The 133,959-nt window shown below is 36.6% G+C and overlaps 4 protein-coding genes across 4 annotated transcripts; all 4 read right to left on the reverse strand.

Moving 5' to 3' along the window:
- Positions 1-34,205: 34,205 nt before the first annotated feature.
- On the reverse strand, positions 34,206-36,430 carry gjd2b (gap junction protein delta 2b). The gene is made up of 2 exons (XM_067383428.1): positions 36,360-36,430; positions 34,206-35,046 (listed from the first exon to the last, which is right to left on the reverse strand). The coding sequence occupies exons 1-2, from the start codon at positions 36,428-36,430 to the stop codon at positions 34,206-34,208; spliced, it is 912 nt and encodes a 303-aa protein (XP_067239529.1).
- A 2,469-nt stretch (positions 36,431-38,899) lies between these two features.
- Positions 38,900-42,898, reverse strand: actc2 (actin, alpha, cardiac muscle 2). The gene is made up of 8 exons (XM_067384743.1): positions 42,871-42,898; positions 42,153-42,297; positions 41,642-41,881; positions 41,441-41,525; positions 41,199-41,360; positions 40,914-41,105; positions 39,330-39,511; positions 38,900-39,243 (listed from the first exon to the last, which is right to left on the reverse strand). The coding sequence occupies exons 2-8, from the start codon at positions 42,279-42,281 to the stop codon at positions 39,100-39,102; spliced, it is 1,134 nt and encodes a 377-aa protein (XP_067240844.1). The 5' UTR covers positions 42,282-42,297; positions 42,871-42,898; the 3' UTR covers positions 38,900-39,099.
- A 17,746-nt stretch (positions 42,899-60,644) lies between these two features.
- znf770 (zinc finger protein 770) lies at positions 60,645-66,777 on the reverse strand. The gene is made up of 2 exons (XM_067383429.1): positions 66,671-66,777; positions 60,645-64,303 (listed from the first exon to the last, which is right to left on the reverse strand). Exon 2 carries the CDS (start codon positions 64,298-64,300, stop codon positions 60,743-60,745), a length of 3,558 nt encoding a protein of 1,185 aa, XP_067239530.1. The 5' UTR covers positions 64,301-64,303; positions 66,671-66,777; the 3' UTR covers positions 60,645-60,742.
- A 19,564-nt stretch (positions 66,778-86,341) lies between these two features.
- Positions 86,342-105,624, reverse strand: meis2b (Meis homeobox 2b). Its single transcript, XM_067383430.1, has 14 exons — positions 105,530-105,624; positions 103,584-104,135; positions 103,231-103,463; positions 102,757-102,898; positions 102,550-102,600; positions 102,104-102,154; positions 101,851-101,997; positions 100,099-100,213; positions 93,520-93,659; positions 91,582-91,658; positions 89,722-89,780; positions 89,547-89,636; positions 89,343-89,429; positions 86,342-87,350 (listed from the first exon to the last, which is right to left on the reverse strand). The coding sequence occupies exons 2-13, from the start codon at positions 103,599-103,601 to the stop codon at positions 89,371-89,373; spliced, it is 1,182 nt and encodes a 393-aa protein (XP_067239531.1). The 5' UTR covers positions 103,602-104,135; positions 105,530-105,624; the 3' UTR covers positions 86,342-87,350; positions 89,343-89,370.
- Positions 105,625-133,959: the final 28,335 nt, after the last annotated feature.

The following is a 133,959-nucleotide window of genomic DNA, read 5'->3' on the forward strand; positions in this document are numbered from 1 at the left end:
GATGTATTTCTGATTTTCTATAAGCTCCACTTTCTGTCAGAGAGTGAAACTGCCTGTTGATTCAACCCATCTGCCATTTTTTATGCGCTGGCCTGAAAAGATTAATCATATGTGAAAATTGCATTAAATATTTGTGTTGAAAATTCATATTGGTGTCAACAGACCTTTAGACAGTAAAAGGCTGTCTTAGTAATGTGAACCTTACCAAACAGTTAGCTTTCTTTATATAACATTTATGGGTGTGTAAATCTGAAAACGAAAACCACTCAAAGGAAAATTAATCAGACCTTGCATCTCAATTCACTATCCACAAAATGGTATCTTAAATTCTTCAATTAGTGTCACAAAGCATAGTATGTTGAAATGAGTATTCCAAAAGTACTCATGGTCTATCTACTATTTCCAGTAGATTTTTTTGTAGATTCATGCACACTTTAACTTAGTTTCCCTGTGAACTGGTAAAAACTTGATCATGGGTTGAAATATATAAGCGAGATATATGTATGGTCCCCTCGACAAAAACCCAGTAGGATTTTCCCATACGTTTTTGGGAAAAGGCTTGATGACCAACAAATGTTAATGATTCTTACACATTTTGTTCATAATGATAATCTTCATGAATGAAGACAACTTTCATGAATTTTGAAGCCTAAATATAGTCGGCTGAAGTAAAATGTAGGCTAAATGTAGGCTATAAATGTCTTCATCGTCACCATCACTAAGCGTTCAACAACTCTTTGAGTCTATTAAATGAAAAAAAAAATAAAAAAAATTCCCTAAAAGTTTGAGTTTGATTAGTTTGCAAGAGCACGATTATAAGCGCAACAAGGCTGTGAAAGAGTAATAGTGAGTAAAAGAGTTTACCCGTTCGGTGTGACAACCTCTGTAGTCCAATTTAGGCCCCGTTTACACTAGTGCATTTCCGTTTTAAAATGGCATTTTAAAATGAAAACGATCCTCGTCTATACTGGCGTTTCCACAGCATTTCAGAAACGATCCCCATCTAAACTGCACAACCGAAAACGCATGTCACATGACCGTTCATGCACACTGGGCATGTGTGTAGAAGTGTAAACAGTTAAAGGTGCCATAGATCTTTTTAAAAGATGCAGTATAAGTCTAAGGTGTCCCCTGAATGTGTCTGTGAAGTTGCAGCTCAAAATACCCAATAGATTTTTTTTTAATTCATTTTTTTAACTGCCTATTTTGGGGCATCATTAAATATGAGCTGATTTAGGCTGCGGCCCCTTTAATTCCTCACGCTCCCCGCCCCTGGAGCTCATGCTTACCTTAAACAGTGCATAAACAAAGTTCACACAGCTAATATAACCCTCAAAATGGATCTTTACAAAGTGTTTGTCATGCAACATGTCTAATCGTGTAAGTATAGTATTTATTTGGATGTTTACATTTGATTCTGAATTTGAATAGTGCTCTGTGGCTAAAGCTAACATTACACACTGTTGGAGAGATTTATAAAGAGTGAAGATGTGTTTATGAATTATACAGACTGCAAGTGTTTAAAAAATGAAAATAGCGACGGCTCTTGTCTCCGTGAACACAGTAATAAATGATGGTAACTTTAACCACATTTAACAGTACATTAGCAACATGCTAACGAAACATTTAGAAGACAATTCACAAATATCACTAAAAATATCATGATATCATGGATCATGTCAGTTATTATTGCTCCATCTGCCATTTTTCGCTATTGTCCTTGCTTGCTTACCTAGTCTGATGAGTCAGCTGTGCACATCCAGATGTCCTGCCTATGTCTAATGCTTAAACATGAGCTGGCATATGCAAATATTGGGGGCGTACATATTAATGATCCCGACTGTTACGTAACAGTCGGTGTTATGTTGAGATTCGCCTGTTCGTTGGAGGTCTTTTAAACAAATGAGATTTATATAAGAAGGAGGAAACAACAGTGTTTGAGACTCACTGTATGTCATTTCCATGTACTAAACTCTTGTTATTTCACTATACCAAGATAAATTCAATTTTTAATTCTAGGGCACCTTTAATGGCTGCTAAAAATGACAACAAAGCCAGCAAAGATGGCAGTTCAGTCTCCATGTTATTGTTGCATGGTCGTCAAGGATACACAGAGCAAACGTGTTTTTAATTCATTTTTTTAACTGCCTATTTTGGGGCATCATTAAATATGAGCCGATTTAGGCTGCGGCCCCTTTAATTCCTCACGCTCCCCGCCCCTGGAGCTCATGCTTACCTTAAACAGGGCATAAACAAAGTTCACACAGCTAATATAACCCTCAAAATGGATCTTTACAAAGTGTTTGTCATGCAACATGTCTAATCGTGTAAGTATAGTATTTATTTGGATGTTTACATTTGATTCTGAATTTGAATAGTGCTCTGTGGCTAAAGCTAACATTACACACTGTTGGAGAGATTTATAAAGAGTGAAGATGTGTTTATGAATTATACAGACTGCAAGTGTTTAAAAAATGAAAATAGCGACGGCTCTTGTCTCCGTGAACACAGTAATAAATGATGGTAACTTTAACCACATTTAACAGTACATTAGCAACATGCTAACGAAACATTTAGAAGACAATTCACAAATATCACTAAAAATATCATGATATCATGGATCATGTCAGTTATTATTGCTCCATCTGCCATTTTTCGCTATTGTCCTTGCTTGCTTACCTAGTCTGATGAGTCAGCTGTGCACATCCAGATGTCCTGCCTATGTCTAATGCTTAAACATGAGCTGGCATATGCAAATATTGGGGGCGTACATATTAATGATCCCGACTGTTACGTAACAGTCGGTGTTATGTTGAGATTCGCCTGTTCGTTGGAGGTCTTTTAAACAAATGAGATTTATATAAGAAGGAGGAAACAACAGTGTTTGAGACTCACTGTATGTCATTTCCATGTACTAAACTCTTGTTATTTCACTATACCAAGATAAATTCAATTTTTAATTCTAGGGCACCTTTAATGGCTGCTAAAAATGACAACAAAGCCAGCAAAGATGGCAGTTCAGTCTCCATGTTATTGTTGCATGGTCGTCAAGGATACACAGAGCAAACGTGGGAAGCCACGCCATCGTTTTCAGATGTTTCAGTTTTAGTCCGTTTACACTGAAACACAACCCCGGTGTTTTCAATCTAAAATGTGCTCTGCAGCATTTTCAAAAAAGTCTCCTCGACAACGTCCGAGTAGTAGCAAAAGTTATGCATTTTAAAACAAAAACGCACTAGTGTAAATAGGGTCTTAGTCACTTGTTAGTCAGGATGATGGAACCAGATTTGTAGCACATCCTAGTGTTTGTTGCAGTCTAATACATATTTCTGAACACTGAACTTTTTTTGGCAGGTGACTGTGTGATTAAGTTGAAGTTGGCTGTGGGCAGGATTTGCGCATAAGTGGTTTGTGGAAAGATATCACGCATGTAGGCAACAGTAGCAGCACTAAATACACTGAAATGGACTGCAAGCACTTGAAAAAAAATCAGAAGGGTTTTAAAGACTCTCTGCTGTTGCTGAAAACCATTTATTTTAAAACCTTCATTCAATTTATCTTTAGATGATCAATATATGTTCCTCTTTATTATCTAAGTCATCTACTGAAGGCTTCAGCCAGAGAAGAACGGTGGATAGTTTATGAAGACTGATGGCGTCCAACACAAGCAATGGCGTATTGGATGACGAAGCTCAGCTGCATTAATGTCAGCGCCCATCCCCCGCTGACCCCAGAACAGTGCTGACATCTCATAGCTTGACTGTCTACACAAGGTCGACATAAAGGGGCACTGATGTCAGATCAGTTACACGCTATTGCTCAACCTTATCGTTGTGACTTCCAGTCTGAGATGAGGAAGTATGCAGTGTTCGATTAGTCAGTAGAGGTTACCAGGTTCAGTGTAGTTTGTCAAAGTGTACAGAAGATTGTGGATTAAATAATTCTTGTATATTTCCTGTCTGCCATCAAGGGTTGTTTATTCTTTATTTTATCTTCATCCTTAAATTCCTGGTTTATCCATCATGGCATATATCGATTTTTGTTGTGAGTCAAATTTTATTTAACCTGATAATTGTGTTTGTGGCAAGGTTGGCAAAGTTACTTAGGTTTTAAATGATAAAACAAAAAAATACATTTAAGACAGTAAAAAATATGTGTAGATAAAACTACATTAACCCTTAATTGCATGGATGTTTTGCCAATCATTATTATTTATGTCTTAAGTGATCGGAATGTATATCTAACGCTCACGCAATAGTATAAAACTCTCCTGATATTTTAATAACAATTGCAAAATAATAAATTTCAGTTCAGTTTGAGCAGATGTTTTATACCATCATCACTGTCCTCGTCAGAGTTCATTTCTCCGGTACATTCAACATCTGTTTCATATTCGCCATCTCATTTTTGCACAAAACTGTTATCAACATCTTCAAAATCAATATTTTAATCGCTGACAGCTTCTTCACCAGATCCACCATAGTGACAGTGACACTATATTTGATTGCGTTCAGTACTTGCTCTGCAGTAAATCGCTGTGTCATTTTAAATTTTGCTAATGATACTTGTTATTATTTTGTTTTATGCCTGCAGTAATTATGAGTGAAACATCACGTCGTCATTGTCTATCAGACATTGCTACCTTGAGAAATAAATGTGAATTGCACTTATTGAGTCATCAGAGATTCAATTATTACTGCGCAGAAAAAATATACTCACACTATTACATACATTGGGTCACTAGAGACCCACACACTTTTACAAAAAAACAAAAACAAAAAAACCCCAGTCTTTTATATTTTTACTTATGTTATTTGAAATTAATTGATTGTGGAATACTAAGATGGTTGATGTATAACTTAAAAAAAAAATAGAAGTGAAGGGGATTCAATAAAAACCCAAGGTATAAACCCGCATTTTTAGTATGGGGAACAATTTTCACTTGCTTATTGTCTTACATATTGCCTGTTTATTAGCACTTATAAAGCACATATTAATGCCTTATTCTGTATGACTTTATTCTACATCCCTAAATCCTACACCATATCTAAACTTAAATGCTACAACTACCTTACTAACTATTAATAAGCAGTAAATTAAGAGTTTTTTTAAGGCAAAAGTCATAGTCATATGTGTTCCCCATACCAAAGTGTTACCAAAAATTATGTTTTTTACAAAAACATTAAGCAATTGTTTTTAACTTTTATAATAATTATTTTACATCAAATATTATAATTATTTCTGAAGGACCATGTGACACTGAAGAGTGGAGCAATAATCCTGAACACAACTTTGCATGACAGGAATAAATTACATATTAAAAAAAAAATTTAATAAAAATATTTTACAATATTTCTGTTTATGTTGAGCTGTGTTGTTCATGTGAGCAATTTAAATTTGAATCTGGCTTGCAACAATTTTCTGTTTTCTCTACACTGTTTCCTGTCATCTCTGTACTATTCCATAGTTGTAGACCATGAAATCCAGTTACAATTTTAATGGTAAACATAAGCATTCCACCACGTGACTATATCTTCCTTTCATACATGGTGGTTTGCTACTAAAATTAGAATTAATACATGATACGGTTGCAGTCATTTAGGATTACTCCTCTCACTGAAAGCTTGTTCTCCGTTTCTCTATATGCTTTTCTGTGTATTTAACTGGTCAGTATTTATTGTGAAGGGAGGCTGATGGTTGGATTATAGCATGTGTGACTAAATGTAATGGGAGTAATAAAGGGAGTGTCAATCTTGCTGTCATTACTGTCATTAAAGCTACTCTTGGATATCTGCCTTGTACAGAAAGCAAACATCTGGCAAACAAAGAACCCGTGCAGTGCACACACACACGCACGCACTCACACTGAACTCCATCATATGTCAGAGTGTATTGTACTTCCTCCCAGCCTATTTTTAGAAGCCAGTAATCCAGTACATATTAGTCTAAATCTCATGCCATGCTCTGTGCTGCACAAGGACGCACTACGGTCTGATTTGTGTTTTTCATTGACCCTTTGTATCAGATTTTATGCATTAAACCTGCTTTAACCATGGCCTGAGCTGTACATCTGTTCAATCCTGAGTGCATGTTTATATTCCAGTAAAATTCCAGTAAAGGACATGGATACTACCCTAATCTCCGTTAAAATGGTCTAGTGGCTTAAATAACATTCCTGAAGTGTATTAGTGCATGAACGTTTGCATGTATGGCTGATGTTGTGCCCTGTGGACTTTTTCAAAATAAAACACTTTTCATATTCTCACTAGTTACAATATTTAATTTTTTCAGCTAACAATGTACAGCAGTGGATATACGTCACAAGTAAATTCTGTCCTTTTTCTGAACTAACAAATGTAATTTCCACCACATTTTCCTATATTATCACCAAATATTGGATTCAATCTTTTTGTCAACTTATTTTTTTCTATTGACCCTTCGCAAAGACCCGCCCCCCCTTAGTTACTGTGAACCGATCATCTCTTCCTACTAGTTAATTTATAGCATCAAATAAACATGAATGAACATGAGAAGGAATGTTGTTTCAAACACGGAAAGACATCAATACACACCATTTTTCAAGTTCAAGTCCAGCGAGGTTAATCTTCTAACTCCTGACTGCTTTGTCGGACAAAATGGCGGATTCAGCGTTATGATTGGTTAGATCGCTTGTCAGTCAAACTCCCAGCGAAGGGTCAATTAGGGCAGGTTTTGAATTTTATTTTTGAAACTGACTGATTGTAGGCATCATTGATCTGTACTATATGTCAGAGATCATACAGTGTCTTACAGTGAGGAAGAGTCTGTTCACAATACAGACACCTTTGCATTGTTGATCACCTGACTGGACGGAGGTATCAGCTAGCAGCAAGTCAGCAGGATGGAGGACGGTGTGTGTGTGTGTGTGTGTGAGTATGCTTAGGCCAGAACTAGGAGTCATTGTGCTTACCGGATGCCTCTGAAATCCTGCCTGTGTGACTTTTATTTCACCTTTAGAACTGTTAATATTATTCAGCCTTTTATGTCCTGTCTCACTCATTATTACAATTATGCCTCATAGAAATGTCTAAATCTGTTAAAAAATTAAGAAACATTGAATAATTTTAATAGCAAAGAGCCTAGTTGATGATGTAAAGAGGTTAGTGAATCATAAATATCCTTTACGTATTTAAGTCTTAAAGATGCCCTAGAACCAGTTTTTACAAGGTGTAATATAAGTCTAAGGCTACGTTCACACTGCAGGGCTTAATGCACAATTCCGATTTTTTGAAAAAAATCGATTTTTTTGCAAGGCCGTTCACATTTTCAATTAAATGCGACCTTTTGTGATCTCCTGTGTGAACGTGAAATGACCCAAAAGTGACCCGCATGCGCAGAAGAGTACGCAACGGTCAACGACGTCACTCTTTGTTTGCGGAAGTAGACGGCCACCTCGTTTGTTCCAGGCTTTAACCTCCTTGTATTTGGCTCAGAGGCTTTTTATTTTTCGCTGGCATTGGAGCCAGGATCGTCTGTAACCACGCTCGGCCATTTTGCTGGAAATGTTTTCGTAAACCGCCCGGTTCCGATAAGAGCCCTCGAGTTTGGCCTGAATAGAGCTGTCACCCCAAATATTAATTAAATCTGTGACCTCGCTTCCCTTCCATTGACTGGTCTCAGCAGCATCGTCCGCCATGGTTGTTGTTTATCTTCTCGTTCCCGCCTACTTCAACGCACAATTATGACATTTGTAGCGTATCAATGACGTACAGGTCGGATACATGTGGTCTGGCCGTTCAGACGGAGGTCGCATTTCAAAAGATCGGATACGTATCGGATTCAGGACCACATACCCAAGTGGCCTGGGTCACATTTGAAAAGATCGGATCTGTGTCGTTCAGACTGTCATGAAAAGATCAGATACAGGTCGCATAGGGGCAAAAAAATCGGAATTGGGTCGTTTCAGCCTGCAGTGTGAACGTAGCCTAAGGTGTCCCCTGAATGTGTCTGTGAAGTTTCAGCTCAAAAAAGATTTTTGTTAATTAATTTTTTTAACTGCCTATTTTGGGGCATCATTAACAATGCACCGATTCAGGCTGCGGCCCCTTTAAATCGCACGCTCCCTGCTCCCTGATGATTCAGCTGTGCACAGATCCAGACGTTAATACTGGCTGCCCTTGTGTAATGCCTTGAACATGGGCTGGCATATGCAAATATTGGGGGCGTACATATTAATGATCCTGAGTGTTGCGTAACAGTCGGTGTTATGTTGAGATTCGCCTGTTTTTCGGAGGTCTTTTAAACAAATGAGATTTACATAAGAGTTACAAAGCACAAATTCTCTATATCAGTAAGCACTGTTTCTGAACTCCCTGAAACGCCTCAGTTGTAGTCTTGAGTTTTCCCCTGGGAACGAACATGTCACAATATTCCTCATTTAATTAATTACCACCCAAGGCATACGTAAATAAAGTTGTGAGGCTCGGTTGAGTTGTGTTAGTAGTGTGTTGAAGCTTGAGGGTATGGTAATGGGTGTGACATTTTTGAAAAACGGTTGACCAATCAGAACACACTGATGCGGCCGACCAATCAGAACACTTTGTGCTTTTCAGAAGGAGGGGCTTCATAGAGACAGGAACTAAACAGAGCGTTACTGACAGATTGGGAAGAGAGGTTCTGCAACAATATAAAATATGTGAAAAAAATATGTTTTTTGAACATTCAAGCAAGAAAACCTATTCTAGAAGACACCCAAAACAAAATAATGGCATAATAGGGCTTCTTGAAAAACAGAACACAGGCAGATTAATTCTAAAGGTCAGCACAAAGGTGACTATCCTGTGGGACACAATTAGTTGTTTTTAGTGCAAGAAACATTGCATAACTACTAAACGTTTTTTTTATAAATAAGGAGAAAGAAACTCCCTTAAGTGCATCTTAAACACAGACAATAAAAAGCTCATGTTCACACGAATGTGGAGGAAAGCAGAGCTGCTTTTCAAACTCAACTCTATTCAACAGAGATATCCATGGCAACCAGCTGCAATCTGGAGCCTTGATCTACATGATGAGAAAGAATTCCTGCCCAGAGCAGATGACTTGTTTCCGCTGTCTCCCTCTACAAGAGTTGTGCTTTCAGAGAATCCTGCAAAAGATATTATCCAAACGTTAAGTTCCAAAGGATCCAAATGATTAAATACAATACACACACACACAAAAAGGAAACAATAGACTCATAAGATATTTAATATCGCACATTAATGATCAAATAAATAAAACAGAACATTTAAAATAAAAAGGTAACATTATTTCATTAGGTAAAGTAAAACTTTCAACTCAAGTTTGCTCATAAAAAGTACAACTGCATTTTAAAAACATTATTTTTTATCTTTTACTGCACATACACAGGGAAGTGAACAAATACATATTAAGACATTTGTGTATGATCAGTTCTTTTAATCTTTTTATTAACAGAATGCAGATTTTATGAAGAAAACAATTAAGTCCAATACAGCGCATTTTGACCCCCTTTATGCAGTCATTTAGGTTTTTTTTTTTTTTTTTTTGGTTTGTACATTCTAGGGGTAAGTACACTTAAAATATACTTGTAAACTTTGAAGTACACTACTAGTGCAGATTCAATACAATTAAAGGGTTAGTTCACCCAAAAATGAAAACAATGTCATTTATTATTCACCCTCATGCCTTTCCACACCCGTAAGACCTTCGTTAATCTTTGGAATGCATATTAAGATATTTTTGCTGAAATCCGATGGCTCAGTGAGGCCTCCGTAGCCAGCAATTACATTTCCTCTCTCAAGATCCATTAATATACTAAAAACATATTTAAATCAGTTCATAACACTCCAAAGCTTCATGAAGCATTGTTTTGAAATCGGCCATCACTAAATAAGTTATTTTGTGTTTTTTTGGCGTACCAAAAATATTCTCATCGCTTTATAATATTAATATTGAACCACTGTACTCATATGAACTGATTTAAATATGTTTTTAGTACATTAATGGATCTTGAGAGAGGAAATGTCATTGCTGGCAATGCAAGCCTCACTGAGCCATCGGATTTCAACAAAAATATCTTAATTTGTGTTCCAAAGATTAACAAAGGTCTTATGGGTGTGGAACAGCATGAGGGTGAGTAATAAATGACATTATTTTCATTTTTGGGTGAACTAACCCTTTAAGCTGCTTCTTTTTTTGCCAGGGTACTGTTTGAAATGTATATTGTTGCATTATGTGCCATTTTTGAAAAAGTACACAGTATACACTGCCCAGTATGCAATTAGCAGTATGCTATTATTTCATTTTAAACATAGCAACAGACTCATTCCCCCTCTGTTTTTCTGGCAGAGCATTCTGGGTAGTTGAGTTCATGTGAGGCTACATGGTGGCTGTTGCTGGCCTACTTCACCTGACAACAATGGAGAGAGGGAAGAGGCTACAAATCTCATAATCCACCATGACTCTGAACCTGGGATGATTAAAAAACCAAGCCTGAATAATGCACTCTGCTTTAAATATACAATCACAACCCAAATACTCCTAATGGGCTCACCAGAGAGACAGGGAGGGGGGGGAATAAATAAATAAAAATAATAAAAAACAGAAGAAATTAAACTGGAGCAAACATTTTGGCAGAGCTAAATCTGCTCGGGGTGGATAGAGAAGGACAGACCGGAGCAGCTTTGTCTTTAAACATGACTTTAGTTATTCTCATATGCTGCACATGATGGCTGGCAAGATAACATGATTATAATAAGATGCGCACACGCATACTTGCACAAACAGGTTAGTGGCAAATAAGAATATTCAAAATTAATAAAAGAAAAATCTTTATACCACTCATTTTCAGTTTAATGACTATAAAAATGACATAAATAGAAATAGACTTTCCATAGAAGAAAGTATGTATATTCATATAAAATGTTTTTTGTTTGTTTGTTTTTTAAAAGAAATCAATACTTTACTTCAGCAGGGATGTTTTAAATTAATCAAAAGTGACAGTGAAGGCATGTTACAAACATTTCAAATCATTTTGAACTTTCTACTAGTTTCCACAAAAATATTAAGCAGCACAAATGGTTTTCAACATTGATAATAATTATAAATGTTTCTTGAGCAGCAAATCAGCATATTAGAATGATTTCTGAAGTATCATGTGACACTGAAGACTGGAGTAATGGTGCTGAAAATTCAGCTTTGCCATCACAAGAATAAATTACATTTAAAAAATTTGTTTTAATTTGTAATAATATTTGACAATATTATTGTTTTAAATGTATTTTTGATCAAATAATTGCAGCCTTGGTAAGCGTGAGAGACTTCATAAACATTTACGCTTTGACATTTGGCAACCTGGACTAACCTTTCAATGTCATAAAGAGATCAAATGATCTTATTTTTGAAAAAACAAAACAAAAAAAACACCTTCTCTTTGTGTTCTCATTTTTTTTTAATCTCCCCCAAAATAAGCCGTGATAGCATTCACTCTTTTGAGCTATCTCTGAAGCACGAGTGTCTGTGATGCCTTATCTGTCATGTCAGGTGATATTTTTGAATTAGTAGCTCTGCACCCCTCATTCTTGAGGCTTAAAGACATGTTGGTGATAAGTCTTACTGCCCTTGAGAGTTATGCTTACAAAGAATGCCTGGCATGTGCCGCTCTGTGGAACAGAAATCAGCTTAACGCTGAATAACAGACCTTTGCATTAATATGTGCCTCTCTGATCCCATAGCAACGAGAGAGAGAGAGAGAATTAGGAATTTTTTGGAGTTTAAATCATGTGTACCATATTTGGGACTTAAAAAAAGCATTTGCACAAACTGATGACGAAACTGAGTTGGTTGACATATTGTGGCAAAATATTTTTAATAAGCCAATCCATATTAGATATTAATCCAAATGATCTGTGTGGCCCTTTTACAGAAGCCAAAATCTGGGAAAAATCACAATGCCTAGATCCACCAACAGAATAAAAACTTCCATGCCTTTGAGCAAAGTATGAAGCCACTGCAAAGCCACTGAACAAAAAAATAAAAAAGGTAATTGCAACATTTTTCCTCACAGTTGCGAGTTTACATCTCACAAATCTTATTTTCTTTCTCACAATTGCGGGATATAAACTCTCGATTGTGAGTTACAGTGTCAGAATTGTGAGATATAAACACTGCTATCTCACAACTAATTTGTTCATATTTAACGTATTTTAATTTGTACAAATTTTGTACGACCTAACTTGTACGAATTTGTCTAAACCTCAGTAACGGGTAAGTTTAGGGGCGGGATTAGGGGTTGGTAATTTCTACGAATTCATGCAAATTTGCCAACTCGTAAAATATGTACAATTTAGCAAAAATGTACAAATTCATATGAGTAAGTTCGTACAAATTCGTATGAATTAGCAACCTCGTAAAATACGTATGAATTGCCGTTGGATATAAACTTGCAGTTGCGAGAGATAAAGTCAAAATTGCTAGATATAAACTTGCAATTCTGACTTTTCAATTCTGACTGAGTTTATCTGGCAAGTCTGACTTCAGAATTGTGAGATATAAACTCTTACTTGCGAGTCATGAAGTCCAATTCTGAGGGAAAAAAAATACTTTTTTTCTCAGAATTGCGAGTTTATGTCTTACAATTCTGACTTTATAACTCACAATTCTGACTTTGTAACTCGCACTTGTGAGTTTACGTCTCACAATTATGACTTTATAACACCCAATTGCAAGTTTATATCACAAATCACAAATCAATTGCAAGTTTACATCACGCAATTCTGAGAAAACAAAATTAGACTTGCGAGATGTAAACTCATGTTTATGTCAATGTCAGAATTGTGAGATAAAAAGTCACAATTACCTCAGTTTTTTCTCACAATTCTGACTTTTTCTTCTCAGAATTGCATGATAGAATCTCCCACACTGTAAACCAGAACGCTCAAAATACTTAATTGGTTTGAGCAGGACAGACGTAAATTGAACAAATTAGTTCAGTTAAATTAACTGTTATGAGTATTTAGAACTTTCTTTTTCTTTTGAGTTCACAGCACTGACATATTTCAAGTAAACTGAACTATTTCATTGTTTTGAGTTGTATGAACACATTTCTTTTAATTTAGACTAACTTAAGTTTAACTGAAACTGGGCTGGGATTTCTATTTTCCAGCATGCTTTTCCCGTGGCACTCGAAAGGGAGAGTAAATGCTAAAATTAAGTGTTATATAATGTTTTTTTTGTGCAAGATTAATGGTAAGGGAGATTTAGTAGTAATTAATGTTTTGTTATGCTAATTTAGAAGATGACAAGTAGCGCATGCAGCTCGATTTGAGAGCAAGTAAGTTACATGTTTTAAGATGCTGTACTTATTCAGTAAGTGTTTTAACATGCCTTTGTTAACATGTTAGCAAAATAGCAAGTTGGCAGTTTATTTTCATTTAAGTGAAGTAAATAACTCATTTGATTTGCAAGAACTAAAAATAAAAAAGTTAACTAAATATTTGATGTTAATTGTTATCAAAATGTATGAGTTAGCTAACTAAGTACTTCAAGTTAGGAGGAATTAACATGCATGTGTACTACAAACTCAAAACTTGATAGTTTTGCTTACTTAAAATTGGGAACATCATAACTAAAAAAAAAAATGATGTAACTGATTACCACATTTTTTTTTGAGTTAGCCCAACTTATTCGGGTTTACAGTGCAATTGTGAGTTATAAAGTCAAAATTGTGAGATATGAACTCGCAATTCTGAGAAAAAATGTCAGTCTTTTTTTCTTCAGAATTTGACTTTATAACTTGTGATTGTGAGTTTATATTGCGAGTTAATTGCAACACTCCCCATTAAAGATTAGGACATTTAAGTAGGTCATCATCCAGGAGTTATATTCATTTAAGTCCTGCATGTTGTCCGTGTGACCTTTTTACAGAAATCAGGGCAAAATTGCAAAGCCCAGATCCCACAACATAATAAAAACCTCCATGCCTTTCAGCAAACAATTGAGGGACTGAATGGATTCACCCCCTAGCAACCAGTGACAGGGTTATCTCCCTCCCAGTGCATGCTGGGTAACAGTTTTGGGCACATTCAGGTGTCAGCAGATCTCTGTTGTTGGACGTCAGTGCCGATATTTCATGGCGTGACAGCACGTCCCTTCACACAGCAACCTCCAAAGACCGATGTCAGCTGGACATGACGAGATGTGTCACACCGCATGACCAGCACAGTCTGGAGACAGGGACAAAGCCTGCATCATAATGTTTCAGGGCACACAGAGATGATAAACCCCATGGTCAGGCTGGGAGCCTACAGTGTGATCATTTGATTGATGTGTCAGTCAAAGCCGAGGTTGACAAGAGAACATTTCAGCTCAGATATCCTGTTGTCCGCGATATAATTTCCATTGGGAAGGGTTATTGGCTGCTGGTTGTTAAGGCTTTGGGCTGGTAGTTCAAATGTAGCAGCTTTAATCTGCGTTAGGCATGTTGACGGCAGAGTTACTAAGAGAATGCTGTCATCACTGTACCCTTGAGCGGGGCACTTAAAGTGAGGTTGCTCCAGGAGAACCGTTCTTGCAAAGTGTGCTGTAAATGGCTTTGGATGAAAAGCCTCTGCTAAATGACAAAAAATGTTCTGCAGTTCCTGAGAAACATTGTGGAACCATCCCACCGCCAATATATCACCACTGAAAAATAGTATACTTGTGTTTTCTCTGATAAGCAGAGCCGGTCTGAGACCACCATGCCTCTGGGGGTCTTTGGTAAACCTGTTTCCATGTACGTCTCTGGCCGTTTAGGTTTGGGAACATGTAACAGCATTAGTGGCGAGTCCTTGTCACCCTGATGTCTCTGTTGGGTATCAATCAGACAAGCGGGGGAGGGTCTGGCATGTGTGTTTAATGTATATGGTAGCTGATGGATCACCCTTGTGTCACTGTGTTAGTCTTCTGGCGTCGCCTCTTCCAGCGGTTCTCCATAACAAGCCAGCGCTGGCCTTCTTCTCCTCTCACAGAATGAGATGATCGACATGGCCACAGATGGATACGGCGCACACACATTTATACACACGTGATGTGCAACTGTAACATTGATTGGCGTAAGTGTAGCCTTTGGGTGTTTGAGTACCATCAAAACTATTGCAGATATGGTCTATCAATTCGCAAAAGTAATATTTCAGTCTAAATCTAGATTAGCTCTGGATTAGTGATCATTAATATATTTTGGTAACACTTTACAATAAGGTTATATTTGTTAACATGAGTTAAGGCATTAGTTTTCATTAACTAACAATAAACCTTTTCTTCAACATTGATTAATCTTGGTTAATGTTAATTTATGATTATATTGCTGTTCATTTATGTGAGAATTAACTAATTGTAACATATACAATGTATTAGAAATGATCATTAGATAAGATTAAAAGTATAGTTTGCCCCCAAAATTAAAATTCTGTTATCATTTTTTTGTTGTTCCAAACCTGTATGAATTTCTTTCTCCCGAGGAACAGAAAAGAAAGATTTGTTGAATGTTGAAGGTTTTTTTGTCCAAATTATTTGTCCAAGTGAATGGGGACCAAAACAACACAGGACTTTACTTACTTTCATTGTTGTCAGGAGTATGTGTAGTAAATATCCACAAAGACACGAGTGAAGCAGAATGAACAATAACAATCAACTTTTAATGAGAACAAAGATAACTCAGGCACTACACTTGAATGCAACATTAAAGAGAAACAAAGAACAGAGGACAATTAAGGGCTTAAATACACGAAGAAAGATCATCAACCGCACAGGGAACAGGCGAGATCTAATTTTAAACCATGACAACTAATGGATGACTCGAACACTTGCAAATACAGACAAAACTAAGACTAGAAACTAAACATGACTATGAAAATTATATGGGCACACAAAACAAAACAACACAGGACATTAATGACTTTCATTGTATAGGTATACAAAATAAAACAAAACAACACAGAACCTTGCTGACTTTCATTGTATACTATAGGAAAACAAAACAAAACTAAAAAAACAAAACAAAAAACTAAACAACACAACACAGGACCTTGCTGACTTCATTGTATGGGAAAACAAAACAAAATAAAACAAAACAATACAACACAGGACCTTACTGACTTTCATTGTGTGGGCAAACAAAACAAAACAAAAACAAAACAACACAGGCCCTTACTGACTTTCATTCTATAAGTAAACAAAATAAAACAAAACACAGGACCTTGCTGGCTTCATTGTATGGGAAAACAAAACTAAACAAAACAAAAACAAAATAAAACAATACAACACAGGACCTTAATGACTTTCATTGTATAGGTATACAAAATAAAACAAAACAACAAAGAACCTTGATGACTTTCATTGTATGGGCAAACAAACAAACAAACAAACAAAACAAACAAACAAACAAACAAACAAACAAACAAACAAACAAACAAACAAAGGGACGGGACCTTACTTATTTTCATTGTGTGGGCAAAAAACAAAACCCCCCACAGGGCCTTACTGATGTTCATTCTATGGGCAAATAAAAACAAAATGAAACAAAATAAAAACAACAACAACAACAACAAAGGACCTTGCTGACTTCATTGCATTGGGGGAAAAAAAAACAACAACAACCAAACAAACAGGACCTTACTGACTTTAATTGTGTGGGCAAAAAAACAAAACAAAACAACAGTACAACACAGGACCTTACTGCTTTCATTGTATGGACAAACAAAACTAAACTAAACTAAACTATAACAAAACAATACAACACAGGACCTTACTGACTTTCATTGTGTGGGCAAACAAAACTAAACTAAACAAAGCAATACAACACAGGACCTTACTGTCAGAGATTCCCAGGCTCCATCACCACCCAATCACAGAGGTCACAATCACCAGAGTACTAATCACCCGAACATGCTCTGTCTCCATACCCCGGAGGAGAACACTGAAGAGCCTGAGCCTATCTTGCCTACCCAACTCACACTCTGTCCCATTCAGTGGTCCCTCGACCAACAGATCTCCTCCTCCAATGCTTCTGAGCCATCTCCGGCAGGGTGTCCACCTGGCCGCACCTATGTTCCCAGAGTTCAACGTAATAACCTCACGCACTCGGCTCATTCCTCCATGGGCACTGGCTGCCCTGGGGCCAACGCACCCTCTCACTGCTGCAAGATCGCTTCTGGGGGCCCAAAGTGGCCAGGGATGTGAGAAGGTTCGTTCAGGGATGCCCAGACTGCGCCATCTCCAAAAGCCCACGCCATCTTCTATCTGGCAAGCTTCTTCCCTTGCCCGTACCACAATGACCTTGGAGTACACTTTGCCACTGACCTACCTCCATCGGAAAGTGGTACATGTATCCTAGTCATCGTTGACCGATTCTCTAAATCATGTTGTTTGTTTCTCTGAAGGGCTTATCTACTGCCATGACAACAGCAGAACTCCCCTTCAATCATGTATTCCGATACTACGGTATCCCAGAGGACAACCTTCTGCCATGGCCACCAGAACTCTTGGAACCAATTCCTAGGCTGGGCTGAGTATGCGCAGAACTCCCTCCACCAATCTGCCACTGGACTGCCTCCCAGTGTGTACTCTGTTATCAGCCTCCACTGTTCCTGTGATTTGGAGAACCATCCGACGTCCCCTCCGTCGACCATTGGTTCCGAGGGAGTGAGAGGGTCTGGGACTCTGCACACCACCACCTGCAGCGAGCAGCCAAAGGATCCAAGCTGACTTCTGAAGAGCTGAGACACCAACCTATCAGCCTGGACAGAAGGTTTGGCTATCAACATGGGACATCAAGCTGCACCTGCCATGCAAAAAGCCCAGATACATTGACCATCACATGGCAAATCAACCCTGTCACCTAGAAGCTTAAGTTACCTGCACATTATAGAATTCACCCCACATTCCATGTGTCACTCCTTAAACCCTGTCACTCACCTGGGTCTGTTCCCTCCGCAAAGCATAGCCCGACAGAGGAACCTCTCCTTCCACTCCACCTGGAAGATGGTGCGGTGTAATAAAGCCTCATTCATTTCTACGTTGTTGTGAGTCTGTGTTCCGAAGACACTTACTGACTTTCATTGTGTGGGCAAACAAAACCAACACAATTTTGTTTTGTTTACTAGCTTTTATTGTATGGGCAAAACAAAATGTGTATTTGGAACAGGCATGAGTTGAGTTCATTTCACTTGAGAGTTGCCTGACATGACTGTTATGCTGTGAGTGGGGTTTTTTTATTTAAAGAAACCATAGCAATATATTGTCTGTTTAATTTTAAAGGTCATACATTAAGTGAAAAAAGGTCATAAAAAAGAGATGTGGACTGTTTTGTCACAAACACAAGTGACATGAAAATAGACCTCAAAAGAAAAAAATAAATTATTTTGAGCATAATTTGACTCCATTAAGCATGAATCTGTACTTGTATTTTGACTTTTATAATGTACCTTAATATATATTAAAAAAAATCTGGAAATAGTATTTTATCTTAAAGAGAATTCTCACCATTAGTTTGCTGTTTGCTCACCATTAGGTTGCTCTCTCTCTTTCACTTCTCAGCACAAGAAAATTAATTTGTTGAGATATGTGCTGATAATATGAAGCTGTCTCAAAACCTCCAGTTTGGAGTGAGCTGTCACACAGAGACTCAACAGGAGTTACTGTGGCTTCATAAATCCAGTCTTGTGTGCTGGTCGGGGGCTATTATCTTATTGATTGTTTATTTTCATTAGGGCTTGGTCAGGGAGGGGACCAAGAAATCACCCATAAATCCTTGCATAAGAGGTTGTAATTCAAAGTCTTTGCAGCACCTCCACCTTCACAAAGGCCAGCTGTCACCTGAGGTCTGCTTCAGAAAGCAACAGGGATATTTGGTCAGTCCACTTGGGTTTGGGTTTTGGGTTTAAGCTGCCATTACAAGACGTTTCTTGTTTAAGCTGAAAAAATCTATCACCTCATTGAATCTTACCTTGGACTGGAAATGTAACCCAATAAAACATGATTTACAGTGGCTGCTTTAACCCAGCCATCCATCCTCAGAGATGGAGAGGCTCTGACGACTACATCACTAGCTACGTTTACATGGACACCTTTTGTTTGGTGGTCCATGTAAAAATCCGAACGCTGTGTTTACACGAACACTAAATAAAGTGTTCGGTTTGATATGCATGATTATATGTCACAAGCTTTAAATCAGAATTGATTTTTTGACATGCACACACTGCACAAATATACAGAGTTCCCCACTGTTTGTGCATACTGTTCTCCTGCATTGTGTCTTTTCTTTGTTTTAAAGAGCAGACTTGATATTTATCTATTTTAGGTCCTAATTAGGAGAAGACGAGCACATGAAACTTTGTGCCGTGCTATTTATATTTATCAAGCAGTAAAAATGCCCATTCCCACGTCCAAAACAAGGCGTCTGTGGATGGAAGTCCGAAACAAGAACTGGTGGGATGTTGTCTTGCTCCACTTAACGGACGATGAGTGAAAGGAAAATTTTAGAATGAGACGACAGTCATTTATGACACTTCATTCAACAACAACAAAATCTCGTTCCTCACACATTATGACATTTCTACGTCATTGCACATCCTCAGAATGTTCCTGTTTCAGTTTTTGATACAGTGCTTACATGCCCTCTCGATCAAGGTTTAAACCACCTCTTACAATCCAAATTATCCATCCATCCAATCCATCCATCCATCCATCCATCCATCCATCCATCCATCCATCCATCCATCCATCCATCCATCCATCCATCCATCCATCCATCCATCCATCCATCCTCACCTGAGAAGCTGGGATATGCTCTCTACATAGGATAGGCAGTTTAATAATTTTATTTTTAATTTTAATTTTGCACTAGATGGACCTTTTTGGCATGTTTTCATAGTTTTTCTGTGAAAACATTAGCTAGATGCATGTCTTCGTTGTGCTGCCATATCAAGTCTTATGTGTATGAAATGCCTTTATAAACAACATGGCGCTCAAGTTAAAATACATTTTTAAACAATTATACTTCGACCATCCGTGCAACGTAAATTTCGTCATCTGGAGGGTCCGTAGACATCCACACACATCGTCCGTGTGCAGCCCAGTTTTTGTGACCATGCAGACAGTCCGCATATAAGAGCACATGCGCAAGGTGAATGTTGAGACAGAAGAGTCCACTAGGTGGCAATACGTTCAGTTGTGATGTACTGTGCAGTAGTCGAAGAAGGGTGCGAAAAGAAAAAAACGGTAAACAAAGCAGCATAGCCTTCTCCATCGTTTTTGTTTTGGTTCTTGTTTCAAACTTTGGCTGCATCCAAAACCAAATACTTCCCTAATATATAGTAACCGAAAAATAGTATTTGACAAAAAAAAAAACTTTGTCCGAATTCAGAGTATGCATAACAGATTAGGCAAAAAGTACCTGGATGGCCTACTATTTCTGGCAAGATTTAGAAGTGTGCATATGATGGACACTTTACTATCCCATGAGGCCACAGGAGAGGATTTTTCAATGGCAGTGAAGCTACGTAACTGACGCTGGTAGGTCACATGATTTATTACATCCGGATTACATACTACACACACTCATATTATATAGAACATACTTTATAGCGGTCATGAAGTAATTACTTATTTAAAAATAAAGTAGCTACTCAAGAGAGTATGCGATTTTGAATGCAGCTTTTACATGCAATGGTGGATCCACTACTTTTTTCTTCTATTCTTCAGAGTGAATGTCCTGTAAATGACATGACTCAGTGCTGATCCTCTGACATCTGGTAGAGTATAAAAAAGCTGTTGTACTATGAATGTGTTGAATGCGTCCATCCGCAATCTTCCGCGGTTGAGTATACTTTGAAAGATGTACGCAAGACCGATCGCAACTCAGAAAATGAAGTATACCTGGGCCTTAAAGGATTAGTTCACTTTCAAATTAAAATGTCCTGATAATTTACTAACCCTCATGTCATCCAAGATGTTTATGTCTTTCTTTCTTTCTTCAGTTGAAAAGAAGTTAAGATTTTTGATGAAAACATTCCTGTATTTTCTCCATATAGTGGACTTCAATAGAGCTCTCTTCTTCATCTTCTCTGTTAGAGTTCCAGCAGTGTAGACGCTGCTAAATGTATTACTGCCCTCCACAGGTCAAAGTTTGAACTAATTGTTTTATACTAGCATATTGTATATGACCATTTAGTTCAAACTTTGACCTGTGGAGGGCAGTAATACACTTAGCAGAGTCTACACTTCTGGAATTCAGATAGAGAAGAAGAAGAGAGCTAGTTCAAGACTAGTGTTTATGGTTAAAAGTATATAATTTTTTTTTTTTTTTTGAAAATGACCAATTATTTTGCTAGATAAGACCCTTATTCCTCATCTGGGTTCGTGTAGATACCTTTGAAGTTGCACTGAAACTGTAATTTTGACCTTCAACCATTTGGAGGCCATTGAAGTCCACTATAAGGAGAATAATCCTGTTTTCATCAAAAACCTTTATTTCTTTTCGACTGAAGAAAGAAAGACATGAACATCTTGGATGACATGAGGGTGAGTAAATTATCAGGAAATTTCAATTTGAAAGTCAACTAATCTTTAAGGGGCCATTTACACAGATTTTCATAGTTAAAAACATGAGATGCAGGTCAGTGGAATGGAAAAAAGCAAAGTCTTGAACTTGAGTGTCTGTTTCAGGCACGAGGAGAAACACATCTGTCTAGCACATTTTTACATGTGAAAAAGGAAAACAAATATTGAAAATCAAAGCAGTGGAATGCAAGTGCGTGTTCTGTGTGAATGACCCCTAACTCTATTTATAAATTGTCCAATCAAATATTTTTTAATAGGTCTCACACACAAGACACACATGGGCGTGCACCCAAACTTACACAAACAAGGGTTAAAATGTGTAATCTTGGAGAGCTTGTAGATCTTACATTAAGAAAGAAAAGGGAAACCATGCAGGTGAGAATGAGTGAGAGGTTGTGAATCGTGACGTATCAAGTTGTGACGTCTTAATTAATAATCCACTTAGAAGCACAGCTCAGTAGGGATTAACCCGTGCTGAGTCTTTTCTTGGCACCACAGATATTGACTACCTGTCCTCACATGCCCAGGTGGTGCAGTGATAGTAAAGTGTGCTTGGGCACGAGACAGCTCAAGGGCTAATACGATTGGGTAACATAACAGTAACAACACTGAGTAAGTCATTAAGGTCTGTCTCTTTGACTTCTTTCTTTACAGTGTTTGTTTCCACCAGGATCGTTTCTGAACCATGAAACCTCTCGCTCCTATGTTTACCTATGGAGGTCAGAAAGGTCATAGAGGATAACAATAGCGCACAGGAACATGGTAATCAGACACCAGTGCGGAAACCAAAGACCTTTCTATAGGAGATTGTGTCATACATCTCTATCTATAGTCAGGGACAAGGCCTGGTTGCACAAAAGAAAACCTTTTGTTTATAATTATAACTAAGGGTTTTCTTAGTTCAAAGAGTTTCAGAAGACAGAATTGCCATTTTACAGTGAACTATCCCATTAAATAATGACATGTAGAAGAACTGATCAATTATGAATATTTCAGGTCATGGTTACAGATATTTTGATTAAAGCAATTACACATGAATGAGCTCCATAAAACCTCTGATAGTATTAGGAGTGTGATAATCGGTTTTTAATGAGCGTATGATGTTCTAATGCAGATGAGTACATTTCAATTCCCATTTATTGTAGATAAAGCAGGCAGAGTGAGAGTGAGAAAGAATCATGTGACCAGCTGTATTATGACGGCATGTGCAGAGGATTAGAGCAGGAAGATGGGCTTGAACAGCTGCAGTGGGACTGAATGACGACCGCTCCTCCAGGTCTCCCTTTAGAGATGCTGGGAGATACAGAGCAAAAGGAGGCTCTCGCTGTGCAGTGCTTTCATTTGTGCAGTTGTTCATTTGTTCAGACACTCAGTCACTATGATATTCCAGCTATCCACTGCAATGTAATTACAACAAAAACAGGAAGTCTCCAAGGAGAATTGCTGACACAAGGGGCTTGCAGAAACTTGAAGGGATTTAATATGTCAGGCTTTATGGAAATTATCCTGCCTTTCACAATGGTTTCTCGAGAGGGGTAAATCTGTTGTACATTTCTGTGACATCCATGTTGGGTGGAAAAGCAATATTCAGAATAAAATTACACGGGAATATGAGCAAAAAAAAGACAACAGCAGCTTCAAAGTTATGTCATAATCAAGCACAGTTTTAACAACATAGAATCAAACTTTCCACCTATTTACATTTGAAATACAAATTATTTGAATGACAAAAGCTTGTTTTCATCAAAATAACTTGCTTAACTTCCTAAAAATGCCTTTTTTTTTTTTTAAGTGTTGAATAAGTAATGCATTATTTCAGGGACAATTCATGTTAAAGTTAAAACATTATGAAAATAATAACAAATATATATAGGATGGAACATATCCAAAAACCCTCACAGAACATGGTTTCATGTCCAAAACACATGGTATTACCCTAACCATTGTAGTTAGTATACCACTTAGTAGGTTGTGGATTTGAAAGAGTTATAAAAAAAAAAAAAATGGAACGATCACCTAGTAACACCAGCACCTACCAAAAGATCTAACACTGATAGTATTAGGAGTGTGAGATGTAGAGTAACAAATGATTTGCTCTTATCATCCAATCAAGGTTGTCTCTCTATTAGTGTTACTGGATCTTAGTGCTGCAATTGATAGTATTGACCACAGCATTCTTTGGAATAGACTCGGAAATTACGTTGGCATTACTTGAATTCCATTGGCATGATTCAAATCATACTTATATGACAATTTGCAGCAATACATGAAGAGTAAAGGAATGAAGTTCGGTAATAGAGTACCACAAGGCTCTGTACTAGGACCATTGCTTTTTGCAATATCACCCACTAGAACACCCTTTAAATGCCCAAGAACTCATTCAGTTGTCTTAGCAACCACTTAGTAACACTATTAACATCCAGAACAACATAGCAACACTCTAAAACCACTCAAAACATCTTGACAACCACCTAGCAACACTATAGCACCAACCAGATCAGACTAACAATACCCTAGAAACCACTCAGATCATTTTAGAAACTATCTAGCATCACCAGCACCTCTCTGATTTTCCTAGCAACCATCTGAATACCCTGTTGTGTTCAGCAGAAGAAAGCAACTGATACAGGTCTGGAACAACTTGAGGGAGAGTAAATGAAGACACAATTTTCATTCTTTAGTGAACTATCCCTTTAACTGATCATTATTTAATGTAAATGTAAAGTAAATGCTTACAAATGTCTTTAAACTTTCAATTCATATGATCACGCATTTCTTGAAAATCTACAAATGTCAATACTTTTAATTTCAGTCCATATCATTTCATTTCTATAGAGCCCCGCACATGACATGCAGGAAAAAAATAGTAGGCTAAATTGTGCATACTTTTGTACTAAGTCGTTCCCTAGATTTATAAATCGTGTGCACAATTTACTAATTCGTTCCCTCAATTTTTCCTGCATGTCATGTGCAGAGCTCCATAATTTCAGTTCATATATCAACTAATGCACTTATTACAAGTATTTTCTTGAAAAATGCATTTGTTTATTCCTGTTGATGTATGATTCAAAGAATATCCTGTTTTAAGGATATAGTGTACTATGTGTTGAGGTCATAAAAACATGTTTTGCACCCAAGTTACCATTACAAAAACAATGTGTTGTTATGTTGTTAGCAAGCATTTAGCATTTAGCTAACCCCACTTTACACAAGCTTTGTTACAATATAAGTCCAATGCCCATAAAGGTATTAAATGATTAGTAAAGATTTATAAACATTTATAGATAATGAATAGTTTCAACCATTGATATCCTAATGTCTCAAGTGAAGGTGTCTCTCCACCCGCTCACATAGGTATTCTGTCCTTAGCCAATCAAACACTTAGCTACATTTTACTATTCAAGAAGCATGCATGGTACAATGAAACATAAGGGAAGTGATATAACTGTATTAGTCACATTCTGATCCAGACTCTGATCCATCCTCAGAAAGGTGTGTCTGGGATAAATGGTATACCTTATTAGTAATACTGAATCAGCCTACAAATCATCCTTTACTGAGAGCAGCCTTAGGTTTATCTAAACTAGTAAACAGATAATTACATAAGTAGCTTACTGGTTAGTTACCAAAGTGACTGTTTGTGTTAAAGCCCAAACAGTCAAAATCCAAATGTTATTTTTCACACATACTGAATTATGGCAGTGAACAATACATTTTACTGAATGGATGAACGAATGATTTAAAAAAAAAAAAAAAAAAATGGAACATTTTAGTCACAATCATTCCTATACTTTTTGAAATTTCATTAAAAATATTTTTAAAAATTGCACAGCTTATTCTCTTGGTTTCTGTTCAGTAATAAATGTGCCTGCTGGATTATCCTTACCATCCAGCAGAAAGCTGACATTATGCAATTTTGAGACATAGTATAGGTGTCTTTAACTGGTTTACACTTGGGCAGTAAATCCAGCTTTGCTAGAGATCTTCAGCACTCTTAAGAGGCTCAGGTGCATGTTGTCCAACGAGCACAATCCTGAACAATATCAAGGATTTCCTTTTTGATTGGTTTGGCAAAACAACTAACCAATCGCATCTTACACAACCTAGGACTTGACGGGAGCTTCAATGTCATCTCAAAGTCTCCTAAATGAGGTAATGCCTGTGATCCCTACATCTTACACAGGAAGATTATGTTTCCCCACTGTGAAAAGATGGAGTCTTTAAAGGATGTACTTTGAATGAAGGCCCTGGTGTTGGAGGATGGTGTTGGCTGGAAAAGGCCCACAGGCTTAAGCTTCTCCAAGACATTCTAATCCCCTTGGGCTTGTACCAGTGTTTTGGCAGGTGACTCCATTGTGCTCCAACAAGATTTCTGGGATTCTAATGAGATTTTACTAGGAAAAGTTGGCAACTGCTTGTTGTAACAAAAGCCAGCTGTCAAAGAAAATGATCTAAAACAGATGGAGTGAGTATTTAAAAAACAAAAAATAATAATAACTGACAAATGGAGCTGCCTGATTCACTTAACTGACACTGATCACCTTCTTTGTCCTCTTCCTTCTGCTGAGTTTGTTGTATTGAATTTGTTAAAACAAAAATGACCACATCTCAGGATCAGAACATCACACCCCATCATTTAAGTTTATTTATTTATTTTTTTAACTCCGATAAATAAGCAATGCATGAGCAGCCACTCATAACACTGTAGCAACCACTTAGCAACACTACAACCACAATCATAGTACCCTAGGAATATCATAACAATATTACAGAACACCTAGTAATGCTAAAACAAAGACCAAAACTCTCTAGCAATAGAACACCTAAGCAACCAACAAGCAATGCCAGAACAAACTCTCGAAACACCTTGGCAATCACCTAGCAACACTAGAGCACCAACCAGAACAGCCTAGCAACATCCAAGAAACACCTTAGCAACACCAAATGACACCATATAAACCACTCAGAACACCTGAGCAACCACCTAGCGACACTATAGCGATGTCCAAAACACTCTAACAACCACTCAGAACACTGTAGCAACCACCTAACAACATTACAGCAATGACTGGGAACACCCTAGAAACCACCTAGCAACACTACAACCACCACCAGAGTACCCTAGCACCATCATATCAACCTCTCTATAACACCTTTACAACCACCAAATGGCACTTTAGCACCCATTAGAACACACTAGCACCCAATTAGCAATACCAAAACAACCTTTCGGAAGACTTTGGTAATCATCTAGCAACACTATAGCAATGACCAAAACACCCTAACAATCCTCTAAAACCACTCAGAACGTCTTAGAAACCAACAAGGAACACTATACACCAAAACAGCCTAACCATGCCCAAGAAACAACTTAGAAGACCTTAGAAACAGCAAATGACACTATACAATGGTAAAAAAACAACAACAAAAAAAAAAAAAAACAATGCCCTACATACCACTCTGCCTTAGTAACAATCTACAATGTTTTAGCAATGACAGACAAGCAACCACATATAAACACTACAGAAACCAACCATCCATCTGCGTGGTTAATAAACAAACTACAGCTGGTCCAAAACAGCAGCTAGAGTTCTTATTAGAACTAGGAAGTATGACCATATTGGCCCGGTTTTGTCAACACTGCATTAGCTCCCTATTAAGCATTGCATATTTTAAAATCTTGCTAAATACTTACAAAGCACTAAATAGTTTATCTCCCCAGTACTTGAGTGAGCTCTTAACACATTGTAGTTTTTTGCGTCTATTGCGGTCTCAAAATTCTGGCCAGATGATAATACCTAGAACAGGGGTGTCCTGCAGAGTTTATCTCCAACTTGCCTCAACACACCTACCTGGAAGCTTCTAGTATGTCTAGTAGATCTTGATTAGCTGGTTCAGGTGTGTTTATTTGGGGTTGCAGCTGAACTCTGCAGGATGGTGGCTCTCCAGGAGCAGGATTTGGACACCCCTGACCTAGAATATCAAAATCAACTGCAGGCAGTACACTGTTAGCCCGGATAAGTTGAATTTACTTAAAAAATTTGAGGAAACTGGTTGCCCTAAAAAAATTAAGTAATGATTAAGTAATGTGAACTTAATAATTCAAGTTCATTTAACTTAAAATGTTTTGTAATATTAATTACTTTGTAGTTATTACAACTAGTATATTTAAGTTCAATGTACTAAGCAAGTTAACTTGCCACCAATCAAAATTCATCCATGCCTCCCATCATGCATTGCTGCATGAATAAATTATGAGCTGAATTGTCTTAGTAATTTCTTTATTCTCACTATTTAAATTTTGCTGTTTTTCTGTGACTTTTTAGCAGCTTGTTTTCTAATGTTCAGAGTTGATCTGTTTATCAGAACATGTTGCTTGTCACCGTCGTTGAGATTCACAGGCTGATTCTTGATGTCTGTATGTGCCTAAAATATATATATATATATTTTTTTGTGATAAGGACAACTTTAAAAAAAAAAAAAAAATATTATAAAAGTTGATCCTCCACTGTAGAATCACAGTTCTGCTGTAATCAATAATGTAAATCTAACTCAGAGATTGGACTCTAAATGAGTTCAGTGATTTAGATCAAATAATGATTATGTGAAAACATAACCAACACCTGATCATCTTTTGACTTTGCTTGTCTGGTTGGTTTTAATGCAGTTAAAACTGCCCAAACAAAATCTAATATTAAAAAGTTAAGGGTCAAGAGCTCAACTAAAACAAACCCTGACCCTCGATGATGGTAACTTAAAAATTGTGATTTTCTCCTTTGGTGAAAAACTATAAAAAGGTAAATGTTTGGAAAAAATGCCTGTAGAACAGCCAAAACAAATGTTCCAACTGCTCATCAACAGCTCCTTGAATTCACACACACCACGACAAAATGGCGTCATTACTTGCCGCAAACCAGTGTGTAGGAGGCGTGGTCAGGAGAAAAACTTCATAATTTAAGTGCATTTAACTTACATTTATTAACACATTCAAATACACCCACAAATTAGTAGAATTTACTTATATTTTATAAGTAATGCAACCAAACTTAAATATTTTAAGTATATTTTAATTATATTTTTAAGTTAATATAAAATCCGGGCTAAGAGTGTAGATCCTTTTCCTATTAGCACCCAAACTCTGAAACAGCCTTCCTTGCCGTGTTCGGGAAGCAGACACACTCTGTCAGTTTAAATCTAGACTAAAAACGCATCTCTTTAACCTGGCATACACATAACACATTATCACATTTCTATAACTCAAATTCCTTAAAGGATTGTTAGGCTGCATAAATTAGGTCAACCGGAACCGGGAACACCTCCCATAACACCCGATGTGCTGGTTACATCGTAAGAAGAATGACATCTATGCTAATATTAGTCTGTCTGTCGCATCCTTATCCCGAGGTAACCGTAGTAAGCCAGATCCAGGCTGTATCCAGATCAGACGGTGGACCTCCACCTAGACACGACCTCATCACAGCCCTGAATATCAGCAACGACCGTGTCAACTAGACAAGCCCCTGTGAAGACCTCGTCGACACCACAGCCATTGGCACAGATCCTCAGCAAAGACCACAGGAACCAGACAAGTGCTCTGCACAGACCTATGTCCAACTTCTCTCCATACTGGCATGATGAATCCGATCTTCAAGTGGAAGAAACTGGATGAAATATTTTGAATGCTACGGATCCACAATCTGATTTCTGAACCAAAATGAAATATAAACTGAATAATGACTGTTTATTATTGTCTTTTTAGAGCTGCTTTACAGCAGAATTGAATTCTGTTTATCACAGAAACAATCTGTATTGTATAAAGTGATATAAAGGTGACTTTACTTGTTAAATTGGGGTTGGAACCCTCCAGGAGCAGGACAGGACACCCCTGTCTTAGCAACACCAAATGACACCCTAGCAACCACCATAACACTCTTTTTTTAGGTGTAAAAATCTTGTTAGTATTCACAGTAAGAAGACACGGTCTTTCTTAGAAGGCTTCACCTGGGGCAACCTGGGATTAAGTGCCCTGTTCAAGGACACAATGGTGGTAGCTTATGATTTGCCCTGTCTGGCCTTAGAATCCATAACCTTTAGGGTTCTAGTCCAGATCTTTAACCGCTAAGCCAACCCAAGTGGAACTATTTTTACCATATAGGAAAGAAAATACTGCCTTTCTTTTTCTCTGTCTAGTATCAAGCGTGTCGCAGTGTATTCTTTTGAGCATATTGTTAATTGCGGGAACTTCATACATGCCGTGTAAAGACAAAAGTGTCTGTGTTGTTCTTGCTGTTGTGTTTTGGCAGCTGTTCTTGCTGACTGTGACTTTGTGATTCCGATGACTTTGCCGGAAATCCCTGTGACTGAAGGCTGATGACAGCATCTCAGACCAGACAGGCTTTTGAATGCCTCAGTCGATAGTTTGGGCACATTGACACGTTTGAACTCTATTGCAAATGCCGTGTATTGTTTTGGTTATAATGCCAGGATACTTGCATGGGCTCATGTCTTCCCATCTAATGAGACCCTGATGGCCAGACACGGCTCCTGGATCATAAGTGGACATCCATTGGGTTTGTTGCCTGAAGCACCTTATACACGGAACCTTATATAAAGATGACTGTTGCTTTTAACAATTACAGAGTACTTTGCCTGAGTTAGTATTACTTTTAAAGAGTTTATTTGCAAGAATCTAGCAGTATATCCTAAATTGATATACAGTTATCATGTATTCCTCAGCGTCATCAGTGTAATACTAATGCACTAGGACGCTCCCGTCAAGGTTTGCAATGATGCTCTTTTGCCTTAATCTTATATTAAGCTTCATAGATAGGGGGTGGAGGGGTCTTGGGGGGGTGTTATAAGCATCAGCATTCCCTAACCTGCTTTAGAGAATTACAGCTTGTGCCAGTATATTGAGCTTGAATTATTCAAAACACTTTCTAAGCATTGCACAGTACTAAGTCTGACTGAGAGCTAAAAATAAACCAACAATCCTTTGAATTGCGTAAATGTTCCACATTTGAAATGTTAATATGTAGCTAATTTATTTGTTTTGGGACATGATGTATATATAGTCTAACAGACTAATGTATGAATAATAAATAATACAATTAATATATTTCTAAAAATATTTAAAGGCACACTTAAAGAGATAGCTCACCCAAAAATTAACATTCTGTCATTAATTACTCACCCTCATGTTATTCCAAACCTGTAATACTTTTGTTCATCTTCGGAACACAAATGAAAATATTTTTGATTAAATCTTTTAAAACTTTATAAAGGGATGGTAAAACCAATCCATATGAATTGAGCGGTTTAGTCCAAATTTTCTGAAAAGGTTTGATCACTTTTTATGATGAACACATTTAATTTAGGCTTTTATTCACATATAAACATTCATCAACTCACACATCAGTTGTGGTAAACAGAAGCTCAAACAAACCTGCTTGACGTGCGAGAACAAACCTCATGTGGAAGCTCAAACGTGCTGCGTAACACGAGATTGAATCTCATTGGTTCTCGCACATCAAGCAAACCTATTTGAACTGCCGTTTACCGCAACTGATGTGTGAGTTGATGAATGAAAGCCTAAATTCAATCTATTCATCATATAAAGCAATCAAGTCTTGTCAGAAAACTTGGACTAAACCGCTCAATTCATATGGATTCATTTTATGCTCTCTTTATGAACTTTTTGAAGCGTCAAAGTAGTAGTTGCATAGCTGTCTATGGAGGGACAGAAAGCTCTCAGATTTCATCAAAAAGATCTTCATTTGTGTTCCAAAGATGAACGAAAGTCTTGCGTGTTTGGAACGACATGAAGGTAAGTAATAAATAACAGAATTTTCATTTTTGGGTGAACTATCCCTTTAAAAATGTATGAATTTGATAAAAATTATCAAACCAAATGGCATCTGAAACAAAAACTTATTTTTCTTAGCCAATTTGCATTGACATTTTGCAGTGTTTTCCAAATGTTTTCTTGGAAAAGTTCAATTTAGTGACTGAAGTCACTTCCCCGATCATCACATTAACTATGAACATGTCCACAAAGTTATTAAGTTAATATTATATTATATTATATTATATTATATTATATTATATTATATTATATTATATTATATTATATTATATTATATTATATTATATTATATTATATTATATTATATTATGACCCACAAGGTTAAGCAGTTTGAAAAATCAATATACTTTATTTGAATTTACATTCTAATAATTTATATATTATATTAACATGTATTTTTTGGACCCTGACAAACTTTTTTTGGTAAATGTGTTGCTTAAAGTGTGTTTGTGCTATGGTTCTTTAAAATTAATTCCAATTTTCTTTTTCCGATGCACAAGTGTAAAAATATCTTTTTTCATTTAGCTGAGCAAAGTTTTAAAAACAATGTCAATTGAGTTATTTTATTATATTTAATTCCTCTATCTGCCATATATCAGGATTGGTTTCCCTTAATGCATCAAAGAAGTTTTGTAGGACTTTTAGGACTTTTTCAGAGTGGGGAAGGAACTAATAAGAGAAGGAGGGTAGGAGGGGACAAAATGGCACAAGACACACACACAGCAATAGCCTCCACTGATGTCCTGTCAGGTTGGACCTTCGCTGTTTGTGTTGTGTCAAAGAAGAATCTCAGGTCCCTGATGAATTCCAAATTGATCTGTCAGGATGCTTGGGCCTAGATTTCCCCCCCTCCGCTCTGGTGAAGAGTCATCTTGGCACTTTTGTGAGTCTCAGGCCTCTCCCAGTCTGTCAGCAGTGAGAAATCCCGGTTTGATGTCACCGGCTGCAGTGTTCAGCACTTTCTCTGTGACCTTGGCACAGGGGCCAGCGTGACTTCTGCAGAGACCGGACCTCTGCTGTAAAGCGATGTTGCATGCAGGGCACCGGGCTGGGAGGATGCCGCTGTCATTGTGTCAGCATGACTGAAGCTGGACAGGTAGAATTATGGCGCCCGGATCAAATTTAAGCACTGTGTTGCTGAACCAGTCAAAAAAAATAAATAAATAAACATGCAAGCATTTCAACTGACAGGAAGTTGATTCATGGAGAATATGACAAGGATGCCAATCCCATAGGAAAATGGCCCTTTTTGCTGATGCATTCCCCCCCAAATTATAAAGCAATTCAAATCACACAGCTTGTTAGTCATGAATTCCATCATTTATTATTAGAATATTTTTCATCTTACATAGTTGCTAACATCATTTTTTTTTTTTTTTGAGAAATAGAAGCACCAGGGGAAATGAATCTCAACCCCTTTATTCACTGATTTCTGATCAACTGTGTTTTCTATGTACTTTAAATGTAATATCATACTTTTGATGAATGCAAAATATGTATGAATGTTTTTTTTTTTAACCACTCTTCCATTCCCCAACATCTCACATTAAAGGGATAGGACGTTCTTTGAAGAGTTTGTGGAATTCATATCTCACGATAAGGATTACAATATACTATAATATGTATATATCTATGTACATATATGGCACTTGAATACATAAAAGCAATATATCCTTTTCACACAAATGAAAGCAATGGGCGCTTTGGTGTCAAAAAATAAATAAATAAATCCAATACATTAATAAATAAAATAAATAAATAAATACAAAAAATAGACAGTTAAGCGTTATGCAGCATTGGCCAGTTCACCGGCTACCGATCTGCAAGTCAGCTTAAATATAACGGAACGATAACTTACGTTAAGGTCAGTGGTGCAAGCACAGGCAACCAAATCATTAAAGATGCCAATCTATCTAAGCCAAAAGAGAGATATGAGTCATATAGTACGGATAAACATATGTGAACTGCAGTCTAACTAGTTGCGGTGAGTAAACTGAAATATAATCATATGTGCGACCTAAAACCAGAATGAGAATACAATATAATGAAACAAAAGACCTTCACAGCACGATTCGGGTTTGTTTTGGCTTCTTTAAATCCATATTAGTGCAAAACATATTTCGGGTTCAGCTGATCATGTGAACAAAGAAATAAAACAAATGTCGAAAACATCATCATAAGCTTTCCATTCTGACCTATAAAAAGTTGCATCAGTGCCCTTCAGTAACTGATAAGAAACAAACGTTTGGTCCGTTTGTTCTGGTTGTCCATAACAGACAAATAAAATCCATCTACCCCACCATGAACCAGGTGAGATGAACAGTTCATAACATAACTTGTCTTGTATATAATCTAATAGAGTGGTCCTCAGTTCTGGTCCTGGAATTTCTGCACATTTTAGATGCCAAAAAGGAAAATTCTGACATCATTTACTCACCCTGATGTCGTTCTGTGGAACACAAAAGAAGAAGAAAAATCTCAGTGATGTTAATGGAGTCCAATGTTGTTGACTTTCATTGTATGGACTAAGCATTCTTCAAAACATCTTCCTTTGTGTTCCACAGAACGACATGAGGGTGAGTAAATGGACAGAATTTTCATTTTGGGTTAACTATTCCTTTAGAGTAGAGGCTCCAAGATGTGAAATGGGTGTTTCAGATGACGGAAACATCCAAAACGTGCAACCTGGAGTCTTCCTGGACCTGGATTGAGCGCCACTGCTCCGATTAACTACATGAAGGGAGCATTAGACGTAGGCAGAGTCACTCGACTGGGTGCGGCCGAAATTGGGCATGCTCATCCGCGGCAAGTCCTTGTTTCTGATCTCATATATGGACTTCCTCCTGGCCTGCACCCCCCTCACCGCCGTTTTAATTTTCCTCCAGCCCAGGTGATTGAGTTCTGCCAGGTTGAGCACCACGCAAATCCCACTGACCGCAAACATGAAGACGAGGAACACGGTTTTCTCCGTGGGTCTCGAAACGTAGCATTCGACGTCTTTGATGCAAGGGTACCGATCGCACTCGTACACGGCCGGCACGTTGAATCCGTACAAGAAATACTGGCCCACCAAGAAGCCGATCTCCAGCGCGTTCCTGAAAACCACCTGAATGATGTAAAACCTGGAGATGCCCTCTTGTCTTCTCATTTTAGATTTGGTAGTTCTCATGGCTGAACTGGGAATCTCTTTCACTTCCAAACAGTCAGGCTCGGATTCTTTGGTGGAGTTTTCGGTGTTCTGAAGTACTCCGTTCACGATGGTGTTTTTGATCTTTTTGCTGTCGTCTCGTCTCATTGAGTCTTCTTTGTCGAGGGACAGGTAGACCATGGAGTATCTCCGCTCCTTCTGTTTGGCCGACTGATGCACCGAGTATGTGATGAAGCACAGACTGGGGGTGCACACCATGATGATTTGGAACACCCAGTATCTGATGTGAGAAATTGGGAACGCTTTGTCATAGCAAGCTTGGTTGCAGCCCGGCTGTAATGTGTTGCACACGAACATTGACTGCTCATCGTCGTACACGGTCTCTCCAACAATTGCCACGATTAGAATCCGGAAGATCACTACCACTGTCAGTAGGATCCTAAAGACAAAGAAAGAAACATTTTAAGTTCATAGCGTACCTGCTCCAGTATTCACAGTCATTTCATTGTTAAATGAAATCCTGTTAAATTTATTATTAAAAACCGGCAGTCCTAATTGTATTTCCTGAACAGATATTATGTTAATATGCCATTCTACTGATATGCTGTTAATAAAATATTCCAATAACTAAATTTGTACTACGTTTTGTTCTTTTCATATACTGATATGTAGTGTACACTGTTAAACAAATGACCACAGAATGAATTGCATTTCCTACATACATTTCATACCTCCCGGAACAAACAGCCACACTGTAAAAAAAATAATTTTCATGATTTGTTAACATTTTTCTTTTGTCAAATCAAATTCAAAAAATAATGTGGTTCATATATATATATATATATATATATATATATATATATATATATATATATATATATATATATATATAATTTTATGTTGATTAAACCAATCGCCTTCATTTTAAAATTTCAATGAACTTAAAATTTTCAGGTAACTTAATTTTTTGAAGTTAAACCAACAATTTTTTTTTTTTTTTTTACAGTGCAGTTAATAAGTTGCGTTCAGAATTTACTATACATTTACCCACACAAAACATCATCAAGGCACTGAAATAAGATATGTACAATAACCAAATTACATAAAATGTAACATAAAACACTCTGAATGTACATGACCGATTAGAAAGAAAAGCATTTTAATTAAATAATCAAATGTGACGTGTCAAGCACTGACTTCTGGCAACGTCCTTTTACTGATTTCCAAACATTTATTATCGTGCCGAATATAACACGGATTATCACCGTTAAAAACATAATTTTATAGTATTTTACAGTAAAATGAAATGTAATGTCTGTTAAATCTAACATTGTTTTTATTGTATTTAATATGGTAACTTATAGTTAACCAGTTAACAGGTTTTTACTGTATCGTTTTACATTCATTGGCTGTGCAGATTGACGCGGGGAGCTGTCCAGTGCTGAAACTCTCTCCACAGGCAAACGCGCGCTTCCAGCCAGGGCGCGCACAACATTTCTTTGAAAGCAAATACGATCTGACATGCAACAGTAATCTAACCGATGGCACTAAAGCTTCGTTTCTCAAAATTTGCAGTAACAACAGCAACAAAATCATTATTTTAATTCTTAAAACACATTTCTGTCCTTTGCATTGGTCACATAAAGTTCCAGTGGCCATTCGCCCTTATTCAGAAGGGTCACTGCGTAATGACTTCAATATATTTTTTAATGTACTAAGCAATCAATAAACATTTTCCACTTATCCCCTCACCTCCCGATCATAGTAGAATGCTGTTGGACAGCCGCCTCCAGGAGACGCTCGAGAATTGTCCATTCCCCCATGGCTGTTCATTCGGAGACGATATAACACAGTGGACCGTGTAAAATCAAATGCAAGCTACTGTTCCGCGTCTATCGCTCGTCTAAGGCGAGTGTAGTATTGGGCGAATGCATTGATTAGTCGCTGCTGTCCACCTTGTCGTCCACGCCTCGCTCCGGAGCGCGCGCTCGTCTGAGGTCCTGATTAGTCTAAAGCCCTCCTATTTCGTGTCTCGCGAACAGGACGATAGGTCGCTCTGAGCCTAAACGGAGGGGAGTATAATGTTTGGCTCGTGCTAATCCCGCTTTAAGTAGACTACCCACTCCTCCTCCCCCCTGCGTCACGCGCAGACAGGTTGTTGGAGAGAAATCAGAACAGCAGGATTTCTCCGTTTCATTATTCTCCGAATATGCCAGAGATGCACTGATTAATCCGTAATAAAATCATTGGTGATAAACTCAAATCACAGGGGATGTCTGTCTCCGGCGACACGCACACCCTCTAGCGTGACAGGATGGGAATCCGAAGCAGATTAGAGTTTAGAGTTTGTGTTTGAGTGCGCGCGCGCACGCGCGATAATAAACAGGGCGCAAATCGTGGGGGGTAATTATAAGGCTTGAAACCCCGCAAAGAAAGAAAGAAAGAAAGTCAAAAGGTAAGCAAAGGTTTCCGCACGACAAGCACTGCGATTCACTTTATCATATATTACCTATCACAAAATAAGAACTTAAAAATGTGTATTGATGACGTTTAGCTAGAGGCGCCAAATTACAACTGGTGTTGCGCGAGACCGATTACACCCCGAAAATTACTTTTATACATTATTTTAGCAAATATTTTAATTTAAAATCCCTTTAAAATAGTCGACCGCCCTATCATTTTCGTTCACCAAAAAATGAAATGTCTGTCATTAAGGCCTACTCCAAACCAATAAGACCTTCGTTCATCTTCAGAACACAAATTAAGATATTTTTTGATGAAATCCAATATATATATATATATATATATATATATATATATATATATATATATATATATATATATATATATATATATCCCATAGAAAGCAGGTACCACATTCAAGGTCCAGAAAAGTAGTAAAGACATGGATAAAATAGTCAATGTGACTACAGTGGTTCAACCTTAATGTTATGAAGCGACAAGAAGACCTGTCAGTGTTCCTGGATCAATATCTTTGTTGATCCTGGAACAACATTCCAATCAACCAATCAGATTTGAAGGACAGGTTTACCGTTTATGTCAAGTTTAGGTTTGCAACCAGGGTTAGGTTCTTCTACATCAATGTTATTCACCTATCATTCCCCTCTGATTTTAGGAATAAGTAATGGGTAGGATAAGATTTAGGGGTAGGATTGGAATGTTGTTCCAGGATCAACAAAATATGCTCATCTAGGAACATGTCTTACTTGGCAAAATCACGGTGACCTACTTTTTGTGCGCAAAAACAAAACAAAAATAACAACTTTATTGAACAATTTTTCCTCTTCCCTGTCAAGTCTCCTACACATTTGGCGGAGTTAATGCAGTGCAGAGCTTCCGTGTTTACATCCGAATGCTGGCTCAGTATTGTATTGTTAGTATTGTTGACGCAGGAGTCAGCCAATAATAATTTGGTAATTTCGTTGCTTTCTATGGGAGATAAAAAAACCTATTGGATTTCATCAAAAATATCTTAATTTGTGTTCCGAAGATGAATGAAGGTCTTGCGGGTTTGGAACAACATGAAGGTGGGTAATAAATGACAGAATTTTCATTTCTGGGTGAACTAACCCTTTAAAGTCATTGTATATTTTTGCAAAAAAAAAAAAAAAAAAAAATTATAAATGAAAATGATAGCCTACTACGTTTTTACTAACAAGCATGTCTTTTTTTTTCTTCTTTTTTTTCCCCCTAACTGCTGATTGAGATGGTTAATCTGAACTCTTCACATCAAGCACAGTTCCTTAACCCCCACTTGCACTCTCCTGCAGGTGATCAAACATCTATTTGTGGTAATGCCTGTGGTAAACTAACAGTGGTGAGTAATCGCTTTAGGACTACCCACAAGGATTGAGAGATAAAAACAATGAATGACAACATGGCATGGGATATCCCTCTTAGGATTCAACTAAGAATTGAGGCTGTAAAAATGTTTGCATATATTTATAGCGAGCAATGTTTGCATATAGCAATGTTTGCATATATTTATAGGGTAGGTAAGATAAAAATAAATATTCGCATAAGCCTGAAGAGGGCATCTTGACAATGAGCTACGTTCTCCTCTGATCTCACTTCGCCTCCTAGAGAGCGGCAGCTATTTTTAAACTGGGTGCTAATTGAAGTCGCAAATATGAATCCATCACAGCTAGCTTTTATGCAGACCAGTATTTGCTGTATTAACGAACAATGCATCTCTTGTAGAAGCCTAAATGACAAAGATGAATTCAAAATGCTTTTGGAGTAAAAGATGATTTCTTCACAAATTTCCTGGTCTTGTTTATTTAAAAACCAATAAATATTCACATACAAATTTTGTTCTGAACCAGTAAATAACTACAAACAAATTGCACTTTGGTGTAAACATACTGTACAAGGAAAAATAAAGGCAAAAGCTGCCTGCATGCATAACAGGCGGAGGTAATGTTGAGAATTTCTGTGCTTTGAATGCATAATCAGCAGCGTAATTTGGCAATTAGAAGCACTTCCTGTGGACGATGGATGGGCCAGCCTCGTCGTATTCCTGCTTACTGATCCACATTTGCTGAAAGGTGGACAGGGAAGCCAGAATGGAGCCACCGATCCAGACAGAGTACTTGCGCTCAGGGGGAGCGATGATCTGTGAGAAAGAAGACACATTATGATTACAAATCGAACATCAATAAAATAAGCCAGGAATGCTGAATGACTGAATAAATATTCTACCTTGATCTTCATGGTGCTGGGGGCCAGAGCAGTGATCTCCTTCTGCATACGATCAGCAATACCTGGGTACATGGTGGTGCCACCAGACAGGACGTTGTTGGCATACAAGTCCTTACGGATGTCGATGTCACACTTCATGATGCTGTTGTAGGTGGTCTCATGGATACCAGCAGACTCCATACCTTTGGTAGGCAAAAGAAGATAAAAATAAGCATTTTTTTTTTTCATTTATTGTAATAAAGCTAAACATATATATATATATATATATATATATATATATATATATATAGTAACACTTTAATCAAATGTTGTATTTGTTAACATTAGTTAATGTACTGTGAACTATCATGAACAACTAACATTAGCTAGCTAGCATCCCTAACTAACAATAACAAAGATTAATAAATGTATTTGTTACAGAATGTATTAATTGTTGTTAATGTTTGTTAATGTAATGTAATGTTAACATTAGTTAATGCACTGTAAACTAACATGAACAATAAACAGCTAGCTAACATGAGCTAGCTAACTAAAATCCCTAACTAACATTAACAAAGATTAATAAATACTGTATGAAATGTATTGCTCATTGTTAGTTCATGTTAGTTAATACATTACATAATGTTAACAAATGAGACCTTAATGTAAAGTGTTACCATATAGGCTATTATTACTAAAATAACTTGTAGGATAGCTTCATTTTTGCTAGCAGCATGCACATCTTTGGATGTGACTATAGGGGTACATTTATACAACAACAATGTACTAAAAACGGAAAAGATTAAAAACGTTGTATTATGATGTCAGGCCAGTAGTTGGCGATGTCACTTTATAAACAAACACTACGCACTAACAAACACTGCGCACTAGCTAACTAACATCCCTAACTAACATCAACAAAGATTAATAAATACATTTGTCACAGTATTTATTCATCTTTGTTAATGTTAATGTTAGTTTGTTAATGTAATATAATGGTAACATTAGTTAATGCACTGTGAACTAACATACAAACAATGAACAGCTAGCTAACATTAGCTAGCTAACTAACAACCCTAACTAACATTAACAAAGACTTATAAATACAGTAACAATTGTCTTGCTCATTGTTAGTTCATGTTAGTTAATACATTAAATAATGTTAACAAATGAGACCTTATTGTAAAGTGTTACCATATAGGCTATTTTTACTAAAATAACTTGTAGGATGTTTGTAGCTTCATTTTTGCTAGCATCATGCAAAACTTTGCATATGAATAGGGGTATGTTTACACAAAAATGATGTACTAAAAATGGAAACAAATAAAAATGTTGCATTATGATGTCAGGCCAGTAGTTGGCGATGTCACTTTGTAAATATGCATGGGCACGACATCACTGGTTTTTCAAATTCGCGTTTTTGTAGTTTACGATAAGGGTATTGTTTTCAAAAACATACACTTTGAAACACATTTTCAAGCCCCCAAAACACTGTAGTCGTGTAAATTAATGGCCAAAAAAACATAAAGTTTTCAGTTTTTAGTTGAGAATGTGTCGTTTAAACGGCCCCTTAGAAACTAGCAAAATTTATATGAAATCACCCACCAATGAAGGAAGGCTGGAAGAGGGTCTCGGGGCAACGGAAACGTTCATTTCCGATAGTGATGACCTGGCCATCAGGCAACTCATAGGACTTCTCCAGGGAAGAGGAGGAAGCAGCAGTGGCCATTTCATTCTCAAAGTCCAGAGCGACATAGCACAGCTTCTCCTTGATGTCACGCACAATCTCACGCTCAGCTGTGATAATAAAATTCCAGTATTAACAATATAGGCTATTAGGATATATGGTTTGATCACTTAGTCAATGAGACGATATAGTTTTTTTCATACCAGTGGTCACAAAAGAGTAGCCTCGCTCAGTCAGGATCTTCATCAGGTAGTCAGTCAGATCGCGACCGGCCAGATCCAGACGCATAATGGCGTGGGGCAGAGCGTAACCCTCATAGATGGGGACATTGTGGGTCACACCATCTCCAGAGTCCAGCACAATACCTACACACGACAAAAAATGTTTAAGGTTCTCTAGAGAAACCTAAAGAAATTAAGTACATGTATTCACAAACAACACTCACCAGTGGTACGGCCAGAGGCGTATAGTGACAGCACAGCCTGGATGGCCACATACATGGCAGGAACATTGAAGGTCTCAAACATGATCTACAAATGAATAGAAGCCATACATTTGTAATATTTGCAACAACAGGTGTTGAGTTCATTTTTGGTTGATCTGTCCTTTGAATGCGCACTGTTTGGGGATGTTCAAGCAAGTTTACCTGTGTCATCTTCTCTCTGTTGGCCTTGGGGTTAAGAGGAGCCTCAGTGAGCAGTGTGGGATGTTCCTCAGGGGCCACACGCAGCTCATTGTAGAAGGTGTGGTGCCAGATCTTCTCCATATCATCCCAGTTGGTGATAATACCGTGCTCGATTGGGTACTTCAAGGTCAGGATACCTCTCTTGCTCTGGGCCTCATCACCCACATAAGAGTCTTTCTGTCCCATACCTACCATGACACCCTGTTAGAGAAAAGAAGATGTCAATAAGTTAGTACATACTGTATAATATATATATATATATATATATATATATATATATATATATATATATATATATATATATATATATATATATATCTATGCATTTGGTAGACGCTTTTATCTGAAACAATTTACATTTAACCTAAAGTATATTAATTTCTATCATTTCTTGCATTCTCTGGGAATTTAACCCATGACCTTGCCATCTAGTGTCATGCTCTACTGTTTGAACTAAATATCATGATTGTACCTGGTGGCGAGGACGACCAACGATGGAGGGGAAAACAGCACGAGGCGCATCATCTCCGGCAAAGCCAGCCTTCACCAGGCCGGAGCCATTGTCGCACACAAGAGCGGTGGTCTCATCGTCGTCACACATGGTGTCAGCTGGGGTTCTATATGAGGATCAGATACATGTCTGAACATACTGCAAACATCCAAGTCATTTCGTTTGCATTCATGTCAGACTCACGCTTTCTCATCAGAAAAGGCCACCAACCCATCTAAAATTCTTCTCCATACATTCTTATAAAATAAAGATTCTTTATTGGCATCTATGATTCCATGAACCTTTAACATCCATGGAATGTTTCCACTGCAGAAAAGGTTCTCAATAGTGGAAAAAAAGTTCTTTAGATTATTAAAAAAAAATGTAAGATAATTCAGAGTAAAACAGTTCAGTACCAGTTTTAGTTAAGTACCCCATGAAATGTTGACATGTTCATCTTTTGACTTTCCTCATGACAAAGTTTCAAAAGAACATTAATAACTTTTTTGAAACTCAAAGCAAAGTGTCCTTAACTGGCAACTCTTAAGCCCCTGGAATATTTGTTTAGCTCAACAGTCAATTATTTCCATTATAATTCCAGCGATGTTGCACCAGAACTGGCCTAGTTTAAATCCTAGCATTCCGAAGATCATCCCATTAAATGAAGTCTGACATTTCTGAAAGCTTTAGCTGTACTTACCAGATCAGCACCAGGAGCTGGTTTCCTTGGAGAGTGAATGGTAGACACCGCCTTGAGCCGCAGCCAATTTATACTCCACGAATGGCCCGGCGCCCGCTGGACTTCCCTCTCCTTATTTGGTAGCCCGAGCGCCATTGAGAGTGGAGTGGCCATGAATGGAAGGGCGCGAGAGGAGAGACCCCCGCGAGGCATTCGGTCCTACGCCCATGTATGGGAAGAGACGCGGGGAGGCGTGTGATGGTATTCCACGATTTACAGCACGTCATTATTAATCACTGTAGACTTTGTTAAAATGTCATCCCTAAAATCTGCATGTTACACGCTAAAAATAAATGATGAGGCAAGAAGAGATTTTTCTCTTTAAACAACAGATAATCCACCGTTTACACTCAATGATGTCCCTTTTTTATCAGTGATAATAAGATCGAAATATGAACGTGTCGGTGTTTCTGAGGAAAACGAGAGTTTTGAAAATAGGAGAACATGGAATAAACAAAAGAAAAAGAACACATTTGATTGAAAACAACAGATTGTTGTACGTTTCTTTCTGTGCCTATGCACTGGCATTTTGGTGTTTAAATACTTTTATAAGGTATTTAAATCGAACAATTATCATTACATATCAGAAGAGGTAATATATATATATATATATATATATATATATATATATATATATATATATATATATATATATATATATATATATAGATAGATAGTAAAAAAGGTGAATAAATATTCCATAGTTGCCAATCCTCTTCAGGGAAAATATTGCTGTTATTGGTTAATATCTACACTTAAAAAAAAGCCCGGTTAAAAACAACCCAAGGTAGGTTGAAAATGGACAAACCCAGCGGTTGGGTTAAATGTTTGCCCAATCTGCTGGGTAGTTTTATTTAATTCAACTATTGTTTAAAAATTACTGTATTGTTTTCTTAAAATGAACCCAAAATATGTTGGAAATTCATATTTATTAATTAAAGTTTATTAAGTTTAATGACTAATAATTAAACAATAAACATTTATTAAACTGACAATTAATACATCTTCACCTCTTGATTACTATTGTTGCCTCTAGTAATTATGGTTCTGATTTTAGGTTGATATTGGGATCATTTTAAGCCAGCCATATAGTAATTTCTTAAACAATAGTTGGGTTAAATAAAACTTCCACAAAAATTTAACCAAACTACTGGGTTAAAACAACCTAATTGATGAGTTTGTCCATTTTCAATCAATCAATCAATCAATCAATCAATCAATCAATCAATCAATCAATCAATCTATCTATCTATCTATCTATCTATCTATCTATCTATCTATCTATCTATCTATCTATCTATCTATCTATCTATCTATCTATCTATCTATCTATCTATCTATCTATCTATCCATCCATCCATCCATCCATCCATCCATCCATCCATCCATCCATCCATCCATCCATCCATCCATCCATCTAGATATCATAATCTTTATATAATACACAGTTTAATATCACTACATTAGGCTAAATAACGTGAATGACTGGAATTTGAAGTGAAATCATATGTTAGTCTTTGAATGTAATTTGAAGAATAATAGTATATCTGTATAGAGGGGACTAACAATCGAAATGTATTAAGGTGAATTATCATTTGTGCAAATTCAATTTGAGTGAAATCCTGAAATCACAATAAAGAAGGGATGCCCAAAATGCAATTGTGCTCTTTTGTCATCCATCCCCCATTCAGACCAACCCTTTCATCTGATGTTTCCCTGCCATTTGTCTCCATTTTTATCATATCTGAAGTGTTTGAGCTACAGCAAGATAAAAGGCAGAGTGCAAAACTCACGGAGGGTTATCTGTCTGCTTTATTAGGTGCATGGAACTGGCACTGTATATCAAAGATACTTAATGAGACTTTATTTGGCTTGAGAGTCATCACCCTGTTAAAGGCAGTGATGAAGATGAATTTCTTTCAGAGGGAGCTGCTCTGTTTTTGATAGACCGGTTTCATAGGAGAGGCTAGATGAACACTTTGCAAACCACATCAGCACCTTTGAAAATCCATGCCAAAGACTCACACCCTAAGATTAGCAGAGTTATAATGATGAATAGAGGATTTTTAAATAGGGATTGTGGAAGTCACATAAGCGACCACTGCCGCTGTTCACTGTATTCAAGTGTTTAACCCGAAATTGCTGAGTTGCGGCGTTATCACCTCCTCTCTCCTGTATCAGCATTTCGCCTCATTTCTGGATTTATAGGGGTTAAGAGAAAGTATGTTGCTGTGTCTGGATTTCAATTGTTCAATGTTCGTTTCCACTACAGTGTCTATATCAGTAATGAGCGTTCTCTCTCATAATGTTAAATTCATGTGACTACTGAGTGATCTAACGTGCTGCTTTTTACATAATCCCCAACATTCTCTGTCTGAGCATCTGTCAGCCGACAGGGGCTTAAGGTTTCCTCTATTTGAACTCGTGGTTGTGTTAAGGGTGATTTGGCTGCTACAAAAATAACCTTGATATTTGCACGAACCACACGTGTGCAAATATTTGCAACAAGCTCCCAAAAAGATTCACAATCATCAAGAATGTTCTTCATATTTGTGTTGCTATGTGAGTGAAATGTAACCAGAACAATCAGTCTTCACAACTTGCTTTCCTCTGCAATACACTCCTTTGAACTTACAGTAAACTTTAATCCCTTTTAGTAGCAAAACAGCCTGTAAGAAGCCAGCACTTGTGCTTAATCTACTTTCTGTTTCTCCCGCAGCTCTTCCTTCCAATAATCCACACTTCAAAACTGTGTTTAACATTCACGTTGAGGGCATCTCCTCATGGTTTTCCAAATTACAGTAATCTTTTGTTCACAATGTTGCTTGCTAATCTTAAAAGGGTATGCAAATGGTTTCCTTGACATCTCTCTTTTGAAATGTACATGAATCTCCTTTGCCCTTTAAGGACCTCTTGTGCTTATTAGTTACTTAATAAGGAAAGCTGAAGGTCATAAGTCTTCAGATGAGCTGAGGTTTCCGTTGAGCAGAGAAACATTATTATTCTAGGGTCACATTCTCTGGATAGTAACGCCGTCTGGTCTTGTCACAGGATATGTCGCTTGTTGCCAGCTAGATTTTTCTGTGGCTCTCTGAAACTCAATGCATTTCATCCTCTGATTTGTTGAACGCATTCATCACACAGCACATTCATGATTTCAGAAAAGGCTTAATCAGATATCCAATACTATGTAGTGAGCAATGTTCTGACATTGTCGCTCACATTTTATAAACAGCTAATTACATAATTATGATGTGAGCCATGTTGGGTACTACTAACCTCTCTTATCATTCATCATATGCCCACAGTAATATGTATATATTTGTTAGACGTTCAAAGGTACAACCCCATGCAAGTCAGGAAAAGTAAATAAAATACATTTGCTGCCAGTTATAATACTCAAAATAAGATCTTTAAATAGTATTGGTTTATCAGTGATCAATAGTTACAAACAAATGTGGTTTAATGGATAGGAGATTGAGCGGTCTGTGTCAAATGTAATCTCAAATAAAGGCTGGGTGAGAGCCAGACATTTCATGTTGGAGTGTGGAATGCTGAATCCACACCCTCTCTGTGATCTCGTTCTATGTGTGGAGAGCTGAACTCATGCCAGCTTCACAGGAATAACCTGTCACCAGCCTCTCTCTCTTCTTCTTCTCTCATGTATAGATACCCCTTACTGTGTTTTCCTCATGTAAACATACATTCCGAATGTGTCTCTCTACAGTTGGTAAACAAAACATGACATTTATCAATTCTTCAGAACTGTCCCACGGCGAAGTTCTTTTTCGGTCTCCTCTAAAGGATTAGTCCACTTTCAGAATAAAAATTTCCTGATAATTTACTCACCCCCATGTCATCCAAGATGTTCATGTCCTTCTTTCTTCGGTTGGAAAGAAGGTTTTTGATGAAAACATTCCAGGATTTTTCTCCTTATAGTGGACTTCAGTTGGCCCCAAACGGTTGAAGGTCAAAATTACAGTTTCAGTGCAGCTTCAAAGGGCTTTAAATGATACCAGATGAGGAATAAGGGTCTTATCTAGCGAAACGATCAGTCATTTTCTAAAAAAAATAAATACAAATGAAATAATTTACTTGTTGAGAGTGTTAACAGTCTGTGTAATTGAATGGCTTCTCTCCAGAAAATCAATAATGATATTCTGTGGCTTTGACAGATTTGAAAAACAAAAAGGCGGGGGAAAAAAGAAGCCTAAACTCTAACACAAAGAATCATTTCAACATATAAAGGGTTCTTCAAGATGATACAGTTCTAAATAGAACTGTTACTACTTGTAAAGAACCTTCAAAGAACCATCTTTTTTTTTTTTTTTTTTTTTTTAGAGTGTACCAGTTACGTAATTCACCACGAACTAATGGTAGTTCGAAGGAGTTTACCAGCCAAAGCAAACTTTTAAGGAAAGCTGGTTCGGACTCCAGAAACAAACTCCAAACAAACATTGTTTTGGACTGATTTTGTTCGAAATGACGTCACAGCAGTTCATACTCTGATTTCACTTGACGAATATCAGGACTTCAAAGGTGCAGTCACATTTACTGTTTTTCAGGGGGCAAAATAAGGTTATTTCAGAAGGATTCCAAGCAATCAGGAATTTTGCGTAAATGGTTCTAAAGATTCAAATTGGTTGATCTGTGGCTTTGACAGTTACAGATTTGAAAAACAAAAAGGCTGAAAAAAAAGAAGCCTAAACTCTAACACAAAGAACCATTTCAACATATAAAGGGTTCTTCAAGATGACACAGTTATAAATAGAACTGTTACTACGTGTAAAGAACCTTTAAAGAACCATCTTTTTTTTTTAGAGTGTACCAATTATGTAATTCACCACGAACCAATGGTAGTTCGAAGGAGTTTACCAGCCAAAGCAAACTTTTACAGAAAGCTGGAACAAACTCCAAACAAACATTGTTTTGGACTGATTTTTTTAAAAATGACATCACAGCAGTTCATTCTTCGATTTCACTTGATGTATATCGAGGCTTCAAAGGTGCAGTCACATTTACTGTTGTTCAGGGGGCAAAATAAAGTTATTTCAAAAGGATTCCAAGCGATCAGGAATTTTGCGTAAATGGTTCTAAAGATTCAAATTGGGTGATCTCTAACTTTCTCAATTCGATTTCTCATCACATGAAGACTTGTGATCAATGGAAAATCGCTACACAACCTTTTAGCCAAATAAAAAACAAACTTTTTGCAGCATTGCATGAAAGTGGAGTGGATTGTATATGTTTATATTTGGGGTTTATTATTACTTGTTAAAGGTTGAATTTATGTTTTTAAAAATGACGCTACAGAGCATGACATCTTATCACAACCGTTGTAATGTCCAAAGAAATTTTGGATTGGTTTCAAGTTGGTCATGAAGATTCATTCTGTTCACCAACAGAAAGCTTTTTGATTTGAAAGCGACTGGGCCTTTTTTGTCAAAATTTCACTAACATGAACGTACCTTAAGAAAATTAAGATATCATTACATGCAATATCTACACTATGCTTGTTCTTCTGGGTTTGGAGACTACGGTTTTCTTTTGTGTGTGGTCCAGTGTTCCTGGGATTGTTTTGAAACACCCTTGTGGCTAAAATCTTCTTTCTAGTGTTGATTCATCTGCTGTCATTTGTGAAGGACTTAAAAAGGGATGGAACAACTGTTTCATAGACATTGGCTCCCTGGTGCTTCCTATTGCTTTCAGTTTGAGAAGGTTTGTATGTGTATGTTTAGGGGGAGGGTCACTTGTGGAACAGCTGCTGGGGTGTTTGACAGCTCACACTCCCCTCCTTAACACACACACACACACACACACACACACACACACACACACACACACACACACACACACACACACACACTCACTCACTCACTCACTCACACACACACACACACACACACACACACACACACACACACACACCCACACACCTGTCTTAAGACTTAAGACTAGATTACTGTTTGTTTACAGGTCCGCAAAATGGTGACAAATTTTCCCTAGGAAGTGTTTAGACCACACAGACAATGGTTGTGCCACCTTAAAAGGAAGTTACAGAGGAAACCTTTTAGAATTCACAACCATGCCAACCTTTGCATATGACTGAAGATGATAAAACCATAAACTAGATTTTTCTCATGCTTTTTATGTTCTGAAGTAAATGTGAACTGTGTTTGACTCATCCAAACTGATCGCTGTCACATTAGGATGTTCTAGGTAGTTTCAAGTTACAATGTCTTTGCTTCTATGTTAGCACATTGCTTTGTAGTTCCTATGGTGTTTTGGGTGCTTGAAGTAACTTGCCATTTTGAGTGATTGTTGGTTGTTCCTACATCTTAAAGTTTTTAAAAGGGTTTTTTTTTTCACAGCAATGCCATAGAAGAACGATTTTTGGTTCCTCAAAGAAGCTTTCAGTGAACAGGTCTTAAAAGAACCATTTTTTCATAGTGTGAAGAACATTTAATAATCCAAAGAACCTTTTTTCTAATATAAAGAACTTTTGCGCAATGGAAAGACACCATAGATGTTAAGGTTCTTCATGGAACCACCAGTGTCAATAAAGAACCTTTTTATAAGCTTGGGTGGTGGAAACAACTTTGCTAACATGTTGAGTGGTTGTTAACATGTTGCTATGGGTCTTCTGTGTGGTTGCAACAACTTTGATAACATTTTGAATAGTTTTTAGCATGTTGCTAAATGCAATTCCTATATTGTTTTGGGTGGCTGAAACAACTTTGCTAACATTTTGAGTGGTTGTTAGCATGTTGCTAGGGGTTGTGACACAGCTAACATGTTCTGAATGGTTTCAATGCACTTCTTAGGGATTTCTTGATAGTTATAACGGTTTTGCTAAAATATTTTGAATGGTTGTTAGCATGTAGCATGTAACCTGTCCAATAGACCTTATAGTCCTGTCCCTTTCAGCACTGCGCTCATTATTTTCTGTCTTCCAGTTTGTATTTCCACTGCATGAAGGTAAGATATTATGGATTTATGAATGAACCTCTATTTTTAAGATCTTCCCAGGCTACTGACATTTGTTATGACATCCTCTTCAAACATTACAATGCTCATGATAACTTTTGTTAACTCTACAATAAGTAAATCCATTTCACCATCTACTTACTCTTTGACAGTGATGCCACAGACATCTACAAAACAACCGCAAAAATGGAAGTTCAAAGACAAAATTCTAAAGATAGCTGCTTGCTTGTTTCTTCAGCACATAACATCAATAGACATAAATATCTCAACATAACATATTCCGAATGATTGTTAGCACATTGCTATGCTGTTCTTAGGTTGTTCTATGTGGTTGCAACGACTTTGCTATCATGTTTTGAATGGTTGTTAGCACATTCATATGGCGTTAGCACATTCATAACTCATATGGTGCTCTGCGTCTTTCAAACAACTTCGCTAATATGTTCTGAGAGGTTGTTAGAACATTGGTCTGTGGTCCTTAGAATGTTCTGGGTTGTTGCTTGGGAATTGCTAAGTGGTTTTAGGGTATTCTGGGTTGCTATATGTGTATTTAAAGTACAAAGCAAAAAATATGCCACCCCAAGGTCTCTAGGATATTGGTCCCTTGGTTGGTTCCTAGTAAGTCTAAGGAAATGTTTTATTCATTTAGCATCCGCTAGGCAAAAGTCTGTTCATTTAGAAAAATATAATAGCACTCTCATCAAGCTGGTGATTTGATACCTATTCATGTCCATAGCACAAACAGTTTGAGCCAACATTGTGGCAAATAGTTATTTAGGGGAATGTGTATTAATTATATATTTCATATAAACAATAGTAATAGTGATGCTTCCCTTAGCAAGCATCAGTAAATATCAAATGCCTCAAGTACTATTATATATCCATTAATATCAACCAACATCAACAAAGCTCATAGATCCAAACAACAGTATTACCTCCTAGTCTTGAATACCTGACCCACTATGGTCGTCAGTGAAGTTGAGGAGCCGAGTCACATTAAGTCAATTCTTGTGGTGTAAGGTTTCTGTGCTTTGAGGAGGGGACGGCCTTGAAACCAGAACCTCTGCTGCTGGAGTGAAAGACCCTGGCCCAGTCTGTCCAAAATATCCTGGCTTCCTACCCTCAGAGATGCCTCTCATTCTCACCCCATCTCCAAAGATCGGATCCTGCATCATCACACACTTAACCTTCTATTATTACCACAAACACAAACACACAGCAGAGGGCCAGCAGACAGACCCTGGGGGCTACAGCTGAGAGAGACCCTTGTGGCTTCAGACCAACGGAATGCCTATGAGTGTAACTTCATCCCAGGCTGGGCTGATGGGGCAATCTTCAGGATAGGGACAAGGTCACCGTGAATGTGGAGTGGGGTTATGGGAAGAGCACCTTTATATGGTGCCAATCTTGAGTGGAGATAAGTCTCTTTGGCTGGCAGCACAGAGAGGGTATTATGACATGACTAATGGGATGCTTGTCACTCATTTCTTATTGGCTTCATAATTACTGGATCAGGAATTGACAAATAAAGATGTGCACCACTGGTGTTATGGACATGATTGATACCTCAAATTGCCTGCTTTGTTGAGGAGATGTTTGCTATTACTTCTCCTCTTATGGTTTTCCAATGGCAGATGATAGAAGAAGCAAAACATTCTATAGACATACATTGAGGGAGAGACCTGAGCCATTCGCTGCATCTGAAAACCTAGGAAGCTGACTTGCTGCCTCGCTGCCCTATCAGGCAATGACTTGTAAGGCAGCGTTTGTGCATGAAGGTACCTCAGAAAACTGGTTTTGGACAGACTTCCGAGGCAACGCAAAATAGCGCTTTTAATTACTACAGTAGTAATTTCTAGAAATGACATCAAAAGTGGAAAATGTTGCTCAAAAACATACATTTACACACAAACTAACCAGCAATCTCAACTTTCGAATGTGGGATATCAAAGGAAGTGAAGGATACATCTATACTGTCTTCAGAAATCGAGCAGATGAAGATATCTCAGGAAACAGGAAGTGAAGCAAACATTGGATTCGGACATGCCTTGAAATGTGTCCTCCGAAGGCAGCATTTTCCAGTTTTCGGATGCAGCCAAGGGGTTCATAGCATCATAAATAAGGGATGGGATTTTTTTTTTACTTTGACTTTCTTACTATATTCTAAAATAACATTCTAAAAACAAATTCTAAATACATTTATGCAAATGCATAGGCTAAAGCAACACCAATAGTAATCACAAAGAACATGCTGGTTACATTGTGTAGCCAGGTGTCCCATAAGCGTAATTTGTGCTCTGCATTTCACCCATCCAACTGCACACACAAAGCAGTCCAGGGGTCTCTGAACTCAGTCCTGGAGGGCCACTGTCCTGCAGAATTTAGCTCCAACCAGCTCCAACACACCTGCTTGAAAGTTTCTTGCATGCCTAGTGAGACCTTGAGTAGCTGGATCAGGTGTGTTTAATTGGGCTTGGAGCTAAACTTTGCAGGACAGAGGCCCTCCAGGAGTTTGGAGACCTCTGGAGCAGTGAGTAGTGAACACACACACACACACACACACACACACCTTGAGCACACACCCAGAGCAGCAGGCAGCCATTTTTGCTGCAGCTGCATCCGAAAACCACTTTTGATGTCATGAACTTGATGTCGCTTTTGATGTCATGAACTTGATGTCATGAACTTGATGTCGCTTTTGATGTCATGAACTTGATGTCATGAACTTGATTGGGGGTGCCATGCTCAAGGGCACCTCAGTTGTGGGTATATTCATTCGCTATTCAATCCCCCCCACCTACATTTCTTGCCGTTACCGAGACTTGAACCCACAACCTTCAAGTTACAAGTCCGACACTCTAACCATTAGGCCACAACTGCACTCAAACACTGAAAACACCTTAGCCCAACTCACATTTTTATTAAATGTCATTATAAAAGGCTACATTTAACTAATTTGCAGTTTTATTGTTTATAACAAAGAAGGGCCTCTGATCTGTAAGTGTCCTTACATGACTGGGCCTACTTAAAGAAAATTAAACCGCTGGAATCCTGTCGCCTGCAGGGAGTTTGACATCGTCACCGCTTCTTAAACCGAGTGTGGCAGAGCCCCGCTGAGAGGTGTGCTCGGCTGACATCTTTTACAGGCTCATAATAAAAACATACAGCACTCTGCCTCACTGTCTGCGGTTATTTTGGAACAGTCTTATTGACACTGAGCTGCCATTGTTGGAATGAAAAAGGGATAGAAGGATTTGAAAGGAGATCCTCATATCATGGAGAGAGTGGTTGAACTTGCACGCACAAATGGGCAAACACTACAGGAAAATGAGAACATCTGAGCTCAAGGGATTTTAGCTGAATAGAGAATTTAACAAAACTCAGATTTAAAGCAAGGGATTTTTTGAATTAAGAAGCTCTGAAGTTATCAACATTGAACCTTGTCTAAAAAGTTTCAACTTCCCATTTAGAAAAGATTCTAAATGTACAGCTTGTTCATGTTTCACTGCAGACAGTGCATCATACCTCCAGACACTGCCTGATAAGGTAACATTTTTAAGGTTTTGGACAGCCAGTCCAGAGTGCTCAGATATAGTACTATGGGATGCATTACACATGTTCAAAACATTCCATACAGTCTCAGTCCTGTAGGACATTGTGATTTGCTCTGCTACAGCTGAAGACATTGACTCTAATTACAATGGTAGCACTTTATTTTAGTCCTGTTCCCCATGTACATACTATGTACTTATTAAAGTAATTGCAATAACTGGGTAATAACTAGGTACTAACCCTGAACCTACCCCTAAACCTAATCGTAACCCATGTAGTTTGTAGGTAAGTACATAAGTGCACATGCTGTAAAATAAAGTGCATCCTAAACAATAGATGGATTAATACTTTTTTTTTGTCCATACTGCTTGGTCAAGTTAGAAGGGTGCCAACTGTTCTCAGCACAAGAGGTTCACCATATTCAGCTGCTGACTTCAATCACAGAAGAGCACAAAAGACCCAGTTGGCTATCACTTGTCGTTTCATCTTAAATGGATCCTAACCTTTCACTCATACACAAATGGTCATATGAGACAAGACACCCAATAGGTGTCAATGTGAATTGTAAAAATAAACATGTTTCACTTGCCTCACATTACTTATTGGCAAGATTCCATCCAACAGGGATCATTTTCAGAACTTTGACTAACATTCTGGCAAGATTCTCTCAAAGTTTTGAACAAACATTCTTCTAGTAACATTAATAGAATGTTTGTTAAAAGTTATCTGGTCTTTAAATATCTGTTTTTAAAAAAAAAAAAAAAACATTTTCATAACTTAATGGGAATGTTAGCAGTCTCAGAATATATAATATCTCAGACTATATATTTGTTGTCAGCTTATTTTTGTTAGTCAGCATTTTGTTAAAGGTGCCCTTGAATGAAAAATTGAATTTATCTTGGCATAGTTAAATAACAAGAGTTCAGTACATGGAAATGACATACAGTGAGTCACAAACACCATTGTTTCCTCCTTCTTATATGAATCTCATTTGTTTAAAAGACCTCTGAAGAAGTGGCGAATCTCAACATGACACCGGCTGTTACGTAACAGTCGGGGTGTATGCCCACAATATTTGCATATGCCAGCCCATGTTCCCAACATTATGAAAGGCATTAGACAAGGGCAGGCAGTAACGTCTGGATCCGCACAGGTGAATGATCAGACTAGGTAAGCAAGCAAGAACAATAGTGAAAAATGGCAGATGGAGCAATAATAACTGACATGATCCATGATATCATGATATTTTTAGTGATATTTGTAAATGGTCTTTCTAAATGTTTCATTAGCATGTTGCTAATGTACTGTTAAATGTAGTTAAAGTTACCATCGTTTCTTACTGTATTCACTGAGACAAGAGCCGTCGCTATTTTCATATTTTCAAACACTAGCAGTCTGTATAATGCACAAACACAACTTCATTCTTTATAAATCTCTCCAACAGTGTAGCATTAGCCGTTAGTCACAGATCACAGCCTCAAATTCATTCAGAATCAAATGTAAACAATATAACAGTATACTAAACTCACATAATCTGACGCATACATGCCGCATGCATGACGAACACTTTGTAAAGATCCATTTGAGGGTTATATTAGCTGTGTAAACTTTGTTTATGCACTGTTCAAGGCAAGCGCGAGCTCCGTGGGCGTGGAGCACGAGAATTAAAGGGCCAGTAGCCCTGAATCGGCTCATTTATAATGATGCCCCAAAATAGGCAGTTAAAAAAATTAATCAAAAAAAATATATGGGGTATTTTGAGCTGAAACTTCACAGACACATTCAGGGGACACCTTAGACTTATATTACATCTTTTTAAAAAAAGTTCTAGGGCACCTTTAAGGATGCTTTCTGCTTCCCACTGTGTTTGATTTCTTTAGACAAAGTGTAAAGATGTAATATTTGCCAGACAAACAAATGTTTGAATTTTTAATGTAGCAATAAGAAACCGTTTTCATTGAATAGGTTACACCGTGTGTAAAGATGCTGCTATTGGTCAGACAAACAGATAGCCACACCCCAAACCTCACACAACTGGTTAAGCTATTGTTGCTCTATTGGTGGAATCAACTATGGGAAGTGAATCATTTCTGTGAATCAGTTCTTTGAATCTGTTCATTTTTTATTTAAAGAAAAGTTTCAAAAATTGATTCAGTGATTCTTTCACCATCACGTTGTCCCTAGCTGGCATATTCCAATAAAGCCAAATAGGCACACATAACTGTTTTGCATTTTATTCTATTTCTGTTTATTATTAATAATAAAGGTGTTTATGTGTTCTAAAGTATATTTGTTGTAGCTCACAAAATAAAAAATCACTTTAAAACCTACATAATTTGCATTAAACTTACTAGTTGTTAACTCCAGAATTACACAGATTCATTTTGTGAAAATTAAAAGATTAATTCACAAATAGACCTCCTTTTGATTCTTTTTGTATATTCAAGAATACAAGAAGCTATTTTAGTTTACACACTTTAGCTTTAACATATACACTTTTAAGTATATAGGACAAGAACAAAACAGTTCAGTTGCTTATGTGTTGAACACGAAATTCGTTAAAATAATTCATTTTAGGTTTAAAAATAAAAACACACTGAACATACCAAATTCTGAATCAGCATAGTGGGTATTAGTGAAACCATTTGTTGTTTCACTAATGACCTGCCAGTTGTGTTGCATGTTAAATGTTCATCCGCTTTGCAGGACAATATCCACTCGTTGGTCTGGGTCATGCATTAAAGAGCAAGAAAGCAATACATAACTATGAAATTATGTCGCTTGAACAAGCATTTGTGGGTATATTTGACGGAATAAACAAAATCCCTTTGTCTCGCCACAAAACATCATTAACCGACATTTAACAATGTATTTGACCTAAATGACTCGATGATCCTATCAAAGTAGTCATGGCAGATAGAGACTTTTCATTGGATTAGACTTTGTGTTAACCTCCTCAAGAGAAATGTAAATGATGAGAACAAAGCTTAATCTGAGGGTGACCTAGAATTTACTAATACTGATAGGTGTGAACTAGCCCACAACAGATTTATGACATCTTGTGAAGGACTAGGTTGGTTGATTGTTGAATAAAGAAATCAATGTCTCATGAGTGGAAAAAACCATCAAACAAACAGACAAATAAACTTCTGGCTATGCAAAAACTCATCTGAACCCTTACAGAGGGCTGTTTCATAAAAGACGCTAAGAAAAGTGAGGATTAAACTCCAACACCTGACTTGAATGAACCTTACAAATAAGTTGGGGCTAAAGCGGTTTCATAAAAGGTAATTGAAGTTCACACAGTCCCGCTAATTTGATCCAGGTTTACCTAGTCAAGATAACTGCGTGTGCACACTTTTCTTAGAGTTCAATCATGGATCAAATTGATCCACCATAGGAAAGGGTATACATTTTGTGCTATTTTATGCATTTTGTTATACATGTTGTTTTCCTCAGTGCATAACTTACTTTTCACAAGTATATTCTCCATCTGTAAATGTTAGAAAGTCATGCAAATATTTCCATTTTGCTGCTAAACTTCACAGTGAATGAGCGCTGCTGCACGCTTGCACGCTAAACAGGCGGGACACAATTGAAGCGCAATAAATCTGACTAAAATATACATTTTGCTAAAATATTTGATGTTGGACATTAAATGTGCCTTATGTGCAATTTTAAACCTACAAGTGAGTGTATTTTTATGATAATAATTGTAAATGGACTATTGTAATGGGATAAATCAATATACTTTAGGCCAACTACTGAGTTTAGATTCATCTTACCAATTAAAATTTAGTCTGTGCATATTTAATTTTTAATTTTGTGATTTTAATTTCTTCTCTTCTAGTAACCATAAAAGGTACTACAGCTGCCAAACAAAACCAGAGAGAAATATATTTAAAAAAATCTAATTAAATCTTGGGCACAAAACCTTTAGCCAGTAAGAAAAGAAAACCTGTAGGTTACACACATTCACAAATTATTCAGACACTTTGACCTGTGTTATCTGACATTTAAGATTAATTTCTGACACAGTTTAAACTGTATTAATGAATGAAATGTTCAAGGTGTCTGAATAAATTTCTGAAAAGGCTAGTTGACTTTATTGTGCTTTGACTACAGTGGGTAGTTCACAATGATGCATGCCACTTCTGCAGGCTGCATCTTACTCTGTCACTCTTTTTATAACTTTTGCTGGCTCTGAAACACTTGCTTGGTATTTCTTCTGCTCTTTGTCTAGCAAAAAATCCCTCATCACTTAATGAAAGCCTAAAAATGAAGGCCTGATTGTTTCAGGGGCCTTGTCACAGATTTTGAATATTGATTTTGAAATTCTGTGTTACTTTTGCTATATTTTCACACTTAAAACAATGATTTGGTAATCCTCTTATACCACTGTACTTTTGGGCTAAGAAATAAATCTCCTGACTGTTCTCTCCCTAGTGCTTCCATTTTTATCCACATTAAGTCTGAGATAGATTCAGTTGGCTATATAACACTTCATTTTTAAGAAATTACTTCTCTAATTTTTTTGGTTCAACATACTTACCTTGTAATCAAAAACTGCCTTAAACTTACACCAATTTTTTTTATTATTTATGTATGTATGTATGTATGTATGTACATATATATATATATATATATATATATATATATATATATATATATATATATATATATATATATATATATATATATATTATAATTGTATGTGAGAGAGTCAGCTGCAATATCATTGCTTTCCTGTTGGTCAGTGTTAGAGGAGCTCAGATGGCCTGACAGTTAGCCTGCCCCTGACCAGGTTAGTTTCCCAACATAAGTTGCCAGTATGAAACAGAATTCACTCACTGACAATAAGTCTGACTAACTAAAATAAGCCTGGCTTGTATTATATCCATAAGATGTGAAGCCTACAACATTTGTTGTTGTTGTTTTGTTAGTTTTTTAATAAAAAAAGCTTAGCGAAACCAAACAGATTAATAAAGGCCTACCATTAAAACTTAGCATAGCAAAGAGGTCAGTGCATCCAGTGAAGTGAATTTGTTCCCACGTAGAGCAGACTCTTATTAAACTTGAATAAAGTACACAGAGTGATTTCCTGTTACCAACCAGGAATTATTTTGATTGGACTTTGAGTTGCTGAGGTAAATAAACACTCCTAATTCCAGGAAATATTTGGTTGGATTGCAAAAATGAAATGAATCATAGTATTTTTCTCCCACCCAGTTTCCTACTTAATTTCTGAACTCTCAACTCAAATGACCTGTAGGCTACTGAAGGAAACTATGGATACAAGGAAAGAAGTTTACAAAAAAAAAAGTATGGATTGTAAATCATGTATAAAAAAGTGATTATAGGCCTATGGCTATTATATAGGATATACATTAATTTAAGCCATACTGTGCTAATCTGCTTGGTAGGTAGCTTGGTAAGTCTCATAAGGATGTATCATTTCCCTGCAATAGACATTTGCGGCCGCCACTGGTGCCAATTACTTTTAAATTGTTAAAAGTGAGAAAGCACATTACACCATCTAGTGGATAAATATGGAACTACTGCAAATGACATCACACTATGATCACCATTCTTTTATTACTAAATGAAAAGTAATGACTCAACAAAAACAAGACTTAGCAAATTTGTAAAATTAAAAATAGATGGTCAAATGTCATGGAACGCTTTGGTGGTGTTGGAATGATTTCTGAGCTTTGTTTTTCCAGTGCTCCAAATGTTTTCACTCAATCTATTGTTAAATAAAAAATAAATAATAAAAAAAGACACCCACATGAGTTAGATCATAATTTAATTGTTTTATAGATCTAAATTTCAATGTTTTATTTTAATTTCTTTTTTATTCAAACTTCTACACATCAACTTTCAAAATGATATGGCTTCAAGACAAGCTGTAAAATGAAATGAAGAACATCAACATAAAGAACAACAACATGCCATTAAACATTACACCCTTAAGGTAATGTAATCTAACAAATTTTTAATTACTTTTAGATTACTTTTGAGCAAACTCATTTATCACATTGTTCTGAATAGGATAATTGTGTACCATATTGATATAAAAATACAAAGAGAAAGAAAATATATTCCATTCTTTATCAACATGAAATGTATTAAATATTACATTAAGTCAGGGTTTCCCAGACTGGGGTTCGTAAAGGAACTGCAGGGGGTTTGAGAGTTTAATGAAAAGCTATTACAAATTTAAATCATACAAATTTAACATTAAAAATAAATCACTGTAAAATAAAAAGCAATCAAAAGAAAATGACTTAAATAAAATGTTTTAGTTAGTTTAACTTTATAACATTATTGGCCTAACTTCACTTCACAGGTTCAGCTGACAAAAAAGTTGTGGAATCCCTGCATTAGATGACATGAATTCAAAAGACTTCCAAAGAGACTAAATGACTCAGTGAGTGATAATTAATAATAATAATAATAATAATATATAATAATAATTAATGTGTTTATCAGGAGTTGATTAGATATGCAATATTGCAAAGTTGAGAAAACACTTTTTAAAAGTGAAATGATTTCTGTAAATCCAGTTTTCAAATGCTGTTTGGGTCTCAGTTTTCAGTGATATTCACAACTTGTGGTTGGTCTGCGTGTGCAATTTCACAAACCTGGAAGACCTTCTGAACTTATGTAAGCAATAGGCTTTTTTTTTAGAAATAAAAATTTAAAAGAAAAAAAAAATTGTGGGGAGAATCAATGAATTATGAATAATTTCCTGCCATTGTGGGAATAACATGTAATCATGTAATCAATGAAAAATGAACTGTAGTCTGAGTATTTTAAAATGTAATGTAATCTAATTACAAGTACTTAATTTTTGGAATCTGATTATGTAATCCAGATTACATGTAATCAGTCTAGGGCTGCACGATATATCGCATGAGATTTTCACGCGCATTTCGTCAGTAAAGCCGGTTCCCTGATTACCGTTAAATCTCCATCACCTGCTTTCAAATGGAGTGGCATTTAATAGACAGAGCCGTAGATCGCTGAAAAGCCACGCAATATCGCGTTCATTATCGAAGGCGATTCATCTGCGATATGAACGCGATATTGCGTGGCTTTTCAGTGATCTACGGCTATGTGTATTAAATGCCGCTGCATTTGAAAGCAGGTGATGGCGATTTAGCGGGAATCAGGGAACCGGCTTTATTGATGAAATGCGCGTGACAATCTCATGCGATATATCGTGCAGCCCTAAATCAGTCACTACCCATCTTTTTTTTTTTTTTTTTGCGCTACCCTTGAGGTAACCCTTCTACCTGTGGGACAGCATGTGTGTTTTAAGATGATGGGGCAGCGTGAAGGTCTTCTGACACTGCGTGCACTGGAACGGCCTCTGGCCGGTGTGTGTAACACTGTGTCTCTTCAGTTTGGATGGCGCATTGAAGACTTTTAAGCAAATGTCACACTGGTGGGATTTCTTTATTTTCTTTTCAGGGTATCTGTATGCACATTTATGTGCATATAATGCTGTTACCGTAGGGAAACACTGACTACAGTCAGGACAAATGGGTGGTGGAGGGTCGGTAAAACTTTGACCTGGATCCTGAAAGTCCAGATGCCCCACATCAACTTCTCCGACGAGTTTGGGAACATAATTTTTCTGTTGATACTCATTTGAATGGGGCGCATAAGAATCAGAGACAACGCCAAAGTCCTCAAAGGTAGAATCTTCAATATCATCCATGTGATGTGCCCATTTTTCCACAGTTCTTGATTCGGTAGGAAAATGACAGAGAGATGAGTCAGTTTTGGGTGGACAGTCACTCACCGTGCCGAAAGGCACAATGTCAGATGGCTTTTTCTCAACAAGCCCCGAGATGTCAGTTTTATGTGTCAGTTCCCAAACAGATTTGTTGTTACACTGAAAAACAACCTCTGAATTGATCTGAACATTCTCTAGGAGACTAGTACCGTTTGAGAAAAACACACCTGAATCACTGCAGTCACCATTCATTGTTTGAGATGGCATGTTATCTGTGACCATATTTTGATCTTGGTACGCTGAAGCAAAGTCTTCATCTCCATCCAGTGAGGAGATTTGAAAATCTTGGTCTTTACAAATCACAGTATTACCAAAAGAAACTGTATGCTCTTGTTCCAAATTTCCTGAAGTTATGTCCTGGCCCTTTTTTTTGTGGATCTTCTGGTGACACTGCAAATAAGACAGCTCTTTAAATGATTTTGAGCACATGTGGCACTTAAATGGTCTGAAATCTGTGTGGCTCAAAATATGTCTGCAGAGCTTGGAAGGATATGGAAAGTTCTTCAGACAGATGCAGCACTGATGCGCACCTTTACGTTGGCGCTTAAGGTACGATGGGCTAGAGGATGCAATCTGTGCCTCAGTATTTATCAATGTGTCAGAGCTCTCAATCTCTACAGTACTTGACTCTGTCAAGGGGACATTTTTGTTAAGCTTGCTTTTGCATTCAAGCATTTCATACTTTTTGGTGTCTATAGAGTCAAATATCTGAGGTAAAGACACATTAACGCCATCTGGTCTGCAGGTATTTGTAGCATCTAAAGCTCCAGGTGTTGAACATTCAGTACCATGTTTCTGTGACACTCCATGCAACCTAGAAGGGTTGTTTCTTTCTCCTGTATGTATCTTGAGGTGCTTTTGGAGACAACCGGACTCCTTGAATGACTTTGTGCAGATTGTGCAAGTGTAAGGCTTAACGTTGGAATGAATGAACAGATGTCGAGTTAGTTTAGAAGGGTAACTGAATTTCTTCCAGCATATTTTACACTGATTTCCAGTTTTCTTTTTGAGTTGAAGTGGACACATGAGATGAGAAGACGTGGATACTGGAGGGATCCTTTTTTCAGCAGTTGTGACTACATCTGGTGATGAAGATCTCAACCCTGGTTTAAAACACCTACCTTGAATATCACTTGAAGCATCTACTGTGGTAGTTACTACACTTCCCTTAGAATTCTGCTGGACTGTTTTCTCTCTTACCTGCATATCATTCAAAATAGAGTTGCATTCCGGTCTAAATTCTTCCTTACACTTGTGATCTTTCAAGTGGTGTTTTTGACGGAAATCTTTAAAGCATACAGAGCATTTGAAAGGCTTTTGATCTGTATGAATCAGAATGTGACGCCTGAGCTTTGATGGGGCTTTAAAGCATTTTAAACATACAGGGCACCAATGTCCCTTTTTATTTTTTGAACTACTTTCTGAAGCATTTTTGCCAATTTCAACACCCGTGGTACCTGAATTAGTATCGATTAAGTCTACTGCAGCTGACTTTTGTTTATCTGTTGAATTGGTATTGCTTTGGGCAGTTAGATGGTTTGGAGAGTTAGATCTAACTGTTCCACTAAAGCCAACACACATTGAGAGTTTTAAGCTTGAATTAGACACTTGATTACAGGGCACACTGTTGTTTCTCTGGCTCTGAAGTGATGGTGTCCTCCGCTTTACAGGGTTAGTGTGAGTTCTGAGATGTGCTTTTAGATGATAGAGATACTTGAATCCACGGCAGCATATGGAACACTGAAAAGGTCTCAGATCCGTGTGAATAAGGCAATGCCTTTTTAGTTTGGATGGAGCACCAAATCGCTTGTGACAGATAGGGCAAACTCTTTTCTTTCTATTACAATTCTCAGTGACACTTTGCAACACCTTCGCATTTACATCCTTGTCCTCATTTTGTGTTGTGATACTGGGTTCTTGTTTCTTCTCAAATTCTTGGTTTTCCTCCATCCTTTGACCCTCTGAAGTTTTGGAAGAATATGCAAAACTTGAATTGGGATCTCTTTGGGCAGTTAGATGGTTTGAAGAGTAAGACCTAACTGTTCCACCAAGGCCATTACACACCGAGTGTTTTAAGCTTGAATTAGACACTTGATTACAGGGCACACTGTTGTTTCTCTGGCTCTGAAGTGATGGTGTCCTCCGCTTCACAGGGTTAGTGTGAGTTCTGAGGTGTGATTTTAGATGATAAAGATACCTGAAACCACGGCAACATATGGAACACTGAAAAGGTCTCAGATCCGTGTGAATAAGGAAATGCCTTTTTAGTTTGGATGGAGCACCAAATCGTTTATGACACAGGGGGCAAATTCTTTTCTTTCCATTACATTTCTCGGTGACACTTTGCAACACCTTCGCAGTTGCATCCTTGTCCTCATTTTGTGTTGTGATACTGGGTTCTTGTTTCACCTCAAATTCTTGGTTTTCCTCAATGCATTGACCTTCTGAATTTTTGGAAGAATATGCAAAACTTGAATTGGGATCTCTTTGGACAGTTACATGTTTCGGAGAGTAAGATTTAACTGTTCCACCAAGGCCATTACACACCGAGTGTTTTAAGCTTGAATTAGACACTTGGTTACAGGGCACACTGTTGTTTATCTGGCTCTGGAGTGATGGTGTCCTCCGCTTCACAGGGTTAGTGTGAGTTCTGAGGTGTGATTTTAGATGATAAAGATACCTGAAACCACGGCAGCATATGGAACACTGAAAAGGTCTCAGATCCGTGTGAATAAGGAAATGCCTTTTTAGTTTGGATGGAGCACCAAATCGTTTATGACACACGGGGCAAACTCTTTTCTTTCCATTACATTTCTCTGTGACATTTTGCAACACCATCACATTTGCATCCTTGTCCTCATTTTGTGTTGTGATACTGGGTTCTTGTTTCACCTCAAATTCTTGGTTTTCTTCCATCCTTTGACCTTCTGAAGTTTTGGAAGAATATGCAAAACTTGTTCCAGTGTGAAGGTCAAAACCTTCCTCATTTAGAAGGGAAACTTGTATCGGAGTTGGCATCTGGCTTGAAAAGTTAGGCATTCTCTTCATGCACTGCAAAGACAAATCAATGTTATGCACTGGTTCTTAAGCTCATATTCCTTCAAATACATTTGTTTTCAAAGGTTCAAAGTTATTGGTATGTTTGTGTCAGCCTTGCATTTATCGAATTTGATGTCCTGGGATCCGTTCTTCATACCTCGCTTATTACATCTGAGATGATTTGACAGATGCCAGATCTTATAATTGTGATAACTGAACACTTACTAATTTGGTTCTTCAAACGAATTTGTGGATCTGATTAAAATATGTGGATTAAGTTGTCCGAAAATACTGCACGTTCTTGTGTTCCCTGAAAAGGGCAGATATTCAAAACTTAAAACCACGATGAGCAAATGCAATGACATCATATAATTAAAAAAGACACCTGATGAAAAACTATGAATTTTTGGACTTCTATAAGGAAACAGCCAAGCAACCAAAACAACATAAAAGTTATAATAGATAAATGAAATGTGCACCGTTGTTTTTTTAACATGACTCCCATTTATATTACTTTTTAGTATTTGTACAAGCTTTACATTTTTATTTCAATGTTGTAATTAACAATGCATTTAATTTTTTCTTCGAAGCAGATTTGTTACATGACAGCATTAATTAAAGTTTCTTAAGGGTCAAAATCAAGTTCTCCTGCATTGCATCAAGCCACTCCCATAATATCTGTCACCACTCAAATTAATCCATGGCTCAGATTAACTGTACAGCATGTGTGTAACAGTCCAATAAAATTATAAATTCCATAACAAATAAATCTCTCAATCAGTAAAACTGGCTGTGTCTATAGTCTTATAGACTACACAACATTATATTATTATTTTCAAATTCATTTAATGTTATTATTATTATTATTAATTATTATTGCCCCTGGTTTAGTAAGGAACTCTTGTAATAAAGTAGCAGTGGCTGGGACAGATTTTAATTATCAATGCCGCTTACAAAGATGCAATCTAATCCTGTTTACATTAAATAATGCTTCCAAGCAGGCTTAACCTTACAGACCTGTTGCTATGATAGCAAGTCCAGGATAAGCTTCGAAGAACCAAACAATCCAAGATCATGCCAAATCGTCAACAATCAAATTAACTGAGTTAGCGACGTACGGAGAACGGACCCCACAGCTGGAAAATCTAGTTCTCAAGGAAAGCCTTTCCATCACATGTAGGTTTTGTTTTTTCTCAATTACTAATAAGATTTAAACATGGTGTACAGGTTGTCTCAGAAATTATTTTGTGAGTGCACTCTCTATAAAATAATTTTCAAACTTTATATAGTCATTACATCATGAAAATTCAAAAAGTACACCACAAAGTACATTACCTCATGGAAATTAATGTTTAATTGGTCAGAAATGGTTTAATTCTTAAAGGGTTAGTTCACCCCAAAAAAGGAAAATTCTGTCATTAACTACTCACCCTCATCTTGTTCCAAACCCGTAAGAGTTTTGTTTATCTTCAGAACACAAATGAAGATATTTTCGATGAAATCTGAGACTTTCTGTCCCTCCCAACTGAAATTTTGACGCTTCAAAAAGTTTACAAGGAGATGATCATAACACTAATCCATATGAATTGTGTGGTTTAATCCAAATTTTCTGGAGAGACTCGATCGCTTTATATGATGAACAGATTTAATTTAGGTGTTCATATTCACATGCATTTTCGACCGACATGAGGGTGAGGGTGATTTTTGGGTGAACTATCCCTTTAAGTAATCAAGTAAAAATTTAAGTTTAAAAGCTATATACTGATTAAATTTGTTGGCAATCCTTAAACAAAAGTTTATTGAATTTCAAAAAAACACTGTTTAGTATGTTTTTTAAGCCATTTGGTTTACGAGGACACAGGAAGCTATAGGTTGTATTACACGTTGTAATAACCATGTCATTATACACATTTTTGTCCTCATAAACCATGTATACAATAACACACACACACACACATACTTGTTTTTGTGAAATGTGGGGACATTCCATAGGCGTAATGGTTTTTATACTGTACAAACCGTATTTTCTATCCCCCTACACTACCCCTACCCCTAAACCTAACCCTCACAGGAAACTGTGCACACTTTTACTTTGTCACAAAAACTCATTCTGTATGATTTATAAGCCTTTTGAAAAGTGGGGACATGCTGAATGTCCTCATATTTCACCTCTTTTTGTAATACCTATGTCATACCCATGTCATTATACACATTTGTGTCCTGATATTTCACAAAAACAAGTACACACACACACACACACACACACAGTCAGTAATTACTAATATGTAAAAATTTCCAGGGGCAATATTAAAACGAAGTGGACACGGGTGAAAATTGAAGTATGAATTAAGCAACAATTTAACAATTATTTCCCCTTACCTGCAAGAATTTCGTGATGTTAAGACGAGAGAAAACTGTTTATCTTGCCTTCCGTCACGTTTCTGCTCGACAACTAACAACCACAACATGCTTTCCGCCATATAAATACATCCGTCAGGAAACAAACCATTTGCAATGGTTCCGTCCTCGCGCTATGGTTCAGACCTATGGTTCAGACACGCTGCTGGTTACAGTTAGGCTATTATTAATTTATTTGTGTGAACTTTTTATGTCCAACTAATACCAAGTTACCACAGTATTATCTTGAAAGCAAATCATAACATCATAGCTTCATCCTATTATACTGATAAAGGGTTAGGCCTATAATAATAATAAAACTATTAATAATAATAATAATAATAATAATTATTATTATTATTGTTATTATTATTATAGCCCAATAATGATGACAATAATAATAATAATAATAATAATAATAATAATTATTATTATTATAAATACGTGCATACATAAATAACTAAATATGAAAATGATTTTGGGCAACCAGATTCCCATATCGCAAAAAAATAATTATTCACATTTGTAGTTTTACAGCACACTTTGCCTGAGAAGGCTTTGTCAAATAGCCTACTTAAGGTAATGTTTTACATCACTGCTCTCAAATGTGATTTTAGGCCTATTTTATTTAAAATAAAATGTGTTAGTTACAATCTTGATATGACAGACAACGAATTCTTACAGGCAGAGCTTCACCACTAGATGACAGTATTAAGCTGTATGGCAGGATGAAGGCGCAGACGTGGATAGTTCAGCAACGTGTAACCATGTATAAGGTGGGTTTAGTTAAATAAATACCGTTGTATAACAATATCCAGCTCAGACGGAATGCAATTTAAAGCATTAAAACATTTTTAAAAATAAAATATTAAAAAAATAATAATAATTCCTCGTGGGCACAACAAACCACTGTATAATTTCTGTAGTTTGCCTAAATGTAAATCCTTAATTCGAAAGGCGTGTCATCTGCTGTAGCCTAATTATATATATATATATATATATATATATATATATATATATATATATATATATATATATATATATATAAACATATATGCTATATAAATATAGATTTAAAGAAAAAAAAAATCAGTATGTTATAATGAAATACTGCTTTAAAATATATCCTGTTTTTAAATCACCCTGAAAATAAAGGGGAGTACATATTTCAAAGAAGTCACACGCAAGAGGAGCACAGTTTGTGCAACCACCCCATCACCGCGCGCTTGTCCATGCAATTAGCCCTTATCTGTAAGCAGTTTAATTTTCTGCGACATGGCGCGAGCGGCTCGGGCCTGATGGATGTGACATTAACGGGAGATGAAGCTGGGGAGATTGGACGCTGCAGTCACATAGTGGCATTTGTCACTGCCCCGGTCATGCAGATTGCGCCAGCACCGGCCACTGACTAAGATTAATGACGACGGCTCTCAGTCTTTGTTTCTCTCTGTGCTTGTGTCGAGCTCGAGCCTAAATACCATTCACACAAACCCGGGCTTTGATAAGACCTCATACATACAGACTGTACGAGTACCATTGAAACCCTGCGTCATTAGCTATCTCCTGGTAATTACATTAAAATACACTGTATTTCATTTATTAATGTAAATTCCAGTCATGTCGTTACTGGTGCTCGCTAAAGGAAAACAACAGCATTTTATGCACATACTTACGATTGGGGATTTTTCAAAATGGTTGTGCTATGGGCCTACTTTTATAAGCGCCTCGCAAATGGACTCTTTTCACAGGCTGCGTGCGATGACGCATTTCCGCAAAAATAAATAAATAAATAAATAAATAAATAATAATATCGTGATTTCTTTTTCTTTTTTTAATTTCATGTAGGCTACATTTATAAAACTGTTTTGTGTCATGCTAATCTGGCATTATATTACAGAAAACTAGTTAACACTGCTGCAATTTTTCTGCAGCTTCTATAAATTTTACATTTTAGGGCTCTCTATTTTTTTCCTATTTTGGAAAGTGCGCCAGGGTGTTTTTTTTCTGTTGGAACAAATGGGGACATTGAATTATTGTTGCTATTTACCTATTCTACCCTTCAATTTCTTGTTATACCAAAATGTAAAAACAGTCCATAATAAAATTAATATAATCTAAGGGATCAAAAAGGACCTGAATGTCATAGAAACTCTGAGAAGGGTCAGTAACCAACCTAGAAACCACCAAGAACACCCTAGCAACCACCCAGCCCACCCTTGTAACCACACAGCAACATACCGCCAACCATTCCGAGCACCACAGCATTGTGGTGGTGAGTTTTGCAGATATTCTTCAGAAAATGTAAAAAGTCTAGTTTTCACATCATTATTAATTTGCATAGCTTTTTCGTCTTGTTTTTACTCTAACCTGAACACACATATACACACACAGCATAGTAGCACCTGCAGACCTATATCATTTTCGAAGTGGCAAACGCAAGCTGATAAATAGGGGCCGAGGGATGTCTACCGATTAAACAAATATGCAATTCTTGGAATCTCTTACAAAAACGCTGCGTAGAATCATGAAAGGAATTCCTAAGAAGTGTACGAGACCTCCACGTATCCCCTCGGTTGTAATAAGGGAGAGAGCGGTAACCCCAAACTGGCTGCTCGGCTGCACAGAAAATGGTTTTCCTTGACAAATGAGGTGATGCGGACCAGGCTCAGATGGATGGGGGTTTGGGCTGGTTGTATCAGGGCTCTTGGGATGCTGGGTATTTACTCAGTCATTCATCATCCTCTGGCACATCCACTTATACAGGATCTGCACCGCACACCCATACTGATGTAATTCTCCACATGGAGAGCCGAATTACCATAGCCTGTCCTCAGTATGTGTGTACGGATATGTTATTGTGAAGCGTGCCGTGGAACAATTTTCTGGATGTGTGCTTGTGCGCTTGTATGTATCTGTGAACATCAAACTGTAGCAACACACTCTGAAATGGCAATTATTTAACGTTTTGGTAAAATGGGGGGTAATTCGTATGAATTCGCACACTGTAAAAAATATTTTCATGATTTGATATAAGATTTTTTCTTTTGTTAAATCAACTTATATAATTATTGTAGTTCAGATAACATAATATTTAGAGTTTCTGTTGATGAAACCAATTGCCTTCATTGTATTAACTCAAATTTTTAATTTCAATGAACTCAAAATTTTAAGGCAACCAGGTAACTTACTTTTTCAAGTTAAACAACAATTTTTATTTATTTTTTTTTTTTTTTGCAGTGTATGATCTCATTCATACGTTTCCGTATGATCTGCTTATGTTTAGGTTTATGGTTGCTTACTTTTTATCGAAGAATCATACGGTTTCATACAAATCACAACAAACAAACAAAAAAAAAACGCCACCTCGTAAACCCAGCTAACAGGTTCCCACAACTTTCACTAATGTTTTGTGTAAATGTTTAGATAAAACGTTCTTTAAATATAATTTACAGAACATTCTTGTAACATTGATTTGATGTTGACAGAAACGTTTTTGGAACGTCTCTATGATGTTGTTTTTACTTGATGAACATTCTTAAAATGTTGAGAGACTGTTCTGAGAGCAAGATTTTTAGAACAATCTTGTGTTATTTGTAATTGATGAATGTTAATGTTAGTCTTCTTGGAATATTACAAATAAACAGTTAAAAAAATGTTATATTGTGAGTAAAAACAAGGTTAGAAGAATGTTGTACTAACATTATTGTAACCTTTTAAATAACGTTCATTTGTTAGCTATATGAAATAGGTTTTCTCATGAGATCAGTGGTGTTGGTCAGGAGTTAGTAAGCAATGAGGCACACGAGACTGGAGTAGCAAACTTCATCCATCTTGTTTACCCTTCACTTCCGTTTTCACGCACATTACGTCATTACACAACACTTCAAAATATAGTACAATTCACTCATGAACACAACAATCGAATTGTTCCATGTGTGTATCTAATCTAATATGTGTCCATGACGGTATAAACGGCCATGATTTTATTTTTGAATAACTGGCAGAAACTAAGTTCTTAATGAGACCATCCCTTGGTGCTTATTTTAATTTGAACAGCTTTGAACCTGGTCTCCAGTCATCTATGAACTAGCATTGTCATTCAGTCCTCAGAGCTGTTCTGAAATGACAGAAGCTCACATCGCCCAAATGTTGAGGATCGACCTGCCCACGGTGTCTTGCTGTCTGTCTGTATCGAGGGACAGCATCTCTAACTCCCTTCCCTATTTGCTTATGCACCTCTCGCAATCCCGAACATCACTGCCCGGACACCATATCCCATCATCCTCCTGATGCTAGCTCGTTCTCAGCATGGGCTCGGACCAAGGCGCCCATGCGTGAGTGACATTTGCTCCAGCAGAGCATTGGAGTTTCAATCAAACCACATGGGTCCTGGGTGTAGTTTGTTCTTCAATACAGTATGGAGTGAAAAGACAATATTTACCCCCACACGGAAATCCCATGTGGATTCACCCTCGGCCGGTTCGTGTGTGCCAACTGTCTGCCCCGGAATCCCAGGGTGCACCGGGAACAGGCTGGTAATGTGGCAGAGGGTGATGATGCAAGCAGCTCAGAGCTCCCTGGGGGACATGAATGTTGATTAAACATGTGCTCAGCCTTGGCTATTGAGCAATGGGACGTGGAACAAATGTCAAACGTTTGTTAATTTCTCTGCAGTGGAGGACTTATCAGTGGAGGGGGTGGAACTCACACCAATGAGGCATGACCCCAATGAGAAACCGATTGGCCAGCTAGACAAGATCAATCTTCCAGAATCAATTTTGAGGAAAGAACAATGTTTCTTGTCGGCGTGTACGCATGTGCAGCGGCGGTAAGTGTTTCTTTGTAGTATTTGTTGGTAGATGCAGTCATCCAAATTGCAGAGTAATATTTATGACCTGTCCATACGTAATAAATTAAACAAACAGGCTCTGTAATTCTACAGAAAAAGAGAAATCAGACATGAAGAGAAGTTCTTATAGAAATTCATATGGTTTCATGTGGTAATTTTCCCCAATTTTAATAAAAGTTTAAATGTAACTAACTCTAAAATGTAATGTGGTGTAACTATCAAGTAGAAGGTAAAAACATTTTATACTGTGAGTGTACACATTCTGTGCATTATTTTCAAAAAGGTTTATATATATATATATATATATATATATATATATATATATATATATATATATATTTTTTAAGATACAAGTTTTATTCACAAATATCATTAAGTATTATCTTTAAGTTTTTTGGGTAACTGCACTATTTTAAAACCTGAACTCTGATATTTTTATATTTTAGACTTATTGTCTTTGATTTATTTACATTTATGTATTTATTTTTGCATGTTTGCGTATTTTTCATGTATTTATTTTTCATGTTCGTTGCACTACATGAAAGCGATTTAACAGACTTTTTTTTTTCAAAGAATAATATTTTACAGTTTATTTTTAATTATAAAAGATTATGCCAAACTGCTCAATAAGGTTTCCCTTAAAGAATGTCATTCTTTTAATGAGTCTGTTTTCTTCATTATATTATCATTATAATATCACATCACTTTATGTCCTAAAAACATTAATTAAAACCAAATTAAAAACATTTTCATCATAAAAAGTAATGTTTTTGCATGAATTTGTGGTTATCAGGATTAGTTGCACCACATGACATTGTTGGCCGCACTATGTGGACAAAATTTTTGGACATTTTTTTCAAATTTTATATATATATATATATATATATATATATATATATATATATAAAATATTATTTGAAAAAAAAAAAATGTCCATAAATTTGCCATTAAAGGTGCCGTAGAATTAAATATTGAAATTACCTTGGCATAGTTGAATAACAAGAGTTCAGTACATGGAAAAGACATACACTGAGTTTCAAACTCCATTGTTTCCTCCTTCTTATATAAATCTCATTTGTTTAAAAGACCTCTGAAGAACAGGTGTATCTCAAAATAACACCGACTGTTACGTAACAGTCGGGGTGTACGCCCCCAATATTTGCATATGCCAGCCCATGATCGAGGCATTACACAAGGGCAGAATGTCTGGATGTGCACAGCTGAATCAACAGACTAGGTAAGTAAGCAAGAACAATAGCGAAAAATGGCAGATGGAGCAATAATAACTAACATGATCCATTATATCATGATATTTTTAGTGATATTTGTAAATTGTCTTTCTAAATGTTTCATTAGCATGTTGCTAATGTACTGTTAAATGTGGTTAAAGTTACCATCGTTTCTTACTGTATTCACGGAGACAAGAGCTGTTGCTATTTTCATTTTTAAACACTTGCAGTCTGTTTAATGCATAAACACAACTTCATTCTTTATAAATCTCTCCAACAGTGTGTAATGTTAGCTTTAGCCACGGAGCACTATCAAACTCATTCAGAATCAAATGTAAACATCCAAATAAATACAATATTTACGCAATTAGACATGCTGCATGATGAACACTTTGTAAAGATCCATTTTGAGGGTTATATTAGCTGTGAGAACTGTGTTTATGCGGTTCAAGGCAAGCACGAGCTCCGTGGGCGGGGGAGCACGAGAATTAAAGGGGCCGCAACCTATATATCGGTGCACAGTTAATGATGCCCCAAAATAGGCAGTTCAAAAAATGAATTAAAAAAAAATCTATGGGGTATTTTGAGCTGAAACTTCAGAGACACATTCAGGGGACACCTTAGACTTATATTACATATTTTAAAAAGACATTCTAGGGAACCTTTAACTTTTTATTATTATTGTTGTTATTTCTTAGAAAAAAAATTAAGTTAAGCTGTTTTGCAATATATATTACAAAACTGCTTTACTTATTTTTTTTTCTAAGAATCAACAGCAATAATAAAAAAAAAAAAAATGGCAAACCACTTAATATTTTTTTCATCAATAATTTCACTCTATTATTTTTTTTTTTTTCATCATTTTTGACTTTATGCCCTAAATCAGTGGTTTTCAAACGTGACCTTTTTTTTTTTTCCTTTTAAATTAATGTGACCCAACCATTTACATGCAATCAAGTCAAGCCATAAGAATACTAATATATATATGAAGCAGGGTGAGGCCGAGAGCTGTGGGAGAGGAATAAGTCCCACGGAGGAGCTCCAGAAGGATAAAAGGAGTGATAACAGTGAAAGGCAAGAGAGGATCAGGCCTGGGACTTTATATTGTGGTTTTGTTTACGTTTATGTGGCAGTTGGCCATGAGGCAACTGACTCTTACTTTTGTTTTCTTGTTTATGTTTATTTTGCTATTAAAGTTAGGCTTGCCGGTTCCCGCCTCCTTCTTTCCTGAGTCTTGAACTTTGTTACATAGATCTTAAATCATCCTGGTGACCCATTTTTTAAGTCTCGCCCCAGGGTTTGAAAATACCTGTGCCCTAAATATTAATATTAATTAATAAATGACTTGAGATCCGGACAAAAAACAAAACATCATTAACCCCTTGTTTATCACAAACTAACAGAAAAGTATCTGTATTAATCCGGCTTGTTGGATTTTGATGAGGCACAAACTAAGGGAGCTGCACATTTGTGGGGATGCAGAATTACATGCAGTTTTGCAACCTCCATCTGTCATTCAAACTCACCTCTTTGCTGGGGATATGGCTTAAATTGTTTCATCACTCTGTGTCAAGGAATTTGACGTTAGGTTTGTGAATTCACGGCATTCCACAAACAACTGAGGGGCTTGCTGATGGTACACACCTACATGGAGTACCCTCAAAATATCTCCCCTGATAAAACCAGTTTGAACTCTTTTGTTTAGAGCAGGATGTTAAGAGAGAGAAAGTGGATGCAGATGAGTGAAAGTGAGAGGGTAAAACAAAGAAGAGCAACTGCGAAGAGCAGTGAAACAGGAGGGTTTTTACATTTATACATTCTCACATCTGTGGATTGCCAGCCGTCAGTGTTCAGACCAGCCCTCCATTTGTCTTACTGCACTGTGCTCTGACAATGAACCACCGGCTTCCTTTATTTCCTCCAGTCCAATCTAATGAGCATCTTCTGTGCGCAGGGATGGAGGTTCTCTCCTTTGTGAGGGCCGGACAGGTGTCTAACTGAATGATGAATGTCCTTGCATCCTTCCATAATTGGCTTCTCTCTGTTTGGCCTCAGTCTGGCTGCATGTCTGCCGGGCGGCCACCTCCATCTGTCAATCAAGTTTGCCCCGTTGCCGACTGGCTGGCCCTCTGATAGCTATGCTAATGCGGCCGCTGGCTTCTGATTGGCTGCTGCTTGGCTGGCCTAGGCTAATCCATTATGGCCCTGACAGTAGTAATCTCCCCCCCAACACCGGGTCCCGTGTGCTAAACGTTATTTGACCGTTCCTGTCACGTTCCTGCTGGCAAACGGACAGCGAAGGTGATGGATGACCCTGCTCAGAGCGCACTCGTTCATCACCCCCTCTGACTTGTTTGTGTGGCACTGAAAAAATTAGGCAGTGTGATTTTTTTAAGATTACTTTTTCATTAAGAAATGCTTTGCCCAAACAAGGTTTGGAAAGCAACATATGGAATCGGTCAGCTGATTTTCACCGTTAACTAATCTCATATAAGAACTGCAACTATCATTTCAGCTGACGATTCTGAATGGTTGTTGCACTGCGTGAACCTGTGACCGTGTTTATGCGGCGGAGTAATTGCGACAGATCTTCGTGATAGATGTAATCAGTGTCTAGTGTCTGAAGTTGACATAAGTAAATATACAGTCATGGGACTGTGGCTCTCGCCCATTAACTCCAATGGTTTGTTTTCTTACCTCACTCAGCGACTGCGGAGGGTCTTCGCACACGCTCCGGCCTGAAAAGAGATTTGCTGAGAGGACCATATTTGTTGTTGCTAACGCTAACATGGCTGCCGACAGTTCGAGATGTGAGGTCCAATAAAATCATATCCGAAGCTGGCCTCAAATCTTGTCTTCTTGACCAAGTAAACCACAGTTTTACAGAGATTCCCTTGGGAAAGAAAAATCACAAAAATTATTACTTCTCATTTCTCGTTTTTTCAAAGACTGTAATGAGATTAAATAGAAAACAAATTAGACTTTTGCATAGGTCTCTTGCTAATTAGATTTTTCTCCTGAGATAAAGATCCCATTCATCTTGAGTTTTAGAGGAGATCTTGATATCTCACACTGCGAGAAAAAAAAAAAAAAACTGCATATGTTTAGTAGTACAAAAACATACAACCAAAAAACTAAACATTGTAATAGGAAAAAAAGAAGTCATTAAAGTTGTAGCTCTTTGTATGAGCCAAGTGGTATCTTACAATTTCACAATTTCACACTATCTACCTTTATGAAAAATATGTGTACTTGACTGTATTGAATATGCACATGTAGTGTTCTAGTGTACTTACTGAAAATATAATATTAATGAAATTAATAAAATATTCTAAAGAGAGTTACATATAACTTTTAAAAAGTGCACACTGTAGGCCTAATAATGTCAAATTAAAGGGTTAGTTCACCCAAAAATTCTGTCATTATTTACTCACCCTCATGTCGTTCCAAACCCGTAAGTCTTTCGTTCATCTTTGGAACACAAATGAAGATTTTTTTAATGAAATCTGAGCGTGTTCTGTCCCTTCATTGACAGCCAACGAAACTACAACTTTCAAGTCATCAAAACTTTTCAAGTTTTATCATTAAAGTAATCCATCCGCTTTTTTTCTAAACAAAAAACTGAATTTTTTTTGCTGGATCAAGCTAATGCGCAAAGGCAATCCTAAACGCGCGTCTCTTGTGCCTAATTTCAGAGGCGAGCGTCTGACTGTTTCTATAGTAACCGGAGCTTCTATCGGCCGCTGCAGTGATGCGATGACTTTACCAGTCTGCGAATGGCTCTTATTTAGAAGGCGGGACTTATTATTCCGTCACATTGCGCGTTGCACTTTCTCCCATTCAAAACAATACGAGTGAGTGACACGTCTTGTGTTATTCTATAGTTTTTGGTAGAATCCACGAAGTGACTTGTCTATTGCCTGGCTACCAGTTTCTCTGTAGCTGGTTATGCGCTCTATTTGAGCGACGTAAACACAAATTACTAATACAATTAAAAGAAATATCTGATCATCCTCCATAACGCGGTCGTTATACTCAGGCCCCGTTTACACTTGTGCGTTTTCGTTTTAAAACGCGTTACGGTTAAACTTTTGAAAATGCCGCAAAGCCCGTTTTAGTTTTGTTTCAGTGTAAACTGACCAAAACAGAGACTTTTGAAGATGGTGGCGTGGCTGCCCACGATCCTTGACGACCGTGTAAACAATAACATGGAGACTGAACTGCAATCTTTGCTGGTTTTGTTGTCATTTTTAGCAGCCATTGTGCAGTTAATCTCTGCATTTTTTTTTTTTTTTGCATTTTTCTGCATTCAACTATTTACACTTACGCGCATGCCCCGTGCATGAACGGTCATGTGACATGCGTTTTCGGTCGTGTAGTGTAGAAGGATATTGTTTCTGAAATGCTAGTGAAACGCCAGTGTAGACGAGGATCGTTTTCTTTTTAAAACGCCATTTTTAAAACAAAAACGCACTAGTGTAAACGGGGCCTCATATCATCAGTAAACCTTTGCGTTACCAAGGCAACAACTGAAGCTTTTGTATTACATTCAAAAGAGCGGCCGTTATCAGCCTCACAGTGGAAAATGAAACCGTAACCGTACCAGCTAGTCCTGAGTGGAACAGTTATTCAATGAACAGTTCGGCACGACGGTGGAAAAGCGGCTCATGCGACTCCAGTGGTCTAACCTCAGTTTTACGAAGTGACGCGAGTGCTTTTTTTGAGGGGAAAAAAAACAAACCTACTTAATATTATTTACAAAATATGAACACGAGTTCAGGCAACAACATCTGCTCTCGTGTCAACACAACACGCATGCGTCATCTATCTATCACGTTATTCGAGTTTATGTTATACATTTTTATACACTTTTTCTGTCAACATTTGCGTCATTTGCGGCAATTTTTTATTTATGTAATTAATTTATATAGGCTATTTAATACAAAGAGTAGCATCTGAGACAAAGTTGATACATCAAAGAAATGTATTAAGCTTCCTGAATGAAAGAGCAAAATCTGAGAAATAACATATTCCTCTCAGAGGGCTTTGGTTCTGTAATGTTATTTTAAAACCACTCATCACTGTAAAAACAAATCTGCAGTGTATATGAAGAGTTCACTCTTCTTATTGCTCACTTTCAGAAGAACTTGTTTACATCATTAATACATTTAAAGGGTATCTCATATATCTGTCTTGGCCTACTATGTAAACAATCAAACAGTCAGAAGTGTTTTGTTTAAAATATCTTCGAATAGCCACAGGCTGGTTTAAACTTCATTTGATGACACTGTCACTAATATTTTTTTCACTATATAACATTTTCAGCTTTCATTTCTCTCTAAAAAAAATGTCTTTACTAGTTTTCTGGGGAAACTCTTGAGATATAAATCAACAGCCTCTCATTTGAGCAAAACCAAAGATGAAAAGAGCAATGATAAATTTGTACAAAAGAGACTGAAGAGGATCCATGCCGTCTGAAAAAATGCCTGTTTTGTCATGGCAGGTTTTATAAAAGATCTCTCTTTTTCTTCGTTTTTTAGGGGTCAGCACGTGAGATTTATGTGATGAGACTGGTCCGTGTGCACTTCCTCCCTTCTCTGGCCTTGTCAGATCTGGTTGCAGACAGAGGGCAAAAACATTTGTCATCCGTGTGAGATTCTCACCACAGGCTTTCATCTGCTTTAACATAATATGGATGCATGGGCATAGCATTTGTATGCCGGTCTGATGTAAAACCATTATTTGCCATTAACCATCGGACAAAAATGATTTGGATGTTTTTGCTTATAGTCTAATAATAAGTGTGAGGCAGTAGTAATGTATGTAGAGGGTTGTCTTACATTTGAGTCATGCACCTCAGTTCACCCTTTCACCCACAATTCATCATCTCATTCCGACCGATATACGATATCTAATTTATTTATATTTTTCTGATACTTGTGTAATTATTATCATGACCTCATTTTTGAGGATACTTTGAAGATTTGTACTTAAAAAAAAAAAAAAAAAAAAAAAATCAGTGCTTGACTACAGGAATTAGCTGTAAGAAAAGATGAAAATAAAGTTAAATTAAATTAAAGAGAATAAAAATGTAATCAAATGGTGACCAGTTACAGTACTTAAAGATAAAATAAAATAAAATGCATTTGTCACAATCCTGGGGTATTTAAGAAAGCTAAAAGAAAAAAAAAAAAAAAAAGATAAAATAAAATAAAATAAAATAAAACTCATTTATTTTATTAAAATTGAATTGCATTTGTCACAATGCTGGGCTATTTAAATGACCAAAAAAGCTAACAGACAGACAAATAAACAATCAAACAATAAATAAATAGTGACAAGAATAAAAATTAGATTAAATTAAATGTAAAATTAAAAATAAAATATGAAATAAAATGCATTCGTCAAATGTTGGTCTATTTAACTGAACAAGAAAACTAAAATAAAAAATAATAAAAATAAAAAAAAAATTAAAATTGAATTGCATTTGTCACAATGCTGGGCTATTTAATTGAACAAGAAAGATAAAAGACAAAAAAAATAAATACATAAATAAAATACATTAAAATAAAATTAAATAAGTTGAATTGAATTAAATAAAAACAATTTGAATTAAATGATGACCAATTAAAGTACTTACAGATGAAAATACAACAACACAAAATAATAAAATAAAATAAAACAAAATAAACTGAATTGAATTGAACTGAATGAAATTTTGGCCAGTTACAGTACTTGCAGGTTAAAATAAAATAAAATAAAATAATGCATTTGTCATAATGCTGGGCTATTTAAGTTACCAAGAAAGCTAAATATAAAATAAAATAAAAATAAAACTCATTTATTTTATTAAATTTGAATTGCATTTGTCACAATACTGGGCTATTTAAAAAAAAAAAAAACAACAACAAAAAAAAAAAAAAAAACATAAAATAAAACAAATTATGTTGAATTTAATTCATTTAATTGAATTAAATGATGACCAGTACTTTACAGATAAAAATAAAATAAATTGAATTGAACTGAATTAATTGATGACCAGTTACAGTACTTGGAGATTAACATTAAAATAATAAAATTAAATAAAATGGTTAGTTACAGTACCTATTTTACACTTTCATATTTTGAACTAAACTCTTAACATTGAGGGAAAACAATGTGAAAATGTCCATGTTTAATTTGTCAAATACCCCTTCACAGCAATTAAATACATAGTTTTAAAATTTCATCCATTGCTACTGTTTTTACTCTGTGTTTTCCATTGGGATTTCTGGGGTTAGTGTAAAGGGTGGGAACAACGGAGTATTCCGGTGGGAAGACAATTCCTGTAGGACAGGTCCTTCTCACTAAGAAATCTGACTCAGGTGTCAACTGGAGTCATGTCCCCTGGCCAAACCATAGTCGGCCCCTCCCCAACCCCCACCCAGGGCCCACTTTACCTCTGCCTGCCCCTCTGTCTGTCAGCTAAACCCACTCCACCGAGGCCTTAATGCAGAACCAGATGTGCTGGCTGAGTCCTGAAACATTCTCTTCCCACTGACATCTTAACCTGAAAGGTGCGTGTGTGTCTGTGTGTGTGTGTGGGAGAGAGAGGTCAAACTTTAGCCTGGCCTCTAAGTGAGTGTAGATTACTTTTGAAGGTTGTGTTTATTGCTTCAGCACTGATTGTGTATTTTGTTGTATGTTTTTATCCTGTACAAGAAGAACCAAAAAAAGTTTAGATTTTTTAGTTTTTATTCCATTTAGTTTCAATAAGGCATTACAATCCTAATCACAAAGCAAATGTCTCTGATATTCATTATTTTGATCATAATGGGATGTGCATGTTTTGACCGCGTTTCTTACGCGTTGTGTTTGGGTGAGCTGTAGCTGTATTGGTTTTATAATCAAAGTCACATTTGAGTCATGCATCTCGGTTCACCCTTTCACCCACAATTCATCATCTCATTCCGACCGATATACGATATCTAATTTATCAACACATGCCCAATCTAAGCAGCCCCACACATGTGCGAGCAATTAGGCTATAGAACAGTTGCTAACACAAACACCTTCTGATAGATGACACTCTAAATGTAAGGCCAAACCATGGCAAACATGACTCAAGGAACTGAAGTATCAATCAGATGAGCAGTGGCCTTTACTGTCACCTCCATTGATTAAACACATTGTTTGGAGAATCTGAAATGTGTTGCCATACTGAAGTCTGTAGACGATTGTGGTGTTTACTGTATAGGTTCAGAGGGGTGACAATTCCTCTCACAAATGATACACTATATCACAAAAAAAGAGTATTAGGAACATATTTCAGACTGAATATAAGGAGTCGCAGTCAATGGATGTCTATATTAAACCATATGTAGAAATATTTTGTCTCTTATCAATGATAGCATCCACAAGGGTTTGTCAGAGAAAGATTACATTGCTCATGAGACTTAATGGAGTTCTCATTTGTGTTTTGTGTATTACTATCAACCTTAGGAGAAATAAAAAAGACAGAAGAGTGCTGACATGCACTACAGTAAGAGTTATAGAGCTATAAATAATTACTATAGCCATAATAAATTAGTTTTCTTATGAAAAAATATTTGAGTTCGTATTGAAAATTAAACTTTTGAATGCAGGCATGTGCACATTTGAGCACATTGTTAAGATCTGAAGTACAATTCTTGAAGATACATGTAACAATTGGTGTCTTTTTCTCAGAAGAAAAAAAAAAAAGAAAAGTAGGAGACTTAAAACAAAAGTCTAAATTTGATCTTAATTTAATCTCATTTTTATTTAGGAGAAACATTTTAAAGGTACACTATGTAACTTTTCATTGTTCAAAATTAACAAAACTTAAATAATGAATCAATACATTATCAATACTTCTTCCAAAATGTGTTTTTGTCTTAACCCTGATTCACTAAGGTAAGCATATTTTAAGTGTTTATACATCTGGCAGGATGTTTTTTTTTTGTTTTGTTTTTTTGGCAGGAAATGTGCACATATATGGAGGCTTGTTTTCGCACTAAATAAAAAAAAAAAAGAAAAAAGGTAATTGCGACCTTTTATCTCACAATTGCTAGTTTACATTTCGCAATTCTGACTTTTCTCAGAATTGTGAGTTATAATGTCAGAATTGCGAGTAATATCACAATTGCAAGATAAAAACTCACAATTGCGAGAAATAAAGACAGAATTGCAAGTTATAAAGATATAAACTCACAATGATATAAACAGGAAATTATGACTTCTTTTCTCAGAATTTTGACTTTTTTCTTGCAATTGCAAGATATAGACTGGCAATTCTTACTTCTTTTCTCAGAATTGTGAGATATAAACTCACAATGGCGAGTTATATAGTCCAATTCTGAGGGTTAAAAAAAAAGTCAGAATTGCGAGAAATAAACTCGCAATTCTGACTTTTTTCTCGCAATTCTGGATTTTTTCTCTTGCGAGATATAAACTCGCAATTCCGACCTTCTCTGAATTCTGACTTTTTTCTCACAATAGCAATACATAAACTTGCACTTCTGACTTCTTTTCTCAGAATGGCAAGATATAAACTCAGAAGTCTGAGAAAAAGTCAGAATTATGAGATACAACCTCACAATTCTGACTTTTTTCTCAGAATTCTGACTTTTTTCTCACATTTGCGAGATATAAACTCACAATTCTGAGTCAGAATTGCGAGTTTATATCACACAGTTCTGACTTTATAACTCGCATTGGCGAGTTTATATCACACAATTCTGAGGAAAACATCTCGACATATCCATAAATAGAGAAAGGTGTTGTGGGAGTGGCATAAGGTTAGTTGTCACAACAAGAAAAAAAAAAAAAAAAAAACACCGAACAGAGGAGAGTCTGCTGGCAAAAAGAAAGGGCAATAGAACTCGTAATAAAACAAGAATCAACATTGGATTGGCTTTCAGAGATGCAAGAACTGACAGATTTGTTGTAAAAGTGACTCAGATATGGCATTTTTATTAGGCTACTCAGCAGGTGAGTAAGGTATTTTATTGAACAGAGAAATTGCCATTATTAGCTCTCTAACAGAGTTCATTGTAAAGCATTACCTATTGTGAAGGGTCATTTCATTATGGGTTGTTGTAGCACTGTGTTGAATTTATTTTTTTTTCCTGTGAAGGTACAGCTGTATTTTCAGCATCATTACTCCAGTCTTCAGTGTCACGTGATCTTTCAGAAATCATCCTAATATGCTGATTTGCTGCTCAAGAAACATTATCATCAATGTTGAAAACAGTTGTGCTTGCATATCCATGTGGAAACCATTATATATTTTTCAGGACTATTTGATGAATAAAAAGTTGAAAAGAACAATATATATTTGAAATAAAAATGTTTTGTAAAATTATAAATGTCTTTACTCTCACTTATGATCAATTTAATGCATCCTTACCGAATAAAAACATTAATCAATTTTAATACATTTCAATACATAAATAGGCCCCATTTTTTTTTAATGGAAGTGTGTAGATGTTGCAGAACACTGGACGTTTTTATGAAATAATCTACATTATTAAAACAAAAAAAAAAAAACAGTTCAAAATAAACATCAAAATGGCTGAAATAAAAGCACAACAGACACTAACTACAGTGTGCAAGGCTGTCAGATCCAAGAAGGAAAAGTGGAGATAAAGTTGTCAGGTGAAAAAACCTGGACCGACATGTGTCACTTTAATTCCACCGCATTTGGCCGATGGTTGAGGTCCACTGTCCAGCATGACTGTCCAAATTGAGTTCCTTCTGATCTTAATAAAAGTGAAAATCCTTCTGCTCCACAGCTGGGGACCCTCTGCAGTGTACAATCCTGAATCTGACATTTTTTTTCTGGGGGACACTTTACTTTATGGCTTGTTCACCCTGGTGCAATGAATTTAATGGGGTTTTTGATCGGCGGACATCATAAATGACATAATTTTAATGATGCTCTGATGTTATTTAACCATTTGTCGCCAGCTCACATCCTTCAGTCAACAAAAGCTTAGTCTGTTTTCCTTCTTGAACATAAGACGACCTGGTTTTGCTCATCATATAGGGAGCCGTTTAACGTTGATCAGCCTCCCAGGACTTGAAAGAGAGAATGCACAGAACTCCAGGCATGTGGAACAATCAGTGTTAGAAGCAAGATAGCTCTCCCACTGGCCCCGTTCTCAACTTTGACCCCTGACCTCTTGGCACACGCACCGCTGTAAATAAAGCTGAAGAGAGGCCTCCCCACCTAATTTCCTTTGGCCTCAAATTTAAACACCAATCCCGCTGACTGTTCTGTAACCAGGGGATAAACATCTCCTCACATGGACCAGGTTCTCAACACGACCACTCTAGAAATCCAGAGAGAGGAGATATACACAATAGAAATTGTGTTTGACAAGTTGGATTCAGCGGGTCTGGACGGGTCCTTGACTGTATAGTCAGACTGAGATCTAAGCTATATTGTCGAAATGAGGAGGGCTGTACAGAATTGCTACTGCCATGACAGGCTGATTCATAAAATCATAATTGCAATAATTCAGTAATAGACTGTGATTACAAGGTTTAAGAAGTTATTGCACCTAGTTGCACCAGTTGTGATTCATTTATGGCATGATGACACGCTATTAGAGGCTATCGCTTTTGTTTCAGTCACTTCAGTTCAGTTTTTACAGCAAGACATGGATCCGAATCAGTGGGAGAGAAAAAAGTCACCACAAATCTGTGTTCCAAAATAAAGGAGAGGAAAATATTAAGGTCTAATAACATAAATTAAGAATTCTTAAAAGCAGAACGTTTTTTTTATATCTTAATTTATTCTATTATGTATTAATTAGGCCTATAATTGTGCTTATTAATTCATTTATATTAAGTCCGTTTCGTGTTTTTATGCCGCTTCACAACAGACTTTTTCCAAACATAGGCCTACATTTTATAATGGAACGGCGTCTTCTTTTTACGTCGCTGATCAGTTAATAAAAATTATAAGATGGGTGTGAATCGTGTTTGCTCCATTTTATGTTGTATCTTTTTACGTGATGTTGCTCAGTGTGGGAAGGATGACCCATATTTCATTAAGCTGTGCTCTTGTTTCCGGCAGCTTTCACAACGAATTTATCTCTGACCAAGATATACACACTCAGCATTTGAGTTATCTGTATCAACATTAGCTGTGCCTGAGATAATAATACAGCTTTAAACTTGTTTTTATGTTGTAGATGTGTGGTTTTATGTTACAGAAACGCATAACTTAAAGAATGTTTTGCCCGACTATGTTGGAGTGCCATTTTCCTTATAGCTAGGGATTAGCTTTTTAGCTAATTTTAGGCTATGTCATTATATATATATATATATATATATATATATATATATATATATATATATATATATATATATATATATATATATGTTGGGTTTAATAGAAAGTTAAGATGCTTTATGAGGTAAAACTCGCTTTATAGGCCTATACCCAGTCGCCAAATATTAAGTCACGTATCGTCATTGTTTCAACACAGAAATATATGAGTGTATAGGCCTATATTTATTTTATGTCGTCTTAAACGAATTGTGCAGTAAAACTAGGCTTTTGTTTTCAAACATAGGTAGATATAATTACGTGGATCGGAAGTCGAAATAAAATAAAAAAAGTTTTAAAAAATAAATAAATAAATGAGAGGAACGAGAAACAAAACGGATAGGAAGGTCTTATTAAAATAATTCCATTATCGAAAGGAATGAGATGAAACGCAAGGGCATTGGGCGTCGCGTTATTGCAGGTATTGTTGTGCCTGTGGCTTCTCCTCCAGCAGCGTAATTCTCCTCATCAATACTGCAGTGAGATCGTTACGCCGCTGACATTGATAAATGACCACCAAACTACAGCATTTTCTCACAGTACTGCAGGCTAGAGAAACACAAACTGGAGGTCGAAATAAGCAAAGAAACGTCTGTAGGAGCAGTCTTAGCTAAGATATCAAACAGCATGAGGAAAACCATTTGAAAATGTCACGGCGAAATTGCGTTTAAAAGATGCTGGAGATGAAGAAGTGCGCGGGGTTTGTGTTTCTGAAAAATTACACGCCGCCCAGTCGCCTGATTTGAAAATATTGAATTAATGTGATTTATTTCCTCACAGATTGCCTCAAACATTTTACAAGAGACCTCTGCACACATTTTACACCTTCTTAGATGATTTTAGGAAGTATAGCTAGCTATACGGTTATCAAATTGCAATTTTACACGTTCTGATGCAACTTTCACTATAGTAAAAAAATTCAATTCGTTTTTAGTCATCTCTGTTATGATTGTTTGATGCATCCGTCTGATATTTGCACGTTTAAAATGATTTTTGAAATGACCTGTTTCGTTTGCGCCTCATTTTTCTTTTCTTTCTTTTTTAATGATTAGGCTAGGCTACTTAAATAAATTGCAGCACAGTTGCATTTTATTTACAAAATAAATATTTCTGTAAGTATTTACAACCGAATTTAATTTCAACTTCACGTCGAAATGAAACAGCACGACAACATTCAAAGCAAGAGATTTAACATTTTGAAAATGAAGCATTTATTACAAGAATTCGACTTTTGACTGTGTAGAAATACTGTACTGCTTTAAAAGACTCCTAAAAGGAAAAATGGACAGAGCGGGAGGATCGATCAAACTTATCAGTACATCAACAAACATATAATCGACTTTTTCCATAGAGAAAAGCAAGAGCGAGAACGGACCCAAAATGTACAACAATGTCCCATCTCCATATTTAAAGGATCTCGACTGAATGCCTATTTGACATTGATGTGTTTTACAAATAACATTTACATAATTATGTACAATGGAACATCTCTAGTGGTTTAAAAACTCCTCCAGGCATACTTAGCCTTACAAGAGCACTGTTGCTCACCAATTCAACAAATAAACGCACAACTCATTTCCTCAGTGATGCTTTTCAAAACACTTCATGTGGGGAAGACTTTGTGGTTTCAGATACTGGAATTTGTGTCAGATGTGTGCCACAATGATCCCTTCGAGTGGTTTCTTTTCCCTCAAAATTTGAGGAATCATAAATGCAAAGGTCTAAAACTATAGTCAATGACACAAACCCAAACATTGAACATTTCTCAAAATAATAATAATAAAAAAACCTCATCATACACTCACATTTCAGTTCTTGAGGGCTTTTAGCATCTTTTACTATATTCCACATTTAATATGAGCATGTACACTTGTGCGCGAGGAGGTATGGAATATTCGCATCTGGGGCGGCCACGGTTGAGCAAAAGTGCACAAATGGTGTGGTCCCCGTGCTTCTTGACGGCATAACAAGAATAAATAAATAATTTAAAAAGAAAAGATCTCCAATTGTCTTTTCAGAAGTCTCTTTTGGCACAAATGCTTCAAGTCTGTTTTTGTTTAAGGTGGTGCTCCTTCGGAAGGTCCTTTGGCTGGAGATCTGATGGCCAGATGATGAGGGGGTCCGTGGGAGATTTGAGAGGTGAGGAAGTGATGGAAGAGGGTGTGATCAGGTGAGGATGAATATGATGACGTGACTCCTCATGCCTCCGGCCGGCACTGGGACTATTCCTGAGGCCACCATCAAAACCTAGAACAAAGAGGAAAAAAACAATACTGAGAGATTTATTCACCCACATCCACACTGGCTAAAATAGGCTAAAATCTGGATTTCATCGAGACACTTATATAATGGAAGTTAATGGGGCCAAAGCTTAAACTTTAAAATATGTTTTCATTATACATTTCAGTAGCCACAAGATGTAAACAATATGCAAGTTAACATGATTTTAGTGTGGGAAAAAAAAAAAAAAAAAAAAAAAAGTTATATCCAATTTTACATCGTAATGTCTAAAACCTCAAAATGACCATAAAAATGAGTAAATGTCAACCCCCCCCCCCCCCATTCAACTAATTTTTAAAAATCTTGCAGTTAAATCTTATATAGCTTAAGGTGAAAAAGCTTTCTATTAGGTGAAAAAGATTTTCATGATTTTGTTATCAAAACATTTTGTTTTTTTTTGTAGAATCAACTTCAGTAATTAATGTGGTTCAGATAACATAATATTTAGAGTCTCTGTTGATTAAACCAATCACCTTCATTGTATTAACTCAATTTTTTTATTTCAATGAACTTAAAATTTTAAGGCAACCAGGTAACTTACTTTTTTTTTAAGTTAGACCAACAATTTTTTTTTAAAGTGTATGTACTTGCATCAAAAAATTAGTACAATGTACTTATTGTGTTCATATTGTATTCAAAACACTTTTGCTGCTATTGAGGTGGGATACAGGTAAGCTTAGGTACAGGTTTGGTGGTACAGGTATGGGTCAACAGTGCAATTATAAATGTAATAACAGAAATTAATTACAGCTGTAATTACATGCAGGTATTTTTCAAATATAAGTACAATGTAAAAACATGTATGTAGACAATAAGTGCATTGTATCAAATTATTAATTTAAATGTAAGTACATATTAGTTAAGGCCACCTAAAGTGAGACCTAACTTAAAAAATGAAATTAAAATTGGTCAATTTATTAAAGTAATTGAAAAACATATGTTGCTATGACTTATTGATCATATGTATCTATATATCTATATATATATATATATATATATATATATATATATATATATATATATATATATATATATATATTTATATATATATATATATATATATTTAACAGTGTATTTAATCAGCTTTACATCTCAAATAATACAAAAAGTTATAATAGAAAAATGAATATAAGTGCTTTTATAAAATTGTAAACTTCACTTTAATTGAAATTCTTGTTTTTGTGGTAATAAACATTACACCACAAATGCTCTCAATTAAACATAACTTGTACCTAACTCTGAATATTCTTTTAAATAAACATACACCTGCCTCTAAGATCATAAATGTGTCTCAATCCGCTTTATGCAGGAAAACAGATCTTCATAATGATCCCAACGATCCACCAGCATATGGTGTTTAACCAGAGCGAATTAAGGATGGGGAAACATTCCTCTAAATGACGCAATTACAGTAACGACTCGATGATAATTCAATAAAAAAAAGGTAGGATTAAATAGTCTGGAAATTATTTAGTCTGCGTGTTTCTGGCTCCTGCAAGCCGGAGCTCATGATATCTCTATGTGTCTGTGGCTTTGGTGGGGGGTGTTAACCTCCGCTCACCTCCCCTCTCTTCTCCCTTCATTAGCAGAGGCTGAGGTTGTTATTTGAGAGGAAAGGGCTGTGTTGGCACGATTGGAGAACTGGATGCGGTGCCTATTTACATATAAAGAGCTCTATTAATCAAGGTAAGTGTCATTATGGAGGGGCTCATTGGGCAGCACAGTGTGGGTATTAAATAAAATTCTCCATGCCAGGCCGCCCGCGGCGAGCGATACGTCTTGATTTGTGGACTGTCAGAGACAGGCAGCGAAGATGGAGCCGGGGAAGGAAGGTGCGCGAGTGCGTGCGTGCGAGGGGGGGGGGTCGTCGGAGAGAGAATTGCCACCATAATCAGATTTCACACGCCGAGTGAAAGGAGAAAGAGCGGGGATGTTCTAAGTACCAAAGCGTTTCCTTACGTTTATGGTTTGGGAAGCTGGGAGGCGTTTACATGTAATGCCACTGTCCATCCATGCCCATGTTCATGCCCATACCTCCCATTGGACCTGTGAGACGGAGAAACAAAATTAAAAAGACAATAAAAAACATGCAAATGCACAGGAACATTTTCATAACAGCACTAAAAGTGAGTTACGTGCGATTATTATCAAAGTGCAACTTACCGCCAGGCCGAAGACCCATGTGTTGCTGGCCGTCTAGCACAAAGCCGCCCATCGGCTGACCATCGGGGCTGTAAGCGGTTCCTTGACTTACTAAACACACAAAGAGACAATATATATGTGAGATATATGCACACACTGCTCATATGGTAATAGTATAGATAAACCTGCACTTTACCTGCTCTGTTAGACTGATCAATCATGGGCTGCACGATTCTTCTTCGAGCATTGATAAACCTGTCAGAGAGAAGACGTTTACTAAATCTATTTATATAACTGACCGCACACAGTATATTTTACTCTTATTTAAACACTCAGGACTTTTACTACTGTGAGCTTTTTGCTATGATTTACTGCAAAATATCCCTTAATGCAGTGCAATTTCTCCTGGGCCTTTGGGTTAATGGACCTGTCAGGAGTCCACAAAAAAAGCTAATGTACTGTTAAAGCACCAGACCAAAGAAATTCTCTAATTTATAATGTAAACAAGCAGAGGTTTTCTTAATAAAGAGATTTTAACACCTTTTACAAATTACGTTTGAGAAACATTTCATTTAATGGTGAATTTTATAGTTGCGGACAATAAAAACAAATAGATTTATTTGATTTGTGGTATATTTTTCCTTTCCTCAGCACTCTAAAGTTAATGTCTGTTTTTAAGACTTGGTTTAATTGCGTTTCTTGCTGCAATATATTAGTGAATCAAGTAAAGGGGTCAGTGCTCAATAAATATTCAATTGATATAGCATTGGCCTGGCAGCCTCAGGGTATGATTAGCCTAACTGCTTTTCAGACACTAATATGCTTCAGCAGCCCGTAACTGAGAGGTAGGAAATGCCCCTGACATGCACTGGGGGAAGGAATTACTCATGACAATGAGTCTTAGCCAAATGTTTGTGAACACCTTATTTTTCTTGTGGTAAACACATGCTAGTGTATGTTACAAATTTGACATTTTCATTTTTTATATATAAAAAAGAATGATAATACTTGGCATGACTTTTTTATTATACAAAAACTTTTCTTTATGACTGTATTATTAAAACAGATGAGCTTTTGTTGACATTTTATCACAGTATACGTGGAAAATTAAAGTAGAATTGAATTGAAATCAAATAGAATTGAATTGTCCACGTTATATGGCTTAAATACATGCCAAATTTAAATATTTTAATTTTAGTATTTTAATAATATATATATATATATATATATATATATATATATATATATATATATATATATATATATATATATATATATATATATTTTTTTTTTTTTTATCATGGAAGAGGAAAGTAGAAAAAAATCAAAATTAAAACTGAATTTTTAAGTAAAAATTTAAATTAAAAAAATGTATCAGTAAAGTAAAAATATGTTGAAGTAAAAAATTAATTAATTAATGAATTAATAAAAAAAATAAAAAAAGTTTCCTGCTTATTAATTGTGCTAATTGAAATAGTGTATGCTATCCAAAATTAAAATGTTATTATGAGAGTATATGTGGTAAATTAAAGTAAATAAATTAAAGTATAGAAGTTAAAATGTCATGACAGACTAACTTAATAAAATATTTCTGATGTCTATTGGTAATTATTATAGACATCAAAGTTGCCTTGTTAAGAATAGCAGCGTGGACGTATGCTACCCCAAAAATATCCCATACATACATTTCCTTTTCACATTCTCAAAATGTGAATGAGTATCACATTTGTGTAATCCAATAACATCTTTTACAAGCAAGATGGTTCCTGAACAAACATCCAGGAGCACTCTGGTGACCGAACAGCATTCCTGAATCCTAACATAACATTTGACAACTTTTATAAAAGCCCCTCGGAGACCCTCGGCAAACCTCATCATTGCTCCTATTCTTACTTTTAATTGTCTCATAGGGGCTTTGAACACCGTCTAATAATAGTGTGAGAAATCAGGATCACCGGACTTGAAATGGAAATGTTACAGAGATCCCCAACCCTGACTTCTAAGTGCTGAGAGGTCAATCTGGCAAGTCAAAAGCCAAAGGTCAAAGGTTACTCACCAGTTATTCACTTGTAAGATGGTGAGGCCTGTGTCCTGTGCTAGCTGCTTCTTCTGCTCTTCAGATGGGTAGGGGTGCTGCAAGACAGAAACAACAAGAACAATTAGATTAATGTGTAAGAAACCTCTGCAGTTAATAACATTGCTGTCCGACGATCCATAAAGCAATAATGAATGGAACATGCAAATGTCTTCATTTTTTAAAAGTTGTGTATTTCTCCCTGCAGTCTCCATTAAAAAAGTAAATCAAAATGACCTTACTTTTCCCTAAAAACCAATCTGTTTAAATGACTAATGACTTTGAGCATCAAATGTGAGACTGCGGGCAAAAGCGTGGATCCCATATGACTCTTTCAGGAAATTACATCATTATGTATGATAGACTACCTATATGCAGCCCTGAGTTGGAGAATTTCTCTGCGTCTTATTGGCTGAGCACTCGTGGTTTTGTTTGACATTATTTGACATTACTTGACAAATGATCGAGTGGGTGTGAAAGAGAGACAATGGAGAGTTTTGTTTAGGGTTGAATAGGGCTTGGCCCTTGGTGGCCCCGCAGTGGCCCCTGGCCCCTGATCCTCTTGCTCTCACTGTGAGTGCAGAGGGAGGGCAGCAGATGGCAGGCAGGGGTGAATGTATAGACAGTCCAGGGTCGTGGGTGTGCACCAATTTTGGCACTGTCATGGCCTCACCTCCCGTGGTCACTGGTGAGGGATGAGTCCTTTTCCATGTCTTGCTCTCTCTCTCTCTCACACACTGACGGAGATTTCCCTGCTCACCTCCTGGCTTGCTAGCTGTCATTGTGCTGATGAATGATTGTAAGCCCTGCCCCCTTTCTACACAACCCAGTGACGGTCGAATGCAAGCTGGGCTCTGGGATCCATCTTTAAACTCTTATCAAAAACCTCTCGGCAGGTTGCGCTGTGATTGTTTGCTAAGGTTTAGTGAGGATCCTACGATCAAGCTAGCCGACAAGCTCGCTTTCAAAGAATCGCTCATATTTGCATGAATTGCACTTATGTCTATTAAGGAGCCCCCTCCTCGTCCCCATTTGCATGCCAAAGGAGATCTCTCTATCTCGTTCCAGTGAAACTAACAGTTATAACTGTAATGTTCCACTGAATCTTAATGTTCCACCTTTCTTTAAGATTGACAGCACAGGGGGTCTTTATCGTGGACCTCTGAATAGGTCACAAAGGATGGAGGCTTAGACCATATGTAAGAGCCCCCCTAGCCCAAACGCCGCACACTGGCTCAAAGTAGAACCCGACAAAACGTAATCCTGCAGCTTTCATTCAGCCCCGACCCCAAATGAATGCATGATCGCCTGGGTGTTGCAATGGGGGCCATTCAGAGGCCAAAGTCCCCTCTAACACTTTTTTTTTTTTTGTCAGAGGACACATCCTGCAATGGGAAACACTTTTGCTTCACAAATTGCTCTGAAAAGGAGCTGGGAACAGAGAGAGGATAATTCAATTAGGCTCTCCTTTTTTTATCTCTAAACTCTAAAGGTGGGTAAAAGGGAAAGGATTACTATGTGTACAGGACCTGTGTAGCCCTTAGAAAGCTCAGGAATTCTGAAAGAGAATGGAAAACAGGAAGACGCAAGAGAATGGTGAGAATTTAAGGAGGTGGACCAGTGAAAATGTGCTGAGATTCAAGAGGGTTGAGAATGCCACAAATCAGCCCTAAACCGGCAAGTTTGGCTGAAACGTACTCACCCCGAGGCGAATACGACCCTCGGTTTTGACAAGCGAAATGGATGGGAGGGCCGAGAGACCGATAATAACACACCCTGCTAGTTTTAATGCAGTTTGGATGCAGGCCGCTGAGCCGAGAACAGTGGAATTGAACTAATTCGCCAAGAGACACGTCAAACAGTCTGGACCATTTTACGAAGACCTCCGACTTCCGACCGGGAAATCTGAGCGAGTCTTACCGTAAGATGCTGGAAGAGCCACGCCCGCATGATGTTGGTCGCCACTTTGGGAAAGATTCCTCTCTTCTTCTGCCGTTTCTTGTCCTGGTCGTCCTCGTCCCCTGTTCCCGGAGATGCCAAGCTGTTATCCAAGCCATCTCCTGATAAACAACAGCGAGAGAGAAAAAGCAAAAGAAGAAAGTCACTTTAATGAGATAAAACATCACCTCCAGTTGTTTATTCAGACCGATCACCAGTGCCACTCACAAACGCGATGTGAAAGAGCCACGCAGGGGGGCTTGTTTTGATTAGCAACAGTAACACAAGGACCGTGGCGAGCAGAAGTATCCATGCAGTGAGAGGGAACGCTAATCAACAGAGCGAGATTTCTCCCGCTCTCTCTCGCTGTCTCAATGTCAGAGATCTCGAGGAAAGCTCTGCACCAACCCTAGTGCTATTAATTCAATGTGAGTTCTGTCTTTGACAAGGGGTAATGAATGTCCAGGCTCCATGCTTGAATCGGGAATGGAGACTTGGCACTGCAAAGAGAATATCTGATCTGCATTAGCACTCAAAATAAAGTCGAAAAACATAGGAAAAACATAAATAAAGCAACGCCTGTTAGTGGTTGTTGAGAAACCCGTATTCGGCTTCAGAATTTATGTTAGTAATTGGTTTACAGTGCAGGGACAGTGCATACAATGCTAAACCGCTAATTTACAGTTTACAGTAGCCACATTGCAAGATGTGACTAAGTTTAGGCCATGTACACACACAGCAGCTATTGTAGTTATTTTTGTAGTAATTACTGGAAATTGAACCTTTGACCACAGTGTTCTACTATTACTACTATTACATATACTACTATTAAACTATATATATATATATATATATATATATATATATATATATATATATATACTGTATACTATATATAGTATATAGTATACTACACTCATACTGTATTTGTATGCTATATATATATATAGTTTGAATATATATCATATCTTTTTGATATTTTTAATATTTTAAAACTATTAGTTATATGTATGTATATACTGTATATGAATGTGTATATGTGTATATACATACACACATATACACACACAACTTATAGTAAATATTACACATATTTTTGCATGAATATTTATTTAATTAAAAGTTATATATACAATACCTTGCCTTACAATTTACCCTTGCACTTATTTACCTCACCTATTTATTCTCATATTCATATCTCATATTCTCATATTCATATATCATTTTTTTTAATATTTTTTATATTTTACAACTATTACAACTATTAGATGTTTGTGTGTGTATGTGTGTGTATATATATATATATATATATATATATACAGCTATGGAAAAAATTAAGAGACCACTCCAAGTTCAGAAATCAATGTTAAGTGGTCTCTTAATTTTTTCAATAGCTGTATATATATATATATATATATATATATATATATATATATATATATATATATATATATATATATACACACACACACACACACACAACTAATAGTAAATATTAAACATATATTTTGCATAAAATAATTATATTATTATTAAATTATATTTACAATACCTCATCTATTTGCTCTTGCAAAATGTTTCATAACTGAGAAAGCGCTTCAGAAAAGTGGCTATAATAAAATGGCAAATCAAACAGAAATATGCTACTATTTTTTATTTGTTTAACATGATGTCAAATGAGAGAAATTGAAGCATTCATAAAAACCATAGTTTCCAATTTGTAATTGAGAGTTTGATAATACATGAGCCTCTTTTTACTAGTCATAAACCGGTATTATATTATAAGCTTAATTGATGCTCAACAAACAATGCTTTTTGAACTGTGAGCTCTCTGATAACATCAAGCTTGCTTTCATTCCATTACCATCCAATCTAGTTTAAGATCAGAGCCAGGCAGGAGGCCGCTTTTAAACTAAGGTTTCCGTCTTGTCCTCCTCCCCACCATCCTTTCTCTCTTTCTTTCCATCCCTCTTTCCCTCTTCCATTAACTGTGCATCAGGCAAGATGATTTACTTTTAACAGTCATGCTTATTTTTCTTGCCCTGAGGGTAGAGATGCCTTGAAAGCCTGCCCGGAGGGTGTGTGAATAATGTATCTGAGGGACTCCTCCCCGGAGGCGGGACAGGAACCCTACTTTTCTTAAGATTGGCCCTGCTGTGTCTCCTTGTTTTTGGGGATGCATCAATCAAAGGCGACTGTATGCGCCATATTCATGCATTAATATTTCAGATAATGAATAATGACATTTGAATATAAGAAGGGGGGTGGTAGATGGACTTCAGGCTGACTGATGCTGTAATCAAAATGCAAGTCAAGGGCAGGGCAGTGGTCTCACACTGTCTGTCTACACAACACAGACTGCTGTTCCTACTCATTATGCTTTCAGGAGTTTGCATGTTGACCACAGTTTTAACCGGCACAGAGAGTATAAAGATAAAAAAAAGTGTTAGAAATTAATAGATTCTTAAAGTTTATGAAAGAAAAAGTGTGAAAAGAGGGAAAAAAGAGAAAAGATGTGAGGTTTTTAGTGTGAGTGTGTATGTGTTCATGAAAATCAAATATCACAAAGGTTATCTACACTTAAAAAGTAATATAAAAGAATTTAAAAAACATAACATGAAATAAAAAAGCTGAGATTTTCAGTGTGTTTATCAAATATCAAAAAGGTCATATTTTTTATTTGAAAGAATAAAAAAAAATCAAATATCAAAATCTTGTTAGAATGAAAGAAGAGACAATGAAAATGGTGAATTGATATATATATATATATATATATATATATACAATTAAATGTATAAACAAGAAGATAAAAAAATAAGTAAGATTGTTTGTAAAAGTCAAATATCAAAAATGTGTAAGAATGAACAAAAATAAATATAAAAGTAACCTATTCTGAAAGTGTAAATAACAGATGACTTTAAGAAAGAAAAAGATTTAAAGTTAAAAATAAGATAAAAATAAATACTGAAAAAGAAAATCCAATGTCATAAAGGTGCTAGAAACAATATAAAAGTAACAAATTCTGGAAGTATAATAGGAAATTGGTAATAATAGGTAGAAATAGAATAAGATATACAGAAAAGAAAAAAAAAGTTAAAAAAAGAAAAGAAAAGAAGGGGAAAACGATAGATAAAGAGAGCTGGGTGAGATCCTTACATCTAAGGAAGACTCAAACACTCTCTTCCCCCCCTTCTCCTCGATTCTCTCTCCTCCTGTTCCAGAAAACGAAGGCCGCAGGGCTGATCCAACCCGACGCTAATCGCTTCTGACTGTTCCCTGGCAACTTGGCCCATGCAGCCTGTGCGACTGCACTCTCTTTAAAGGCTTCTGCTCTCTGCAGCTCCCTGAGCCCTACCTCACTCCCCGGCCCCAGAGTCTGCACGCGCAACGCAGAGGGGGGCCAGAGCAGCCTGGAGGAAGGCTGGAGTAAGCCCTCAGGCTGTTTAGGGAAAAACAGCACCCTAAGACATGGAGAAGAGGCTACTAGTTTCAATTTACAGTCCTTTTTTTTCTCTTTCACTAATAGAAAAACTTCTAAATGGATCTGAGGAGATATGATAAGCATATGCATATTAAACAAAGTCTAAGTAGAATTTTTAAACCGGTTTTCCCACATCCTTCAAGCCGACCCTGACGGCAGCCGTGTCACATCACGGTACCTTCAGCATCCGAGAGATGACAAGGTCCAAAAGCTAAAACGCTCTACGTTGTTCTGATGCTGATAATTAGATGAACTGGAGATAGATGAATGTCCCCGAGACAAAGGGGCCTGGCGCAAACTAGCCGGGTCTGATGACTGCCACCCCGCACGCATCACAGAATAAATCCTGTTTGCTTGCTTAATGAGCTCACCATGACCTCAATCTATCACGAACTATACTTCTCCAAAGGGGCCATAATTCTGACTACTGGACGCAACAGACTGGATAATTACTGGACGAACGCAGATGATTTTGTTCTCGCTAATCGTTTCGCTTAAAGCATATTGATTAGATGCTCTTATCCTCTTGTCCCCCGTGGCCATGATATGATCTGGAGGAACATGGGATTGGACCACAGTTGGGTGGTATTGACAACTACAAAAACGCGGGAGGCATCGGCTCTTGACACTTGTTGTTGGTCCACTACACTTCATGCTGGGATTTAACCTCCATTGAGGGTTCAGATATAGATGTAAACATCCTGTCTCAGCCTGTGTCTTTCAGCGGCCTTAGAGGTAACAACTGGCCTGGAATGTCCTGCAGCTTCTCTTTGTTCCCTTTCGGCCTTTGTGATGGACATTCCTAGGCTCTGCATTCCCACCAACACTCACAAATTTAGGATAGCTGTGGAACCCCCCCACCACTTCCATCCCAAAAACCCACTGAGGTGAGTCAGCTGTTCTTAAAAACCATTCGGACTATAACCGAGGAACACTCGGAGCACTCTTTCCTTAAAGTGAAGGTCTCTCAACAGGAGCAACTTCTACTGATGTGCAACCAACAAAGGGAACCCCCTACAAGAGACAGGTGCTTTGAAGAGGCCCAGTAATCCTTTGGACTCGAGTTGGGTGACTGACGTAAGACCCCCCATTCACTTGTAATGGAAAAAGGTGTTTGCTTTACCGATCTCTTGAATGATAAAGAGAGGAACACTGATCCAAAGTGGCTCCTGGAGGAGCAGCAGGTAGATGTCCCTGATCCTAACCCAACCACAGCCTCTGATCACCCCAGATATCACCCCTCTATTGTGACTTGTATTTGAAGTGCTCTGTCCTTCAGGCCGGCAGGGGTCATTCCTCTTCCCCTTCTTCAATGCATGCTCTTTGGGGTCAAAAGGCCGTGGGTCTTGGATGTCCCCCCACTGTTGATTAAAAAAAGCCCTGCGTGGGGAAGATGCCACCACCCAATGCTTTTCTCTCTTTTATACAGAGTTGCATTGCAGAAAGGCTACTGGCATTGCTGCTATGCCAAACATTTTAAACTAGAGCTTTCATATTGTCACACTGAGGCTGAATTGTCAGAGAATTACAATCTGGCTGCTGGCTTTTGGTTCTGGTTTCTCTTGTCTTGCAGAACATCCTGCTATTGTGCTGCATAATGGTCAGGCCATTGATGTCTAATGGTTAAAAGGAGGTGAGAAACCCTGAAGGCTGTTTTCACTGAAAAGCTGCTAAACGCCACCTCTGTCAAAAAGTAACAATATTGAGCAAATCATCAAATACTTTTGCTTTAAATACTAAATCCCAACCTCAGCCCATTCAGAAATACTGGTTTGTTTTGGCAGAAACCTCTAAACACCACTTCCCTTTGCTAGCAAAAGCCTCAAAATTCACAGAAGGCGCAAACTGAATCATATGATTTCAAGATGAATGACGGTGTGTGTATGAGCCGGCTTTCAGTTGTCGAGCTGCAAGTATTTATCCTGTTTAAAGAGATTTTTAACTAAACAAGATGGAGGAGTAGGATGAAATGGATGAACCTGTGTTAGTTTTAGTCACTGGCAAAAGGAAACGTAGTCAACCTCATAATTCTGCCCGTTCTAAGGCTAAAGAAAATCGTTACAGTGGCAATCACAGGATTTTGCGAGTAGCATGTAAACACAACAGTGTTTCGTCTGCTGCTGAAACAGATTTTTGCACATAAAAAGCACACACAGACTTCTCTATTTTTCAGCAAAAGACAATCAAACTTGTTAAATACCAATGAACAGTGACATTTTTGAAAATAAGGCATTTCAATAACTGACTAATAACCTTTTCACTGCCACTAAAATGAAATTACTGAACCTAAACATAGGAGCCTGAAAAAAAAAAAAAAAAAAACTCTTTAAAATGAAAAATATCAGACAGACTTACAGGTTTTTGCAGTCATAAAATAAAATAAAATAAAATAAAATAAAATAAAATAAAATAAAATAAAATAAAATAAAATAAAATAAAATAAAATAAAATAAAATAAAATAAAATAAAATAAAATAAAATAAAATAAAATTTCCCCCAAAGATAGACAGCTCTAAGGGACTATAAATATGAAATGGCAAATCACAATATAAATTAAGAAAGCAGAAGAAAAGAAAAAAAGATCTGGTAAATTAAATTAGACCCTTAACCTTTCAAGAACATTAAACACTATTGTGTCCACAGTTAAATCGTAAAACCAGCTCAGTGAACCATCGCAATGATGACACAAACAATGACACATGACTTTGATTAGTAAATGCCGTTCACAGCCACACGCATGAACAAATTATGAATTTAAATTCTGCAAAGTAGAGGTTGTAATCAAACTAAAATATACACTGCAACAAAAGTGATAACCTGCAGTTGTTACCTAAAAGAGCTATTTCAACCCAATACATTTTAGTTTTGTTGGTATAAATTAGGGTGATTCCGCAATATTTAGTAATATTTTTGACTTTTAAATTTTGTTACCAGTTCCCATTTTTGTATAATGTATAAACAATTTAAAATCCAACCTCAGTAAAAATACTATTCAAAGCTTGGAATATGAATTAAGATGACAGCAGTCTTTTCAACAAAGCACATTATGACGTAATAGTAAAAGTGACAGGTTTTCCTACCGAGTTCACTGCTGTTATCTCCGCTCTGAGAGGCATGTCCCCCGCTGGAGGGTCCTGGGGTGCCGACTGAGGGAGTGGAGTGAGCGTCGTCCATGTCTCTCCAGGATGCTGGATTCTGAGGAACATCCAGAGATCGAAGGGTGAAAAAAGAAGGCCACGTTAGAAACACAAGCACATACACATGCTATTTTTAAAACAGCCATTTTTTAAGCACCTAGTTACCATGTCTGTGCTGAAAATTTGTCAGACTAAATTAAAGACAACTGAAATGCACGATCCAAACAAACTAGGAATACAAGTCCTATGGAGCCACGAATAGAGTAACTGCTTCTCCTGATGTCTGACCGTAAATGCTCACAAGAAACCAGCGGCGTCCCCTTTTTATCCAGAACAGGGTATAAAGCACTTAGACGGCCTCAACATGAAGGCAAACAGCAGCCGTTCCTCTTCAGGCCCTTAGCGTCAGCTGTTTGCCTGATGGTGATCAGCTAAAGAGCTCTAAGAAAGGCCAGAATAAGCTCCTACAACAATAAAGCTGTGTGAATAAGACCCTTCACTGTTTTCTCATTAGGACGTACAAAAGCAGTCTGTGGGTTTGTGTGTTTATGTGTGTGTGTGCGCGCTGTCTCCTTTCATCACCTAATTCAAATTGTTTTGTGTCACACTGCACACTTGTAAATCGATAAGACATTACAGGAGCATCAATAAAAGATTACAGTTATCGTCAAGTGTACAAAGGTACATATTCATCAAATAAATTTCAGCTGACCAAGTGAAGGTATGACGGTTAGACCTCACCATCCGCGGTGCGGATCTATTTACAGGAATTGTGTGGATGGGAAAAGCCATCTACCGTTTTACATGATGGAAAATGGAAGCACTGTAATAAAAGACAGAACGTAGGAACTATAACAGGCTTTTTAACGTCGGTTCAAATCATTAAACGGCTCTGTTTTTCTCAGAGTGTTTAATGTGACTACAACCTCTCCTTCTCATTTTGACATGGAACAGAGCTAAGCAGAAAGTAAAGTCCTGTTCTTCTTAATTCTGTGGTTTTGTTCCTGTGACAGGGGGTGGTGCGTTAATAATAGGAAGCACAACTGTAAAGAACACACTGTTGGTCTCTGAGTGAAAAAAGACTCCCCTCCTGCTTGACAATAACAATCCAATCAGTTCAAAGACAATAGCGCATTCACGTGCAAATGTAACGTTGATCATTAGGGCTAACAGAGGGGTGGACAGTGGGGGGAAAACCCTGACCCTCAACAACACCTGCACCCAACATGACGGGCTTCATCAACATGATCATCACCATCATCATACCTCTTCTAAAGTAAGATATGTCCTGGGGCAATGCCTTAATGATTCATATTAGAGCAAAGAGAAATGGATTTAGATAATGTTGTTTAAATAAATTAGCATATGTAACTAAGTAATTACTCCTTCACTCTCTCTGTATGGAGAAAATGCATTGTGGAGATGAATAATGGAGGAAGCAAAAAAAAAAAAAAAAAAAAAAAAAAAAGCTGAGGCGCTACAAATTTTTTGGTTAAAAAAATGTCAGAAAACAATTTGGGTTAGTTTAAAAAACTCATTCCGGTTAGTTTACACAATAAAAAAATAAATGGCACTTTCAGTCGTTTCTTTGTTGGAAACTTCCCTTCATAAATTGCCTGTACTCTAAATACACAAACAGCTCCACTATCTAATTGGCCTGTTTTATGATGTCATAGAAAGCCAATTAAAACTCACGTGATCTGCAAGATTTGTCGAGGATCCCGAGAGGTCGTCGAAGTCGGATTTGCAGCCATCCCGTTCATCAATTACCAGGTCAATGGGCATTTTGCCCTTCAAACAGCTAATATACCGATGACAAAAGTTGTCGCAAAGCTCGTGCACCTGATGAGGGAAAAACGACAACATACAGATTATTCAGTTTGTACTTTAATTTACCATTAGAACAATATAACATAATTTGAAAATTACGATAAAATAATTAACATACCTTTTCAAGTTCTAAAAGATGGAATCGTAATACTTGTATTGATTGAATCATCTAAGGAAAGAGTAAAATAATGCATTAAATATATATAATTTTATTATTATTAGGATAATAATAATTATATGCTAAACTTGATTAAAAAAAACAAACATTTAAAACCTTTGGTTATTCTAATCGCGCGAGAATTCCCACTCACATCAAAAACTTCGCACGTCTGATATTGTGTTGGCTTTGTAAAGTTATGACAATAGCAGAAGTGTAAATAGGTTCCTCCAGAGACGATGCTTTGAGGGAGCCCAGGGCAAAGACCCCCACGCCCTCTGATAACACGCGGCCTCATAAATCACTAAAGCTTCCATTCTTTCCCTCAAAGAATCCTCACATAACGCTTTGAAGCGGATTTACCTGAAACAAAATCTGAGCGAAACAACATCTTAGGCTACACTTACCAAATTGTCCAACTCTGGATTAGAAGAAAATAACGGCTTCTCTGCCCGAATCTGAGGAAAATTTCACAAGTTTGTCAGAATGGGGGGAAAACAAAAACCAACAGCGAATAATTTCACTTTTCCCCAAAAATTCCATTTAGCCTAGCTAAAGAACGTTACTTAAATCGTTAAAAAATATATATATGTATTTTTCAATCAAAAAATTACCTGTTTGGCAAACACAGCGATGTCCTCGTTAAATGAATCGGATGAGCACACATCTCCTCCAGCGACTCCGGGCTCTCTCGGCGTGCATGTGGCCAGCTCGCACTTCTCAAACACCAGCGCCAGCAGAGGAAATAACGGGTGCCTTCAAGAATCAACATAAACATTTACGTGCTTCGATCAAAACACTATATCAATAACTGAGCAATCATGATGATGACAGTAATACGGCTTTGGAATTTACTTTCATTGCTTTGACGGCCACTCTGTGACACAGATACTGACTAAAAGCGTTCTGTAATATTTATTATGAAAAATAAACAATCTTATTTTAAAGTTTATTTAAGCAGGGCACTATATGAATATCCTTAACTAACAGACATCCTTTATGTGCAAAGTAATTTACTGACTGTAGCACACCATGTAAAGATTGTGTTAATAGTAAGAAATCATATAAGCATGACTGCAATAAAGTACCCATAAATTTGGTCCTTGTCTCTTTTAAGTGCGTCGTTGACAGCCGAGCCCATGCTGCTGGGCATGATGCTGTGCGGTGCGTGGGCCCCGTAGTGTTGGTTGGCATGTGGCGGTGGCCCGTGATTCAAATGGTGAACCTGCGGCAGGGGCCGAGGCGCGTGCGGGTCCCCGTACATCGACGTCGGAACCCCAACTCCATCCATACCGCCACCATAGTGGGCAAGGTCTTCGTACTGCATCAGATAGAAACCGTATTATAGGTAAGTGAAATAGCAAATGTGTTTAATACAAATATTAAAAGTAAACTTTACGACTTAAGTTGTTTTACGCGGTGGATTTATAAGAGAACGTACCCGTTGAGCCATCAGCATATGACGCTTCTGTTGATGTTAAGTGCAAATTGTGATCTTATCCAACGAGGAAGCAATTTGAGTGATTTAATTCCTTTTGAGCATCCGGTTTAAGAGGACTGAGCTGTCGGTAATCCGTTGAGATGATAGAGCATGTCCTGTGAAGAGTTTTTGATCGCTCCTTTTTCATCCACTTTTTGTTTTGCTATCGTATCGCTAAATACACTAATGTATACTTAACGAATAAAAAAAAAAACCCGACACATTTACCTTATATAGACTATGAATATTTGCTTCCACTTCAACCTTATGACAGTCTAATGCAATTTACCCTTCAAAGACTTCCTGAAGTAAGAAGAATCTTTCCAAATTGTGGGATGTTCGTGTCTGGCATTGCAAACACTGCGAGGAAAAACTATCCGGATCTCATGGTCCCTCTTTGCGACCCACGCTTTGGGATTGTGTTGGTGACTGAAGCAGGTTCCTCTTGAAGAGAGACTGAACCCCTGATGACTGAGCCTGGGAAGCGTGGTGGGTGTTACCAGCTCGACACCTCTACATAAAGCAAGAGAAAGAAGAGCGCAATGACCACGAGTAGCCAGCGAGTGCTCACATTGGATACGCGCGCGGATGACGCACCACCATCCTCTGCGTTTTGTTACTAGGGGTGGAGTGTCTTTATTTTTAAAAGTGCTAAAATCAGATCAGTGCACTGAGTCGAACTGGGAATGGACCTTATTTCAACAAATTGCTGAGCAACACAACATTTGAGCCTTTGAAAATATTTACCACATGTGAATTTTGACTGCTTCGTTGCTTAACTGTCCTTCAATACTTGCTCATTGTAGAGTGATTACATTTATATTATAAAGTTACGTTTATTTTTCCTGTCCTAGCTTCTGTAAATACAGTAAATAGATCAATCTGTCATGTTCTCCAATGCTAGTTAAAGAACTGTATTTTTGCGTTTAATGTTATAAATTCACGTTGTTTTATATTATTATTTTTGTAAGAAACGAGTGTTAATGTATATGGAACTAGAAATATATTTTAAACGTGGGGCTATAAAACCCCGTGCAGTTTATTTCAAGCGCTTTTGCGCGTAAATGACACTGAGGGAATTCTGCTTGACTGTCTCTCTGCAATTCCATCATCATATTTAAACGCCTATACAGGAAACGAGATCGGCTGGGAAGAAAACACAAACTAATTTGATGTAGAGAAGAATTTAATTTACTTTGCAGTCGCCAATTTAAATGTACTTACAATTGGATTTTGTCATGCTTTTTTTCTTCTAAAAATAGCCACCTACATATAAGTTCTTATTTGTAGTTTAAAATAACTAAGACAATGGCTAAATATTTTTAAAACGATATATGTTTTATATAACTATGAAATCAAGCAACAGATAAACAATAAATGTTAGGCTACTTTTGGCCAAATTCTAACAGCATTCTTATTCATAGCATTTGTGAAATTTAACCGTCTATTTTATTATTTTTATTTCATTTGTTATATTGCTCTTAATTATTCACCTATTTATTCAATCATTTTAAGAATTAAATCTGGCTTGAAGACATTAATTTAAATTTCTCGAGAAAGCGCATTACTGCGAGGATCCTCAGTGAATTCTATTGAAAAAAATAGTTTATATATTTAGATGCGGCATTTCTACAAATACACGCCGAGAATAACAAACTAATTTTCATATAAATTTCTGCAGTGCGACATCACAAACATAAATTATTTTATATTCATTTAGATTAGCGGAATTATGGTAAGCGTCATATTTAAGTGATTTAAGAAATATATTGACAGTTTAACAAATAACTATTATACATCAATAATAATAACAATTATCTATTTGAATTATAATCGTTATATTTTATCTTCAATTTAAAAAAAAAATCCTAAATTTGGTACGTAAATGTTCACGATTTTTAAACTACCTTTAAATGTCAATGTTCTTCGCCCATGTTGATATGACGATAATCCACTCTAATTTCAAAAGTATTGACCTTTGCTTGACCCGTCAGGATGTTTGCCTGAGCCGCAAGATACTTTCCTCCTAGTTCTTCAGATCCAGCGAAAGTCCTGCAAACCTGCCGCTGGGCTCCAGTTTCACATGTGCTGTGCTTTCCAGCGCAACAATCAATTTCAAAGTCACTTTACCTTCTATCACCACCTAGTGGTGCATCTGTCTTTGAAAACTCAAAGACTACAAGAGGAGAACGAGCTCATATTTGAATTCTCTCACCGGAGCCTCATTGTCGATGGGAAACCAAACATTACCAAAAAAAGCAATATTAGCGGCGAATATCACAAACGCAAACACGCCCAAGCGCGTGATGCATCAACAAGAAAATTTAAAATACGATCACAGAATAATAAATAAATATCACACACATAAAAAGCAAAATAAACATTGCGCGTTCTTAAAAAGAACTTGAAGATTTCCAAATAATTACAAATGTGTAGCCTACTTAAATGCTCCAAGGCAAAGGATGAGAGAGGGCTGCATGATGAGGTCGTTTATTTACTTTTCAGGAGAGATGGGAAACTTCCTTCCTTTCATCAGTCTGTACATAATCTCGCGCGCCCCTCTTTGAAAAGCAGCGCGCGTGAATTATTAAAGGCATACATTTGAATTATAAATACGCTAATGATACCGACACGGGCTCAGCGCGCCATGCCCGAGGCTAAATTCTTCCGATGCACATTATTTCTTGGCACTCAGACTTCATTTCCTTTCTCCTTTCTCTTTCACTTCTTCTCCTCCTTTGTATTTTGCTCCCCGCTTACAGTATGCATGGAAGATGCTGACTGATTCATGCTGTCACCCTGCCTGCTTTAAAGTGTAATGAGTTACCGTAGTCTGCATCCTCAAAAACCAGGTTGCACAATTCTCCTGCCAAAAACCACCACCCCACTCCAGCCCCCCCAAAACAAGCACACATGCAACCAAGGCCTGGCAGAGAGTCAGACATCATCCTCTGCTGTCCTGAACATCATTAGCGTTGTCAGGACAGGGTGAAGAGGACTCTCTCCCCTCTCTCTTTCCTTTGTGGCTGCTGATAAATATGTACATATTCGATATATGCATGTATATATGCAGGGCATGCACGCTTCAAAATAGGTATCCGGAAGGGATGACAATGTAGTGACCTGTATCTCACACGCAGCATATGTGGAACGAGATTTATTGAGCAGTGTCAGTTTGTTGGCAGGATGCAGTGTGTGTACATCCAGTGTGTCTTCTGAAAGAGAGTACAGGAGCAGCCCTGTACAAACATCGCAGTGTGTGGAGTGCTGTGGGAGTACAGCGAGTGCATTCCAGCCGAATGACTTACAGCGCATGTGCTGACAGCCTGACCTCACGAAAAGAGATTCTCTCCAACCTCTCATAAAGAAGCCTTATCCTCCCTCCAAAAAAAAGGGGAAAAAGGAAAAATGCCTTGATGTTTTTTCTTCCTTGTTCCCTAATGCTTTAATATTTTCTTCATTTTTTTTCCCCATAAAGTTGAACCCCAACTGTTTTCATTATGACTGCAACTGACCCAGAACACTGAAATAATCTTGAGGGAATATTAATTCAGCAAGAATGCAGAACTTTGATGCAGCTCAGGTCACAGGCATGTATAATAAAGCATCTAGCAATGAAAGCATCTGTGATTAAAGTGAACACCTTTTCACACTCCATCAACGTGTTCATTAAAGTTCATCAATACTGTCTTTTGTGTACATACATACATACATATATACATATATATATCCTGTACTTGTCATCCATGCTGTGCAGATTGCACCAAATAGTTTCACCACCTGCACACTTTTAGTGTCCGTGGTGTTGTGACAATAAAGTGATTTGATTTAAAGGTAATTTTTGGATGTTGGAATAGTTTCTTCTATCCCAGCTAAGTATACGGAGAGCCCATGCATAAGTAAGTGCGCTGAAAAGTGTAAACATTGTTGGTATGTTGTGCTATAAAAATATTAACTTTTGAGTGAAAATCCCAACCAGCAACACAGACTCGACCAATGGCGTTAGCAGTGTTGGGGTTAATGCATTACAAGTAACATGGATTATGTTATCAGATTACTTTATAAAAGCTGGCACAAAGTATATTTTTCTTGTTGAAGAAAGTCGATTAATTTAAATTCTATCTTTGATCTAAAAAAAAAAAAAGATTGAATCAAAACAAAAATTCTCATGTAAAAAATAATATGTATTAGAAATGATTTGCTTTATCCATTTTCTAATTTTTCTCTTTTTTTAAAAATACAAGTTAAAAGAAATTATTTGATTTAAACGAACAAAATGGATTGTTGTGTGTTAGCTAGGGTTGAGCCGATAGACGATGTCATCGTCCATCACCGATGCTGACAGTCATCACGATGTTGAGCCATCATCACGTGTTCGCTCTTTCTCCAGATGCGAACCACATTAATGATAAACACCTGCTGTTAACAAGCAGAATCAATGAAGGAAAGAGAAACGCACAAACTACAACTGACTTCAATCACAGCCTTCATTGAAATCAACTGAAGATGAAAGACATTTAATCTCTCAAGATCTGATTAAACAACTCTTCAAACTCTACCAAAACATTAGCAGCTTCACTCATTAGTAACTAGACTGACTTTATTTCCATCATACGTCTACAGGAGTTCTTAATGAAAAATATTTATATTTATCAACGTTTTGAATGAGAAAAAAATTATGGTAAACAGAAATCAAAGACAAATTATTAATTGGATGAGGTGCTGCTTGAAAACAGTTTTTCAGTGTGTGTGAAATCAATTATTCTTTTTTTTAGCATTTCTAAAAGGTTCCTAAATTATTGGAACTTTTCCATTGTGCAAAAGGTTCTTTATATTGGAAGTTAAAAAACAAGCCTTTCACTGAAAGGCTCTTGGGGAACTTAAAAATGGTTCTTCTATGGCATTGTGTGAAAACCATCTTTTGGAACCCTTATTTTTGGAACCTATTTTCATTGCATTTTTTTTTTGCTGTTGAATCAAACATTGGTAAACTTTGTGAAAAAGGTATGAATAATTTTATGCCAGGACATTATCTGTTTTTGCTCAGATTTTTTTCTTACACTGCATACAGAAAAGAAAGAAAGAAAGAAAGAAAGAAAGAAAGAAAGAAAGAAAGAAAGAAAGAAAGAAAGAAAGAAAGAAAGAAAGAAAGAATGCAGTTCATGTAGTGGAAATATCAGGGAAAAAGGAACCAGATTCACATTAAATGAATCCTTCCATCTGTAGAAATAAGGAAACGGGGATACAAAGTAGTGAAAAAAGGGCTGGATTTTCATCTGCTGAGAGAGATATGAGGGAGTGGAGACCATTACCATTATTCAGCCTCATGATCTGTGATAAATCAAATTGTTAATGAAAACCATATACCCTATTAATCATCACTGTAATCAATCCAGTGCATGTGATTAGTCCTTTCCCTCCGTCTGCTCTGCACAAAGGAACAGAGTTCATCTCTCTCTCCCTCTCTCTCTACTCTCTCTCAGAATTGTAAGCATACAGGCTGAACGCATGTGCGTGGATGAGAGGGAGAGATGTTAGAAAAGATAAAAAGACAGAACAGAGTAGATCATGGTACATTTTAAGTCATAACAGTCTCAGGGTCATTCTGAAGTAATTCTGTATTTTGTACAGTAAATGGTTCACACAAGAAGGTGAATTACAATAAACCACCCTATAATTCTGTGGTAATTACCCTGTCATTGAGTGAGATCACAGAAACACCCAGACAAGTGTGTGTGTGTGTGCGTATGTGTGTCTGGGTGGTAGCATTAATGTGTGGAGATTTCATTTCTGAAGAGTGATTATTTGACTGTTCATTTTGCTGAGATTTATAGCGTGTTGACTATCTGCAGCCTGCATCCCCTCTCTGGTCTTTAATAATAGGAAATTAAGACATTAATCACCCTTCGGTTCTCATTCACCAGAGGACATTAAACTCTGCTGCATCAAACCACCACCATCAGACCATATACATTCATTTTGTATCTTATACATACACTCACTATTCGGTAGGGCTGAAACAATTTGTCGACATTATCGCCAACGTTGTCAAAAAAAAAAAAAAAAAGTATTTTTGTTGTCAAACAGTCAAGTCAGTTATAAACTGCCCGGCCAAAAAAAAATAATAAAAGTTGCTGTTTGTATTTTAATAGGCAAATACGTAAGAGTCTATGGATGGATCATTATTACAGTGATTATTATTTTTTTTTTGGTTCTTTTAACCCTTAAAGATGGAGTGTGTAGCTTTTCATTTCTTAAACAACCATGTATTAAGATGTATGGCCATATTTTAGGATAACAATGTCAAGATTCATCAGGCTCAAATTGTAAAATAATTGTTGGGAGGAAGAATGAAGAATCTGATGCACAAAAAATGATGCACCTCTCAATGGAAATAAATGTTGTGATGTTATTTCCATCAAGAGGTGCATCAATTTTTGGTCATGATCTTGTATTGACAATGCAAGAGGTGAGGACTCTGTAAAGTCTACTCCAGCACATCCCAAAGACTTTCAATGAAATTAAGGTCTGGACTCTGGAGGTGCCAATTCATGTGTGAAAATGATTCTTTATGCTTTCTGAACCATTATTTCACAATTTTAACCCTGGTGAATCTTGACATTGTCATCCTGGAATATGGTCATGATCTGTCTTCCTACATGGTTATTTAAGAAATGAATGGCTACACACTCCATATTTTAGGGTTAAAAGAACCGTTGCCAAACATATAACATGCTAGAAACATGATAATCACTGTAATAATGAAGTATTTGCCTATCAAAATCCAAACAGCGATTTCTTTTTTTTTTTTTTGGCCGGGCGGGCAGTGTATGATAGTAGTAGTTACATCTCATATGACCTATTTTAATGACCTGCAATAACGCGGTTTGGCCAGTGAAGCGCTGTCGCGCAACTGTAATGCAGTCCTAAATCGGAAATTTGGAATCGAATTGCAAATCAAATCTTGAAATTTGTGTCAATGCCCAGCCTTAAAAAAACACAGTAACAGTCATTGTAACAATCTGACTATTGATGGATTCTGTGGAGGACAGAAAACCTTTAGGAGATTGGTTTTCAGTTGGCTCGAAGTTCATTAAAAATACACTTTTAGTTTCCTTGTTTTATTTATTAGTTATAGCCGAATAATTCAGGTTGATTGGGCCACTTTTCCCAATTCATCTCAGTGGCAAAAAAGTGACCCAATCACCCTGAATTCACCCCTATACCTAGATATTTTAACTAATTGCAAAAAGATGAATAATCGTGCGGAGCCTACAGATTGATCTGTGAAATAATCAATGACTAGTCGATTAATCGCTCTAAATAATCATTAGATTAACTGATGGCCAAGATAATTGTTTGTTGCAAGCCTACTATTCGGTCCAACATACTCATTTAAATAATAATAAAAACAATAACAATAACAGCAGCAATAATAATAATAATAATAATAATAATAATAATATATTATATTTGAAAATGTAAAATTTGCATTACATTAAGAGTTTATATATATATATATATATATATATATATATATATATATATATATATATATATATATATATATATATATATATATATTAATTTTATTTTTTTTTAATTTAAGCATAAACCTTAAAATCAAAAGGTTTTCAACATTATGAATAACATTAAATTACAAATATAAGTATGCTTATTTATATTTACCTTGCAATATGTAGGCCTACATGTAATAAATAAACATATAGTGAGGATTCTGGCTTGAACGCAAAAAAAGAATAAAATTGGGCAAAATAACAGCATTGCTACTAAATTGTGATTTAGAAAAGACAGAAACTCTCACAACAGTCTATTCAACTTATGCTTCAAAACATAAAATGTTAAAGTACAATGCTCTCAACCATATAAGTAAGTTATTCATTAGACTATATATACATACTGTCACGTCTCATGAGCTCCTGATTTGTCAATTCAAAGGTATATGCTCGGTCATTTATGAAGATGAGGAGGCTGACTGGGTCATGGAGGCTCTTGAGGACCATTCTAATCATCAACATGACACAAGTCCTGCTCATCAAAGCTGGTTTTAGCGTTTTAATAATTCCTTGTTAGTGTTCTTAAACCAGTCTCTCTGAAGAAAGTAGGTCATTCAAGTATTTGTTCATTTGCGAGTGTTTGAACAGTAAAATAACAATGTGAGAAGCGCAAGGGACCGTTCTGTGAAAATGTCAAGTTCTTTCAATATGTCCTTTGTAAACTTTCACTTAGGTGAGGAATCACATAAGCGCAACACTAAAAAATATGACATCGTTTGCCTCAAGTGGGAAAATCCTTGGCCGACGGGTTAGACCATAAATGTCTTAAATAGTGAGGCAACATTCATATCTTTTGAAAATGGCACTCTTAAAAAGGTTAATTGGGACATTTTGTCTCATTAAATGCTGTGCCTTTGGGCAACGATTAATTTTATCCACTGACATGTGCATGGGCATAACCACATGATCAGAAATGCCATGTTCTGGCGAGCGTGTGTATATAAAGCCTTCTAATGATAGAAGCTTTTGCAGTCTAAATCGTACATGTACCACCATCTAGTGGCAGCTGGCCAGCGGTGGAATGTAAGCGCCTTTGGGGATCCAATAATTCTTCAATGAATAAGTGATCTCTTCAAAAAGACATGAATTTCATGTGCTTTAAAATCTGATCTCAGTATTGCACTAATCAATCAAACAAACAAATATCCTATTGCTCATACAAATCATTGTCTGGAAATATTGATTATTGTTAGGATGCATTTGTAATTTCTTGATTCATATTGCACACCCTGCACCATTACATGTCTTTCATTCATTATGCTTCTATTCATTTTTATTGTCATCTGAACATCAATATGTGTGAGATGTATTAAGTCTGAACAGTTTTGAAGTGAAATTATTATTATTATTGGAAAATAGTGACCAGTGAATTATTTTTCTCCTTTCATGTTTTTGTGATGTAACAACTAAATTAGCAAATTCAATTTATTTTGCATAATAATATCATGGATGATGCATTATCACATGTTAAATTTGAACTTTAATTATTATTTAATTATTTGCAATTTAGCAGAAATTGTACACTGTTCTTGAGGGGGACATCTTTTCCCATACCTTACTTTGGACAAAAAGTATATTTAAATGTTATATATGTGGTGAAGCGTTACTTCTCACACATACTTTACAATTATGCCAGGCCTGGCATTACAAAGTCTCCCTTGTGATCGCTCGAATGACAGTAGACCAGAAGGTCTATGATTTTTCTGTTTGACCTATCATTTCGCTTCAGAAGACAATGATTCATCAATTGGGGTCGTATGGATTACCGTCTTGATCGCTGTGTGTAGTTTTTTTTAAGTGTACACCGAGCGGCAGCCATTCAATGGCATTATATGGACTCACAGAGATGGATCATTTTTCTAAAAATCTTTGTGTTTATCTGAAGAAATAAAGTCAGAGTGAGTATATGACAAGATCATTTTTATTTTTTAGTGAACTATCCCTTTAAGATCACATGACCAAATGAATATTAGTCACTTTATCCCACTTTCATTCATTTAAAGGTGCCCTAGAATCAAAATTTGAATTGACCTCGGTATAGTTAAATAACAAGAGTTCAGTACGGAAAAGACATACATTGAGTTTCAAACCCCATTGCTTCCTCCTTCTTATGTAAATCTCATTTGTTTAAAAGACTTCCGGAAAACACGCGGATCTCAACATAACACCGACTGTTATGTAACAATCGGGATCATTAATATGTATGACCCCAATATTTGCATATGCCAGCCCATGTTCAAGGCATTAGACAAGGAAAGGCAGTATTAACGCCTGGATCTGTGCACAGACAAGGTAAGCCAGCAAGAACAACAGCGAAAAATGGCAGATGGAGCAATAATAACTGACATGATCCATGATATCATGATATTTTTAGTGATATTTGTAAACTGTCTTTCTAAATGTTTCATTAGCATGTTGCTTATGTACTGTTAAATGTGGTTAAAGTTACCATTGTTTATTACTGTATTCACAGAGACAAGAGCCGTCACTATTTTCATTTTTAAACATGTGCAGTCTGTATAATTCATAAACACAACTTCATTCTTTATAAATCTCTCCAACAGTGTAGCATTAGCCGTTAGCCACATAGCATAGCCTCAAACTCATACAGAATTAAACGTAAACATCAAAATGAATACTTTACTCACATAATTCGAAGCATGCATACAGCATGCATGACGAACATCTTGTAAAGATCCATTTGAGGGTTATATTAGCTGTGTGAACTTTGTAAATGCACTGTAATATAGTCGAGAGCTTGTGTGGCAGGGAGCAGGCAAATTAAAGGGGCGGTGCGCTGCCAAAATCAGTGTATAGTTAATGATGCCCAAAAATAGGCAGCTAAAAAAATTACTAAAAAAAAATATTTGGGGTATTTTGAGCTGAAACTTCACAGACACATTCAGGAGACACCTTAGACTTATATTACATCTTGTGAAAAAGCATTCTTGGGCACCTTTAAAGGTACAGTAGGCTGTTTTTTTATTAACACTTTTGTAATACTACTTGAAACTCTCTTCACATCCTGATAGCAATCAATAATAGAAGTGTATGTATGACCTATATATTATTTTTCACTTAATATAAGATTTTACTAACATTTTTGTTTACTTTATTGTCTGTCAGCGTATGTATTTCCATACCTCCATACACTCCACTCGCACAGACATCACACGTCATCAGCACTTTCCAAGAGGCTATGCAGAGTTGTAGACAGACAGTCACAGAGTGCCACAAACAAACATCAGCCACCTTTTACAGTTCCTCCTGAACCAAAACAACGAGCCTATGCTGCGTTCACAGCATGTCATAAATGTAATCAAGAGATGCTAACCTGTGACGTTCTACCCAGAACTGTTCACGTCCTCAGACTCGGATGTATGCGTTTCTACACTTTCAACGCTGAAATGAATCTGCAGCAGTCAAGTGGTACAAGTCAGAGCTCTGTAAGTTGTTTACATTCATTATTATTGTAATGTTATGTGCTTTGAGACATGAGGTAATTTAACGCTGTCTCTCTTGACACTTTGCAGACTGTCTTTGGAGAGTGCTCCTAAGGGAGGGTGGGATCTTATGCTTTCAAAGCAAGCTTGCTATTGCTAACCTCTCTTAAAATTGCCTACCCCACCTTTCAGTACATTATTCATGGCTGAATCTGAATGGCGCATTTCTAAAATGGCATATTTGAAAACATTTAGCTTTTGTGTAATATTACAACCACACCACTAGGTGGCATTATAGTTCCAAGATGATCACATTAGTTTGTGCAACAAAATTGGAAAAAGAGGAAGGGTGCATCTCAATCAGCTCCCTAGTTCAGTAGTCAGGGCACTGATCAGGCAGTCAGCATTATAAGGGCTGTCTCAATCGCAAAAACCTTCCAGTGGACTGGAACGTTCACTTCATATAAAAATCCCACAATGCACCACAAAAACTAGGGAGCATCAACGCTCACTATGCTCCCTTATCAGAAATTACGTCACACTTTTGAAGCGATTTTGTCATGTGTTTTATGTAAAACATAAAACGCACGAACCATCTCAATATATATAATGACTCGTAATACAAATTTTGAAAAGACAAACCGTTTATACATAATTTTCAGCATCATTACTCCAGTCTTCAGTGTCACGTGATCCTTCAGAAATCATTCTAATATGCTGATCTGCTGCTCAAGAAACATTTATTTTTTCAGGATTATTTGATGAATAGAAAGTTCAAAAGAACAGTGTTTATCTGAAATCTAATCTTTTGTAACATTATAAATGTCTTTACTGCCACTTTTGATTGATTTAATGCATCCTTGCTGAATAAAAGTATTCATTTCTTTAATTTCTTTTCAAAAAAATAAAAATAAAAATTCTTACTGACCCCAAACTTTTCAACGGTAGTGTATAATGCTACAGAAGCTTTGTATTTCAGATAAATGCTGTTCTTTTGAACTTTCTATTCATCAAGGAATCCTGAAAAAAAAGTACACAACTGTTTTCAACATTGAAAATAATCATAAATGTTTATTGAGCAGAAAATCATCATATTAGAATGATTTCTGTAGGATCATGTGACACTGAAGACTGGAGTAATGATGCTGAAAATTCAGCTTTGCATTACAGGAATAAATTACTTTGTCAAATGTATTTAAATAGTACACAGTTATTTTAAATTGTAATAATATTTTACAATATTACTGTTTTTTACTGTATTTTTAATTAAATAAATGTAGCCTTGGTGAGCAGGCGAAACTTCTTTTAAAAACATTAAAAATCTTAGTGGTTCCAAACTTTTGGACTGTACTGTGTATATATATATATATATATATATATATATATATATATGACAGCATAAACACAGATTGCTAGACAGGTAGTGAACATGTCTAGTAAACATTTATAATTAATATTCGGCTAAAATGTTGTATGGATATTTTACAGTACAATGTTTTTAAACAGCATAAAAAAATAATATCAACAAGATGATATAAGTCCTGTCTGTCGTTAATTCAAACCAGCAGTAACGTTCTACAATGTTTTACATAGTCATGGCGCCGGAAATTGAGTAATCACTGTCCCAATGTGTAGGGTTCTTACCAGTGCCACGATATACTGATTCACGAGCTCGGGAGCTGATTGAGATGCACACCCTATATGGTTGCATACAAAGTTGTATAGGCCTACGTCCCTACTATAGGCTAAGCTGATAGCACATATACATCTTGGAGATGTCTATTTGATGTCTGTGTTTACGCCTGTGTTTACATATTTTTTAGAGTGTTTGCTCATCTGCAATACGTCTATAGGACGTTTCCTGTCAGATGTCAATTAGACGTTTAGAAGATGTCTTTAAGATGTTTATGATTTAGAATGTATGTAAAATCAGATGTTTGTAAACAGCAGATGCTTTCCAGATGAAGTGATCTTTAACAGACATCTTGCAGACGTATGTGTGATATAGTAGATAAAAACAGTAATAAAAAGAGTAGTATGTCGAGATTCATAAAACCATAGGTGAAAAGTAGCCCAGATGACTTACTACTTCTGGTGAGATTCTTAAGTGTGCATTCTTTACTGTCCCATGAGGCCATGGGAGAGGAATGACAGTGAAGTGATGCAACTGATGCTGTCGGTCACATGACAATCACAAGATGACAAATGTAATACGTCCAGATTACATTGTGCACAGTACACAGATCCATACTATATACCTAGCTAACAAAAATATGTTTTAAGAATGCTTTGCTAAAGTTCCCATTGATTTTCTATGAACGTTCAAAGTTTTTTCAAATGTTTTTTTCTTGGTTATGTGAACATTAAGGAAGCATTCCATTTTATCATTCTTCAAAAATTATGGAAATGTACTTTTGAATGTTCTCTGAATTATAAAACAAGTAGTAACATATATAAAATGTTAGATGAATCTCCAACTAAATCATTCCAGAAGGAAACACACACACACACACACACACACACACACAAAAAACGATGTGTAAAAAATTACTAAAGACCAGATACATTTGAATGATCATTCTATTAATGTCACTGGAAGAAAGTTTTTTCATAACTATGAGAGAACCTTGCCAGAATGTTAGCCAAAGTTCTGAGAATGTTCTCTGTTAGCTGGGTAGAACATAATTTTTAATATACATATACATAATTTTTAAAGCACACAAAGTAATTACTTATTCCAAAAAAGTACTCTCAGATGCAGCCTAAGTTTGCATGTAGGTTTTGTTTCATAAATTCTCATTGATACTGATTTGTTTACTTTCTTCTCCATTCAGTGTCACCTGATATTAGAGCTGAATGTTTCTCCCACACAGAAATTTTGTCATAAAATCAATAGCTGAATAGTTCTGTTAAAACTACCATGACTCAAGATTTGTTCCCCAATACACCACCAGCACTGTGTGAGTTTCTAAATGATGATGTCACCAGACTAAGGGTAGTGGGAGTCAGACAGATGCTTGACCTTCGTGTCTGACCCCTGTAGTGGTGGGGTCGGGAGGGGGGGTATGCTTGGCTGGACACGACAGTGGCACGAACACTAATTGGGTCAGTTGGCAGCACATGTTGACCATCCACATTCAGACAAGCATGAATGATGGGGAAATACATTCATAAAAATGAATCTCTTAATTCAGATAATTGGTTAGTTCTCATAGTTCACAACACTTTCAAATTTACCCTTTTACAATTTCTGTTGGTCAATAACACATAGAAGTATAGATATGTTGTGGATGAAGACTTAGTATTTCATACTTGGAAAAAAAAAACAAAAAACATGACAAATTACTCTGTGGTATAATAATATACACTATGGCATTCAAAAGTTTGCGGACTGTATGATTTTTTTATTTTTTTTTTCATAAGTCTGCATTTATTTGATCAAAATATAAAGAAAAGAAAAACAGCAATATTTTGATATATTACCATTTAAAAAAAATAATAATAAAGGTTTTATATATTTTAACATATTTTTAAAATGTAATTTTCAGCATCATAACTCCAGTCTTCAGCGTCACATGATCCTTCAGAAATCATTGTAATATGCTGATTTGCTGCTCAAGAAACATTTATGATTATCAATGTTAAAAACAATTGTGCTACTTAATATTTTTTGAGGAAACCTTGATGCATTTTTCAGGTTTCTTTGTTGAATAGAAAGTAAAAAAAAAAAAAAAGCATTTATTTGGAATATAATTTTTTTACTTTCACTTTTGATAAGTTTAATTCATCCATGCTGAATAAAAGACATAATAATATTTCTGAATATATTCTATAAATAAATAAATAAATAAATAGTCTTTCTGACCCTATGAAAAAAAAAAAAAGCCCCTGGACAAAGCTAAAGCTATATATATATATATATATATATATATATATATATATATATATATATATATATATATATATATATATATATCTATATATATATATATATATACACAATTTTTTTTTCTAACAAAGAAGTGAGCATATCCCAATTTTCCCTATTCTGCTGTGATCTATGTATCTTTACATTATATGAAAACTTTCTAGAAATATATATTAGCCACAAGATGGCGCATAATCTTGTAGCACATTTAAAAATGTCCAGCAGATGGCGTTATAAATAGTATAAATGATAATACTGATACTTCCCCTCATATGTATGATGTTATGCTTTTCATAGGTGGTTGAATAGATTACAACACCAGTTCAAGTATCTATTTTTAGATTAAATAAAGTATTACATTGTCAATCCTGGATTCTACTATTGTCTGTGAGAGTTTCATGACACTTTACACTTGCTTATAATCATTAAAGTGTCAGTACAGAATGTATTAAAATGAGGGATAGCTTTACTTTAAAATGACAAATTACTTCCAGTCTTCCATACCTTTTTTTTCCCCCTCCAAATAAAAGTAATGTTTCACATGTTCAAGAAACTCATATTGCCAATCAGCTGCTGTCAGAACTGTGTTAGTGTAACTGTCCAAGGTGCTGAAAAAAACAAGTGCCCAGACTGACATATGTATCTCTGTAACTCTGTTCATGATGTAAAGAAGATAAAGTAGCTGAGAGCTTTGTTTTACAGATTATGATATTTAAGAGTTACTCAAAACAATCTGAGAATATTTTTATTAGGTAGAGTTTTTTTGTGCATTTGACTGGACACATTTTTTTTTTTTTTTTTTTTTTTTTTTTTTTTTTTTTACAGCTAGTTGTCAGTGGCATGCAGTGGTGTTCTGAAATGAGGAGGCAAAGTGTTGTTGATGTTGTTGTTGTTTTTTAATGTAAACTCATGTTTAATGTTCATGGTACAGCAGGTGAATAATGAGGCATGGTCAACTTTATATTGAAATAGCAATGAACATGCCAAGAATTCAATTTATTATTGCCAAGAATTCAAAAGATAACATCCGTTCTTTTTTTTTTTTTTTTTTTTTTTTTTTTGTGGAAATAAGGCCTGAAAATGTTTTAACTAGATAAAATTAAAGATTCTCCATTTCCATTTTCTGAGATATCAACATCAAATTTGGAATACAACTGGTTCAGATTTTTGGCTTTAAATTTCTTGAAGTTTTAGATAGAGTAAAGCATGTTTTGTAAAAAAAAAAATCTAATTTAAGTCTGTGCGCCAAATTATTCAAGATTTATAACAATTTAAAGGTGCCCTAGAATCAAAAATTGAATTTACCTTGGCATAGTTGAATAACAAGAGTTCAGTACATGGAAATGACATACAGTGAGTCTCAAACTCCATTGTTTCCTCCTTTTTATATAAATCTCATTTGTTTAAAAGTCCTCCGGAAAACAGGCGAATCTCAACATAACACCGACTGCTACGCAACAATTGGGATCATTAATATGTATGACCCCAATATTTGCATATGCCAGCCCATGTTCAAGGCATTAGACAAGGGCAGCCAGTATCAATGTCTGGATCTGTGCACAGCTGAATGAACAGACTAGATAAGCAAGCAAGAACAATAGTGAAAAATGGCAGATGGAGCAATAATAACTGACATGATCCATGATATCATGATATTTTTAGTGATATTTGTAAATTGTCTTTCTAAATGTTTCGTTAGCATGTTGCTAATGTACTGTTAAATGTGGTTAAAGTTACCATCATTTATTACTGTATTCGTGGAGACAAGAGAGCCATCACTATTTTCATTTTTAAACACTTGCCATTTGTATAATGCATAAACACAACTTCATTCTTTATAAATCTCTCCAACAGTATAGCATTAGCCGTTAGCCACGGAGCACACTATCAAACTCATTCAGAATCAAATGTAAACATCCAAATAAATACTATACTCACAGGAATCGATGCATGCATGCAGCATGAATGATGAACATCTTGTAAAGATCCATTTGAGGGTTAAATTAGCTGTGTGAACTTTGTTTATGCACTGTATAATTGCACTTATAGTCAAGAGCTCGGGGACAGGGAGCAAGAGATTTAAAGGGGCCGCAGCCTGAATCGGGGCATAGTTAATGATGCCCCAAAATAGGCAGTTAAAAAAATTTATTAAAAAAAAAATCTATGGGGTATTTTGAGCTGAAACTTCACAGACACATTCAGGGGACACCGTAGACTTATATTACATCTTGTGAAAAGATGTTCTATGGCACCATTAAATGTGAAATGTCATTTTGGGGTTTATGCCCCAAAAATGGGACTGACAGAAGACCAAGGTTTTTAGTGATCAGGTTATTGCAGCAGGTGTTGCATATTTATTTATTTATTTATTTATTTTTGAAAATTGACAGGCCTGAAATGTAATGCAGTTTGACTGAAAACTATGAATACCAGAATCTAACATCAATCTGGATGATGTAACAGTAAGCCTAGTGCACCAAAACACAAAGCAGCTGTCAGTGGAGAAGAAACAGAGTGATATCTACATATGGGAATAATTAGGAAGCTAGTGGGACAGGGTTACACTTCTACTTCTTTTATGACAAACACCCTGGGGGGTTATAATGACCACAGAGAGTCAGGATCTCAGTTCATTATATGAAAGAAGTTTATTTTTACAGTGTGGTGACTCCATCAGTATGCTGGGGCATTAGGACACACATAATGCACACTGCGCACCCCCTGCTGGCCTCCCTAACACCTCTTCCCATAGCAACCTTACATCTCCTGAGGCAGTCTCCCATGATTACACCATCCCTGCTTAGCTTCAGTGGGAAACCGAATGAAACAAAGGGTGAGAGCTACTGGTTGTACCTGGGCTCTTAAAGTCACCATGAAATCAAAATTGAAGTCAAAATTAGCATTTATTATGAATGAATTATCTGTACACATCATTTTTTATATATATATTCATGTAATGTTTAATCAAAATAACTTCCCCCTTCTCCTCCCTTACATCCCTTCTCTTCTCTGATGACGTGTTTACTGGCCCGAGGGCGGGACAACCTGTCACTCACATGAGATCCACCAATAGCAAACCACAACCATCCAGTTAATTCCTGCATGGACAAAATCAAGTCCTGACATTTTGTATTGTTTGAAACAGCTGTTTAGAAAAGAAAAGACTATCGCAACTTCCATTCCATTTCATACAAAGTTCTCCACTTTGTAATGTGGAAAAAATGGCAATAAAGCTGACTTTGTCAAGCAACAAGAATATAGTAGCGTTGTTCACTGGTGAGTAAAAAGAATAAATGAAACCTTGTAAAAGGCAGCTAAAGGAATATTACATGTGTATACTCTAAATATAAACAGGCATAATAATAATTTTGTGACATGTACATTGGGACAGGATTATGTGCTTTGAAATAATTAATGTCAACCATATTTTAAAGCGCAGCATAGGCTCTTATACTGTGTATAACACTAATGATTTGTTTTTATTTAATTTAAAGGTGCAGTTAGCAGTTCTCTTGCTAGCGTTAGCATCAATGTTCATCATGGATACCACAATAGTGTTGGTTGCTGTACTGCCATCTATTGACATGGATCAGCAGGATCGTTTTCGAGATTTATATAAATTACACTGATACTGTAGTTAGATTTAGAGAGCGCTCAACAAAATAATTAATTCTTTCTGTCTTTTGGCTTCAGATCTTTACTGCTTCTTCAAACAGGCACTGATTCTCCCGCTATCTCCACTGGTAAATGACGATAATACGTTTTCCTCGTCACCAAACAACACTACGCTACTAGTGTATCTACAGGATCTACAGTCAATGAGCGCAAGGATTATTTCTGATGTGAGACACCGCAGTGAAACACCAAATGCTGAAATACAAATGGGAACTATTATGAGTCGAATACTATCTTCATCTCATGTGAGTTTACACATAAAAACTTTACTACTGAGTGCACTTTTAATGGTTCTTATTTTTTTATAGACATTTTCAATTTTTAACTTTCTTTACATTTTTAATATATTAAGATATTACACATGCAAGTACATCTAGATTAAATTTCCTTTGCAGTTCGCCTTTTTTTGTGTTTCAGGCCACTACAGGCCCTCAGCTCAAAGCCCCTGGCAGTCAGAAGACCCCAGGCATTGGACACATTGGCCCTTCACTCAAACAACATCAGGGAATTGCTTCTATGGCCTCACGTCCTTATAATCCTATGCATTTTTATGATAGCCATTTTGAGGAATTACTAGAAGCCGTCTCCATGGGATGGCAGCAAACAGCTAAAATGGCTTTACTAGAGGAGCACAGATTTCCAGGGAGTTAAAAAATGCTTTTCCTGTGATGTATAAAACCATAAGATGGCAAACCACTTAGCAGTAACATTAATCTCTCCAGTCTAGTTTGTGGTCATGTACATGACAATCCCACACATCTCAGCATATCCCTTCATTCCTAATCACTCTAACTAGGCTTAGAGCTACAGTATGAATCTTATCACCACCATTTGGGGTCCTAAGAGAAAATTAACTGAGTTTTAGAAAAAAAAAACAATACTCAATTTCTCATGGCAAAGAGCCAATTAATAGAATACAGTATTGGAAATGGTGTCAAGAGGTTTCAAGGATAATTTTTTTTTACACAGTGCTTGTTTTAGTCCTAATGTAATGTAAGCAAAATATTTATGACCAACACTATTAAAACAAGATGCCTTTTTGTAATTGGAAGATTTCCTGGAGGAATCTTCTAAAAAGGCAATAAATGTCGACCAAATTAGCTCACTTTGTTTATTTCCTGTCAGTCAGTGTAGCACCTACATTTAACACTAGAAACAATGCTGCTGGAATTTTGCTGTTCTGCTGTTTCATTTGCAAATTGTGTTTGCCAGGAAGTTTTGATCTTTAATAACTACTTTTTAAAATTTTAATCATATTTCACAATTTTTTAATATTTAAAATATTCATTTTTTTAAAGCTCCACTGTTTAAAAGAGATCTCATATTGTCCATATACAGTCAAACCAAAAATTATTCAGACACTAGATATCATTTTTATATATTTTTACTAGTGGGTGCAGGACACTATGGTTCATTTCCCAGCCAGCAATGACATGTGGGGCCCAGATGAGGGCTTCATGGGCGGCAAATGTGGGCCCCATTATGGGCTTGCACCCGGGATCCACATTGGGGCAAGCCGTGGAAGCCCAGACGTACTAAAAGTGGGACCTGTAAGGGTACTGCATGGGTCTTAATTGGGCAATTCATGTCAGACCCATTTGGGCCCCACCTGCCCAAAGGGGTTTAAAGTGGGCTTTGCAACATGGCTACACAGATGGGCTTTAAGTGGGATCTGTAAGGGTCTTATGTGGGTCTTAACTGGGCAATTCATGTCAGACCCATTTGGGCCCCACCTGCCCAAAGGGGTCCAAAGTGGGCTTTGCAACATGGCTACACAGATGGGCTTTAAGTGGGATCTGTAAGGGTCTTATGTGGGTCTTAACTGGGCAATTCATGTCAGACTCATTTGGGGCCCACCAGTCTGAAGGGGTTTAAAGTGGGCTTGCACCCGGGATCCACATGGGGGCCAGACGTGGATGCCCAGGTGGGTTTTAAGTGGGATCTGTAAGGGTCTTATGTGGGTCTTAACCGGGCAATTCATGACAGACCCATTTGGGCCCCACCTGCCCAAAGGGGTTTAAAGTGGGTTTGCACCCGGGATCCACATGGGGGCCAGCCGTGGATGCCCAGGTGGGTTTTAAGTGGGATCTGTAAGGGTCTTATGTGGGTCTTAACCGGGCAATTTGTGTCAGACCCATTTGGGCCCCACCAGCCTAAAGGGGTTTAAAGTGGGCTTGCACCAGGATTCAACCGTGAATGCCCATATGGGCTTAAAGTGGGCTCTGTAAGGATCTTATGTTGGTCCTAACAGGGCAATTCATGCAAGGTAAGCCCAACCATTCATTTAAAGAAACAATCTAAGAAAAATTAAAAACGAAGAATGAATGTAAGTACAAGATAAATACAAGACACTTGATGCTTTGAACTGCAAGAAATATATTAAATTGAACAACAAAAATTATCTTTAAAAAACAATGTCACAACATACGGTAAACTAAAAAATATATTTAAAAAAAAATCTCTGAAAAAAAACCTCCAAAAATACAATACAAAATACACTCATTATATAATACATTGAACAACAAACATAATCTTTAACAATTTAAATTTTACAACGTACCGGTAAATAAATTAAAAATATATATTTTTTAAAAATGTCTGAAAAAAAGAAAACATCTCTCCAAAAAATACATCCAAATAGAAATATGCACTTCACCTCCAAGTCACAGCCAGCTTGCTTTCCGATTCCGAATGGACTGTTAACGTTTTGAGCGCGAAACACGGCCTTTGCATACAGGCCCCAGAGATGTCCGAACTGCCTGACCAAATAACAATTTAATACAGTAAAATTCGTAAATTAAAGGATATGTGAGAGAATTAACAAACGACTTAACTGCTTCGCTGGCTTCATTATGAATGAGCCTAATTAGGTGTTGTTGTGCATAACAGGCAATGGTGGAGAGTACTGAAAATCTGTAGTCAAGTACAATTAAGTGCATTGCTAAAATATTACTCAATTACGAGTAAAAGTACCGGTGTTAGAGAAATACTCAAGTAAAAGTACAGTTTGTAAAAATAAATAAATAAATAAATAAATAAATAATTTAAAAAAAATTAAAAAGAAAATATTAAGAGTATTAGTTACTTTTAACCACTGATGTCACCGTCACTTCTCCAGACTAGGGCTGGAAATTGTGTGTTTTCCTTTACCAGAAGTTAACATGCCAACAATCCATTAATCAATAATTGATAAGATGCAAAACAAGTGTTTTTCCCTCATTTTTTTCTCATTTAAGTTTTTATTTCCTTATTAAGCAAATGTCTCCGGCAGACAAAAAACTAAATTACATGAGGAGCCACGACTATTGATTAAATATCCATGAATACTTTTTTAACTGGTTAAATTCTTTATTCAGAATCAATGAAAGATCAATCATTAACGTCCTTTTTTTGTTTTGTTTTGTTTTCCGTCCTCATGGCCCGGTTTTCATCGGCTTGTTTGCTATCAAATCACCTTACTGGCTACAAAAATGCAGATAAAAGGTTTGGATATGAATTAAAATTGTACTCAGTACTCAACTATGATTTTAAAAGTAACTTAGTAGATTACATGGATTAATGAATATTACAAGTAAAAGTACAGGCTTGAAAATCTACTCATAAAAGTACACGTACCCCAAAAAACTACTTAATTACAGTAATCTGAGTATTTGTAATTAATGACTTCCACCTCTGATACCAGAAACCACTCCCCAAGCGGGTCTTGAATCTGGGTATCCGGCGTGGTAGATGGATGTGCAAACTGACCAAAAGCCAATTGGGTAGCAAAATGGGTCCTATGAGGCATCAGGGAGGGATTTACCCAACATTCTACAGGCAACTATATGTTATAAGCAACTTATGTTAAGTTAGCAAAATATTCATATAATATAAATATTGTAAATATTCAAATGCCAGCAGTAGCAATGCTGTCTCCTTTACACTTATCCCCATAAATCTGTCCCAATCTGGGTCACTGCACCAATGAAAGTGTTTATGTGAATGCTCCATGCACTGTTGGAAGGCTTTCTGCAGCTTTATTCTTTTACTTAAATTGAAAGGGCCTCTGTCCTTACAGGCCTACTTCTTTAACTACCTGAGCCCCTCCCTTTACCGTCTTAACCATTTAACTGCCCCACCAAGAAAAAAGCATTTGAAAAATTTTTTGTTTGCATTTTTTATCTCATTATGTCACTAGTTATCATACTCACTGTATTTTTTTTCAATACATCCCATAATTTTTAAAATATCGGCCTCTACCAAATAAAAAAAATCATACACATACTATGAAATTCAGAAAATATGAACTATAATACTAATTTATTTAAAACATAATCAAAATAAATAGTTTTATATATTGAATCTTGTTTATTTATTGAAATATTCTATAAAATATTTCAGATTTTCATTTTATGACAGAAAATTACGTTTTCTTGTTTTTTTTAAACAATAAACAAAAATAAATAACACAAATAACTAAAAGTAATAAAACTAAAGACATTACATTATTTCTGCATTCAAAAACTAAAAACAAAATAGCAAAAGATAGTAATATAATGGCATTTTAGGCTTTTATGATTCAAGAAATGCCATCAAGTGTGGTAGTGCAACAGGATATTTCTTTTTTTTTTTAGACATATGAACATTTCTCTTCTCAGACAGGGTGATAATTTGGATCCTCTATTGGGTCATCATCATCACTGAGACCAGCATCAGAATCTTGGGGGTTTTCTGAGACAAGGGGCTGAAGAGTGCATGTTCTTGTACCATAGAAACTGTTGACATCCATCTAGTAACCTTAAAAAAAGCAACAACAAACAAATAAATAACAATCTCTTACAATTTTAGTAATGTTAGTTCACCAGCATGTCATTTAAGAAGTAATTGCCTCTGATAATTATGATTTCCACACATTAATTCAATGAATTCATTATATTTACATCAAAAAATATGCAAAAGTGGCAAAAAAATACATATTTAAGAAATTATGTCAGCATATTCATGAAGAAATAACAATAGCTGTCATATTCATAGCTAATAATGATCAGAAGTTTATATTTCTCAGCAAATAGTCCATTCTGACTGCAGAAATGGATGATCTGAAAACATTACCTTAGCTTTTCTGCATTTACCTTTAAGTGTCAAATCAACCGTTTGGTTGAGCATGTTTTTGAAAAATTATTTGAAACATACTAAAGTGTTTTAATGGCACCAAGTAACATAATATTGTAAAGTAAGGGCTCTTACAGTTTAATATGTCAAAAAAAATTGCTTACCTTGCAAATTTTCACCAAGAACAATTCACATGGCAGGAGTGATTTCTTTGTTTCTGACATCCATGGCTGCGTTCCAGTCCAGTTTTAGACACACTCTCGCAAACTTCCCTAAACACTTCCCCTCCGGGGAATCCCTGCCGCCATTTTGAAGTGCGTTCCACTTCGCGAAGTGGACGAGGGAAGTTTATGGACAGACCCTCGCTCCCTCGATTTTGACCGAGGGAGCGAGTCTACTTCATATGTACACTTCAGGCAGCTTCATAACCCACAATGCAACACGATTATGACATCACCGCATATCACGTTTAATTTACTCCACCACAAACAACTCTATGATATTTTAATTATTTTTTAAAACATTTAAAACACACATATATACATATAGAATGCTGTATTAAACAATTTTGTAAGGGAAAAAAAAATGAATAATAAAACAGCTCCATTGCGGATTCCAAGTGATCAAGGGCTTAGGACGTTCCAGTTCAGCCCATACAAAGGTTCCGCCAGAAGTGGGCACTCGTGCAACGTAAGCAATGACGTACATCCGAGTCAACAAGACCGAGTGAAGTTAGCGAGGGAAGGGCATTTAAAAACCGAACTGGAACGCAGCCCATGTTTGAGGAAGTGTTGTGACAAGTGCTGTTGATTGACACTCTGACATCTAGTGGATTTTTTTGGCATAACATACCTCAACCAGATGGTAGAGATGGCTCAATCAGCTTGAGTTAAGTTAGGTACTCCTCTCAGTGAAATATAGTGACTCAAAATGTGCTCTACCATTTGGTTGAGTGGGCAGTACCATAAACCATGTATATGTCAATGCATCCTGAAGATCTTCAGATAGCCTAACCAAACAGATCTACTGTACCTTTTACAGCCAACACATCAGTCATTGTTGGTGTATGAGCTACACCTTGATAGAAACACATGCTACTCCTTGGTCCAAGGACATCTAACAACACAGAAGTGGCAGACAGATTGATGATGAGGCCTCCTGCAAGTCCTTTTTTCTTTTTTTTCTTTTTTCCTCTTGTCCTGTCCAGCATCGAAGCAAGCAGAATGATGCTCTGTCTGCCATGTTGTGACGAGCAGATTTTGCTTTGCCAAGAGGAGCTTGAATGATAAGGCTCCCCTTGATATCCTAAGTTAAGCTTATTTTATTTTATTTTATTTTTGATGCTTGTTTGTAGATGAGCATTACATAATATTGCTGGACCTGAACCAATCACTCAAACCCATGGCCACTTGGCCAATAAATATGCCATGCAGGACCCATATATGTGTTCCCAGATCAAAGCCATGCCCATTCGGCCCATAAATATGCCATGCAGGACCGGTTTATATGTACGCAGTTCAAACCCATGGCTACTTGGCCCATAAATATGCCATTCAAGACCCATATATGTGTTCCCAGATCAAACCCATGCCCACTTGGCCCATAAATATATCATGCAAGACCCATATATGTTTTCCCAGTTCAAACCCATGCCCACTTGACCCATAAATATGCCATTCAAGACCCATATATGTATTCCCAGTTCAAACCCATGTCCACTTGGCCCATAAATATGCCATTCAAGACCCTTATATGTGTTCCCAGATCAAACCCATGCCCACTTGGCCCATAAATATGTCATGCAAGACCCATATATGTGTTCCCAGTTCAAACCCATGCCCACTTGGCCCATAAATATGTCATGCAAGACCCATATATGTGTTCCCAGTTCAAACCCATGTCCACTTGGCCCATAAATATGCCATTCAAGACCCATATATGTGTTCCCAGATCAAACCCATGCCCACTTGGCCCATAAATATGTCATGCAAGACCCATATATGTATTCCCAGTTCAAACCCATGTCCACTTGGCCCATAAATATGCCATTCAAGACCCATATATGTGTTCCCAGATCAAACCCATGCCCACTTGGCCCATAAATATGTCATGCAAGACCCATATATGTGTTCCCAGTTCAAACCCATGCCCACTTGGCCCATAAAATTTCTATGCAGGACCCATATGTGCATTCCCAGTTCAAACCCATGTCCACTTGGCCCATAAATATGCCATTCAAGACCCTTATATGTGTTCCCAGATCAAACCCATGCCCACTTGGCCCATAAATATGTCATGCAAGACCCATATATGTGTTCCCAGTTCAAACCCATGCCCACTTGGCCCATAAAATTTCTATGCAGGACCCATATGTGCATTCCCAGTTCAAACCCATGTCCACTTGGCCCATAAATATGCCATTCAAGACCCATATATGTGTTCCCAGATCAAACCCATGCCCACTTGGCCCATAAAATTTCTATGCAGGACCCATATGTGCATTCCCAGTTCAAACCCATGTCCACTTGGCCCATAAATATGCCATTCAAGACCCATATATGTGTTCCCAGATCAAACCCATGCCCACTTGGCCCATAAATATGTCATGCAAGACCCATATATGTGTTCCCAGTTCAAACCCATGCCCACTTGGCCCATAAATATGCCATTCAAGACCCATATATGTGTTCCCAGTTCAAACCCATGCCCACTTGGCCCATAAAATTTCTATGCAGGACCCATATGTGCATTCCCAGTTCAAACCCATGTCCACTTGGCCCATAAATATGCCATTCAAGACCCATATATGTGTTCCCAGATCAAACCCATGCCCACTTGGCCCATAAATATGTCATGCAAGACCCATATATGTGTTCCCAGTTCAAACCCATGCCCACTTGGCCCATAAAAATTCTATGCAGGACCCATATATGTTTTCCCAGTTCAAACCCATGCCCACTTGGCCCATAAAAATTCTATGCAGGACCCATATATGTTTTCCCAGTTCAAACCCATGCCCACTTGGCCCATAAATATGCCATTCAAGACCCATATATGTGTTCCCAGATCAAACCCATGCCCACTTGGCCCATGCCTGTCCCTTATGGGGCCCATGTAATCAGCTCATATGGGCTTCCTATGTGGGACTCGTACTACAAAACCTACATGGGACCCGCTGATTTCACCCAGCCAAAGCCCATGCCCACACAGTACCCATGGAACCCGTAGTTAACCCATTTGGGCCCCACGTGTCATTGCTGGCTGGGTTATGTAAGTGAGGATAGCAAAATAAAATAAACTGTGACATATTATACCCAAAAATTCTTCATACAGTGGACTACCAGTAAAACTGATACAAATTTGGAACCAAAAATTATTTTGACATTTTGACCTGACCATGTTTTGCTTAAGTATTATCTGATATAATTATTATTATTTATTTTTTTTCTGACACAGTTTAACTCAGAGATCTTGTCATATTTTATTACCATTAAAAAAAAAAAAAAACTATAGTGAATAAACTGTAATAATGAACGAAATGTTCATGGTGTCTGAATAAATTTTGGGTTGACTGTATTGAACACTGATTATTTTATTATGTAAGATGATGACTTCATATTTGTGTTCAGTGCTGTAATGCTGAATGAACAGATGGAGTCAGTGCTTTACCGCAGAAGCTTTCCTCTCCTGGTGTCAGATATTTTGCTGTTGAATTTCCATCTTATGTTGTCATGGAAGCAGTGGCATTTCTACTTGCATGGAAAAGAAACTTGACCATTCACTAGCAACCATTCTGATCTTCGCTGAACTTCATATGGCACACAGAATGATTATTTTCTGACAACACACCACCACTTGGCGCAACAGTGCAGTATAATCGGGTAAGAGGGGCTTCAGGCTATAGCTGGAGTCTTGCGTATGGTGACTCCATACTGCTATGGCAAGCTGTTTTAACATTTATTCTTTTAACCTAACCAGTATTTATTTTTGTGTTATTAGAATTTGTTAATTACTAATAAATAAATCCTTATATTGCTATATAATGCAAAAGTAATGTAACTAGTATATTTGTCATTTTCGCTAGTAACTATTTATTAAAAACTGCTTAATCCAATAGTGACTAGTATTTAAATTAGTCAGTGCTTTTTGAATTCTGTGGGGATCTGGTTCAGATATAAAATTCAGACTATGTATTCTGATTCTTCCTGTTACAAATCAAATCGACATTGGATGCTAGTCACTAAGGATGTGCCTGGAGCCGAATACCTTATTCTGAATACCTTAAGAAACAAACAAAAAAAAAAAATTAAGAAATATATATCTAATCAAGAAAATAGTTTTGTTACACTCAGGATGTTGGGGTCTCCAGAGACCCCAGACAATGTGAGCACACAAGTTCCACATCGTGGATGTGCTATAGGGTTGTGGTGCGAATTCTTGAGAAAATGAAGTCCAGGCCGTGATGACATTGAAGAAAAATTATTTATTAATTTCCAATTAAAATTAACCTCACACGCAAATTCCAAAAAAGGTAACAATTAAAATCTGAAATCGAACAGTTATGATAAGAACATTCTGAAATCTGAGTATAGTAATTTGCCAGAAAATCATTAGAAATGGTGCCAACAAGACAGCAAGATGCAATCAAGATAGCAGGAAAAGAGGTACCAATCGAGAGAATGAGCCAAGTTTTATACCCCAAGTTTGGAAAAACTTACATCACATTCGGAGGTCTTGTTTTGGATAGATAAGAAAGGTCAAACCTTTCCATGGCTCTGAGTTTTTAAAGAAATTCATGACATTTGATGATTTCCTGCTATTCTGACAATCATTGGATAATTTTGTGGTCTGGTGACAGCTGACATTATCAAACGAGCCCGATCACACGAAAATGCGTATCAATAGTACGAGTTTGTAATCTCGTAGAATATATACGCCAAAATGAGTTTTGGCGCTTATGGTACGCAGTTTTTCGCGTGCATATGAAACGCATTTTATGGCATACTATACGTATGAAACCCTCACTCCCCCACCCCCATCCTACTCAAGAGCGTATCATATACACGCCATAAAGTACGTATCATATGCACGCGAAAAACTGCGTACCATAAGCACGCCAAAACTCATTTTGGCGTATATATTCTACGAGATTACAAACTCGTACTATTGATACGCATTCTCATCTGATCGTGTTGATCAAACAGACCATAAACACCCCAAAATAGTCTTTAAATGGGTGGGGTAACACCTTCATCGGAACTATACAATAACAAGTTAACATTTTACAAAAATTTCATTTGAATACAAAGATACAAAATATTATTGCAGGAAAAAGTACATCATGTGATCCATTCTAAGAACATTTACGCTTTGGTAAAATTTTGGCAGGAACTCAACTCAACCACAACGATACCAAACCCTCTTTTACTCAGAAACTTAAAGTTCACTTGGAACATCAAAGTCACAAGTTCAACAGGTGAAATAACACAATAGAGATCAAAACAACAAAAAGAGCATAATATGGAGTAAATATGTGGTTCTTCTTGAATATAAGTGATTATATGTAAGTAATTTGAGTAAGATGATGAATACTTGAAATCATAAGTAGCATTGAAAATCATAACCAATAAGAGATTAAAAATGATTAATAACAAATGATTACATAGAATATAAATAAATGAACATGCATAAATGAATATAAATCATTTCGGATCCATCAGGTTGCCACTTCACTTCTGTGTATTTGTGTTCTGTGTTGTGGATGATCTAGTTTTTATTATTTGACAAATACATAAAAAAGTATTGATTTTTTTAATTTCCCCATACGTTTGAATGTGGGGTCTCAGGAGACCCTGAACTTCCTGAGAGGAACTTTTTTTCTTTCAAGCTAACATACAATTATATTATTCCTATTTATTTATTTCATTATTTTTTTATTTAGATCTAGAAAGTGTGGACAAAATTAAAAAAAAAATCTCATGTCCTTTTTCTTTTTTATTTTCTCAGGAAATGTCATCTGGGGTCAAAAAGACTCAGACTAAATGTATATATTATTTATTACGATCAAATATATTATGTGAATATATAAAGAATATATAGCAGTGGCATTGCGCAAATCATGGGGACGAATGCACTGTTTTTTTTTTTGTTTTGTTTTGTTTTTTTTCATTTATTTTATTTTACATGTGGCAGACACTTTTATCCAAAATGATTCACATTGCTTTCAAGATACACAGTTCATCACTTCATGCAGTCCTTCAGAATTGAACCCATTTACTATTACCATGCTCTATAGTTTGAGCTAGACGGCTGTGGTTTCATAAATGGAGACCATTCACGTGAGAGATTGTGAAATGGAGCATCGAGTATCCATAAAAAATGGTGAAATGGTCACTTTTAATGAATTACAAATAATCACTTCTGACATAAAAATGAAACAAGTCTTGGGGAATAAATGTTAAACCGGCTTGCCACATACTGCGGCTATTGAGAAAAGCCTTCTAGATGTAGTCCATTCGCGAAGCGCTCACAGGATGCCCCCAACTGCGCGCGGACTTCTGCTGCACCTTCACCGTTCGCCTCACACACAAAGGGTCTCTGACGCGTGGAAAATGGTGCAATTG

Source organism: Chanodichthys erythropterus, chromosome 4, assembly GCF_024489055.1.
Source record: "Chanodichthys erythropterus isolate Z2021 chromosome 4, ASM2448905v1, whole genome shotgun sequence".
Lineage (NCBI taxonomy): Eukaryota > Metazoa > Chordata > Actinopteri > Cypriniformes > Xenocyprididae > Chanodichthys > Chanodichthys erythropterus.

Coding starts and splice junctions, on each gene's coding strand:
- gjd2b (XM_067383428.1), bottom strand. CDS start 36,430: ATGGGGGAATGGACAATTCTCGAGCGTCTCCTGGAGGCGGCTGTCCAA. Junction 35,047..36,359: donor CATTCTACTATGATCGGGAG/GTGAGGGGATAA, acceptor CTTTGTCTTTAG/GATCCTACTGACAGTGGTAG.
- actc2 (XM_067384743.1), bottom strand. CDS start 42,281: ATGTGTGACGACGATGAGACCACCGCTCTTGTGTGCGACAATGGCTCC. Junction 41,882..42,152: donor TTGGTCGTCCTCGCCACCAG/GTACAATCATGA, acceptor TTTCTCTAACAG/GGTGTCATGGTAGGTATGGG. Junction 41,361..41,440: donor CGCCTCTGGCCGTACCACTG/GTGAGTGTTGTT, acceptor TGTCGTGTGTAG/GTATTGTGCTGGACTCTGGA.
- znf770 (XM_067383429.1), bottom strand. CDS start 64,300: ATGAAGAGAATGCCTAACTTTTCAAGCCAGATGCCAACTCCGATACAA.
- meis2b (XM_067383430.1), bottom strand. Junction 102,155..102,549: donor ATCCAGAGTTGGACAATTTG/GTAAGTGTAGCC, acceptor CTCTTTCCTTAG/ATGATTCAATCAATACAAGT. Junction 101,998..102,103: donor ATCTTTTAGAACTTGAAAAG/GTATGTTAATTA, acceptor TTCCCTCATCAG/GTGCACGAGCTTTGCGACAA.